At 33.3% G+C, this 121896-nt stretch overlaps 1 protein-coding gene across 1 annotated transcript; it reads left to right on the forward strand.

Annotated features, from left to right (window-relative positions):
• Window positions 1-32481: 32481 nt before the first annotated feature.
• On the forward strand, window positions 32482-119605 carry LOC129234647 (uncharacterized). The gene is made up of 7 exons (XM_054868682.1): window positions 32482-32820; window positions 94573-94819; window positions 97476-97546; window positions 106583-106779; window positions 111604-111708; window positions 116135-116297; window positions 118727-119605. Exons 1-7 carry the CDS (start codon window positions 32550-32552, stop codon window positions 118915-118917), a joined length of 1245 nt encoding a protein of 414 aa, XP_054724657.1. The 5' UTR covers window positions 32482-32549; the 3' UTR covers window positions 118918-119605.
• The last annotated feature ends 2291 nt before the right edge of the window (window positions 119606-121896 follow it).

Genomic DNA, 121896 nt, shown 5'->3' on the forward strand with positions numbered 1-121896 from the left:
AGATTTGCGTTAAATTTCTCTGTAGCGTTAATATTAAGTTCTTTGAACTGCTTAAAATAGAACGAAAATTTGTTTAACTCAAAAGGCGAAATTTGGGAATAAGTGTCCTTGACAAAATCACTCGAGCAAAAAGTTTTTGTTCGAATCGGATTTTTTCCCTCTAAAGTTCGGAGAGAGGAGGGCGGGGGGGCAACAGACTAACAGACACCATCTGAAAATATTACTTTTCCAATGTTTAATTTTCAGTATTTACTAAGCTATTTTGTTTAGTTTTTACTGTTTTCATTCTTAGGGGTATTTTTATGATGCACTATACCACCTTTTATGTCTTCCTTTTCATTTTTTTTTTTTTTTTTTTTTTTTTTGACTTTTACGGGAAGGTTTGCTAAAAACATGAGATCATATTTAATCTCGATGTATGCACAAAGCAGAATTCAACATAAATGGTAGATATTTTGCTCAAAGCAGAATTCAACATGAATGGTAGATTTTTTGCACAAAGCAGAATTTAAAATAAATGGTAAATTTTTTTGCACTATGCAGAATTCCACATAAATGGTAGTTTTTTTTTTATAAAGGAAACATTTGCTTTGCACGTCCACTTACAAGTATCCCTACACCCTACTCAAGTGTGAATCAAAGAATGGAATAAAAAATTGCACATCGAAAGAAAACTTAAAAATATTGAACAAATGTTTTTTTTTTTTTTTTTTTTGACAGCAAACACCTTTAACGGAGTGAAATTTACCCCTTAATATTGGATAATTGGGAATTGAAGGGTACAATATATTCCTTTATTTTAAACTTCAATCAAAAAATTTAAATTTCGGTTGATAATTTGAAACAAACTGAACAAACTATTGTTGACCGTGTTATAGGATTTTTCAGAAAATATTATTTATAGGTTGTAAACCATCCCTCTCAATCTTACCCCCGTCGCGCAGATACTTGCCTATGAGCGATTCCATGACAGAAAAATCACCTTCTTGACCTCACCATTTCCGAATTCAATAAAATTTGTCATGAAGGACACATATGACAAGATAAGTAATCCTGTTAAATTTTAGATTTCTATTTTGAAAATTGTTCAAAATATAAACAAGTAAAAAAACTCAAAATGTACGAAAAAAACGAAAAGTGTGTTCTTACAAAAAACTCAAAATGTACGAAAAATTGCTGAAACAAAAAATTGCTGCTCAAAAAAATAAATTAATAATAATAGTAGAATTAAAATAAACCAAATATTGTAAAGCTAAAAAAATAGAGCTTTCTATTGATATGTAACATGACCTTCTCACGATATGTTTAAGTTTTAATGTCATTTATCGTCATGGGGTAATGTTGTGAAGGGTGGTTTACGCCTATAAATAGTGTTATCAGAAAAATACTGAAACAAGTCAGCTTTAGTTTGTTTAGTTTTTTTTCCGAATTTTCGATCATAATTTGATTGTTTTTATTAAAATTTAAAATGAAAGCATATATTGTCCCCTCTAATTCCCAATAACCTAATATTTATTGGTAAATTTCTCCCCGTAAAAGGCGTTTGTTGCCGATAAAAATAAACACGGGTTCAATATTTATAGTTATATCGTTGGGCACAGTTTTCTTTCAATTGGCAATTCACACTTGGTAGGATTACTTGTTGGTTATTTTGTTAATTTCTTCTTTTGAGTGGAAGAAATCCATTTCATGTTAACATATTTTGAATTTTAAGAAAAAATGCTACAGTGTGTAATGAAACATACAGCAACCAAAAATATCAAAATGCGTATATATATTGTAATTTTTCAGAAGTTTTATCACTTTGTTGCTTTGTTGAAAGATCTCATTTATTATGGAAGAATAAGTAGTTAAATAGTTGAAATACCACTGACACACCATAATAGAAGACTACACTAAAAAGACATAAACTGGATTCATTTTACCGTTCAGCCGATGCTCGTTTTCTAAAATATTTCATTAGCTAAGTAAAGGAAATGATTAAGCAAAACACCGGAACAGCATGTTTCACTAACTCAATCGTAAAAAATTATAGGCTATGTTGCAACAGCGCGGATGATATTTACCACATTATTAACTCTGTTGGACTCCAACCTGCTGTCTCTGGGTAATGATCGCCACGCACGATTTTTCAACTCGTTAAAGAACTCTTGTGAAAATTATTTCAATGACGCTCTAATACAATGCAGTAAATTGTTTTATTTTAACTTCACCCAAAAGTTTGTTGAAAGTATTTTTAAAATTTAGTAGGACATCGATTACGCAAGATTTGATTAATCGAAGTTCCTGTTAACAGAGCCGATGATGAAGTCCATTTTATGCACGATCGGGCAGGTATTGACAGAAACTTGGGACTTTTACAAAGAAAAATAACAGACTTTAAAAAAAAGTATTGACATTTAATAAGACGATGAATTTTCGACTTAAAAACTTCAACTTACATTTTAACTTTCTAAAACTTACTACAAGTTATTTTCCTATTTTAGTTTTTTAACTATAAAACATTACTTTTTCATCTGGTAAAAGTATTTTCATGTAATACATTTTAAAAGTGTGAGATCCTGACCTGTTTTTATAAAAAAGATTCTATTAACAGAAACTTCAGGCATCAGAGACATAGCGATCCTAATTAATCTCAGAAAATCAGAAATTTTTTTTGACTAAACCTACGGGAGTTAGAACAAGTGTTCGGCCTAACCTCAGATGGGTTGATTGCTTTAATAAGGATTTTTCTACCATAAGAGTGAAAAATTGGCAAGTCATAGACAAAAAAAAAGAGAGAAATAGAAGAAGATTCTTGAAAAGGGGGGGGGGGGGGCAGGGCCCAGCCAGGGCTGTCATGCCACTGAGGAAAGAAGGGAAATAATTACAGAAACTAATTGAGGGAGGTACAAAATACCTAAATGTTTGTAACTAGGATAAGAACACAGTTATTTAAAGTTCCATAAAGATAAGCTTAGAGTTTTTTTTTTTTTTTTTTTTTGATACTAGAAGGCTATGGATACAGTTGCTAAAAGTGCCCATTACGCATGAAGTATCAGATAAAATGTAAAGTATCTGTGCACGCAATTCGAAAGTGTCTGCAAGCTAATCATTGTCTATCACGTAAAAGGGGGGGGGGGGGGTGATTGTCAAAAAAAAAAAAAGAAAAAACATTTTTAATCATAAGATATAAATAATTGCAGGTAAATACTTTGAGGTTACAAGGACTAATTTTTCATGCCAATTATGTGAGCCTATGGATGCAAAGACCTAAGCTAAATTTCAATATTTAAAAACTAAGCTTCTTTTGGCAGATATCTTTAAATTCCTAAGCTCGCATATTTTTGGGGATTATATCTCCACTGCAGATCATACATTGTTGGGACCTTTCTTAAGCTGTTAAGTCAAGAAATCAATAGGATACCCAAATTTCTGAGAATGAAGGAAAAACTAGCAAGTTTCGTTGCTTCTTGAAAATGGTCTGGGACCATTTTCAAGGGGGGGGGGACAAAACCAGTGCAATAAATCTAGTAGCAAAAGTGTAATTTATGAATATGAGAGATACCACTAGGAGCAAGTCTAACATCTGCCTTTGGTCCCTAATAACCCCAATGCACTCAAGGATTCCGAAACTTTTCCGTACTTTTGGTCGTAAGCACCGCGGCACTTACGAGAAAAAAAGTTTATAAATTGCCGATGTGGCGGATACAGCCGATGCAGCGCATATGATGCCTTTTTTTTTATTTTAGAACCTTTTACAGAAAATAACGTATTTTGAAAAGAAGGAAAATAAAATTTTTAGAACTTTCTTCGAAATGATCAGAAATGTCTTCAAAATGATCAGAAATGTCTTCAAAATGTGTTTTGAATAAAAAATAAAAAAATTTCTCTTTGAATTTCTGCATGGTAGCATTATTAAACATGCCCAAACGAATCAACTATGCAAAAAATTAATGAATTTATAATAGGCGTGTCCCGCCATTTTCGCATAGTTTAGTTACTCTAGTGATGTGCCGGATCGTCAAAAAAGTAAATCCGCGGATACGGATACGGATTCGGATTATTAGTGTCAAGATTCACGGATACGGATACGGAGCTCTCTTTTTTTTTTTACCCAATTCAACTATCCAAGTGTTTAATTTGTTATGGAAAGTATTTCCGTCAGAGTAATAACACTGCTTCTTCAAAAAATGTCATCTGCGGCTAAAATATAATGAAGACTATGATTTACTCTTTAAAGAAATCTACGTTAAAATTGATGGAGAGTTGGAAGGAACGGGTCAGCGCTGCATTAATGCTTAAATAGAATATGATAAATTATTTCTAGCTTGCTCGGTAGATGTAGGATGCAGGAGCAAGAGTGCAAAGCTGCTACTGGACAGGCTAGAAAAATTTTTTTGCATTTTGTTTCAGCATAAATGCAGCGCTGATTCATTCCATCCAACTTACTCCGACCGACAGAATAACAGAGCCGGGAACACCTTTACAAACAGCAAATAGAGAATTTAGTCTTACTTTTTTTGAAGAATGCCGAGAAAAACCAAAATGAAGAATAACAGAAACACCGAATCAATAACAGAAAAATATTAAACTAAAAAAAAACCATGCCGACCTGATATTGAGATGGATTTCGCGGGTCAGAACACACATTGTTAACAAATATAAACTGATAGCGGGTAGAAATTTTAAATCATTGAGCTTTTCTCCTTATCCGACTATAAAATAGCTACTGATCACGAGTATAAAGGCTTTGAATTGCATTTGAAATTTCCTTAATACGATATAGCTTTTACTGTATATAACTTGGAAGTTCCAAACAAATATCAAACGCAGAAAACTTAGTTCCTTGAATTTGGGACCAATATTTTTAACGTACGGGTAAGTTTTTACTACCATAATTCTGAAATACGTTAAATCGGTTTTTATTAATATTCCCGGTAATTCAAGTTCTCTGCAAAAACGAGACCAAGCTAAGAACATTTTCGATCAAGTCACCTTTTGAACGAAAAAAGGACTATCAAAATCGGTTCATCTGTTTAGGAGCTACGATGCCACAAATAGACACACAGATACACTTTAAAATTTATTACTCGTTTCGTTTTGGAATGAGGGAACGAATTGGCTCCTGAAATGATACCTTATAATTTAAATAGGGAATAAAATCATATTTAAACGTAATTTAAGAGTCTTTTATTCAAATAATTAAGAATTTTTGGAATAGAAAAGATCCGTTTAAGATCCGTCAAAAAAGTAGCGGATACGGATACGGATGCAGATCTTTATTTTCCCTCGGATTTCCGCGGATACGAATACGGATACGGATATCCGGAACATCACTAGTTACTACTGTAATTTAAGTCTTTTTTAATCAACGGAAAGATAATATAAAATTATGCAAAAATGTGTTTCATGTCTTTAGTTTATAGTTAAAAGGATTGAGTTAAAATCGGAAAAATGTCCAAATTTTCGAGTAAGATCGGGAAAATTTGTGGAATTCTTATTTTGCAGTAAAGTCTGAATCTAATGCTTTAAGCATCGTTTTTTGGACTAAGGTGCTGAAATTTAAGCGAGTTTATCCTGTAATTATTTCGAAGTAAATTCATAACTTTTTTGAACATTCATAAAGGCGATCGTTCAAAGTCTTTTTTCATGCGCAAGGTAAAAATTATCGGAAGCGATCCGTGGTTGTCGGATTTGGGTTAATTAACTATCAGTAAGTACATAAAATACACCGCCAGCTCAGTCATTCCAGCCGAGGATTATGTAATTCTCATGTAATTCTGCCTACCCCTGGCTATAGGGCGGTAACTTACTGAAAATATCAGTAAGTAGTTGAGACCTTTTTTTTTAAAATATTTAATCTGTTTTAATTGCGTTTCAGATATCTTCATAAAAAATAAATAAATAAAATAAATTTAAAAAAAACCTAACAGAATCAACTTTTCTTTTAGTGTTTGTTAAACTGAAAGCGCGGCGCTTACACAGGGTGCGTTGCAAACTTCCAAAAATACGGCAAGTGCGAACTTGCTGGCCCCATATGATAAGCTTTAAAGCCACAGAGGTGCTTTCTTAATTTGATATGAGCACAAAAAAAAAGAGTAAAAAAGGAAATACAAAGCCACATGAAAAGAATTGTTCAGTTGTCACCACTTGATGCATAGGAGAAAATAAGGATTTATATCTTACTACCAAACGGCACGAACTTGAGGGTCGCGGATTTGGACCAAATTCTGACTATAGGTCAATAACCACTAGGTATGAACTTAAGTAAAGCGGTTTAACTGCATAGGCCCTAGTTCGGCCGCAACGGGGGTCTAAAGTTGATAATTTGCACCCAGAAATGCAATAGAGTTTCCTTTAGAATTATCATTTTTATCCCTTTTTCCACAATTGTACTGAAGTGCTAAATATTTCCATGCACTTGTTTTTGAATTAATTACTTTGAATACTTATTTTTAATAAGTAGTTCTCAAATTTAAATTGGATACTATTTTTAATTTCAAAAACGTGATGGGCAAAATAACATCGTTACAGGATATTTATCATTTGCAAATGAAACTAATTATTTTCGTTTTATATTAATAGTCTGCAAGTAAAAAGTATTTATTGTTTGCTAATAAAAGCATTTAGTTTAACTGGATTTTTATCGTCTGCTATCAAAGATATTCCACAATGATAAGCAAAAAATGGAAGTGTAGAAAAACCTCCAATTTATTGCACATAGTATTTAAAAAACAAAACAAAAATAAAAAATCGTTTTGATTTTTCAAAGAACTTAAATAATGCCCATAAATAAATAGGTGCTCTCTCTTCCACTCGTTGTACTAATAAAAGACGCCAAAAGTGTTGGGAGAACGAACATTGTGTCGAAGTCCAATGGAAACTCCAATGGAAACGCCATTGCATTTCTGAGGCCAAACTAGCAACTTTGGACGCTCGTTGCAGCCCAACTTGAGCCTATGCAGTCAAACCGCTGTACCTGGGCTCATACCTAGTGGGAATGGACTTATATCTAGAATTTTATCCAAATCCGTGACCCTCAAAGTCATGCCGTTTGGTCGTTAGTATAATTTAACAGAAGGGAAAAAAAAGGACAGGTGGAAAACTAGACCATTTCTTGCAATTATGGCGAAATGCGCATGTCCGCAATGAATATATGCGCAAAGCAGCAAATATTTTCTTACAGCAGTGAATGTATCTGCGTCCGTCTATATTATCTAGCTATGATTACTGAGTTTTACGTTAGCAATATTGATTTTAAAGAAATTAGAAGTTTAGAAGGAGAACCTGAATGATTGTCGCGAGGTGCGCAGGCTCTCAACGAATGTATCCGGACAGCAGCGAATATATTCGCCTTACGCGCTTGCGTATATACTATTTGTTTATAACTTTTGCAAATCAATTACATAATATCAGTTTAAAATAAATTAGAAGTAAGCAGTAAGAATTTGAACGATTATCGCGAGATGCGAGTGCCCGCAGCAAATGCATCCCGCCAGCATCCACCGAAAGCGCGGATGTATATGCTATCTTGTAATAATTTTTACAATCTAAATAAATAATATCAATATCAATTTAAAATGAATTAGAAGTAAAGATAATATCTTTACTTCTTATTCGTTTCAAATTGATCTAATAATCTTTATCTTTTATTAAAGAACTTATACGATTATTGGACGACGTGCAACTCCGTGGCGAATGTATCCGCACTTCAGCGGATGTTTCCGCGCACGGCGTGAGCACGTGCATCTACATTATCTAGCTCTGGGCATAAGACAGTTCCTTGAAGACTCTATCAAGATAACGCCACAGATCCTGAAAAACACCATTTAGGAAAAGAACGCAGTCCTTAAAAGTCGCAGTTCAATATTTTTTTTTTTTTTTTTAACAGAGATCACTGCTGAAATATCCTCACAGGTTTGTAAAAAGCGCACCAATTCAAGTCTAGTTAATTTGTATCGTGCATAAAAATTAGCGCGCAGGAAAATTTAAACACGAAACTCATTCTCATAGACTCTTGTGTATCTTTTAGTTGCGTGGAGCATTCTATGTAAATGCAAGACGCAGGTTGGTCATTGCAAAAGCTTCCGGGGACTTGCCTTAAGTTTAACTGTAACTTGTTGTATAATTTATTGAAATACAATTGTTTTTTTTTCCAAAAAATGTTGAGACGTAAAAACAATTAACCAACGTTTTGTGGTACAAAATTACAGATCGCAACAGACACGTGTTTCGGGATTTCAAGGAAATCCCTTTTCGATGCAAAATAGCAAGCTTTTCGATGTAAAGATATCCAGTGGATGTCTCTTACATCCACTGTCAACACGAGCCTGTTTTAAACAGTAATTTTGTGCTACGAAACGTTGATAATTTCTTTTTCTTTCTCTGCACAAATGTATTTGTTTATTTATTTTGTTGAGACGTGCTTCACTCATTTTACCTTGTAAGAATTACTTTTACTCCTTTACTCAGTATTTTTTTAAATATAGAAACTACATTCAAAACTGCTACTAATATTACCAAGGAAAAAAAGGAACATTCAGTACTTGCTCAACGCCTGCATTTTTTATTTCCTTGACGTATCTAATGTTATCAGAACTCCAATCCACTTTCTTCCGTCCAAAAATGCTCAGACAATGTTATAAATTTATTTTTTTCTTTTTCTGACAACATGACCACATTCAGTGCTTTTATGCGTGACTCGATCTGTTTGACAAAAAAGACACCACCAGAGTAAGCGATAACACAAAAGTCAAGGTCAGCGAAATCCAGTTTTTTACACATAAAAACCTTCCTTTTTGCCACTCTTTGTTTAACTGATTAGAAACTCAATGCTCACGTGACCTCCTCTGTTGCCCCCTAATGCAATGCCACTGACCTCGATCTGAAGAGCAGCCAAATGGTATTTTGAATGGAACATCGGTGGAAGAAGAAAAATCGGAGTGAATTTTGTGTTTGTTAATAAAGAAATGGAGGAAACCCATTTGCGAATCTAATATTTCATCTGCTGTGTAAATACAAATAAGATCCTTAAATAACGTGTTTGAGACAGAATAAATAGTCTAAATATTCCCACGAAACAATGTTAACCATTAGCGTGGTAAAGCATATTGTAAAATATTAGTCTTATAAATAGTATACTTTATTTTCTTTGTGTAACTGAAATTGTGATTTTGAACGGTGCTTTTCTAAAGCACTTTATTTCTTTTCATTTTTTAATGTTACTGTCTGATATGTATTACGTTTTCAGCGAAAACTGGAGGAAAAAAATGTTTCAATGAAGGGAATTTATTTGTAAGAATAGGTAACTTAAATTTTGCTTAAAATTTATTTTGATAATTAACGTAATGTTTTTAGTATAATAATTAAAAAAAAACTACAAGTACGATTCGATGTCAAAACGAGCTGATGTGTGCATCACATGACTTCCTTTTACTCCAATTTTAATGTCATTTCCCCATTATTGCCAATTTTAATGTGATTCATTGGTTTACTCTCTAAATATCACCACCAGTGGCCAAATTAAAACCAGATTTTTTTTTAAAAAATCACCAAATTTGTCTCCAACTTGGCGACAAATTTGGCGATTTGGCTTGGCGACCAAAAGACTGGCGATATATCGCCAAGTGTCCGCCGAATCCTTACACTATTTGAGTATACATCGAAATTAACAATGATTCCCCCCCCCCCAAAAAAAGGGGCAAAAGACCCCTTTAGAAACACCCGAATGCAACCAAAAGGGGAGGTGCACAACTAGACCACACTAGGAGTCTACGTAACAAATTTCAACTTTCTAGGACATATCGTTCTTGAGTTATGCGACATACATACGCACATACATGAATACATACGTACATATGGACGTCACGAGAAAAGTCGTTGTAGTTAACTCGGGGAATTTCAAAATGGATATTTCGAGTGTTAATACGTTCTTAGGCACTTATCTGCGTGTGGTCGGGTTGAAAAAAAAAAAAAAAAAAAAACTCACCATAATTCGAGGGTGAGCAAAATGGAAATTCAGGCCGAATTTTGAGTGAAATATTTTTTGCGAATACAATACTTTCTTTTTTGTAAAATTAAGTAAAAATGGCGATTTCTTCTGCATTGGAGTTGCAGAACAATCATCATTACCTAACAGTCGTGAAGAACTAAACATTGCACCAAAATTGGGAGGAAGAGGGTACCAAAAGATGTCCCCCTTGGGTATCCTTGATACCTTACCTTGGTAAAAGTGAAATTGTACTCTTTAATGAACTATTAAAAGATCTACTTATTTTAATGAAAACATTACTTTAATCGAAAGAAAGACACAATAAGGAATATTTATCTTTCCAAAGTATTCTATGTCACTATTGTCCCAACTTTCTAAGACGAAAAAGCTTTTAGTATAAAAGAAGGAGAAGAAAAAGCAACAAAACACTTCTAATGACGTTAAATTCCATTGTCAGCTGTTCATTGCCAGATAATGCATGGTCATGACAGAACTTATTTCCTGGATTATACATTTCACCTCACATCATCTTATTTGTGATCGTATCTGGAAGCAATTATAGCTCCCGTCGTATTATTTCCCCATGGGCAGTGTTTTATCTTTTTTTTTCCTACCTTCCCTAAAATGAGAAACTGAAATGGCAGTATTTAGCAAGGTGTTATCATCGTTAAAAATATTTTAAAGAATTCTCATTGCTTGAAACATATTTTAAATTGCCTCACTAGACTGAACACAATGCAGATAAAAATATACTGTGCAAAACTGAACAGTAAAACTGAATTAATAGTGATGTTTTGCATGTTTTTCAATTCATTTTCTTTAAAGTTTTAATGGATCATTTTGATGTTAAATTGTATTACCTTGAAGACATTGGCTTTTTTATTTTTATTTTCCTTTAGAGAATTCTGCACAGATATCACTAAGTTTAAGGATACATGATAGTTTCTCTTATTTGGTTTCCATTGGTTTCTGCAAACCAGAAAGAACTATCACATGGTAAGTTGTCTTGTATTCATATTGAAATTAAAAATAATTTACAGATTTGAATTCATGTTGAAATTGAAATTAATTTTATGATTTGTATTCATTTTGAAATCAAAATTAATTTACAGATTTGTTTTCATATGGAAATCACAATGAAATTCCAGATGTGCCCAAATAGTACTCAAAATATCAAAACAGTTTACACCATAACAATCTTCAACAACATATTTACCATGAACGAATAATTAAATAAGATTGCTTTAAACGTATTTATTATTCATAAAATTATGTTACAAGGCAGGTACAACTTCTTGAGCTCATTAAATGAAGAGTGAAGCATAAGAACTTTATTTACAAATGTCTAAAAGAAACTCGTTAAACAATTGCTAAAATATCCTTAGCTCAAAAATTTAACAAATATCATAAAACACCATAAGCACAACGGTAAAAATTTATTTAAATCCGAATGCGAAGGAATACTAAGACAAAATCACATCGGATAGGCTTTGCAACAACAGAGCTAAAACAAGCTCTCCAGTTCACAGTTTACTGTCAACCTACTTCCATTGATATAGCTGCTATTTATATTACCAGCAATAAATTTATCTACAAATTTCAGCGCAGTCTAGAGGTTACTGTGGTTGTTCATGCGATTGTAATTATATGTTTCGTTTGAATTGGATTCGAATTGTTGCAAATGTCACCACCAAGTTTGGCGGCATTTGGACATTTCTCTCCAAATTTGGTGCAAAAAGTAATTTGTTGAAAATGATGCCAACTTAGCGATGTCTCTTAAATTTTTCTCCAAGCCCAAAAGCGCAATGCCAAATGGTGTTTAACAGCCAAAATCAACACTGAGGTAAAGCTCCGAAAAGTAAGGTCATTTAGAGTGAAAATTATAGCAATATAACAACAAATTAAGAACATTAAGACATAAAACGATCCATTTTTCAAAATTGGTTATGTTCAACTAGGAGAACCTGTTCATCAGCTACATAATATTGCAATACATTTATAAATTGGTTTTAGGTTGTCTTATAATATAAAACCCGGATGTTAATTTGGGTGAGACCTGTAATTGAATATGACCGCAGAACCAGAGTTTTTGACTTACATTTCAAGATTTAACTTACCAAATTATTATTTATTGTGCTTTTATTATTTTCATTGTTATTTGCAGACTTTATTTCATAACTTTAAACATTTTTCGATTTTTTAACAAATATAGCAAAATTTTTTTAATATGTTTTTCGATTAAATCAAGTAGTTCATCATTCACATTTGGTAATGCATTTCAACAAAGATTAATCGTGCAATAATGTACGATTAAAATGTCAAAAACATTTAAATATTTCTGAAAGTTATTACAGCCGTGGCGAATTTACTCTTCGATAAATTGACGTGCTCCAAATTGATGATGATAAATTGATATGAAATTCTTAAAAATCGTTAAATGTAGGCTCTCCATTGCCATTGGGGCAAATTATGGAAAGCGCGTTAGCTTTAATTTTCTCTGAGTTTACTTTTATTGAAATAAAAATACCTTCATATTGATATTTTTTTTATATTTCGAGAACTATAAACGTCATACGTAATAATAGTCTTCTATTTTTCTATTTTTCCTAATCATGCGAATCTATATAAGTAAAATATGTATGTGTGTATGTATGTACGTTCCTTATGCAAATCCACAGTTTACGTCGAATTTAGACCAAATTCGGCAGGGAGGTGTTTGGGCACCCGAAGAGGAACGAAGGGGGGGGGGGGAGGAGTATCAAACGCCAAAAATGTACCGAACCGTTCGACTTTTTATTGAAGGACCCGAAAATGGCATTAAATGACTTTTCCTACCCAAAATAATATCCGATTGTCTTGATTTCAGTCTTGTTCAAAAGCCCACAAAAAAAAATACCCCACGCGAGTAGATTCACTTCCTCCGAATTTCAAAACCACCAAGATTGTAAAATCACCAGGAGAAATGTTATAAGCGTTTTTAAATCTGGGAAAATCGATTTTAAACTTGAAATTTCTCGTATCCCGCGAGCTCAGTTTTAATTAGCGTGAATAAAATGATGAGAAGAAAGATCTGTTGCCATTGTTTTGCTTTTGCTTGGAGGCATTTCCTGTTATGGATGAATTTAAAAAATTCCCATTTTTGATTTTTTTGGCCTTTTACCTTTTTTTTCCTTTTTCTTTTTTTTCCCCTTTTCTTTTTTTTTCTTTTTTTTTTGTACAACCAACACAAGATAACACTAGTCAACACAAAACTACTTTTTGGTCAGCATCCTTGTTTTAAATAGTCAATTTTTACTAATTTTGGGTCGAGAAAAACGAATTTGGTGGTGGATTTTTTTAAGTAGTATTGTTTTCAAGCTACACAAAAACCCCACTGGAGAAATCTGCCATACATTGATTTAAAGGTAAGATAAAAAGGGAAAAAAAATCCTGTTCAATAAGTGTTATTAAATAGGTCCTGTATTATTAAACAATGTATATTTTCTTAAAGCAGTGGTTGCTTGGCCTATCGCTGTAGACGCTTTATTTTCGATAGCTTTTTGCACGTCAAAGAATAAATAACCTCCAGTAATAGTTTATCAGGATTTAGTGACCATTACTAACTCAGTCAGCCCAATGTTCCTGATATATGCGTTTCATTGTAAAGATATCTTGGCGAAACCTTTCCTCATGCCCATTGCTCATCGCATCGCAGGTTTTATGCAAAATATCCTAGAGGAAATGAAAAAATAGTTTCAGAGACACATCATTAATCAATGGTCTCAGAACTTCCGTAGGGATTTTTTGACCAACGGTTTTTAGTTCTCGTCTTCTCTACTGCTTAGAAGTATTAGCAATACACCCTTAAAGGATTCTTAGGTGTGTTTTTTTTCCCCTTCCCTTTCATTTTTTTTTTTTTCAAAAACAGTGATTTTCATAATTGCGCGTATTTGAAGGGTCGTTAAAAACTCTCTCTTTTTCCTTAGTTTTAATATATCTTGGAAATTTCCCTTTAAGGTATTAGAAAACCATCTTTGTCCACAGCTTTCACAAAGTTCTTCATTATTTCTACCATAATGCGCATGAGATTTAAGCAGAAGTGGGTGGAACTACTAGAGGCTCATTTTTGGGCAGTTCTCTTACCAGAATATGAATTTCCTGCAGTTCATTTCGGTTTTATGTTGTCAGATTTTCTATTCCAAACATAGGTCGAAGTTAAGAAGACTGTCAATCCATGGGGGGTGCTTCTATTGGCCAGGAAAAAAGAGCATTAGTGAGATTTCACTACCCTAGTTGGCTATGTAACATGAAAACTAGAGCTAATCTCAACTTTTTATGGTGATTTTCATGTTAAGCGAGGCAAAATCTTTCGGAAATAGCTATTTTTGAGCCAGATGCATTTTCGGTGTTGACTAGTGCAGTCAAGGATTCTAGTTGCATTAATGGAGGATTGCGTTTAATTTAATCGGTACTTATAGATTTGCCATTAGCGTTATTTAAGGATGGTTGTTGCTATTGTGGATTTTGAGAGACTGACGTCATGATCCTAACGAGAACTTTTTAAAAATATTAAACTATTCAAAAGGGACATTTTTTATGCTATTCTTCTAAATCCAATAGGGTTCTAAAAAAGAATGCTGATGTTATTTGGATTTTTTTTCTCTCGTTCTGAAAAGGGCATTTGGAGCTAGATCCAGAGAGATATTTTCAGAGTTGACGTTATTTGAAAACTACCCCTTATTTTGTCCAAAATTCTTCGGTACTAATGTCCAAATTTTAATGGGATATTTTAGGGACTGTGGTTATCATTTTTGACGGGAATTCAACAACAAAAAAAATTCTGTTATTTAAGTTCAATTGTTAAACACGCGTTACTTAACACAACTTTTGTTTTCAAGATAAACAGTGTAAGCCGGACGACGCAGTTAACGTGAAATGAAAGTTCCATACCTACTGTTAGGAACTCAATTATATTATCCAAATCTAGGCTCATATGGATTAGTGCTACCTAACTTTACAGAAACGTGACAGACAACATCATTTTTATCCGTATCTAGGAGCAAGAGTTGTGGCATCCATACCTTAACATCGACATTCAAAATGAAAACATTGACAGTATTGATAAATTAGCGAAAAAACATTTGTGACAAATCAGGGGACAGAGCAGGCTAGGTGGTAATGGGGAAGATGATGTCTCCTGATACTCTTGCTGTGTACAACCGAGCATAATCTTTATAAAAAAATGGCTCGTCATGGTCTGTCATGTACTGTCATGGTCTTGTGGATCAATATTATAGGGTGACCATGTTTCGTGTTAAAACATAGAACTCTCCTACAGGCCGAGCCTTAGTTTCCAAACTCGCTCAACTACTTTTTGTGCAGGCTTGATAATTTTCTTTACAAATAGAAATGTTTTTTTTTTTTTGAAAAAAAAAATTAATTTTAACATATAGCGATTCCCTTCAATCATCTAGCGATTAACCAAGAGCATTTATGAATAAACCACACTAGTCAATTACTTTTAAAAATATTTTTTTCTGAAAGAAAGTTCTATTATAGTTTATCTTAAGCACAAACATGTTTGTAATCACTTCGGTTTTGAGAAAAAGCTTTAAAACCAACATAAGTTCATTGTTTGACCGTTTTGGTCAATTACAGGCATTATTGCATTTTAGACCAACAGTAACTGACCACTTCTTAATCACAACATAAATGGTTAGTCATTAAATGCAATTTTTTATTGACTTAGTACAAACATGGATGATCAGCATATCTCAGTAAATTAACCTGCAGAATTAAATTTAACCTCCAGAAATACGATTAAATATTTGATCTCATGGCAATTCTCTCTCGTAAGAAAAGTGACTTTCTAGAAATTTTATAGATGGCTTTCTAAGTGTAGCATCTGAACCTCGAATCAAAACTTGAGTTATAACTATAAAGAATAACAGAACCTTTAATGGGACGTCGAAAAGTAGTTCCAACATTCAGATTAATAATATCTACTTATTTATTCTTGTTTTGTACATTTTTGTGCTCATGTGGTTAATTACTGGCGAACCTCCCTACTTGAGTTTTGTTCAAAGACATCCGGCAGTTAACGAAACTACATATCGCACCCCGACAGAAGAATTGACACAAAGCATGAAAAAGATTTATAAAAAAGCGCTCTAATTATACTTTTAAAATCCAAATTTAATGCTCTTTCTTTCCACAGAACTCTCACAAAGTTAGTTTGCATAATTGGTGCGAGGTGGAGTATGAACGATAGCATCAGCAAACCTTCATAATGGGTCTTTTTTCCATCAGTTAAAAGTGCTATTTTTAATCACTGAAGTTGATAGAATGAGAAAAAAAGAATAACATTGAGCGAGAAAAGTCTTTTATTTTCAAAAAGTTCAATTTTTTAATTTTTTTTTAAAAAGACCGATTTTTTAAATAAGGCGTGGTCTTTATGTCGTCATATGTGATGAACTTTGGTGCGCACTTCACTGGCACACTGATGTTTTACGCTTACTGTCTACCGCGTTTCCATGTTATGATAATTCAGAAGCGAATTAAATGTTGCGCTGCGCGCTAATGGCATTTCATCACTTCTGATGTCATATGCAGAAGCGTAGAAAAAGAAATTAAATCTGCGCACCGATTAAAAATATTTTTTTAAACTTTGACAAAGTATTTTAACAAATGGTCAAATTCTAGTTTTTAAATATGCTTTTTCGGAAAAAAATACTTTTAAAATTTCGGAAACGACCCCATTTAAGAAAAATTTCGAATTTCAAATATAAGTTAGGTGCGGGTATTGAGACCTACCTTGACTCGGGGGTCCCTTGGCGGGGAGATTTGAAATAAAATAAAAACTATGTATCCGAATCAACAAATTGTAATATTTATTAAACATGCAGACCAATTACTACAAGAAACTAACAAAAAATCACTAGTTTTGTAGAAAACAAGCATGAAATGAAACATTTTTTTAATCCTATTGTATACCTAAGGTACTATAAGGCCTTATTGTACTATGGTAGGATAATAAGACCTAAGAGCTTTAGCACTCTTAAATAATCAAAATAAGCTATAGCTAAATAGATAATAAATAGCTAACATTGATAATTGAGATCAATTGCAATATATATGCATTAATCATGTTTACAGTCTATAAAATGACAAAAAAAATTCTTTGTTTAACAACTGCCTGGGCACTCAAAATGGGCTTCGTCATAGACTGTCTTGCCGAAGCATTCCTTATGATATAACTTGCCACATTTTAGATATAGTCTCATGTCATTCATCTTATCCTCTCATAAGTGTGTGACAGACCAAATAGCATCATTTTCTTTAGTATCATTTCCTTCATCGAGGTTTACGTCTTTTCTATTTTCTTCTCTTTCTTGTTTCTGTCAAACAAGTATTTGATGACTGGGGTTCTCTGATAATTAATGGCCTTTCATCTAACAATTTGTGTTTTTTTTCTTTCATAATTTTCTCTGGTGTAGGCATAAGCTCCTGAAATGCTGTACTTTTTAATGGAGCGAGCCGCTCATTGTCTTTTTCATCGTCCGAACTAGAACCGTAAACCATGTGATAAATTTTTTCAGGTCTGCTTGGGGCACTACTCTAACACTGAACCAATTGGTAATTAGTCGTAACTACTTATCAACATCCATAATATATGGAGAAATATTTAAAAAATGTATCCGAATCAACAAATTGTAATATTTATTAAACATGCAGACCAATTACTACAAGAAACTAACAAAAAATCACTAATTTTGTAGAAAACAAGCATGAAATGAAACATTTTTTAAATCCTATTGTATACCTAAGGTACTATAAGGCCTTATTGTACTATGGTAGGATAATAAGACCTAAGAGCTTTAGCACTCTTAAATAATCAAAATAAGCTATAGCTAAATAGATAATAAATCGCTAACATTGATAATTGAGATCAATTGCAATATATATGCATTAATCATGTTTACAGTCTATAAAATGACAAAAAAAATTCTTTGTTTAACAACTGCCTGGGCACTCAAAATGGGCTTCGTCATAGACTGTCTTGCCGAAGCATTCCTTATGATATAACTTGCCACATTTTAGATATAGTCTCATGTCATTCATCTTATCCTCTCATAAGTGTGTGACAGACCAAATAGCATCATTTTCTTTAGTATCATTTCCTTCATCGAGGTTTACGTCTTTTCTAATTTCTTCACTTTCTTGTTTCTGTCAAACAAGTATTTGATGACTGGGGTTCTCTGATAATTAATGGCCTTTCATCTAACAATTTGTGTTTTTTTTTTCTTTCATAATTTTCTCTGGTGTAGGCATAAGCTCCTGAAATGCTGTACTTTTTAATGGAGCGAGCCGCTCATTGTCTTTTTCATCGTCCGAACTAGAACCGTAAACCATGTGATAATTTTTTTCAGAAGGTCTGCTTGGGGTACTACTCTAACACTGAACCAATTGGTAATTAGTCGTAACTACTTATCAACATCCATAATATATGGAGAAATATTTTAAAAATGTATCCGAATCAACAAATTGTAATATTTATTAAACATGCAGACCAATTACTACAAGAAACTAACAAAAAATCACTAATTTTGTAGAAAACAAGCATGAAATGAAACATTTTTTAAATCCTATTGTATACCTAAGGTACTATAAGGCCTTATTGTACTATGGTAGGATAATAAGACCTAAGAGCTTTAGCACTCTTAAATAATCAAAATAAGCTATAGCTAAATAGATAATAAATCGCTAACATTGATAATTGAGATCAATTGCAATATATATGCATTAATCATGTTTACAGTCTATAAAATGACAAAAAAAATTCTTTGTTTAACAACTGCCTGGGCACTCAAAATGGGCTTCGTCATAGACTGTCTTGCCGAAGCATTCCTTATGATATAACTTGCCACATTTTAGATATAGTCTCATGTCATTCATCTTATCCTCTCATAAGTGTGTGACAGACCAAATAGCATCATTTTCTTTAGTATCATTTCCTTCATCGAGGTTTACGTCTTTTCTAATTTCTTCACTTTCTTGTTTCTGTCAAACAAGTATTTGATGACTGGGGTTCTCTGATAATTAATGGCCTTTCATCTAACAATTTGTGTTTTTTTTTTTTCTTTCATAATTTTCTCTGGTGTAGGCATAAGCTCCTGAAATGCTGTACTTTTTAATGGAGCGAGCCGCTCATTGTCTTTTTCATCGTCCGAACTAGAACCGTAAACCATGTGATAATTTTTTTCAGAAGGTCTGCTTGGGGTACTACTCTAACACTGAACCAATTGGTAATTAGTCGTAACTACTTATCAACATCCATAATATATGGAGAAATATTTTTAAAATGTATCCGAATCAACAAATTGTAATATTTATTAAACATGCAGACCAATTACTACAAGAAACTAACAAAAAATCACTAGTTTTGTAGAAAACAAGCATGAAATGAAACATTTTTTTAATCCTATTGTATACCTAAGGTACTATAAGGCCTTATTGTACTATGGTAGGATAATAAGACCTAAGAGCTTTAGCACTCTTAAATAATCAAAATAAGCTATAGCTAAATAGATAATAAATAGCTAACATTGATAATTGAGATCAATTGCAATATATATGCATTAATCATGTTTACAGTCTATAAAATGACAAAAAAAATTCTTTGTTTAACAACTGCCTGGGCACTCAAAATGGGCTTCGTCATAGACTGTCTTGCCGAAGCATTCCTTATGATATAACTTGCCACATTTTAGATATAGTCTCATGTCATTCATCTTATCCTCTCATAAGTGTGTGACAGACCAAATAGCATCATTTTCTTTAGTATCATTTCCTTCATCGAGGTTTACGTCTTTTCTATTTTCTTCTCTTTCTTGTTTCTGTCAAACAAGTATTTGATGACTGGGGTTCTCTGATAATTAATGGCCTTTCATCTAACAATTTGTGTTTTTTTTTTCTTTCATAATTTTCTCTGGTGTAGGCATAAGCTCCTGAAATGCTGTACTTTTTAATGGAGCGAGCCGCTCATTGTCTTTTTCATCGTCCGAACTAGAACCGTAAAACATGTGATAAATTTTTTCAGAAGGTCTGCTTGGGGTACTACTCTAACACTGATTCAATTGGTAATTAGTCGTAACTACTTATCAACATCCATAATATATGGAGAAATATTTAAAATAAGATGTAAAACTGACAAACATTGCTGCAAAAACAAAGGAGTAAAATGAGGCCTACGATCAAATTTGGTAGTCCTTATTAGCCGCTGACATCGTGTACAAAGAAGTACACAAAAGCACAATAATTGATTTATATATATAATTCAAGCATCAAAGATTGATAGAAACATTGAAAACAGAAAACTGGAGCGCAAAACTATACCTAAAAATTTAATATTACAAACATTATTTAACATTCAGTCGGACAATTTTTTATTATTCGTGTTGCACAATCGCTCCGCGCAAACGAATCGCGTCGCACTGGTCGCAACAAGTGAGCATCATGTCGCGACCAGTATCTAGTGCCACCTATGAGTGTTAGCTACCTACGGGTGCGTTCTTGAGTGGATATGAGCATTTTAAATAGTATTTTTGTTGTTTAGGCCTTATCAGTCGACAGGCCTTAATATGCACACCTACCTTACACCGTGATTTTGCACTAAAAATACCAACAAAACATCATAAACGTTATGTGAGTATTATAATGCAACTGGCAAATAAATCAGTTAAAAGCAGTTTGCGTTAAAGTTCGACTTTCTCCACTTTTTTTTTTTTTTTTGCCTCTGTGTCACTCGTCTGGCTGCGGTGCAATCGTCTTCCAAGTAGGACTACTTCTATTCAATTATGTTCGATTTTTTTGTTACGAGTTAAGTGTGATTGGTCTATTTCTTAAGCATTGCAAGTAATTAACATTTCTTGGGCGTTGGTTTAATCTTCTTTTTCATGAAATATTACTCGCATTTACGTCTACGTTAAAGAACCCAGCAGTGAAAGAAATGGCTCAGTCTTTTTTTCTCACTGATGAAAAAAAAATCTTCTTTATATTTTTTTCTCTTTGTTTGGTTGGATTTAATTTTGCTTTTTTATGCTGTTTTTATGACTTCGTAGCTTTTCATGTTATTTTTTTTATTTCGAGTGTCGTAACTGGATCAGATAAAATGTATCATAGAATATATTTCAGCCATTATGTAGTAAAATACACCAACTTACTTCGAGGTTTTTTTTTTTTTTTTTTTGTATTCAATTCTTTGACAACGAAATATATTTTGTGGATAGATTTTATGTGAAAACGCTCAAGCAATAAGAACACTGAACATTCACATTTAGGTTTCAAGATTTTACAAAAAGATTCTAGTAGGTTAAACTACTGTAAATAGTAATTAATAATGCTTTCAGTTCAAGCTAATTTCAATGATTAGTATTTTCTTTGAAAAAAAATAAACAAGCAACATATCTGTATCAAATTCAAAGATTTAAAAATGTGCTTACCCTTATTTAAATTAAATATTAAGAGATACGACAAAATGTTGGTGAAATTTAATCGTGTGATTGTCCCGCACGTGGCTCACTTTCGGAAACAATATGAATTGCTTTTCTCATTAAAATCAAAATAGAAAAAGGAATTTCACACCTATTCATTTTTTATTAATAAGAAAATGCGAACTTTGTAACGGTAATAATGAACTCCATCTAATATGAAAACTTACACTTCTTTAAACGCAGTTTTTACGAGCTATTTAGAATCTTCTCAAAGATGAATTAGTTAATTCTAGAGCGACGAATTTTTCTCTTATGACACGAAATTAACCAGTTGAAGTGCTCGGGGCAAGAATGATATGCCACATGATCCGAATTTTGCAGCAGGCCAACTTCCAACTTATAAAAAAAAATGTAGATTTTTTTTTTAGGTATTATGCATTTTATATTCTGTAATACTAAAAACAAATATGTTTCTTTCCAAATGACGTAATCCATTGTCATGTTTTATTTCAATTTTAGTTATGTGAAACAAAAATTTTGAGCGAAAAGTCACTCCTTGTGCTTTATCATATTTCTGCCCTAGCCTTTCAATTGAAATTTCTTTCATGGTGTACTAAAAATAAATAAATAGATTCATGCACCACTATTCTATAGCGATTTATAAGCTTAGTGCTGTTTCGGAAGTAAAAACTGTGAGGTGAATGCATTCTTTAAATAATACGAGTAACGTTTTTCTTAATTATTCAGTGTATCTATTAATAATAGGTTCTTATTGGGGCACTTTGATGTATCAACACTTGAGGACATCAATATGATCTGTTTGTCAGTCAGTGCATTAACATGACTACAACTATGCACTAATTCAATGTGATAAACAAGAGTCATGGTTGCCATATCCTAAAGAAATTATTTTTCTCATAATAGGATGCAAAACTATAAATTTAATAATTAAAAGTCGAAAGTTAAGGAAGATAATTTCAGTGTACAGTTCGACGATATTAGGTGTCAAAGAGATTGTCTGTGAAGGTGAGCATTCAAATATAGCGTCCGTGATTCGACATTACTACAGCATGTTCAGAAGTTCCAAAAAGCTACCTAAGAAAATAAGACTTCATCTTGTTCCAAAAAAAAAAAAAAAAAAAAAAACTCTAAAAAAAGCTTTACAGGTTTTTATGACCAACCAAGAATTTGTAGAATACAAAAGCATAAAAATAAACATTAAATTAATTTTTTCACATAATTTCTGGCTTTTTTTTTTATGCCAAATTACAAATGTGTCGTTATGAAGCGTAAAGACGAGTTTTCTTTTGTGTGATTTTTACGTAAGTCAATAAAAAGAATAAATTTTGTGATCTCTTAAGATAAAAGCAATTATAAACAATGTTGAAATATTTATACCATTGATTTTTAAGTGCGTCTGTCTCTGTGTGTGTGTCTGCGTGTCTGCATCCCTATCTCCTCCGGGTGGTCAATGCCTACCAAGTCAATACTACTACCGTTAGATGCAGAACATTCAGGGAAGTCATTCCTTGATGTGTAAACTCTTTAAACCTTAAGGGGTCTGATACCCAAGGGTAAAAACTGGCAATTGCCTCTTTCTGATTTACTGAAGTTACTCCAGTATATGAGCCACCACGGGAGGCGAACAACGGGGGTTGCCGAGCGAAGTGAGTAGGAGCAGAGCCACTTGTAATATATTATTCAGTTTTAATCAAATTTAATCAGTATCAATGAGCTCCACCAGAAATCTTGGACAGTTATGCCATCACTAAGCCAAAATTTTCCAATTCAAAACAGATGTTGCTATAAAAATAATTAAATACATCTTGCCGCATCAATCTGCCCCACTTCCCTTATATTCATATATTTGGGGGAGAGGGTAAGAGGCGTATAAAATTATTTTAAGCAACGTTTATTAGTGACAATAATTTATGACCATCGAGTCAAGGTTTAACAATCAGCTACGTAATTAGTTTCTAAGTACAATAAAGCGTCACTGCTTCACCTCAAAGTAATTAAAGACACACGTGCATAAAATATAAAACTTTAATGAGAAAAGTTAGTTTTGATGCTTCTGCATTAGGTGAGTAGATTGAATGGATTTGGAAGCCTCGAGAATAAAGCCAACCGTATCATACCATATTTTATTTCCCACATAAACTCCTCCTTCTTTCTAGAAACTTCCCATCTTGTTGCAATCATATTAATAATCTATCACACTCCTGCCTAAATACATTATTCATACTGGAAACCAGTAGACCGAATTCCTTCCATAGTAGAGATACGGTATTGATTTTCCGAAACTGCCACACTAATAGAAAGAAACAAGCTATCACAAATATTTTACAATTTGCTCTATATATGTCCTTTCATTAATGTGTTTGAAAATTTCATACAAAGTTATCCTTGGAGTATCATTGGAAATAGTTTTAGAATATAGGATTTCAATTTTTCATTTTTCTAGAAGAGTAAGTGTTCCCCCCCCCCCCATCTTTATGAGGGGAGAAGAACAGCACTTTGTGCAAACCTTCAAAGTAAAAAGTATATCAAGTGCAACGAAACGCAGCGTTTTTCCTCTTCTTTTTATTTCTGAACAATTTCATATAAGTTTTGATTTGATTTAAATCGATCAATTGAGGTAGTGAAAAGCAAAGCGATGTAAGTGGATATTTTCCATTAAAAAGCGTTTAAAGATAATGTCCTAGGTAGGTTTTTATTGAAAAGTTTTTCTGAATCACGCTGCATAACAACACCTACCAGGGCTATTAGTACTATCTCTTGCCCTAAAACAGAGGAGAGATTCACCTACTATTATTATTATATCTCAGTTATCTCAATTTTTTAATGTTTTGGCATTTACATCGCTTTACTTCTCACTGTCTTAATTTATCTCCAGATAAGTCATTCACAGTCATTTATAAGTCAGTCAAGAATATGTCAATTTGTACTCTAGCTCAAAATGACACGTTTAGAACAAAAGTTGATAAATATTCATATTGAGCATAAAATGATTTTGATGAGCCGAACCGAAAGAACAAATTCTAAAATAGTAATTATGCTTCGAATTTAAGTTTTTTAATTGTTCATTTTTAAGGTTCTAGGTAATTTTGTGACACTTAAACTTGGAAAAACATTGATTTCAATTACGTCATGATTTTTTGTATAGTATGGTCAGTAAATACTTTTGTAGTGTAAAATCTTGTAATCAAAACTTCGGAAATGTTCTAAAATATTCATCACGCTTTAGAGTTCTCTGTTTGTTAGCAGTGTTTAAAAATTGTGTAAATTAATTAAACAGCTATTATAAGGTGGTTGCACCAAATAAGGCAATGTAGACTAATGAGGATATCCAATCATTGTTTGATGTAGTACAGCAAAAGTTCGCATTCATCGTCATATGAAAACCTAACTGGTGATGAAGCGTTATCAACAAGTAGTTTGTTGTCAACAGGCAACAATTCACGCAAAAAGTGCAAGTCACAATTACCTTATCTTATATTAACAATAAATTTTGTTTCTTTGTGATTCACTGTATTTAATTAGCATGAAAATATCATTTATTGTTCTTAAAGCTTTTTTTTTTTTTAGTTGACGAGTTCAAAAAAAAAAGCCGTTTTACACCGTAATTTTTTTTTCTGTATTTTAATAACCTAAAAAAGTAGATTGTAGCCCAATGAAGCCATGGTTCACCTCATTAGAACTCTAGTCTCCTTATTATTAAGCCAGAGTCTCGGGAGTTGGGTATAATCCTGTGAAGCATTATCCGCACTTATGTAAGTAAATGATTAAGAGCCAGTTTTTTTTTTAAGAATCAGGCAGGCTGGATAGTAGACATTTTTGATTTTGCTGAAATTTTCGGGATATGTCCCTTATTTAAAACTTCTTAACACATGTTTTTTTATTTTTGCAAAAAAAAAAAAAAAATCTTTAAGTTTTTGGAGGTCAAAGTTGGACTTTGTTCGTGTTTTCAAGAAAAACATGCCAATTCACATAGTAGAATAATACTTATTACTTTAAGAATGAACGTGGCATTGGCAATTATTTTGTGTTCTACTGTATCCTCGATATCTGTTAGTACATAATTGTGGTTGACTCCTTACAGGGGTCACTCAAAGTTGTATGAAAAAAAGTTTTTTTCTGCAACTTTGATCATCGAAATCTTCTTGCGCCAACAGTGAGCCACAGTAATATATATTTCAGTAAATACATACCAAAGAGCAGTATCCAAAAAGAAAAAGATTTCGGACTGACATTTGGCGCACAATATTTGACTCTGAAATTCCAGAAATCACAAAATTACATGACTTTGAAGGTCATTTATTTCTTGCGCCAAAAGTCAGCAGACATGAAACTACCTCTAAAAGAAGCCTTAACTGTCATTGAAACACAATCAGTTAAGAGACGTATGGCTAATCTTTCAACTTTTACATAATTTGGCTCTAAACTTTGCTCAACTAGTGTTTTCTGGCGCTTGTGAAAAAAAAGGCCAATTACCATGCATTTAAGCATTTATTACTTTTAATTGCAACAATCTTAATATATAAAAATCAATGTCCTGAGATAACATATATACATATATATATATATATATATATATATATATATATATATATATATATCAACCCACAGCCGAAACCGCTGAAGCTTCAGACTTGAAATTTGGCAGACATGTCCGCATGATTACGAAAGTAACCACTAAGAAAGGATTTTTCGGAATCTCAATTAGTTCGGGAGAAATTAATTAAAACCCCTTAATTTCAGCGAAATTAGAACCTGTCATTGAAATTTAAATCCCTTATTTTCGAAGGCTTTCCTCCATTCAAATCATTATTCAGTACTTCATCTCAACTTTTGGTCGTAGCGAACTATAAATTTGATATTGGTTTTGTTTCTCACGTGATTCTTCGAGGCTTTTCTCAAGTCAAATCATAATGCTTCTGTCTTTTGCTTTCGTTTTTTCAAAACTAGAAACAAAGTTTTTAAGAACATCATCACAGGCGGACTATCCTTTTGAATTTAGAAGAGTGCAGTTTCCTGTTAAAGTTTGCTTTGCAATAACCATTAATAAGTCACAAGGACAGACATTAAAAATAGCAGGGATCGATTTAAGAGAAGACTTTTTTTCACACGGCCAATGTTATGTAGCTTGCTCCAAAGTCAGTTCATCAAGCAGCTTAATAATTTTAGCACCAGAAAAAAAAACTAAAAATGTTGTATACAAAGAAGTTTTTGCTTAAACATAGGTATAACAATAAAATGTGGATGGCCTGTGTTTGCAAAGATAATCAATACTTTAAAAGGATCGTTAGTAACAGTTAAAGATCGGTTAAGGACAAGGGCATATATATAAGGAGTCCAGGGGCCCCGGGATCCTCCCCAAATTAGAAAAAGTTATAGGTAATAAGTAATTATTATAGGGGATTTTCGAAACTAGTTGCACCAAGCAATGTTAACCTCTTCTAATTCCATTACCCGAGCAATGCTGGGTACGGGAATGCTAGTATTATTATAAATTTCATATTCATAAACTAACTAAAGTGGAATCAAAAGATAATTTTCAATTTGGTTCCAATTAAGTCCACAGAACAACTAGTATTCGCCAAAAACTCTATTTGTCAAAGTTAAATAAATACCTTTGTGAAAAAAAAGTAAAATAAGAAATAACGCAAAATAACACAAATTTCAGATTACTGCAGACACGTGTTTCGGCGTTACAAGAAACGCGTTTTTCAATGCAAAAGAAATCAGTTTATGGATGAAAAGATTATGGATGAAAAGACAAAAGCGGATGACTTTTGCCGGATGTCTTTTCATTAATAAGCTCAGTTCTTTTGTATTAAAAAAGGCGTTCCTTGTAACGTTGAAACACGTGTCTGCAGACGTTGTTATTTCTTGTTTTATATTTGTCTACTTGGCCAGGCGACTTTTCTTGTAACATCTCGTCTTTCGTTTTCCATCGGTAACTTGTTCAGATTCAAGAAATTCCATTTGAGAATTATGAATCTGCTCATGTGTAGTAAGCTCCAAACTGAACCAAAAATCTTTTAAAAAGTACCCCGTATTTGATTGTATTTCAAAGGGTTTAGGACCTTTCCAATAGGAAAAAACGCGCTTCTCATTTAAATGAAAAATGCACGATTATAATATTTTTATGAAGTGGGAGGAAACTGGTATAAAATCATCTCCAGAAAACAAATTAAAAATAAATGAGAGAACAGATAGATTATAATGGGGAGAAAATATTGCAACCTTCCTAATACAGTAAAACCTGTAAAGTTGACCACCTCTGTAAGTTGATTACCTGTCTATGTTGACCACCAATATGCAAAGAATTTGGCTGAGAATCATATAACAAACCCTTTGTATGTTGACCACCTGTCTAAGTTTACCACTAAAGTACTGCACCGCGAGTGGTCAACTTACACAGGTTTCACTGTATATGATTTTTTCACGAATCAGAAGCCTCTTTACTAATAAAAAAAAAGGTCGAAACATTAAGCCTCTAAGTTTTGCATGCCTGAAAATTTTTGATGACGTTAATAAAATTGAGCAAAAGAGCACAATTGCATAAGTAAGGATTTTTTTTTTCGAGTTCACGTCTTATCAATTATGTATAAAGTATTACGTTAGCATTAAAAATTTCGAATGGCAGGACCTATGATTTTATATCAGATATGAGTTTTATATACAGTGTTTTCCTTTTTTTACAGTAACTGGCACAACAAAAAGTGCATGATTTGCTCACCGCACTTGAGCTGATTCATTATTTTCAAATCCAATTTCTTGAATTTGAACAAGTCACCGATGGAAAAGAGAAGACAAGTTGTACAAGAAAAGTCGCTTGGCGAGGTAGATAGAGTTTTTGTTGCATACTAAATATTTTACAGACTTAATTTTCAATTTGACTCCAAGTACATGTTGTATTTTGTTACCATTTTAGCTAGTGTATGAAAATTTAAGATAACATTATAGCAATTAAAAGTAATAAATGCTTAAAAGCATGTAATTGGCATTTTTTCACAAGCGCCAAAAAACACTCGATGAGTAAAGTTTAGAGCCAAATTATGTAAAAGTTGAAAGAGTTGACATAGGTCTGTTAACTGATTATGTTTCTATGACAGTTAAAGCTTCTTCTCCAAGTAGTTTCATGTCTGCTGACTTTTGGCGCAAGAAATGAATGACATTCAAAGTCATGTAATTTTGTGATTTCTGCAATTTCAGAGTCAAATATTTCAGTGCGCCAAGTGTCAGCCACTGAAATCTTTCTCTTTTTGGATACTACTCTTCGGTATGTATAATGTATATACTACTGCGGCTCACTGTTGACGCAAGAAAATTTCGATGGTCAAAGTTGCGGAAAAAAGAAACCTTTCTTTCATACAATTTTGAGCGACCCCTGACGTTTGCGTAAGGAGTCAACCACAACTAATTATGTAGTAACAGATATCGAGGATATAGTAGAACACAAAAAAATTGCCGGTGCCACGGTTTACTCTTAAAGTAAAAAGTATCTACCTATATACATTGGCATGTTTTTTTTTTGAAAACAGGAACAAAGTCCAACTTTGATCTCCAAAAACTATAAGATTTTTTTTTTTTTTTGCAAAAAACACGTGTTTAGTAATTTTAAATAAGGGACACATCCTAAAAATTTCAGCAAAATCAAAAATGTCGACTATCTAGCCTGACTGGTCCTTAAAAAAAAACTGTCTCTTAAGGTTAAAGGAACGACACATGGAAAACTTTCGAAATAAAAAGGAATCTCATGTAAAATTACAGAGAATTAAAAGCCCAAAATATACAGACCAAAAGAAAAAAAAGAAGATTATGAAGAATTAAAACAAAAATGTTGTAGAGAGCTGAAAACAGAAAAAATAGAGGAGACCTGTATCTGGTTTTAAAAACGTCCCAAGACTCAGCAATTTAACAAAAATAAGAAACCTTAAACTCTAATCTGGCAGTAGTGTTTTTAGCAGCTCAGTATGAAAAATTGAGACACCAATATGACAGAACGCTGTGGCTACTTTCGCAAAATAAGAAGAACGAGGTATACGAAGTGGGATTCAAACCAGATTTCTAGTGTTCACAGCCAGACTTGTTTTTTTTTTTTTTTTTCTGTGCAAAAGTGTCCGCATAATTGAAACATCATTTCTTTGTGCCACAGTATTTTTGAGATTTAAAAATATACATATTTCTTTAATTTATAGTACTTTTAAAATGTGCCCTTACAGAGGACACATGTGAAGAAGCCTGGGGTACAAATAAACAAGATTTTAAAACATGGCTAACTCATACTTTAAAAAATCATTCTTTGATATGAAATATATACTTACCTATATACCAACTACATTGAAGGCTTTGCAACATATGCTGTGTCAGAGCTTTCGAAAAGTAATCATTTATTTTTTCAAGAGTCGAAATTTCGAATTAAGTTTTTTTCAATGAAAATTTATCGAATTTTCATCGCAATAACTTTTATTCGAATATTTCACTCAAAAATAGTAAAAATTGCTTTTGTTGAAAAACGTTGAAAACATGTTGGATTCGGCGAAAAGCCAAAATATTCTACTGCGCATTATGTTCAAAATATTATTTTTTCCCCACATATGTAATACAAAACTTTAGACAATATTTTATCGATGTCTATTATATACATTTCAATCTTTTAAATCATGTTCTTAGAGCATTTTAAGTGAATGTCACTATTTTTTCAAGCGCTGAAGCACACATGATTTAACACTGATTAAACGCAAGTGGTTGCTTGCTCTTCAGATATTCCCCCTCCCCCCCCCCCCCCCAAGTTATCTCGGTTTATTCGTATTCTCTCTTTTCATCTTTTAAGACTAAAAGTAAGCTTTTCTAATCTACTATACTTTTCTGAAATACTTATGAGAAATTGTTCATCAAAAGTTTTCTATAGTAATACATATTTATTTTAAACTTTATGCATAGTTTGATATTGATTTTGCTTATGAATGTAATATGAATCAATGTCATTTATACCTAATGAATAAAATTTCAAAATTTGATTAATTTTCAAAGGTTGAACTTTAAAAAATTTTAAAGGACCTTATTTTTTATTTAATGTATTAACAATAGAACTTTATCATTTACATGTGGCTTACTTGTTTTTATTTACAGTGAGAGCAAATTTTAAATTAAACTTTTCAGTTTTTAAAGGACCTTGTTATTCGTTTACTATAAACGGTGGGATTTTTACATATGATATTAGTTTAAGATTCACAGAGAGAAGCAAACATAAAATTAAAGTTTGCAATTTTTCAAGGACCTTGTTATTTCTTTACTATAAACGATGGGACTTTATTCCTTACATTTTATATTTGTTAATGTTTTACAGCAAGAAGCAAATTTAAGATTTAAATTTACAATGTTTAAAGAACCTTGTCATTTGTTTACTATTAACAATGGGACTTCTTTTTTTACATGTGATATTTGTTTGTGTTTTACAGAGAGTAGAAAATTTAAGTAAAAATTACTATATTTTTAGAATCGTCTTTAAACAGTAGTTCCCATAGAGGTCTACATGCAGTCCCAAGGGGTCCTCTCCAAAGAGTCCATGCCAAAGAAAGATAAAAATCTAGGTTGCTTGGGATGCTAGCAAGGGTTGAAGAACCTTTATTCCATTTAAGCAAATTATTATTAAAATTTTGGCGTTCTTTAAATGCCGTAGTGCACCAAGACAGGCATTACTAATGTTTTTATATAATACACGCTATAGTGCCTGGAAATGGGTTAAGGCAGACTATTTTATGGATTTTACGTTATTAAATACTTGTGGAGTGCAGTGCTTTTTATTTGCTCCTTTCTCTTTCCCCCTTTTTTTTAATTCTTTTGAGAATGAAAAAACTTTGATTGCATGCTCTAGTTTGTAGTGCAGAAAACGGTGAGTTTTGAATGTTTTTAATCTCTACAGTCATTAAATAATTTGCGCTTGCTTTAAATAACATTTTTTTTGCTTGCAATATTAGTTTGTGCTTGATAATTATCTTTCATTTTAATTGCTTAGAAGTACATGATTACTTGCTTCAACATTATGAAAATAAGCAGCTCACATTCCTGATAACTTTAATAGATCGTTAAATATGTAAATAGATTTTTCTTCTTCACACCTCATGGAAAAGGGTTCTGTGTCATGTCGGTTGTCAATTTTCATGCAAAAAAAAAAGAGATAATAATAATAAATAAAGAAATTGGGGAAAAAAATATCTGAGGAGTTTCAAGGTTAAGCCTGACAAATTTAAAGCCGAATTTTAAAAACGTACTATCAACGTATTCATTTTCTATTTTTTTTTAATTTAAGTTGAAAATTTTCAGACTTTAGAGTCACAATGATTTCTAAAAAACTAAGGCTCCATCTGTTCTGTTAATCATGATGTCATTTATTGCATTGGAGCAATTGAAACTAATGGGAAAAAACTTAAAAAAGTCAAGACATCTGATTCGATATTCTTTTTTACCATACATTCTATTTCACTATGCTGAAAATATGCTTTGCTCTCTAACAATTAAAACCTTTCTTCTTAGAAAGAGTGCATCTCTTGAGTAGATATTTCAAAAGCTGAAATTGCTATGGAATTTGAACACATGATAAATAAATAAATAGAAAATTGTCCCATAAAAAGGAGGGTTTGTAGCTTTCGGAAACTCCTTTTCTTTTGTTTCATAAGAACATTTACTCAGCAAAAAAGATAAGTTTTATTCAAAACCTATTTCTATTCTCCCCTCGGGAAAATATCTTTTTTTATCGCGCTCAGCAGATGCACATGAGTTTATTCAAATATTCCAAACATACTTTCGAAGAAAAATTTAGTGCTCCTGGTTTAATACCCCTCCCTTATAAACATCCTTACATCCCAACTCCCATAGCGACTTTTCCGCGCTCCCCAACAAAAATCATCCAAACAAATAAAAAACCGCGCACGTAACCGCCCTCAATCACAACAAAGAGGTCACGTGCTGCCCCATCGCTGTGCTGCCAAACGGAGCGAGACAAAAATTTCCCACCCTTTCACTATCGAAACTGCTTTTAGCCCGCGCGGACGCTTAAAAAATACTCCTTTAATAAAATTCCTTTATCGCTGACCATGAATGTCGTAACTCTATCAGTCGTTCATATCTTGGCTGTGGCTCTGTTATGTGGAGGGGCGTCCGCTTTTATAAATGGTTTCCCGAAAGATCAGTGCGACGATATGGACCCCACAAAAATTAAACTGGAAAAAATTCCGGAGGCGGCCAATTCCAGCGATTTTGCATCCGAAGATGCACCCCCTACATCTGTACAACAGTCTGGAAGTTTGAATTTGTATCGCATCGTAACATCCTCTCCCAAATATAGGCGAGGGCGCACTTTGGACAGTAAGTACATTTTTGTCAAAAACAATTTTCAAATCACAAATCATTTAGTTGGAATGGTTTACTTTTTTTATCCTATAATCAAAACAAAAAAGTGATTTCTTTTTAGTTTAGCCTTTTCAAAAAAAAAAAAAACGTATTTTTGTAAAACTTTTTTCCAATTATTTTCTTTTAATTTGTTTTAGCGGTGCTATTTCATTCCATGTGACTCCATTTATAGCTCTATTTAATGCTAATAAGAAATAGCGGAGGGAAAAATCGTTCATTTTCTGCATTGAAAAATGCTTGTTAGTAACTCTTAAACAAGTGTTTGCTTGATTTTTGAGATTTTGTGCTTGAAAATGGTGCTTTAATTATTAATTCCTGCTCATGATAAATCATTATGAAAAATACATTGTAATTAAGAGAAAAAGAAAAGGGGAGAAAAATTGCGGACTTGTCTCACACCTAATACTACACTGTCCCACTGCCAAAAAAAAAAAAAAAAAAAAAATCGAGAAAATTCAGTTTAAAAGTAATGCGCCTTAGCTTAAACTCTTGTAGTAACACAATGGCACATCTCAAAAATAAGGTTGAAAAACTGTTTTCGTTTGCGGTCTTGTATTTTAATAGAACTAATAAAAATGCATCAGAACATGCATATAACTCAAAATCGACAATTTTCGACATGTGGCGGTGTTTTATTTGGAGTGCGATGTGTTTTGAGTTCACTAGGAGACTTTTTTTAATGCAAAAAAAGAAAACAAATTTTCTTTAATTGATGCTTAGCATTGGAAGCTCAATACCTTTCTTGCATTGAAAGAGGTGCTCTTGCTACCACGAAAAACGATACGCAATATTCCGCTTTGATAACTATATTTTTCACCTTTTATTTCTTCTACACTAACGTAAACGCTTACTTTACAACTTATGCAAAGTAATCCCAAAAACTACATTCACTCGTTCCGTAATCCCAAAAAAATATTTTTTCAGTTCAAAGAGTTGGAACTACAGTAAGATGTTTCTTCGTAAAACTTTTTTTGTTAATTTTTTTTCCTGGATCGGAGAGAAGAGTTTCCCGAAAACACAAAAGGAAGAACTTTAAAATTTATGTGGGAAACTTGTGCTTTATTATGTAATTTTCCCCCGAGCTTGAATGGACGCAAAAGCATAATTTTTAACTGCAGACATCATTCACCTCAAAATTTGAAATACATGAAAAAGAATTTTTCATTTTCTGTTGTCCTAAATGATAATGTCAACCGGCCGATTATTTATTGTTTAACTTATTAGTATTAAAAGTTTGTTAAGTTTCAGTTAATACGAATAAACTTATCAAACAGGACTAAAATTTTAAAACTTTTGACAGTTACTATACGTTAAAAAATAGTTTAACTTCCGTATCATAGAAATTAGAAATGCAAAGCTTAAACTGTCAAACAGCAATCAAAAATTTAATTAAACTATTTAAAGAACCTTTCCAGTCTGATAATATGAAGAATGTGAGAAAGAAAAAATAGTCAGTCATTTTTACATTTCCCTTTTAATATTTAATACTTAATCCAGTTCTAAGTTTAGTTGAAGTAAGTAATCAGTTTTAGCTTTAATTGATCAACTTGACATCAAAATATGCAAAATCAATTTACTTTTATTGAACTTTTAAAGAGATTTTTGAAGTTTTTTTAAAGAGTGATGATATTTTCAGATTTGAGCGTGGTATTAATTAGTTATTAATGAACAATGCCAATTTAGAAATTTTAATGAAGTTCTAATCAAAAAAAATTATAGTAGATGTGTGTATGTGTATTTTTTTTCTTGTTTTGTTATGTTTTATTATTAGGAAGTATTAGGAGAACTGTGAGACTAATGCTAGTGATTTCAAATGCTTTTTTATAATGCTCCTGCGTAAAGTGTTGCTTTATTCAGTTTCTCTTTCAGCAAAAAAAAAAAGTTTTGGACATGAGAAAACAATTCAATGACATTACGCAAATACAAAATACGAAATAAAATAATCATGTGATGCCTATGCTTTCACTATACAAGATAACAACATCAAACACGTAATTAACTACAAATTTGACTATAACTTTGCAAACAACATTAACTAAACCAACAAATAAGAAGTTATCTAAATGCTAGTACGATAAATAAAGTTAACTAATGGCAAAAAAAAAAAAAAAAAAAAAAATCCGTCCACATATTTCGGAATTGAAAGAAACTTTTTCAATGCTTAAACTTATTGTTTCTAGATTGTTTCTAGATGAAACTCAACAAGCAAAGAATTTCTCGAATAATTTCATCCAGTAGTTCCGTTTTCTCTGCATTGAAAATGAAATTTGGAGCAAAATGTACTTACAGTCATTTGTGCGTCTTAAATTGGTATCCTCAATCATAAAAATCGGAAATTTGTTAAACTTTTGTGTCATTACGATTTGTCTTATAACATTTATAGTCTGTCAAACAGCAATATCTTAGTATAAACTAACCCATATGGTAAAAACGAATTCTTTTTAAAAATATCATGGTTCTGTAGCTTTAGATCTGCACTAATACTCGAATTAACTTTAAGAAACATAGATTAATTAGCTGTACTCACTGTATGGTATACAGCATAGAATTTCGAAATGAGAAAAAAGACAGTTTGCAAATAGCTTTTCAAAACTGCTGTACTTGACTGCGAAAACTTTAAATAGTCAGAAACAAATTCCAATGTTTTCTTACTAATATTTATTCACAAAAATGCAGCTGTCTAGTAGAAAAACGTATAGTACTTTCTCTGAGCATGCATTTACTGCTGGAAAACGTTTTGCTCCTCCTTCAGCAGGCCCGTCATGTCAACATTTTCTAGGAAAGGGGGGAGGGGGGGCAAAGGGCTTGTGTTCAACACATTTTATAGAGAAAAAACAACCAAATACTTACAAAAATGCCTAAGTTCATTGTGTTTCTAAAATCTCGAGGGGAACAATTGATCCTCTGAATGCCGAATGACGGGCCTGTTCTTAAGCAGAAAAATTTGATTCCAGCATTGTTTCAAAAGTGCCTTAAAGGTCGCCCATACGTCATGTCACACTGTGAAGGGGGAGGGGCTCGTAGTTGTAACGAAGAGGAGAAGGGTTACATGAAATGGGACGTCGCACTTTTTTAAAACAATATGCTTGTGAGAACCAGCGTGACATGGGTGGAGAAGAGTTAAGGTGAAATGTGACACCTTGTGACAAGAGGGAGACGGACTCAAATATATTTTTAAAAATATGACATTCTTTATGGACATCTCCAAACATAAATGTTGTTTTCAAAATAAACTACAAACATGAACAAGACAAACGGCATTAACCAGTGGCTATGCATTTGGAATATTAGTGGGGATGTTCATGTTTGAAATAATAAGCGATAGTAAACCCTAAAAGAAGTCTTTGAATTTTAAAAAAAAGAAAGAAAACTCTTATAAAAGTGTTTTTGTTTTTGAATTTTACTTCCTTTTACAAAAAAAAAGAAGTATTGTATTCGCGAAAAAATTTTCACTCAAAAATCGCCCTTAATTTCCATTTTGCGTACCCAAAAATGAATGTTGAGTTTTATTTTTCGACCCGACCACACGTACATATGTACCTAAGAACGTATAGACGCCTGAAATATCCATTTTGACGTTTCCCGAGTTAATTACAACGAGTTTTCTCGTGACGTCTGTATGTACGTATGTATGTGCGTATGTGTGTATGTATGTCGCATAACTCAAGAACGGTATGTCCTATAAAGTTGAAATTTGGTACGTGGACTCCTAGTAGGTCTAGTTGTGCACCTCTCCTTTTGGTTGCATTCGGGTGTTTCTAAAGAGGTCTTTTGCCCCTTTTTCGGTCGAAATCATTGTTAATTTCGATGCAAACTCAAATGGTGTTATAATTTGGCGGACACTTGGCGATACATCGCCAGTTTTTTTTCTCGTCAAGTTTTAACTCCAACTTGGCAGCAAATTTGGCGATTTTTTTAAATCTGGTTTAAATGTGGCCATTGTTGGTGATATTTAGAGAGTTAACTCTTGAATCACATTAAAATTGCAATTATGGGGAAATAACCCTAAATTGGGGTAAAAGGAAGTCATGTGATGCACACATCAGCTCGTTTTCAGAATAATATGATGCGGAAAATCTTAACAATTGTTATGTTTGGAGTGTTTCCCCTACAACAATGAATGAATGCAAAAAAAAAATACACAAAAAATCTTTTATTTCTGAACGTGTCACATATATAACCTTATGTATTAGAAAAATAATGACCAAATATAAATTGTGAAAGTGTGAGAAACTGCCACCCCATTGAGTAAGAATAGTGCAGAGTTTGGTATTTTTTATTTTATGTAATTTCATTTAGATATTTCGTCCCGCTCGAATTAAACTTTTTATCCCATCTCTCGGCTCGGTGAGAAAATACATAATTATATTATTAAAAAGGGAAAAGAATGATTTTCCTTTTTTATTACCTGCTCTCTTTTCTGTTTGCGTGCAACGTGGGGGCATTATCCCGCTAACTTTTTGTGAGTCAATAGTACGTAGTACTCTGTAGTTGGTACACTGTAGATTAGTAAAACCCCCGCTAACCTTTTGTGAGTCAATAGCCCGTAGTACTCTGTAGATTACTATAATTACTCAATAAACGAACCAAAAGTTTAAGGAAATGTTTTATCATATATTTTTATTAATGACAGATATTATATTAAACTTTCAGTAAGTTGTATTGCGTTTAATTTTAAAGCCCCCATTTTCTTTAAAATTAAATAGAGGCTTCTTTACGCGTCTATTTAGTTTTTTAAAAAAAATTGGTTTCTTTACAAATTTCTTTCGAATCCGAAAAAAAAACCGAACAATCGAATATCCATTTTCTTATTATTCATTCTACAATTTTTATGCATAGGAAAAGCATTCTCTTAGAAAAAGAAAATTTTACTCTTAGTTTTAATAATTTTCCTTAATTATTTTATTTACATTTGAGTGTATACCTTTCACATTTTAATGCTTCTGTTCATAAATTTTTCTCGTAGCAATATTTACCATAACAGCTTAGAGCTAGTTTTATTCTTTTACAGGAAAATACATTTTTCAATCAATTTTTACAATCATTTCAAATCAATTTTTGCAATTAAATTAGGAAATATTTTAGCTAGTGATAAATGAAACGTAATTTCATTTATATTTTTTGATCGTAAACTTGTATTCATTTAAACATGTCTCTTTATAGGTACTCGATTAAAACACTTTATCCATCATTTGTACTATAAAAGCACCCTTTTTTGCAAATCTTTTAATTTTTCTCAATTTTTGCAAGCCCGTTGCAATTGCGGAAGTTTAATTTAGCGAAATATTCAAGTTTATGCCCATAATCATCTTTTGGTTCTGATCGTATTTCAACCTCGAAGTTTTCCGCTCGTGAAATCGCAGATATCATCCTATTCGCCAAAGTAAGTGCTATTACTACAATTTGTTTCTCGTAAATATACCTAATGCTTTTCAGAAAAAATTAGAAATTTAAGAAGTGGAGATTTGCAGAGTAAAAACTGCAGTAACACAAAAATTGATAAAAACATTAAATACATCTCAAATTCAGCTAAAAGCGTTAAAAGGTAAATGTAGGTATGAGTTATTTCTCCCTTGTAAAGTATACCTTAATTTAAGTTTCTTTCCTGTGGTGAATTATTTATTAAGAAGGAGTTTTCTTTTGTATAATTGGGTGAAAAATAACCTTAAACGACATTCAGACGCTGTTTTCATTTTCGCTGCTGACGTCACAAATGAGTAAATCTTTAGGGTTATTAGAATAAAGTCTCAGGACACTGCCAAACTTCGCTAAATGAATATTTTATTTAACTAACCGTTCTCCTTCCTCTAATAAACTGCTCGCGGTGAAGCAAATCATTAAAAGGGGATATCTTGCCAGAAAAGACCACCACATGCTCCGATTCAAGATGGCTTTCATCATTAGTGACATCACACGGTGAAACATTTTGGTTTAAAAATCATACATTTAAAAAAAAAATAATTAAAAAATAAATGTTGGGAAAATAAAAATATTTTCTGAGTCCTTTTTTTTTTTGCTTGTTCTATTTCAGTGACTAAAGGTGCCTTATTCAATTTCAGTGACTAAAAGTAGTACTTTTGACTGAAGGAAACATCCTCTTTCTCATTAGCCATTAACTGAGCGCTTATTAAGTTTATTTGCTTTTGTGTGTGTGTGTATTACAGTCAGCTTTTTTATGGCAGTTTTTATAGTCGCTTCTTTTACAATGATTCGTAATTCATTACATTACGTTACCAGTACTTCTAATTTCTTTTCGAAGCAAATTGGGAAATAATTACCTCAATTTCTATTTTTCCCTTCCGTTTCCCCGTTCATTTTATTATTATTACTCAACTGCTTGGCAACTTAAAATTAATAGTCCCCATATAAAAAGTAAAAAAGCATTTTTTCTAAAATAAAATATTCTAAAAGTTGTTTCAAATTAACAGATATAAAGCAGTAACCTCAATAGAGGGGGAAAGGAGTCCCAGGTCACATACTACTGGAGGGAAAACTTAAAGTGGACTTATGCGTTTATAAAAAAATATAAATACTTTAATTCTTAAATATATCCCTAATATATCTAGTACTATATTTATTCTAGCAAATTTCAATCAAAATAAAGCATAATATTGCCATGGGGGGGGGGGGGGGTAACATATTTGTCATGAGCAATTTTTCATATAATGCTTTCGCTCATCAAAATTTATAAATGACTTTTTAATTTAAACTTTCTTTAGAACACAAAATAAAAAGCAGTTGTTTCTGAAAATTGTTTACTTAAAACATTAAGTTTGTTTTTTTCTTTTTTATGGCAGGGGGGGGGGTGTGAGGGGGACCACAGCACTAGGGCTAAAACACCATTAATACACACACACACGCACGCGCACATATAAATAATATGCACACACACGCATATGCGCGTGCGTGTGTGTGTGTGTATAAATAGGGGAAACTGGGGAGGTTTGACCCACTTTTACAAAGGTATTTAAAAAAAAAAGTTTCCATAAGGAAAATTCCTAGTTGACTTTTTTCAAAAGGAAATATATCTGAGCAACTTTTTACACTGTTGTTTTTTTATTCAAACTGAAAATTTTTTTTATTGGCGATTTTTCAAGAGTGTCTAAACTGGGTCAAACCTCCCCACTTGAGAGAGGTTTGACCCACCATAAGGGAGATTTGACCAGCAGAGGTTAAAATTTATAAAAACTACACTGAAATGTTAATGCGTCTGATTTACTACTATTATATGATACAAACAACAATTATATCAAAAGAAAAACCATAAATTTATTTAATGACATACGAATATTTCACATTTCTACTTACTGCTTCAACACAAGTGTAATCTTCGTTTTACTGTTTGCTGTTCAAAAATATTTTTAAACATTTTCTTATTATTTTATTGTTACGCATTTTTTCTATCTCAGCTTTGACAGAGGTGTCTGTTACACTTCTAGATGTGATCCGTTTTCTACCTCCTTTGACTTTTCTAGGTCCTGCTCTGGCAAATGGGCTCAGCTGTTCAGGTGTTACGAGTTGTGAATTGGATTAATAAGGGCCTGTATGGGTTGAATATCTTAATAAGAATATTAAGCAAAGTGGAAAAGCAAATGTCAGTTGTGTTTAGTTTGATCAGAATTATTCACAAACGGAAAGTGTTTCAAATAACTTGAATCTATACTATGTAAAGTGACTTTAATTACAAGTTAAGAACAACATTTATTCCATTTGAACTAAACACAATCTTACTTAAAACAAATAAAATAAATTACACTGTTTTTAAAATGTTGCACCATCGAAAGAAACTAAACGGAAAGGTTTGACCCGCGTCAAACCTCCCGCAACTAACGTGGGTCACACTTCCCTTAGTAGCCATTTTAGAAAATATAATAAACAACATATTAAAATAAATTTTGAATTTTGAAAGTAAGTATACAGGCTTTTAGCTCATTAATCAGCGTATATAAATAATGCAATTTACTTCTGTTAAAGTGAATGGCAAATAGCTCAGAGGAGATGAACTTTCAACGAAAAATTTTCCTTTTTTGCGTGAAAAAGTTATCACACGCGATTTTTTCTTAATTGTACTTCAAATTGGCTGAAAAATAGAAACAGCTTTGGTTTCAATTTAAGATCACGCTGCCCTCCGGTGCTCATCAGTTAAAAATGTGTTTGAATATGAAAATGTGTGTGTGTGATGGAGTGTGTCAAACCCCCCCCCCCCCCCGTGTGGTCAAACCTCCCCAGTCTCCTCTACATGTGCGGAAAAGCTTTTACATAGGAGCTCTATACATCTACATAAAAACATTTTTCCTACTTTGTTCTCTTATTATTTTAGTTTATTTTAACGTTTCATAATCTCCAGATTTATTTTTCATTCGATTTAAAAAGAGACAGCTACAATAACTGAATCCTTTCACAGTACAAAAAAATTTTATCCATAAATTTGAAAAAGAGTAAATGCGAATTCTTTCTTTAATGCTCTGAGCAAGTACGGCGGTTTTTCGCGAAAGATATGTTTTGTTAGTCGTAGGGTATTTACAAACATTTCACTGCACCCATTCACCATAAAAGATTTATGGTAGGTGTAAATAAATGCCCAAATTTTTATAGAAGCATAAAAGCATTTTCTAAAACTTTATTTTACACTGAGTGCATAAAATGTGTTCGAAAATATTTCTTTTATATATACACAAAGAAGTCAATAATCTCTAAGAGCGTTATTAAATAAGGAACGCTTAGTTTTTGCGTCACGTTCTTGTGGTCTATTCAATTTAGTAATATTGTTGATCGGTTTGACATTGTTTATTTGAAAAGACATCCGACAAAAGATTTGCTTTTGTCGGATGTCTTTTCATCCATAAGCTTATTATTTTTTGCATTGAAAAAGGCGTTCCCTGTAACGCCGAAACACGTGTCTGCTGTAATTTACAAATTTGTGCTTCTACTTACGTTGTTTGGTCTGACTTTACATTAAACTGTGATTGAAATATTAGTTATTTTTATGAAATATTTTGGCTGTGTTTTATTGCAAACCTAAGATGCACACAACATTGGAAATTCAGCAACAAATTTTCCAATAGTTGCGATTCTTAAAGTAAGATTTCTCAAAAACCCCATCTTTAAAATATGAAAAGGTTTAATTTGTTCTTCTTTTAATGTTTAATGTTGATCAAACCGTGCAAATTCAATTTTTGAAAGCTGTAACTTTATAAAAGAAGTTTTCTTGAAATCTCCCGGGTGACAGCCATTCGGGGGGTGGGAAGAGTGACACTCCAAGTTAATTTAAGAGATTATAAAAAATATAAATACTTTAATCCTGAAATATTTCCCCGATAAATCTTAAATAATTTTTCCTCCACAAAATTTCAATGAAAAAAGTGTACTATATTGCTGGGAGAGGATGGGTTACATATGCGTATGGAGCAAATTTTATACAAAATGCAGTGGTATACATATTTGTACAAATAGCTTTGAAACTAAACCATTTTTTCTTCTTTCAATTTTGAAATTAAATTTTATTGGCTGCTATAGAATTATCTTTGATATAAAGATTTTACTGATTTTATTTCATACCTTTTAATGAGAACTAAGTTTTTAGAATAGTCTTTATATTTAAAAAAAAATGTGTTAGATTTTATTGGATATTTTGGATTAGCGTTTTTGTGCCAATATTTATTTCAATTTGCCGCCCTTTCAGAAATTTCCACCCAGGCTATGGGACATAATTGAGATCAAAGTAAGAATTACTATCATTACTAGTCGACCCGTGCGGAACTCCGCACTGTGCTTCGAATCGTTTTATAAGGGTTTTCGCTCTTTAAGAATTTCAAAGGAAGAACATTATGAAGAAGAACCGAAAATAAAGTAAGCGCAGAAGAGAAGGCATGTAATTTAAAGACATCAGTAACAAAACCTCGTTAAATACAACGTTGTGATAATTTGATCATCGCTCACCTTTTGGTCGTACATACTTTCAATTCAAACATAAATATCATTAAAAGTGTGGCTGAGTAGTGACTCGTGAAAAAGCAATAATTGTGCATGCAAAAAAACAGGTTGTGACAAATACAGTCCTGCCCATGTGAGCATCTGACGGAAAAAAAGAAACATTAAAGAGATATTTATTGACACGGATTCGAATTGGCGCCATTCTGATTAACAGCCCGACACCCCAACAAACCTAGCAATTGCGCCTTCCTTTTCGAAAGCTATTCATTGAAGGAATGCGTAGTAAAAAACAGCAAAAAAGCTTTTTGCCAAAAAAAAAAAAAATAATAATAATAAGATCATGCTTCTATGTTTTGTCATTAACCAGCATGATACGATTTAAAATTATTCGCAAAGCATGGAATTTGATTAAAGAATGACGAAGATCTCACGTAGCGATTGAAACAAACATTCTAGAGAAGTAATAAATTAGATTGAAAATAAGTGTTTTTATCTTTGAATATTGAAATATTTCACATAGAAGGTTGCTTTAACCGATACGGCTTAAATGCCCGCACATGTTTCTCTTTTGATCGAACACTTAAAATTCAAAACCAAAACCAGTTGAACTGAGTCCGTTTTTTAAGTGTAATTTTCCGAACGTAGACAAAATGTTTTTTTTTTTTCAGCAGAAAGCAGAAGAGTAGAAAATGATTTCTTGCTAATGAAGTTGATAATAATTTTAATGCTTTATATCGTATTCGCGCGAATAAAAAATTAAAGGTTTACTGATTGAAACTCGTAGTTTTAATTAGGCGTAGTATTTTTTCATTTGTACAAAAGATTCATTTGTACACTGCTATTAGAAACATCTACATTTCAGCATACAATGAAAATGTTTTTCTGCACAAAAATGAGTTCCTTTAGGTAAATCTAATGCTTTTTTATGCTTACATTATGCTGAGTGGTCTGGATGTAGTCAAAGCTTTAAAAAAAGGGAAGAACACCCTTCGATTAACAGTCAACTTATCCGATTGATAACTGTAGCCTGCATAAAGGAGTCGAAACACCAAGCAGCATTCACACTGCATTTATTTTATTACGTTTGTATGTTATGAGCACATGTAATGCGTAATACTAATATAAATTTGATATTATATCGAACAGCCCAAACTTGACCGAAGTTCAGATAGTTTATAGCCGAACGCTCTACCGAAAAAAACTTATCAATTTAACCGAACAACTAAGTCCAGTGCTTTTAAGCTTTATTAAAATATGAACACACACACAGGCTATTTTCTTTTCTTTGCCTAAAGCTACGTAAAAAATGGAAAACTGCATTAGAACTTTGCTTTTAAAAAATGCATAAGAACTACAGGCAGCATCAAGGTTTTGAAACAGCCAGGGGCGTTTTCGAAAACTTGATTTTTCGACTGTAAGTCTATTTTTCTTCATTAGCCAGCCTGATAAGTTCTAAAATGAGAAGGGAATAATATATAAGATAAGATATTGAAGAAACATTTTTTTATTCTTGAAAATTTTTACAATTTGTTACCGCAGGCTGCTTGAACCGTTATAACTTAGATGGCAGCACGTGTTCATCATTTAACAGCACGGTTAAAATACAAAATAAATTGAACTATGCTCTTTTTTATTGCGTAGCTTTTCGAATGTAGTAAAAATGTGATAAGCTATTTGTTTTTTTACAAAAAGAAGAAAACATATATATTTTACCCTTCAACTTGAAGTAGTAATTTTTTTATTTGTACAAAGAGTCAAAAACTCATTAGAAGAATATATATTTCAATATACGATTCATTATTTTTTTCTGAACAAAAAGCAATTCTATTGTAGTCTGAAATCTTAAATCTGTTACTTATATTTTCGCTTACATTATGCTTTAATTTTCTTACCAGAGTCAAAGCTTAAAAAGAAAAAACGTACAATTTAGAAGTAATTTAGCATAATGTCACTTCAATTTTTCATATCAGCAAGGAACGTTTCCTTCTCATTTATTCTGTTTCTTCATTGTTGTTATTCACTTCCTTAAGTGTGCATGTAATGCGCGATATTTCTCTAACTTTTTGCTGCAGATTGTCCGGACGTGGGTCCGAACACGCATTCTCCTGGTTATGAAGAGAACGCTCTGCCGATCAAGCTATTCAGCTCTGTTGGTCATAGCGCAAATTAAAGTTATAAGTTTAACCGAAAACCTCATTTTGGTTCTTTAAAACAGGTTTTTCGGCTGAAAGAAACAATTTTTAGACCGTGGGTCGATTTTTCGTCAGTAGGAAACACCATAAGCTTTAAAATAAGGCGTAAATCAAAGAAATCGATCAAGAATTGAGGAAAATCTGGCGTAGAAACCAAAAACAGGCTACAGAAATAATATATAAGGATTATTTGAAAGTGATTACTTCCGATTCAAAAACTGAATTTACTTATCTTCTTTATATTTATTTTCTTTATTATTATTATTACTGCTAATAATAAAGCTGCAAGTCTGTGTCTCCGGATGTCTGGATATCTGGATGTCTCACATAGCGCCTAAACCGTTCGGCCGATTTTAATGAAATTATTATGATTGCTATTCTTATCTATACTACTAATATAATATAGAGAGAGGGCGGATTTTTGTGTGTTTATATGTTCGAGGTAATATCTGGAACCACTGCACCTACTTGAAAAATTCCTTCACTATATGAAAGGTGCTTCACCTCTGAGTGGCATAGGTTATAATTCGAAAGAATCCGATAAATCGTTCTTTTTTATTCTAATTTAGGCCCAAATTTCAGAAAAATACCCGAATATGGGAGTGAAAAATTACTTGCACATATTAAAATTATGTATCGTTGAAAAGGGTAGAATTTTCCGCGTTCAAAACAATTTGTTTCAATGCTCTAACTTAAATACGACGGGAGTAATTTGCGTTTTTAGCTCGAACTTTTTTAGGCGTAGCTGATATTTAGGCACTACTTTGTTCATTAAATCTATCAATAAAAAGTGAAGGAATTGGCCCTCAGTTTTCTTTTTGACACCATTGGAAAAAGCGACATTTTTTACTCCAGATCTCTTGACCTATGGTCGAAAAACTTAATTTCTATTTTAAAAGAAAAAAAAAGTAACAAGCGTTTTTAAATCAAGCTCAAAAAATCTCATTTACATTCAAATTGTTCATTATTTTCTTTCCAATTTTAATTCCTTAAACTTATTTTATTTTGTGTTTTCATGGTTACGCTTTTAAAATCCATCTTTCGCATTCAATTTCTTAAAAGTATTTTAATATCTGTCGTCATTGTTTGGAAGGGTAATTTTGCATGGTGTTTTTTTTCTTTTATTTAAGCCTGATTGTTGAATATATGTCACTTGACACAATTTTTATCCTCAAGGTAGACCGGGCAAAGCTGGGCAACGCAGCTCTTAATATATAAAGATTTGAAAGCTACTGTTAGTGTGATTTTATACTTTTTTGTTTGTTTGGCGAAACATTTATTATTGCTTAAGAAAAACATCCGCTTCACTCGCAAAAGGGCTGGGTTCCGGTAGCGGGGACGTTTGGCGCGATAGGCGTTGAGCAGTTCAGTCTAGGATAATTGTTTTAAAGCAACCGTAAATGTAATTCATTGTTTTGGTGATTTGTTTTTAAAGAAAAGAAGCTTTTGATTTGTTTTCATCCGAGTGAAATGTACGACATTTTCTTCTTTTTTTCTGACGATGATTTTTGAACGTTTCACTGCATGTTTTTTTTTTTTTTTTTTTTGATGGATTATGATAGCGTGGTTGTTGGGCGAGTTTGGCGATAAACAATAGAGTTGCGGAACTATTTTTACATTTGATAGATATTATTTGATGTCTTTTTTTTTTTGTTTGTTTGTTTGTTTTGTTTATGTGACGAAATATTTTAAATTGCAGTAAAAACCGCTTCACTCGCTAAATAGAGTTTTAAAGCAAATGTAAATCTAGTTTAATGATTTGACGAAAAGTTTTAAATTCCAAGGAAACTTTTTTTTTTTTTTTTTTTTGAAATAGTGTGTATGCATTTTACACAAAGAAAAATAATCATTTCACATCAGAGGGGGAGGGGATGTTAATTTTTTTTATTCAACGGACTTCCATTAAATTTTTAGCACGGGCATCGATGTGTGGGTATTGCTAGTAATTACTAAAACTAAAGCTGAAAGTCTGTGTCTCTGGATGTCTGGATATCTGGATGTCTTTTACGCGCATAGAGTCAAGATCGTTCGCCTGATTTTCATGAAATTTGGCACAAAATTAGTTCGTAGCATGAGCACCTCGAAGCTATTTTTCGAAAATTCGATGTTTTTTCTTTTTCCGTAACAATTTCAAGCGCACTTTTCACATAAATTTGATGAAATAAAGGAGAAATATTTCCTTCACAATTTAAAGTTTTAGGTAATTCTAAATCTTGGAATTTTCTGCTTGAGATGAAGTTTTTTTGAAGTTTCTACGAGCATTAGGAGAGCTGTAGAAATCGCTTAGAGAAAACCAACATCCAAGGCTTATCTTCAGCAAGCCAAACGATTCTAAATGATTAAGCTCGAGAATAAAATCAAAAAATTAATAATGAAAAAAAAACCTTGAATTCTGAAATTTTGAATTCAAATTATGTTTTTCGCAATCACGAGTTGCTACATAACCCTGCTCATTGGGGATTATTGTTTTTAGAAACGGCTCCTGTCCCCCCAAGCCAGCCAGCCCCTCCTCCTGGGCAGTTACGTGTGTAAAGTTGTGCGTGTGCAGGCATGTGTGTGTGCAGGCGCGCGAGCGTGCATGTGTAGGCTTGTGTGTGTGCACGTAGGCGTGTGTGTATGCACGTAAGCGAGTGTGTATTGTGTGTATGTGTGTAAAGGCATTTGTGTATCAGCGTGTGTGTGTGTGTGTGTGTGTGTGTGTGTGAGCGTGAGCGTGTGTAGGACATGGACCCCACAGACGAGGAGAAACGGATTCCAAGAGGCATTGCTCGGAGCCGCTCCTGCAGAGGACGGTGGGCGATGGTGCTGCAGATGCTCCAGGTCCAAGCTGAAAAAGGCACGGACATCAAAGACGGTCAAATGACGACAACAATAAGCTATCGTGATTGCTCAAAAATAAATGGAAATTATTTTCGATGCGGAAATTAAATTTGTATGTTACCGTGGTTACGACTTTTACTCCCTTTAATTGCTTCGTTATTTTATTTATTTATTTATTTATTTTTAAATTTATTTTTTTAAATTTTTTAAAAACATACTTATTTGGGCGATCAATCCTTTTCTTTTTTTTGAAACAGATTTAAATTGAAATATTTTAACTGTTAAGAAAAAGTCGTCTGCTTTTATTTTCTTAGTCATTCAATTATTAAAATATTGCTATATTACAACGTTCTTTCTATTGTTTTTAAATTTGGGAAAAATGTTTTATTTTGCGTTCTAAACATGGGAGGGAAACTTTCATCCTCTTTAAATATTTCTAATGCTTTTTCTGTTTCTGTAAAGCTACATGCTAAGTTTTCAAATCTGCCAAAATTTGAAGAGATCTTTAAAAAAAATAAATAAATAAAATACTTAGCTCATTTACTTTAAATGTACAGGCGAACCAAATGATCTTTTAATATTCTACTACGGACAGAGCCGTACGGACTAACGTGAGTAGTATGAATGAGCTTTCTAATGCTAAAGTTTCTTTTATGTGTTATAGATTTAGTGATCGGAAAAAGTTCCATTAAAACGTCATTTGAAATTGGTCACTTATAAAAACCAAATGATTTCCCTTTAAAGAGTAATCGACGCATGTGACATTTTATTTTCAAGTTGCTATTAAGTTACACTTTAGTCATTTAAACTCATAAAAATGTTATTTATTTATAGTACATGGTAAGAATGTGAACTGCGTTTAATTCGATTTTTTGGCTTCGGTAATTGTGCTACTACGGATTTTAATAAAACTTTGTGTTAATAAAACTCAGGTTAAAAATGTCTTCAATTTTCTTTAATAATTTACTTTAATGATTGACTTAATTAGAATTATTCAAAAGCATGAAGACATTTTCTTTGTACCATGATTGCTTTTAAACTGATCTATAAGAGAGCATGAATTTTCGACTTTAAAATTACTTTCAGTTTGTGGAGTTGTATTACTTTTTTTTGAGCAATCACGAATGCTTATTGTTCTCATTTGACTGTTTTGAATTCCTATGATTTTATTTTCCCACCAGCACCCTCTGCCAGCACCACCGTCGAGTCGACCGGCCTCACGATGCTGCTCCTCTTGCGAAAACCGTCTCCAGGTTGCGTCGATATCCTACACACACACACATACACACACACGCCTACACACACATACACACACTCATGCCTGCGCACAGACACACACACTCCTACACACATACACATACACACACTCATGCATGCATCATGCATGCACACAGACACAAACACATATGCTTACATACACACACACGCGCGTACACGCACAGCAATGCATACACAACACGCACACACATTCATACATACACACATGCGCCTACACAAACACACACGCGCGTTCATACACACACACGCTCGTGAATGCGAAAAACATAATTTGAATTCAAGATGCCAAAAATTCAAATTAACATTTTTTTCCTTTTGTTATTATTATTCATACAGAGCTAAAGCATTATTCGTGTTTGTGGGAAATTCAATTTTGAAGTCACCGTTACTCTAAAGCGTCATTCATTCTCAATGCATATTTGAGAGAGCCATTTGTTTGTATGGTATAATAGCAAATGAGGCCGTGAGAAGCAAAGAAACGTAAGGGGACTATTTAAAGTTTCGAGTAAAACGCGTTTAAAGTTCCAGTCCTAAGTAGACGTTCATTGAAAGTTTTTTCTAAATCAAGCTTTATAGCAGCACCTACCAGGGCTACTGGTACATTCTCTTCCCCAATACAGAGGAGAGGACCTCATACCATTTGTGCTGATTTTCTCCAAATTTTAAATTTTGGTATTTATTCCCTTTTGCTTCTCATTGCCTCAAATGTGAACTTTTCTTCAACTATTTTTTTTTTCTGTAAAGTTGAAATGCTCATCAAATATTTTCGGAGACAGTTGTTTATTTTTAATGTATATTTATCAATCGCGCAATGTGTTTTCGTAATATGATATCTTTTAGCTGTCCTATTGCAATACTTTATGTCTTTTTTTGAAATAGAATGTATTTAAACGTTGTTTTATTTATTTATTTATTTTTTTGCGTAATGCAATTCATATTTTTTTGTTATTAAGTAAGGTTTTATTGATTTCCCTATTTTTTATGATTATGTGGTGAATTCGTGTGATGCACTGTCATTGCAAAACAACTAATCTGTAGCTGAGCCATTAATATAAAAGAAATGTCGTCGGTAAGAATTCCTTTTGAATGTATCATTTTAAGTTATTTTAAAGGGAGACATTAAACTAAAAGTATTTATTCAATATTTTATCAGAATTGGATAATTTATTTTTAAAACGACGTCATTGGCATTTAAGAAAAATGTAAGAGCGTATGATGCATTTACGGGCTGCTGTGACTATTCATCAAACTTGTTGGGACATTGGGATAATTAGTAGAACAGTCATAAGTATAAATATTTAATGTCAAGAGCTTTTTATCACTCATAAAAAAAGTAACCATGTCTCCACCAACAAAGAAAAAAGTATGTGTGAGAAAAAACGGTGAGAATATGCACAGAAGAAAAAGTGAAGAAACAGGAGATGAACGCATACAAAAGTTGGAAAGAGACAGACAACAAAAAAACTAAACGTAAAGAAGAAACGGGAAAAGATCACACAGAAAGACTGGTACAAGACATTTTAAACAAAAAAAAAAAAAAAAACTGTATGTAAAGAGGAATTAGAAGACGAACGCAAAGAAAGGTTGGAAACAAACAGATTTAACAAAGAAACTACACGCAAAAGAAGAAACAAAACGCAACAAGACTGGAAGTCAGATTACCATGGGGTCATTCCTTGTCAAGTGATCCAAAATTTGGAAATTTTTTCCCTACCTTTTTGTATTTCTTTGAAATTTGGCTCATCGATTGTATCCTTCGAGGTAATCAAAAGTCCAAATTTTTAGATCTTTATCTCTTTTATTTTTTTTATTTATAAGACTTTGATTTTTCGAAAAACCCTCTTTTTTCATGCATGCTTGAACATAAAAGGGACAATAACTCAGCACCAAATATAGATAGAAAGATTTGGAAAAAAATCATTTTAAAGTACATTAGTTGTGTTTAATAGAATATGCAGCATGACTAATTTCAAAAAAATTTTCATTTAAAAAAATGAAATTTAAATTTTAATTTAAATCGCTAAAATCCTTCTAAAAATGCCCTTTATCACTTTTCTGGCCATTTCTTTGTTTTCTATAAAAACCCTATCAACTACCATCTATATTGATTTGGCTTTATTTTTAACTTACTTGACGACTTCCAAGTCGTTTATTTTACATTCAATATCTTTGATTTTATAAAGGATTATATATTGCTGTCTATTTTTTTCCCATATCAAAAAGTGTTGCTTTTTTTTATTTCTGTTCTCATCGGTACTGTGAAATAATTTTGAAACTCCTTAATATTTAGGTGAGTCTTTTTTTTAAATTAAGTTATCTGGTATTCCGGCTGAGCTACCAATATATTTGTTGTTACTTTTTTTCTTATGCATGGTCTGTTGGTAATACCATATGTATACACCCCTTGAACCATGTGTTTCCTTTCAGGGTTAGGGTGAAGGGGGGTCAATGTCCCCCCTAACTTTAAAAAACTTAAGATTTTACTTAATACATACACACAACAAATAACTGGGCATAATTTTGTGGTTTACCGATAAAATTTTAAATTTCATTGAGATCACACCCTTTATCCCTCCTTTGAAAAATTTGTAATAACGGCCCTGTCTTTAATTTTGTAGACTCTTAACACAAATTATTATGCACATTTTTCTACCTCTGGGTTAATTTCCTCTGCTCTGGCAAGAGGTCTAAATTTCAATGGACAAAAACATTTTTTTTTTTTTTTTTTTGATCGTGTGGCTGTTGAGGTGGGTCGAGATTGAAAATTTACAAGGTCTTTCATGATAATCTAATAGCAGGTAAGAACAAGTTTCATTCAAAATTAATGGTTTTATACGGTTACAAAAAATTTCTGGGAAATATGCAAGAAATCAGAACTGCATTTAGGATATAGAGTTCTACTCATTGAGGAAAAATTATAAAATAACTAATAAAACTTGTTAACTATGCGTTATTAAAAGTAAAATATGTACGTTTTCGAGCAATTGATGTAATCAATTACATTGATACCTTTTTTGATAAGTATCTTGATGAACGAAGGAATTCCACCGCATGCTTTGCTCCGTCTCTAATAGAATAGTTAGTTTTTATTCTAAACCAGGATGGAATACATACATTAATAAATTTGACCGAAATTTGAAACTTAGTTGGTGATTTTATAGTAGAGGTATAGTTCATTCATCTAAGCTTTAAATATAGTTTATAATCAATGACTTCTCACAAAATATACTAAATAAATTGATAAGCTTTGCAAACGGAATTTTATAAATAAGGTAGATAACATTGGTTTCGAACATATGTCTCGATCATTTTAAATTATTAAAATCATTTTTAATTATTAAATTTTTAAATAATTAAATTATTAAGAATTATCTTTTTCTAATTTATTAATAATATTTTTGGTTAATCTGTCTTTTGCTAAAATGAATAGATTTAACGGTTGTTCCACACATGAGCAGGTGTTATGTAGTTGCCAATGGGAGAAACATCTATTTTCCAAGTCCAAACCGCCATTGTTTGGCCTTGAGATCTACTTATGGTTATCGCGAAAACTAAGCGAAGCGGAAGATGAAGCCTTCTAAACTGTATTGGAAATTCTGACGATAGTAATGGAATACATGGCAGCAGGATGATTTCTCCTTTAAACTTTCACGTCAAATTTGTTGCTTCAAGAACATCTCCGGTGATCTGTATGATAACTATACGTGTATATTAGCAAAATCTAGATGGGTTTAAATTATGGAGAAGATTAATTGGTGAATCAATTTTCAACTGGAAATTGTGTGGTGTCATTCCTGGTATATCCAGATAATTTAATATTCAGTTGGAAACTTTATGGATTCGTTCTCATCAACAATTGTATCAGTTTATTTAAATGACTTCAAGCTACCGGGCGACAACTGTTGCATCTACAAGTTAATTGCGTCTGCATCAACGTTTCTTGCTGCCCAAATAGCGCGATTACAGAGGCAATTATGATTTAAAAAAAAATTTAATTTAACCATGAGTACACTTTTAATTAGTTCACTTTTTGTCTCAATCGCAATGCAGAAATTGTCTTAATATTTGATGTACTGTGTATTTCGATACAGTTCAATTTCACTGTTTCCAATACCCAGCAATTGCTTAGAAAATACTTGTGCGAATAGATCATTTTTCATTTGTACTCGCATGTTCATGGTCAATCGCATTATCTCAACATTACGCTGAAAAACGATTGTTTTAAACATGCGTTGATTTTATCGGAATAACTGGTAATGTCTGCGGAATTCCTCAGACAATATTCAGACAATACCATCTAAAAATTTATCGTTACCTTTCAAATCTTGCATACTCCTATGATGTGCTTCGAATGAATTCTTTTGCTCAAGCGCCATAGTACACTTATCCCATATTAAAATTACACTCTTTTGCAACACTACAGCCATTCCCCGTTTTATCTTGTCTTCTTGATTAAAGCCAGTTATGTTTCTGGCACCTTCAGAGAAGCCTAACGTAGGTTTAAGCTTGACCCCTTCTTGCTTTTCTAACAAAGCTCTCAAAGCATTAATGCAATCATTGCCAACGCTACGACAGACTCTCAAGCAAGTAGCTCGAATGTAACTCGTCTGCAATCCCTCCATTGCTTCGTGATCCAGACAGCTTTTCGCTCTCATTGGGAACTAAATCAATCTGGACGAACCATCATCGAACTGAAACCGATACACTTATTAAATTACGTCGTAATTCTTCATACTGGTGGAGAAAAATATTTTTCACAACGGTAAGAAATCTGCATTTCTGCAATTCGTAGCAATTCAGAAATTTTTTTGACAAGGATAGTTGATTTCCTCAGGAATTGAATAATAACCTGTAACATCCCGAAATGTTCTACGGAAATAAACAGTAATAGTAATATTTTAGTATTGTCCTTTTAGCAGTAAGTCGAACGACGTAAGACTAGTGTCAATTAACTAACTTACACCGCCATCTGTTAGGAATTTTTATAACTAAACGAATAACACACACTATTATTGTATAATTAATAGTAGATTTGCAATAAAAAATTACAAAATATATCCTATCTATAAAGTTGGACAAAATTACACATAGGCATGAAATTTGATATAAATCTGCTGAGTAGTTTTGAAATTTACGCCAAACATACATCTAAAAAAATATATGCACCCAGAAGAAATTGAGCTACACTCACGAAACTTGGCAGACATGTAGTGTATAAGGAGATAAGGAGATGATTAAAAATTCAGAATAATAGATAATTTTATTAAGCAGTTACAGCATGCAAAAGGTCACAAATCAGTAAGTAGTAAAGTCACCTCTGGTAGCTATACAAGCCGAAACACGACGTGGCATAGAATCAATTAGGTCACTTATGACCACATGCGGAAGATTCTGCCATAATCTTTGCAACTGCGTCGTTAATTCCCCTGTATCCCGGAATGGCTGTAGTTGCCTTCCCAGCACGTCTCAGACATGCTCTATTGGCGAAAGGTCTGGTGACCTGGCCGGCCATGGAAGTATGTCATATTCCTGAAAAGAATGTTGAGAGAGTCGCGCAGTATGTGGACGAGCATTGTCCTGCTGATAAATGGCACCTGGGTGACTTGATAGCATAGGCAGAACAATCGACGTTAAAATGCTGTCCACGTATCTGCGAGCTGTTTAAGAACCTTGGAGATCAACTAGAGGTGATCGTGTGTCCCAAGAAATCGCTCCCTACACTGTTTCAGCTTGTGAAATGGCTGTATGCCGCTCGACAACAAATGCTGGATCGGAGCGCTGACCGGTGCGCCTCCACACACGTGTACGGTGATCATCAGCACTGAGACTGAATCGGGATTCATCGCTGAAGATCACACGCCTCCAGTCTGTTACTTCGAACTGCCCGAGGTCGGCAAAAATCCAGTCGACACTGCCTGTGATGTGGGGTCAGTGGCAAGCGTCTTAATCGACGTTGGCTCCTTAAGCTAACTTCGGCCAGTTGTCTCCTAATGGTTTCTCTTGATACCACCGGATGCCTGGAAGGAGGTAAGTGGCGTTGAATCGATGCTAGCGACGTTGTCGGTGCCGACGTGGTCACTCTTCTGATTGCGCGATCCTCGCGTTCATTTTTGTTCCTGGGACGCCCTGACCCTCCGCGACGGTACTCTCCCCCTTCCGTGACCCACTGTTGCCAGCACCGAGCAACTACCATATCACTCCGACCGAGGTGGCGGCCGATACTCCTGTTTAAACAACCTGCTTCGCTGAGGCCTATTATACGGCCCCTATCAAACTCCGTCAGCTGTTCGTACTGCCGCCGGTTACGTCTTAGAAACATCATAAGTCACAATACAGTCTATCAAAATCAAAAGATTCGATTGAATAGCCCTACGGCACAAGTACTCACGCTTTTAAACTCTCTCCCCTGTGAAACACACTTACTCATAGCGCGCTTAGCCTTGTTTCATTGGCGCTGAAATTTTAATCATTTGCATATCGGCTACCAAACTGCATTTATGCCGAGTTTCATGATTGTGGTTCTAATTCTTCTAGGTGCATATATTTTTTGCGACAGAGTGTGTGTGTGTGTATATATATATATATATATATATATATATATATATATATATATATATATATATATATATATATATATATATATATATATATATATATATATATATATACATAACCCTTAATAGGAGAAACAATTTACGGGCGATCTGAGTTCGGGAAGGGGGAAGGTTTAAGGGGGGAAAACGGTTTATCCCGTTGCGGCAAAACTACCAGTCCTACCAAAAAAAAGTAAATTACAAAGTTGTTGGTAATAAAAAGAACTTCAACTTTTGTATTTGCACGTTTTTACATAACCTCAAAATTCATGCGAAAAATTCAAAAAAATCAACGTTTTGGTTTTTTATTTTTATCTCTCATAAAAAAAAACGATTTCTTTTCACACAACTTTGAGAAAAGTTACCTTTATATGTCTCAAATACACTGATTTTTTTATTTCAAATATTTATTTTTTCTTCTATTTTTGATTTAATAAAGGAAAAACCATTGTTAATTTCAATCGAAAAATCTCAGGTCAAAATATCTGATTTTTTTAAAAGAATCGGATCGTGTTTTTTTCGTTGAAATCTCTACTTTGTGACGGTATAAAAAAATATAGACAATAGTACGGGAAAATTTCGCAGAAAGTAAAAAAACACGAAAAAGTACGAATTTGAAAAAAAAAAAAAATTCATCATTATGTAAAATTTTAAGCTATTTATTAAAATTTACGCTCTAAGTGCTCAAAAATGTAAGTTCCCATGTTAAATTGCTAAATTAAAAAATTGAAAATTCATAGAACATAGAGATTGCAAAAAACACGCGAAAATAGTTAACAAAAGTCGACATTCAAGCAGTATGATAATGTGCTTTTACTGCAACTAAATCAGGCACAACAAACTATAATGTTTTTATCGAAATCATTCTGTGTGTTTTGTACTCATGTCGCCCATAAATTATTTTTCCTATTAATTTTATTATATTTTCTTACTTTTCCAATCAGTTTCATCCTGTTCTAAATTTTGTTGGTCTCAAACATTATTGGCACTGGCCTAAAGGTAGTTTTATACGTTTTAAACGAACAAGACAACACTAAATACATGTCATAGACTGTTTCTAGTGTGGTGTTTGAACAGCTAGTTTAAATTCGCAGTCTTCAGTTATATTTGCTCTTAAGCTTCGGGCTTGAATTGAGTTTTGCCTAGGACTTTTACTAAAAAACGGAACCCTTATATCTTTATATCTGCTCTTCTAACTAATTGCAAAACATAGAACAAAATTAATCTGATGCAGAAAAGAAAAATGTATCGAGCGATATAGATTTTTAAGCGGTGTGAGAAATCTTTTATCACTTTAATAAGCAATTGTTGTGGAATTCTATTTTAAAACTAATTCCAAAAAAAAAAAAAAAAAAAAAACTCGAAATTTAAGAAAAAAGGTTTTTCGAGGTGCAAACCATAATTGTTTGAAGTAATTTTGAACCAAATATTAAGGTTATGGGATCTGCTGAATACAGGCACATCGCAGACATCTTTTTCCAACTTCTTTGACACTGCTTTTCTTAAATGACTAGAAAGTTGCCCGTCAAGGTATGACGGGTGAAAATTGTTTCTACTCTGCTACATTTGAAAGAAGCAATTTCCTGTTTGGTGATATTTTGATATTTGAAATTGTAATCCTAGCTCCAGTGGATTAACCCTAAACTTTAGTAGGTAGCGTTCATTGTTGAATATTTTTTTGTTTCTTTATTCGCAACTCCAACGAACTATAGGGGGCACTGAAGTCACTGTCTAATGGCGGAATTGAAAACTAAAACAAACGCACATGGTAACGAAGAAAATGCTAAAAGTGTTGTGATTTTTGTTCGTACGTATGATTGTTTCGCTTTATTCTTTTTAAATTAATTTTCAAAGTCTTGTTGATATTCTGACCCACGTAGAAAGAATTGAGAATTCAAGAAGCATTACTAAACGTCAAACATTAATGCAAAGTACGTAGTTCGTAGTTCTAAGCAGCCATTTTCACGATGTTGAATTCGATATTTATCAATTCTTGATAAAACTAAATAATAATTGTGGCCTGACAAGAATAACAATTAATGCTAGAAAATTTAATATGACATTACAAATTATTACCAAAAGAAGATGATACTTCTTTGCTTTGCTTTGGCTAGCGCTTGTTTTCCATTTGTAGCTGAGTTATTTCTCTTGAATTCCCGAATCGGTTAATTTAAAAATTTTCTGTTTCGATTTTTCTAATTTCTGAGTTACGATTTAATTGTGTCATGTTATGCAAATCATCAACAAAATTCTCACGGATATATGGTGGTAGTTTTCTTTTCAGTTGATTGACAATTATTTCTTTTTACTTATCGAATTCTGTAATCTTACTACCATTTTATTCCACTCATGATAAAATTTGAAAATGGTTTAACTAAAAACGCGAAATCTCGCCAAGGCTACTTTGCTCGCACAATGCCAAAATTATAACCCTAAACAAATTTGGCGATACCTTTCAGCTGAGAATAAAAGGAATAAAGTAAATTCTTTCTCGGTTATTCATTTTGTTCTACGATAATATATTCAAGAAAATATTTTGCATTCCAACTAAACGCTGCTGTAAAATATGGTAAGTTTAATTAATTTAAGATTAAAAAAACTCCCATATTCTTTCAAATTCATACAAAACAATAAAAATTTTTACCTTGTATAACGTTATCCAAGTTTGTTAATCCAGAATTTTCGCTTTCACCTATTATTAAGGAAATAATGAAAACTAACATTATTTTGAGGAGCTCGAGAATACTACTAAGGGACGAATTAATTTCTGTAGCTGAAAGCAAACTAAGACACATCGATTGCGTTAATAAATACTCAGAACAAACTGCCTGTGTTTACGTCAACAGACACACATGGAACGCAACGTGGCAAAGTTTTAGTTGCATTCGCAGTTTTATAAATCACCGCAAGGTAGCGTATTCGAGCGCTGGAGTTCCGAATACCCCTGAAATGACACAGTCTTACCAGTAAAACAGTTAAGTTGCCGGATCGAGTTCAGCCTTGTCAAAGTCTTTCCCTTCATGTTAAACATTGCCAAAACATATTATCAAATTATCATGCCGTGGCGCGAGTTTCATTGTTTAAACACGCAGGTTACTCGATCATCGGCTATTATTTATATGAGGATATGGAGATACAACTGACGTTGTAATGGTAGCGCTGCCACATATAAATAAACTTTACTCGGCTATGGACCTTGTAACAGTTTTAAAACTTCTGATTGGCCAGCCGATGCAAATACATCGATCATGTTTTTTTTCCATCTAAGATATGTGAACAAATTTGGTCCTTTAGAAGTTCTAAATGCAGGTTTGAATGTGCTTAATTCCACCTCCCTCTTCGAATAATGTCAAGAAAATCGTGTTTCGAAATGAAACAATAATTGGAGCATTCAAAAAGTGCTTTAAAGCAGGTAGATAAAACATTTACTTGATAACCACAATCAGCAATCTCCAAACTTTCACGTGGTCTCTGGCAAAGTAAAGGTTGTTTATATGCACCGCGGCCACTTGGTGACATTGGCGATAAATAATGGAGTTGGCGGATTAATTTTCGGTTTAATGATGTCTTTAGTGTTATTTAAAGTATTTTATTTATTTATCTACTTATTTGCTGGCATTAGTTTTGTTTGGATCTTTGTAATTAAATAAAGCCTTCGGTGTTTTTATCTTGTGATTAAAAAAGTCATCAAAATCGGTTCGTTCAATAAAAAGTTATGGGAAAACAAATGTCCCTTGGTTTTGGAAGGATAATCTAACGCAATTAAGAAAATATCGTTCTTTGCTCTTGATGTTGCCATTAAAACCAAACTAAATGCAGAAAATTTTGTATTTATACGCAATAGTTAAACCTTGCCCGTTAAAATTAAACACAATTAAACCTAGTGAAATTGCCTCATGATCAATTCAACAATATTTATTGTAAAAGCATAATCTCGTGAAAGTTATGCTAATTCAAAATTATAGTAGCAGCCTCTGCACAATTTACATTCAAATAAATCACCGAAATATTGCAATCATCGACGTTGTTTACATTACTAAAAATTTACTATCATGTGTGCTCTTTACGTTGGAAATCTTCATCCAAGTGCTACTGAAGCGACTTTGTATCAAAAATTTTCTCCTTTTGGGAAGATAATCAACATACGAATCTGCAAAGACAACTTAACTGCCAAATCACTAGGCTATGGGTACGTAAACTTCGTCAACAAATCAGATGCAGAAACCGCCATGTCGGTTCTCAATTACGATCTTGTGAAAGGGAACGCCATGCGCATTATGTGGGTGGACAAGAACGGCGGCAAAAAATGGCCCGAAACCGGCAATCTTTTCATAAAAAATCTTGAACCTAGCATTGGCGAAAGAACTCTATACGATATATTCAAAAGCTACGGAAACAACATAGTGTCTTTGAAGATACTTAAAGATGAAAATGGCAAATCGAAAGGAGTTGCTTTCGTTCAATGTGAGGACGAAAAATCAGCCCAAGAAGCGATTCTTAAGCTGAACAACATGATAATTCTTGGACAAGTAATAGAAGTAAGTAAATACGTACCTCGTGAAAAACGGCAAGCTCAAAAACGTACTAACATCTATTTAAAGAATTTCAAACCTGAATTCGCAAATAATGACTTGTTAGATTTATGTGAAAAGTTCGGAACTATTCTGAGTGCTAAAGTTATGACAGATGATGATGGGAAATCTAGAGGATTTGGATTTGTATGTTTTGAAAAAAGTGCTAGCGCTAACGAAGCTATAAGAGAGTTAAATGGTACTTTTATGGGCGAAAAACAATTGTACGTTGGATGGGCTAAGAAAAAATCTGAAAGACAAGCAGAGGTAGTTGAACATCTTAAGAAAAAACTTCGGTTTGTCAAACCTTGAACATTATTTTCTGGATTTAATAATTTTTGGTCATGCGTATTAATGGAATTAACGATATACTTAACTGATGGAAAGTACATTGAACTTAAAAGAGCAATTTATTTAAAAGCTAAAATGAAACTCTGTATATACTATTGTGTTTTCACTATGAATGAGAAATTTTATGATCATAAAACTGTGTGTGTTCGATGCATATAAAATTCTTCTCTAGAAAATTCCAGACTTTGATTATTTGTGTTTATTTTATTAAAGAAAATGTTTTGTTATGTTTTGAAAACATAGAAGACGTTCAATGTTTTAATGCCAATTTTTTAACCTAAAATTACATATTCTAAAATGATAGTAACATAGTATGTAATTTCAACCTCAATACTTCTCGTCAATACAAGAAGGGGGAACGGGGACACATGCAAGCACGGTGCGCATGTGAACACGATATGTTTTCAAAGACAACTTGAAGCAAAATGTCTTGAAATTTTCTTCAGAACCAGTCTCTTTTTAAAACTTTTAGACCAATGAACCGGCTTGTGTTTCTCTGGTGACTAGAGCCGCTATATGTAGACTAACTGGCGTCGGTTTTTTTGTCTCAGTAGATGTTGCATGTAATTTAATCACTGTCTTCATCACAAGAAAACACATTTTAAGCAAGCTAAACGTGATTACTGCAAACCAAATATAAACATTCTGGTTGTTTTATGACAATGTTTTTTTAAGTAAGAATTATTTCTTTCAGGAAGTTAGCCACAAGGAAGATGATAGGGCACATGTTAACATGTTAGTGGTTATCTTTCCTTTTTCTTGTTTTCGCATGTTATGTAAAAGAAATTTTATTAGATTTATATCATATGTGTGTTCTTACCTGAAAGGTTCATTTTAATATAAGGTAAACCAGTAGGTGTCGCGGTTTTTTGATAATTTTATTTCAATTTTAGCTCTTGTTCTTATAACTATAAAAATGCTAGACGGCACAACGAAAATGTTATTTTTTTTACCTTCATATATATAATATCCAATGATCAAATAACGCTCCTAATGTCATCAACAATGAAACTTGCTCCACGACATGTGGATGATGATGTTTTTCCTGTAATGTTTGATATGCAGAGAAATGTTTTATTTTGTCAAGGCTGAACTGGATGCGGTCACAACGGTTCTACTGGTAAGACTGTAATTTTAGGAGAATGAAAAGAAACGAAAAATAAAGGTCAACAACGAACGCTATCGACTGGAGTTTAAGGTTAAACCACCGGCGTTAGGGTTAAAATTTTAACTATCAAAGTATCAATCAAAGTTTGAACAATTGCTTCGTTCAAATGTAGAAGCAATTTGCACCCGTCATACTTTGACGGGCGATTTCCTAGTAATTATATATTTAAAATAATTATCTAACTTACATTTAAATCTAGCGAGCTTTTCATGCAGCGAAATTGTTATTACTCTTTTTTGTGATTGTGTTTCACCGAAACCCGAGTTTGTTTTATTACATTTTTGTATTGCTAACTACTAATTATTGTTCACTTTGTTAACTTTTTTTTTTCTTAGTTTGGTTACAAAGTTTTCTATCTATTTCACCTTATTTATATTTTTATTCTTATGCGTATTTGTTAACATTTTTTTATTTTTCACAATACTTAAAAAATAAAAGTTTTCCTTTTTAGCCTACTTTCCCAGTAAAAGCCAGAGAAAGAAGAAGAAAAAATATAAATAATTTGAATTCTGAAATTTTGAATTCAAATTGTGTTTTTTGCAATCACGACAGGACCCTATTCATTGGAGTTATTGTTTCTAGAAACGGATCCAGTGCCCCCAAGCCTGCATGAGTATAGTTGCGTGTGTGTGTGTGTGTGTAGACCTGAGTGTATGCTTGCAGGCGTGTGTGTGTGTGACTGTGTATGGGGTGGGAGGGGGGCACGTGAGCGTGTGTGTGTATAGGACATGGACGCCACCGCCCAGGATAAGCGGATTCCGGGGGACAGTGCTCAGGACTGCAGACTGCCGCGCCTGCAGAGGCCGGTGGGCGGTAATGCTGCAGAGGCCCCTGGTCCAAGCTGAAAAAGGAACCGGACCTCAAAGCCGGTCAAATGAGAACAATAAGCAATCGTGACTGCTCAAAAAGCATGAAAGAAGGCTTAATGCATCTTGAAAATATCGCGAAATACAAAAAAAAGTCAAAAATAAAAAAATAATTAAATAAATATCGAAAAATTAAAAATTGGAAAGTAGGGTATTGAGATGGGGAAAAATGTCTGTTGATCTGTCCTTCTGTCGGTCCCCCCCCCCCCCCATGATAACTTTTGAGTGTATAGTCTGATTCAAACTTTTTTTTTTTTTTTTTGTTCAAAAGATCTCGGCAAGGACACCTCATTCTTATATTTCACTTTATGATTTGAACTAGTTTTCGTTCAATTTTGAACAGTTCAAAGAAACTTAACAGTAGCGCATACGGGGAAATTCAAGGCGATTCCGAACTTACAGGAGAAATTTGCTTCAAACAAACTTTGTAGGAAAAAGCTTTTGATGAAAAACATGTTGGGTAAAAGCACCAATGACTGACACTTTAAGGATGATTTTTTGGTTTTTCAACAATTTCACCCGTAGGGGAAATCCGGCTAAAGTGGATACCCCGGGCAAAGCGAATTTCTCCTATAACTCCCAAATAATTAGTTGGCCAACAGCCGCGTTGTCATAGCAACGGTCCGTGTGGGGCAAACACGTCGGGACGAGTTCCCCTCACGAAACGCCAGCGAGCGAACAAAATATGTTTTGGGGAAAATAATATTAGTTAACAGAGGTTAGTGTTTCATTTATAACTTTAATACTATTTGTGACATGCACTTTGTTATGAGTAGGATTTGATGTACGATTATGTAGCTTTCAACTATCCGTAGACGACGAGTTTAGATGCTCTGGCTTGTTAGTAATTTTTAGTAACCTCAAAAATGTACCTGAAGGGCAAAGCGGATTGGGCAAAGTGATTAACATATTCACTTTGCCCGGTCATGACAAGTCACTTCATCCGAACCTGGAAGTCCCTCAATATTAAGACCTCAAGACAATACTACCATTGAAGACCGTCCTTATACTCCCATGGGATCTGAAACAACAGAATAAATCCAAGGCAATGATGTTCCTGCCGCTTCACCCAAACCTGGATGTTCTACGAACTGCTACAGTCATTCAGTTTTACTACCTATTCCTCAGCCTGTTAAACCAATAACAACACGTAAACAAAAACTACAGATATCTACACTCCAAACAAGTACTCCAGTAAAGGACAGTCAGAGACAAAAATTTGGAAAATCCAAAAAACTGTCATGAAGTAACTAGATGAAGTTTCGACTAAAGCTTCTCAGAAGACTATTAAAAAGAATAAGTACCAAAAAGACTAATCAAAAATCTCTGTTACAAAACATAGGACTGCATAAGAGAATGATACGAATAAGGAAGTAAAGAAATTTGATAATGTAAGGTGCATTTTCTGTGATAAAGTGTTCATTGAAGAAGATGATCAGCCAATGGAAAACAGGATACAATGTGCTTGTACTCAGTGGTGTCATAAAGAGTGTTCAGCATTCGAATATGGTAATGATTTTGTTTGTGATAACTGCAATGATTAATATTGTAGAAGAAAAATTTTTTTTTCTTTCTTTTTTATATGCTCCTAAATTTTAGATATTGACCTTTTTTAAAATTTTCTTTGCTTGTTACAATAATTACTGCAATAATTAGTATTGTAAAAAAATGCTTTTTAATATGAGCCTTTATTGTTCAATACTTATTTTATTTTTAAGTTTAGTTTCTTTGTTTGTAATAACAACAATAATTAGCACTGCAGCAAAAAAATGTTTTTAAATATGTTCCGTTTATTTTCGACGTTTATTTTATTTTTAAATTTAATTTCTTTGTTTGCAATAACTACAAAAATTACCATTGTAGCAAAAAAATGGTTTTCGGATATGTTCCTTTAATTTTCGATGGTTATTTTATTTTTAATGTTTAGTTTCATGACAAATAATGTTGCTCTTCGCTTTGCGCTAGTAGCGAATCCACTTTACCCGGGGTGTTGGGCAAAGTGGATATTTATGCCATCGTTGAAAACTGGCCTTATATCTAATAGTGTAATTAATATTAAGGACAACTGTTATTGCATTACGCAAGTTCATTAAATGAAGACTGATTATAAACATTTGTTTCAATTTCTAAAGTTATAACTAAACGACAATAAGCAAGAAAAGCTTGAGGTATTCATGTTGCCCGGGTTTCCCCTATTAATCAATTGAGCCTCACAATTTAAATTGTTTCCATTAGTCCAACATCGATGTTTTCCATTTCACTCATTAAAATTATACCAAAACGATAAATTAATTAATTTTTGTGCTTAAAATTTGGATGCTTCTTTTTTCTCCTATTACTGGCATGCATGCAACAAGGGGGTCGAGCTATAGAACGTTTTTTGTCGGCAATTGTAATTACTGTATCTCAAGAAATAATGAACGGAATCAAACAAAAATTAATCGACAAGTAGCCCTTAGAAAGTATAAGAGCTGATTCTATTTTGGCGTCAATAGCTGAAAAAAGTGTGGCGCAGTTGAACGTTCTTTGTTTTCTATTGTGAGTGCCATATCTCAAGAAATAATGCTACGTTCTGGATGAAATTTGGAATAAATGTCAATCCAAATGTAAACAGGCTTTTGTTCAATTTTGGGGACAATCGCTCGATAGAGGGCTGATTTTTTGTGAGAATAAAAGTAGCTTTGTAATTGCAACAATAAAAAAGATAAATCGTCATATACTGTCGTCGGGTGATCTTAATTGTTGGAAAACTACAAGAAAATTGCGATGATTTAAAATTTTAACTGTTGCCATCTTGTGTTTTTTTCAACAAAAAAATGTTTGTAATTATTTTAAGCAAGGCTTTTAAAATAATTATCAATTTTTATTCTTTGCTTTGCTTTTGAGATAAATCGGGAATTGGGATGGTCGTTAAGTTTTGGCGTGTGTAATTTTGTTTTTGCTGGGAATATTGCTACCACGTCAAGCATGGGGAGGGATCATAATTATACGAAAGATATACTGTCTGACCATCGATTACATGGAAAGGCTAATATCCGGTTTATAGGCGGAAATGGACGTATCTATTAGTTTAAAGGTGTGTTAGTTGGTTTGGTACAGATGTGCAACTTTGCCTCTATTATTTAGTTTTAGTTTTGTAAAAATGAAAATATGTACAGCAACATTTTTTTAATCTAAAGTATATTCGATCTATATTTTCACGGCAAAAATAATTGATTTATTTATTTAAAACAAAGTTTTGAGCTTTCCATTTTGCTTTTACGTTTCTGAATGAAATGAAAATATTTTCTTTTCTTTTTGTTATTTCCATGGTAACTATTTTTGTTTTCCCTTATTTTATTTTACAGAATGCAATAAATGAATAAGGCACTAGTGACATTATAAAACGTGGGCATCAAAATCCCATCGTTATTTTCCCTTCTCCCCTGTTAGATTCATTTAGATGGATTAGTCTTTTCTTGGCAGAATGCCAAATTGCATACAATCCGCGGTCAAACAGTAGAAGAAAGTTTCGTGATGACCACAACATACTAGTTTTCGCTGTGGATAAACTCGAAGTCTTCTGTGTTTCTACATAAAAATATGCGCAGACGATTTTTTTTTTTTTTTTTTTTTTTTTTTTTGACAATGGAAATTATTTCTTTAAATTGATATTTTATTTATTTATTTATTTTTTTTTTTGGAAAGTATATTAATTCATTAAAAAAATTATTTTTTTGGCAACAGGGGGAAAACAAACAATTTTTTTATATAATGTATTTATTTTAATAAGCTTATTAATTTTAATTATTTTTTTATTTTTGAAAGCGGTTAAAGAATTAATTTTTGTAAAATGGAAAAAAAATTGTATTAGCTGCTTTGTTTAAAAGGTGCTGCTATGTTATTTGTTCGTTTATTTATTTATTTTTTTTACGCACCCAATGGGGTCGTTTCCAAAATTTTAAAAGTATTTTTATCTGAAAGAGCATGCTTTAAAACATAGGATCTGACCATTTTTTAAATAATTTATTTAAGTTTAATATTTTAAAAAAATTACTTAAATCGTTGCGCTTTCATTGTTTACACTTCCGTCGTGTGACATCACAAATGATGAAATGCCATTCAATGTTGCCATTCACAGAACAAAATGTTTAATTCGCATCTTTACTCACGTGTATTGGCAACGATATGGTTGATAGCAAGCGTAGAGCTGCTTGATTATAATAACGTGGAAACGTAGTTGAAAGATGCACCAAATTGCATAATTTGTGACGTCATAAAGACCACGCCTTGTTTGAAAAATTGGACATTTTAAAAAAATTAATTAAAAAAACTGTTGGGAAAATGAAAGTATTTTCTGGGTCCATGTATTTTTTTTTTTTTTTTTTACTCATTCTATCCATTTCAATAACTAAAAGTAGTACTTTTGACTGAAGGAAACCACCCCATTGTTTAGATGAGTAAGGCGTATTTTATTCCTAGAAATCAGCTTAAAATATTTAAAAAATATGTTTGAAACAATTTGCGATTTTAGCTATTTTTAAGAATATTGATTAGATACGAGAAAGTATATATGGGTATACAAGAAAGTAGGCTCGTTTAGTTCTAGACGGAACTTCTTGTTTACTCGTGAATTAAGTCCTACGGATGGTTAGTCATAGGGAAATTAGTTGCAATTTGAAAAGCAGTTTCCAGCGCTAAATTTCTTCCAAGATTCATTTCAGTTTTACTACCGCTGCAGATGTAGACTTATTAAGTTTCAGAGTGCAAGCGGAGCATCTGCTTTTAGGAAAGAATTTTTATTGTTATTTGATGGACAAACGGATGAAGTTTTTGGAATGAGCGAGTCATTGATCAATGAAATTTAAAAAGTTACGACTCATGATTTTTTCGCTTAACGTTTGCTTAACAGAATCATCGTAAAACTGATAGAGCAAAAATATTTTTAAACAATCTAGCTTTTAAATGTGATCTTGATACAAATTCGTAGGAAAACGATACGTTGTATTTAATGATCATCTTTTTTTTTTTCTTTTTTTTTTTTTTCAAATAAATGAACGAGCATTATTTCTTCAAGGTATGTTTCATCTTTATAGTAAGATAAAGTCATACATATAGGTTATCATTAAATTACAGTTTTTTTAAGCCGTTTTTGAAACTAATTCCCTTATCAATCAGAGGTCAAAACTGTGAACGCTGAATGCTGTAACGAACTGTTAGATGTTTGCTTGCAATTGTGCCCTAGCTCCGACTGTGGAGTGGTTCTGCCCGACCACCGAGAAGATGGAAAGGCTATAATCCGGTTTACTGTGGGAAATAGATGTATCTATTAATTTTCAGGGTTATCAGCTTTTGCAGACGTGCGTTAGCCTCTTTGTTAAGCAGAATCACATTAAAATTAGCGAAAAACGAGCAACAATTTCTTTTTATTTTCATCCTTATTCAGATAGACTCGTCTTAACTATACTGCCGTGTGCAGGTAAAGGGCAGTAACTGAAAATTTTTCATTTTGCATTTTTTTTTTGCATTTTTGTCATCTATTGTACGTTATCTTTATTGTAGAAGCTCACTTATTGGTTTTCGTTGGAAAAAAGCGCAAAAAAGATGTCTAATTCCAACATTCCCCTATTGTTAGTATTGAATCCAAAACGCTTTTCTTCAAATATCTCGAAAACTCATTTCTGCAGATACTGCCGTTTACCTGCACACGGCAGTATAGTTGGGGCAATAAATATCAATTTAACTCATTTTTTTCATTTTGCTTCAATGTTTCTGTATGTCTTTTGCTTCACTTTTGCTTTGCTCCAAGATTCTATATGACTTCTTTTTTCTGTTTATTTTCTGTTGACATATTTTTGCGGTAGATAATGTCAATTTTATACGTGTCTAAGTACATTGAAAATTGGAAACACGTTTGAAACACTTCTTATAGCAGGAATTAGTAAGTGGGGGGAGCAAGCCCAATCATTGGGTAAGCAAAACCTTGGGCAGAGACCTCAAATCACGTGACTCAAAAATGACGAATGATTGGCACGTTTTGCGTGAAACTAGCGAAAGAAACCTGATTTCTTCGAATGCTTTTCTTTAAAATCTATCTTGACTTGAAGCCTTTTCTTCACGGGTGAAAGGTCATTACTCCCTCCATTTCATCTCTTCTCAATGAAACACTTTAATTCAGAAAAACTGTTCCAGTTGCATGAATGTGCACTACAATATAATGAGCCTCGTCAGAAAGAAAGTGTGCCTAAAATATACTCTCCAGCTGCACTGAATGCATCCCGCTTAAGATATTTAATGAATTCATGCAAATGTGAAAATATAGCTATCAGTCACACTTGCGAAATCATCTCTTTCTTATGTGCGAATACAACTTCAGCACCTTTCTTTAGTGGCCAGTCAATAGAATCTCTCAACAGATACTACAAAAAATATTGTTCCTATGAACTATTATTGGTTGGTATCGCAAATGCCGTCATAAAGAGTTGCCTTCCATAGTCGAAGACCCTCCATTGTCCGGCGGCGGTCGCCAGCTTTCCCGTGAAGTTGCTGTAAAATTAACGGCAAAAACTCCTTTTACACCTACAGGAGTGTTCTATAAGTGATGCAAAAGGTATCCCATAAAGTGTGCTGCAATGTGTTCGAAACGAAGGGACACGTTTTAACATTCGGTTAATGTTCTTAAATGCGCTTCTAAAATTGTTAGAAATGTGTCCTGAACCAAATAAGTGATCAAAAAAAAAATTCTCAAAAATGTTTTCCAATTGTTCCAAAAAGTGCTCTTCAAAGTAATCTAAATAAGAATCCAAATGTTAGTGCTAAAAAAGTGTTCAAAACGTGTCTGAAGATCGTGTGTACTACTGCATTATTACTAAATAAATCGCTTGAAACGTGAATCCTCCATCAATGGATGTTTTTAACAGGCCTGATAATAATTCGAACGTCTGGTATCCATTTAACTGAATATCAAGTCAGTATCAATTGAAAAGACCCATTGATGGTTAACCATAACAACAATAAACAAGAATCAAGTGTAGCAGAAAATAATGGATCACAATTGATATTTATTGCCCCTACAAAATGTAGACATTAATCTGAGAGAAATATTTTAATCAAGAAAGTATTACGGAATGTTCTGGTTTATTCACGTTTTAGTGAAATTAAGAACAGATGGTATTTATGTTTATTTCGAACATTATCCCAAAACACCCCATGAAATCCCGCGGTGCATCTACTCTAATAAGATCTAATCCGAAAATGCTTTACGTACTATGTCGTAAAAAGCTTTCTGGGAACTGTGAGGTAAAAAATTCATCTCCTTTTCGAAACAATAAGCCTTCCATGCCCTAGTTCCCCAAACTGTTTTCTCGACTCATAAGGCGGAACCATCCATTCCAGCAAATGGAGTCCAATATGTTTTTTCTGTCGCTGTTTGATACCGATGGGTGGTTATCGCTATGGTGATCTTATGAATGTTTTACAGGCAGGCAGGGGGTCTGTCCGATGACCAGTGATCTGCGGGTCTCCACTTGTATGTACTCAACGCAACGCGATTTATTTTTTTTTTTTTACTTTTTCAAACACGGACACAAAGTTTCACAAATGAATAGTTATCTTATGAATAGATTAAAGGACGTCTTGTTAATCACTGGAAGCATGATGAATGTAAATTTAAATTATCGAGTCAGTTTTGATGCGTGTAGTTTACAGATGAGACGGCATTCTAAATACATCGATTTATTCATTACTGGTAAGAATGTTTAAAATACTAAAACGAAATCATGTAATATGTTTTGCAAAATTTTTGTAAGGTAAAAACTGCGGGGGAGGAGGGATTACACACAGGGGGGTTTGAGGGGTACGATTTGAGTAAGCGCGCAGAGACTTCATGACTTCATTTAGGTGTGCAGAACAGTAAACTACCAATTATCCATTTAATCGGGTGACCCAAGTGCCACGGATGATAAAAATCGCGGTTAAACCGAAAAAGGCTAAAATGAGGACAAATCAGGTAGTTATTGTCCTTCTTTAAATTCTTAGCTGTATCGATGCATAATGCATTTTTTCAAACAGTGAAAATTTATACAGTACAGTAAAAATATTTGTATTTTTGCACAACAGAACTTAACATCAATAAGGAACTAATGTATGTAAGATTAAAGAAAGCGCAAAAAATAAATAATTGAATAACACAAAAACAACCGAGTTTAAATTTACAAATTTTCGACAAAAAACAGCCATTGGTATTCACTTTTTACAGCGAAAATACATGTTCGTGATTGTTAATTGACTCGCGCAAAACCCGCCCCGCGGAAAATCTGCTCGAAGATAATCGAGAGTTTACTGTATTCGAGTGTGCAGATAAAGGTGCTTGGTGATTATTAAGAGCGTTTTGCTATAAAATATCTCAACTTTGCATTGTTTAACCAAGTTAAGTGGGTGGCATTTTATATTTTTTCTTCCAAATTTTATAGAAGGACAATAAAGTAACATAATTTTGATTTAAAACTTTCTCATGGAGCTGCCTCCCTAGACGAACGTTGTTAGCACCAGTAGTTCTTTTTAGCAGTGGCCTCGTTTAAATAGAAGATCCGTCAGTAATAAAAAACAAATTTAAGAATTTTATTTCTTAACATTCGTGCGAGAAATGGCTACACATAATACTGTTCAGCAATTTCTTCATGCTACGTCGCGAGAAACAGGAAATAAAAATGAATTTTCACTTACAGCTGTTTCTAGCCTTTTTCTAGTCAATTTAGGGGCTTCGCGCTTTCGAAAGTATACGGAGGTAAATGTTTGAAAGGGTATTTTTTACCGACTTTCCAACCATACAAAGCCGGAAGAACTAAAACACATTTTTTGTGATGAAAGAGCGATTTAAAAAATCAACTACAAATGAATGTTTCGCGCTGCTAACAATGAGTTTAGACAATGAAACGAGTCAGATTAAAAATTTATGAGTTTTGCTAACTGAAAATCGTTTATAATTTCTTTTTTCTTCTAGTGAATATAAGCTACTGGACTTTCGAGACTTTGTCAAAAACTTTGTTTGGAGTTTTTTTTAAGACCTTTCCAACCGTAACAAATTCGAAAAAAAATGGACCATCCATTTGCATAGAAAGGGCAAGATGCGTTTTTTAAAATTATCTCCGTTAACTAGCATCTGATTTCCAACGTTTTTATTGAAGACACTAAAACTCGGCAATAGCTACTGAATAAAAAAGTTATGAAGACAATCAGTTGACGAATAGATGAGAAAATGGTTCCAAGAGAAAATATGCTTATTTAAAGATGTTAAAATATCTGAAAATCTGTACAGTATTATGTGTTCACATTTTAAAATAAACTATTCTTAGCTAAATACTGTTTAAGGAGTTTACAAAATTCCGTGCTCCTGTGGATCAAGGAGTTTACAAAATTCCGTGCTCTGTGGATCAGTTTATGTCGGAACTACGAAGCGCAGCATCAAGACACGCCTTTCTGAGCATGCTCGTCATTGCCGTTTAGGAAACTATGATAAGTCTGCCGTAGCCGAACACAGCAAACAAGAAGGAGTTCACAACATCAAATTTAAAGACAAAGAAATCTTGGCTACAACATCTCATTACTTTGCCCCTCTTCATCACGAAGCTATAGAAATTTTCAAACACCCCTTTAATTTCAACAGAAAAGAGGAGAATTTCAATTTACCAAAAACATGGCACCCTGCCCTTAGATCCGCTCGCCACAACAGTCTAAAACATACTGTGGTCCCATCCAATCAGAAACCGGTAGTCACTACGGCTTGTGAATCCCATCCAATCAGGTACCAGGATCACCCAGCGGCTTGAATCTCATCCAATCAGGAACCTTATTCTACCAGCAGCTTGAGAATGCCTTCCAATCAGGACCAGCAGCGCAGCAGCAGTTTGCTTAAATACCGGAGCCACCGAAGCAAGGAATCAGTCTCACCAAACTCAAACCACTGATGATGGCTGCAGCAAAGCAAGCCGAAACGTCTGGAATTTTTACTCCAATTAGACCACGGCCAATAAGCCAAACTCAAAACCACTGATGATGGCTGCAGCAAAGCAAGCCGAAACGTGTGGAATTTTTACTCCAATTAGACCACGGCCAATAAGCCCGGAAATGCTATCTCCTCATATTCTTAGCTATTTGATAATGTAGTATTGTACAAAAAAAAATATTAGAACTGTGTACTGATTTATTAAATATAGTGATAAAAATATGCGTGGAGTGGAGAGTTAAAACAATACCTATAAAACGTAAATTAATATGCTATGATTACACCAATATCATCATAAAAGAAAGATGAATTGTTGAGAATTGAAAAGTTAAAAAAGAAAAGAAGTATAAGACCATTAATATGTCTTTCGGCACATTTTGTTTTCTTTCTAAGACAAAATTTTTCATTGCATTTATATTTTCTAAATTTTCAGTTCTTATCAAAAAAAATATTTTCATTCAAATTATGCTCAGCAATTCAATTAAAACTCTTGTCTGCTTCGCAAAATTCACTTTATCTTCCATTCATGAAAATTTTGTTTCAGCTATTATAGAAGATACAACTCAAAAGTACACAAAATGTTCTTCGTGACAGTTTTCTCTTACTTAACTGGCGTAATATATTTCAAACCGTTTCTAATTTTTCCTTATTTCACCCTTTGAATATAATTTCTCTTTTCTTCTCTTTATCGATACATCTATCTGTGATGAACAGTAGAACTACAAGACAGATTTTTCTTTTATTACTTTCGTTTGGAAAGAGTTAAAAAAAAGATTACGAAACGCAAAGTAGTGTTTCAAAACTCCAATTATCAGCAGAAATCTATTCAATTTTCTAAATATAATTTAATATATTTAGTTATCGTCTTACATCTTATCAATTACATTTCCTCCTTTTTTGAAACCGCTGAATGATGCAAAGATTAACATTTATACCCCGATACCCCGTTTCCCATTTGGTTTCATAAAATTAATATTTAAGAAAAAGAATATATATATATATATATATATATATATATATATATATATATATTCATCGGTATTCCATTGATCTGTCTGTAGAAATTGGAACCATTGTATAAGTAATTCTCAAAAATACAAAATTTAACAAGGTTAATCCAAGAGTGTTTTCTAAATTGATGTGTTTTTCATATCTGTTGAAAATTCTATTTGAAAAATCGATTATGAGTAATTGGGGAATGTTAGTGAAAAGATTTTACATTAACATTTAATAAACAACAGTATAGAAGCATTTAGATATACTGATGACTTATTATTTTTAATAACAATGATTTTCACAATTTACATAAAGAAATTTACCCAAATGAACTACTGCTGAAACAAACAAATAAGGATGAGTCAGTTAATTTCCTTGATCTCAATATTCAACTGAGCTTCAAAGTTCCCAGTATAGCTTTGTATGATAAACGTCAGGATTTTGATTTTAAAGTGCATTCTTTAATTCATTTTCACAGTTGTGTCAGTAGAAAAGTGTTCAAAAATATAATCATTTCACAAATTATTAGACATAAAAATATATGCAATAATAAAACAAATCTGAAAACAGCGATTCGAATTTTCAAAGGTCGAATTTCAACAAAGGTAGAAATTAGCTATTCCTTAAAAAAGGTGATTACAGCATAGTCAGTCTCTTGCAGCAAAAAAAAAAAAAAAAAAAAAAACTACACAAAAAAAAAAACTTTAAATGTAGATAATTAAAATTTTTAAATTTCAACAAAATAATATTTTTTGCGCAATGAAAGTACTATTTGATTGCAGCTAGTAAAGTCCAAAATCGGAGCATGAACACATTCAATGAACTTTTCTGAAACATGTGAAATATAGCATTTGGAAATAAAATATTTTCAATTTATCCCAGTCATAAACTTTCAAATTTTGATTTTGTGCCGATACAATTTTCAAAAAGAAAAAACTTCCAAAATGCCCGAAGGCAGTTTTTGTTTTCTGAAAAAATAAGTTAAGAAGCGAGTAAAACAAGATCGTAGTAAACTTTTAAATTGGAATTTTTTCATCAGTTGCTTTTCGTTGAACCAAGGAAATATCCTGGTGTGCTCTTTTTCTAATCAGATATCTTCATTTTTGAAATTGCTTCACTCACTTTATCGCAAAATGTTTTACAATAAATTCAGTCAAAGTAATACATAAAAGTCACGCGTAGAATACAAACCTGTTATTTGGATTACATTCATTATTACTAAATAGATGATCGTTGGGTAAACTGAAAGCAGCCGAAAATTTTAGCACTTTACTTACCTCGATTGAAAAGAGGAACCCAGAACCTCACCCACTAACTATCGCATTTTCGCTCCATGATTAATGCGGTTCACAATAATTATGACAGTAATTGATGATTTTTTCACGACAAGAAACTTTTATTCGCCTGAAGTACATAATTTGAGAGTGGCGGAAATGCCGTTTCGTAAACATAATTCAGCCATTAAAGTATAGGTGGTGTTTACGATACAAAGCAGAATATTAAACACTGTGTAAAGCAACACCGTATACAGCATTGTTTCATGCCGCCTTCGAGTGATTCGAATTTCAAAGAGTACATGGTGGAAATTGCACTTTTAAATTTCATATGTTTTGTCGTTCAAGTTCATTAAGGCTGTTTTAAAACATAAGCAATATTTTAATGAAATATAAAGTTTTTTTTTTTGCAATTATACTTTTTCTTGAAACTAAATGCACATAAAATAGGGTTATGTCTGGGTTAGCATATCGGGCAAATGCCCTCATCTTTGTTGGCACCTACGCACACCTTTGTTGAAATTTCCCATGATTATTTTGCGTAAATGTGGCTAAACGTCAATGATGTAGATAAATTGACGCCTGCGGAGTCGGAGTCAGAATCAATGAAATGATTTTGGAATAAAGAAATCGGAGTCAGTCATTTTGTCCGTAACTCTGCCAGGGCTACCGAGTTAGAGACGGAGTCGAATTAATTTCGTAGTTAAGATGTCGGTATCAGAGTTGCAGGCTCCAAAACTCCAGAAGTCAGGTCTCTCATTTTTTCTCCGAATCAGCAACCCTTACAAAATCTCCCCCTTTAGTGCAGGAATAAATGTGGGCTTGTTGCAGAGCTGCCTAAAGATAGACGTTCCCCATGTCACTGTGGTGACCGGGCTCCCTTCTCCCCATAAAAGCTATAAAATGTATATTGCTTGAACTCCAAGTCTGGCCTATCAAGTGGCTGGCCCCTTGTGTTACTGAATTGCACAACAGTGGTAACGTATTATTCTTTAATGTAGTACTGCAATTTTATTAACCCTAACTTGTCAAATCGCTTCCTTTTTTTTTTTCTTCCCGGCAAAAACTAATTGCCTACTCAATTTAAATCTTGCGAAAATTTCGGGACATCCTTATTTTGTTGCGTTTGGTAACAATTTTGTTGAATTTTATCCAGCCTGGGATCTAAGCAATGTAACTAATTGAAAAGTCTTCTGTTAAGATTAACACTGGAGATGGTGATCCGCGGAATGATACATGTCTGCCAACTGGGCTTGCTAGTCTCGGATTCAAGTAATATCGAACTTTGCCCACGTAAAGCAAAGTTGAAGCAAATTTCAAACAATTAAACAATGGCACTGTGCTTCTGACATAATTTTTGCTAATTAGTATGTAAAATGACGCCTTGAAACCAAATATGATGACCATTTTTTCCCCATAGCTTTCCACTTTTTTAAAAAGGCGCCCCTCCCCCTTTTTTTCATTTTTCAATAGTTTCATAGCCATATGATTTGGAGGGGAAGGGAGTATTATATTAGCCATTAACATTTTTCTGATGAGCTAGAGAGGTGCAATGCTCAAAAACGTGAACATTTGGAGTAAGTCGTGAGAATCATATGGTGATTCTCATTGAAATATTTTTTAAATTATCAAAACCGAACTTTCCTTTCTGTAGTAGATAGAGTTTTCAAGGGTTTTTTTTTTTTTTTTTTTTTGTAATTTTCTTTCTCTATTTTTTTTTTTTTTTAATAACTAGAAAAGAATTTTCATGGAAATTAGAAAACGAAAACTGAAACGGTATTTACCATTTGTAATGCCCCTAACATTCACAAAGTTGTTCGAAAAATCTATGTTAAGTACTGAAGATCGTTGATGCAAATTGCTTGCGAAAACGACTCAATGCGAGCAACGATTTGGTACAAAAATAAGATAAGTGTCCTTTTGAAAAATTGTAACTACGTTGCACAAGTCTTGAACTCAAAATTTCAGCATTATATGACTCGATTGAGTTACGTGAAATGCATACACAAATACGTACGCACCTACGTCTCAAACGAATAGCTTATTTCAACCAAAAAGGGAGGTGAATAAGCATAACTACTTTCCTAAAGTTAAGAATTCAATCTTCTATGCCATGTTTTTCGTAAAACAATACTTCTCCTACCTCATACAAGGAAGTAATAACAAGATAACCAGTTTGTGATGTCTTTGACCTACTCTTGAGGCTTCTCCAATTTTAGTATTCTGTTAATTACTTGTTGGCAATGTTTAAACTTAACTTTCTGGCACATCACCAATAACACGTAATATGTATAACATATTTCTGATCTCACTTGATACCCAGCGGAAATTTAATTCTAAGGGCTCTTTGCTTTGACAAATGATGAATGTAGGCTTACGTGAAAGTATCTAAACTTTTGACAGATTCAATCCACTTTTGAACTCTAGTAAACAGCTCAATACCGAAATGAATTTTTCTCGTGCTTTTGAAAGAGAAATTACTGTGTAACTAACCAATTTCCATGACTTTTTCTTTTGCTTAGTTTGGAATTCAATGTTCTTGCTTTTCAACAGCCATTTCAAGTGCAAGTAGGCATTTAGAAAAACTAGGCACTATGTATCAATATTTATCCTTTTTGTTTTTTAAAGATATTGATCTAGTAATGCTTTAAACCTTCAGTTATTTTTCAACTCCTTCAAGACTTTTAAGTCTCTTTAAATACATCGTTTTCTCACACGATTGTTTTTAAACTGATTTGGAATTAATGTACCTCTTCAGCATTTCTAAATCTGATCTTCAGGCATTTCAGATTCAGTAACGGAAAACCCAGAAGTCTCGTATCATGCAGAAGATCATTAGTGAGGGAGAGGCAACGCATCGTAATAAACATTTTTTTTTCATCAAACGACTGTCCTGGTTTGAGCTAGAATTTTCATATCAGCCGTTGCATTACCACATGTTGTACCCTCCAGTTAATTACTCTTGACTCAATCCTTATTTCAAAATCCTTCTAATGCGCGTATTGCCTATTTGAACTGAAGTAAAATGTGGAGCAATTATGCTTTTTTTAATTTTATTTATTTAAAGACTATTTCTTAGCTTACACTAGCTGCGTTGCCCGGCTTTGCCCGGTCCACCATGAAAATAAAAATTGTGTCAAGTGACGTATATTCAACAATCAGGCGTAAAAAATAAGTAAAAAAAAACATCATGATTTCCTTTCTAAACAATGACGACAGATATTAAAATACTTTTAAGAAATTAAATCCAGAAAGATGGATTTAAAATGCGTAACCATGGAAACACAAAATAAAATAAGTTTAAGGAATTCAAATGCGAAAGAAAATGGTTCACAATTTGAATGGAATCGAGATTTATGAAACTTGATTTAAAAAGGCTTGTAACTTTTTTTCCTTTCGAGATAAAAGCTTATTTTATCGACCATAGGTCGAGTTTATTCTGGAGTAAAAAAGGTCGCTTTTTACAATGGCGTCAAAAAGAAAGCTGGGGGACAACTCCTTCACTTTTTATTGATTTATTTAATGAAGAAAGTAGTACCTAAATTTCAGCTAAGCCTAAAAAAATTCGAGCTAAAACGCAAATAACTTCCGCTGTAATAAAGTTAGAGCATTGAAACAAATAGCGTAGAACGCGGAAAATTCTATCCTTTCGAACGATATGTAATATTAATATGTGAAAGTAATTTTTTACCCCCATATTCGGTAATTTATGTGAAAATTGGGCCTTAATTGGAATAAAAAAAGAACTATTCATCGAATTGTTTTCGAACTGGTCTGCAAACCTTCTCAGGACTTAAAGGAACAAACTGTGAAAACTTCAGCAAAATCGACCGAGTAGTTCTTGAGTTTTGCGAGTTCAAACAAACAGACGCTTTTTGGAGACTTCATTTTATACTATGTAGAGATTATGTGTCGTAATCCCTGCGTTTTGCTTCCGGTTTTTAGTTGTTGCAAGAAACAATGAAAAGTGACAGTAGTTATAAAGTTAAAATGCTTCCGCTTTTTAATTGTTGCCAAAACCAATGAAAATATGAAAAAAATGAATTGTTAATAAATTTAACAAAATAATTTCAATGCTGAACTTAAGCAAGCATATATTTGCTGGCGTTTTTAAAAGCTTTTTTTTTTTTTTTTTTTTTTTTTTTGCTTTTTTTTTCACCACATTTGTTCAAAGTTGCTTTTAAATTTGGGCACATAAGCCGTCAGTATTGAAAAAATTAGTGGTAAATATAAGCTATTATTTTCATGTGTAATATATTAATATTCAATAAAAAGTCATTACCTTTTTTTTTGATAAGGATAGGTAACAGGAAAAGATCTTTTTAAGTTTCCCCTCAAGTTTCAAAACGAAAATCTTTGAAGTAAAATATAAAAATGCTTTTTTAATTCTAAAGACTGTTTCTATAAACTTGATACGCACTAAAAAGTACAAACTAAAATAAGTATAAGATTTTTTGATTACAAAACTAAAAAATTGCAGTTGAAAAAATAAAAATATTTAAATTAAAGTTTAAAAGAAGCAGAAATAGAGACGATTTAATAAAAGCTATTCGGGGGGGGGGGGGTAAAAGCTGTATACCGCCTATTTCTTTTTCTCTCAATTTTTAATTTACATTTATTTTTTCAACTGCAATTTTTTAGCGTTTTAATCAAGAAATCTTATACTTATTTTATTTCATACTTTTAGTGTGAACCAAGATATAGAAATAGTCTTTAGAATTAAAAAACATTTTTTATATTTTATTTGCAAAGTAATGTAACATTAATAATATCACTTTATTAACTAGTAGCTATTTATGCTGTTTTAGTATGCCCCTTAGTGAACATTTATTTTTCTGTATGTAACATGTTTCTCGGAAAGTGGGTAAAATCAGAAAATGTTTTGTTCAATACTCAAAGTTTTACTGCCCCGCAGTAAAAAGTAATAAAACTCTCCAGATAGGTAACATTTATAACTTCATTTGGTTAACCACTAGTTATGCTGTTTAGTATGCCCCTTAGTGAACATTTATTTTTCTGTATTTACTATGTTTCTCGAAAACTAAAATCAGGATATGTTTTATTCAATAATCAAAGCATTACTGCTTTTGCAGTAATAAGTAATATAACTCTACAAATACAAAAAGCCTTAGTAATTACAGATCCTATTAAAAACTAATGTATGAAAGAAATGCAAGACATAGCTTATTTCAAAGATAAATAGCAAATGCGTTGTTGTTTCAAGGAGTAATCACAAAAGCATACTTACGCATTAATCCGCAATACATATGAGGCACTGAGAAGCAAAGGGAAGTAAGTGGACATTTTCAAGTTTTGAGTAAAGCACGTTTTAATATAAAGTCCTAGGTAGACTTTCATTCAACAGTTTTTCTAAATCGTGATGAATAACAGAACCTACCAGGGCTACTAGTACTTTCTCTTGCCCCAAGACAGAAGAGAGGTTCATTTACCATTTGTACTGGTTATTTCCAAATTTTTAGTTTGTCACTTACCTTCCTTAGCTCCTCACTGCACTAATATAAAACCTGAAAAAACAAATCTGATATAAACAGTTTAATTTTAATTATTATACTCGCGTTTTTCCGTTCAGCCTAATCATTTCTTTAGCGAAATTATAACTTTTCTTTTAAATGACAGACCTTTAAATGACTTTCCTCATTCAGAAATCCAGGACACAAACATAAATTTCCGAAATCTTTCTACAGAAGTACAATTATGTTTAATTGGAAGTGATATTGATCCGAACTTAAAACACTCGCGGAGCACAAGCCTGTTATTTTGTTGATGATAATCATTAAGTTTTGATAAGCATCTCTTCAGCAAACAGAAGCCTGACAACTTCGCCTGCTTTTGATTGAAAATGGAAATGCGTACCCTATCCAAAGCAACGTATAGTTTTCTTGGAAAATGACTCTGATACATCTCAATTATGGCAGTTGTTCATGGTTTTTTCAACATAAAAAAATCGCTAAACTTGCTTATGAAGCCAGTAATAATAATGTGTAAAATGTTTTTTTTTTTTTTGAAATCAGCACTTCTTTCTAAAACTAGTAATGCAGCAAAAATTTGAAATGCATAGGATAATTATTGATCATGAAAATAATATCAACGGGAAGAAAGTAGTAATGGAAGGAAATGTATGATAAGACGAAAGAAAAGTAATGTATTCAAATTAATAAAACTTATAATATCATAAAATTCAGCAAACCCTCGTTATCTTATCAATTTACATTTTTAATAAGTCACAGAAGGCGTTGAAGTCTCTGACTAATGGCTGATGAAGGAGGTAAAACTAACACCAATCTCCTTACGAAGGATATGACCTGTCCAATGAGACAGTGTGCCTTGTCCTAAATCGAAATGATTTATTTCTTTGACTAATTTCTTAAATCACCGCAAAGTGGAGTGCTCAAGCTCAAAAGTTATGTTTTTTTTTTTTTCAATATAAAAGGAGATTTTAAAATATTTCAATTTTCTTTTGGAGAAATAGCAATATGATCAGTTCTAACTTAAGCTGCAATGAATTTAAGTGATTTTAAAAGATTCTTATTTTATTTATTGACTAAAAAGTGTAATAGCATTTTTTCCCTGTTATACACAATGTTTCAACTTTTATGTGTTCCTTAATATGAAGCTAAGTTTTTTCAAAAGGAAAAGCCAGCAGAAAAATAAAAAGTGGAATGTCCAAATGAGCAATATAATGAAGGTTTACTGTACTATATTAGTTTGAGCAGAGGAATTTTTTTTTCAATTTTAAAATGAGTAACTTAAAGATTTAATATAGGTGCACGTAGATGCTTTTGAATATATTTGATATATAATTAATTATTGTTGTTTTCTGTTAGTTTGGGCTCGTATGTATCTAAAAGAGCTTTCATCCTATTTTTCTTTCATTTTTTAAAACAATATATATAAATATTTTATTATTATTGTCAATTTACAATTTTTGTTTTTCACTTTTAAATTTAAACCGATAATCATAAACTAGAATGAGCAAACTTTTAAAGATAAAAGAAGGCTTTCCAATAACCAGTTTTTGTTCAATGCCTTTTTCAGTGAAATGTAGATTGATATTGCAAAACAAAACCTTTCTTCCAGGATTTGATTTATCTTCCTCTACGAGTTCAAAAGACGAATTCAAAACGGAGTATCGAAGATCATTTCATGATACAAAAGCAACTTCCCCTCCTTCATAGGCAATTGCCAACGACATCTATATACATAAGGCAATTTCAAGAACGATCATTGTAGTATTCACTTCAATCTAACTACTAATAAAATCTAAACTTCCTACCATAAATACACTAGAGACGCATTTTTTTTTTTTTTTCATTGCACCTACAGCAGTTTTGTCCGAATAAGCATATATGTCTCTATGACAAAACAAAGCACTTTATTTTTCGAAATAAAGGCTCAACCGTTTTGAATTTAACGATAGATATCAAGAAACTACTACCAGTTTTGCTTTCTTTTTGCTTCACTTGATTTATTTTTGCATCATGGCGGACATGGAATGTTTTTTCTACTGCGCTTTGACATTTGTTGTGCGTGTCAGCCTGATTGGTTTCGGTGGATGGTGCAAAATTATATGCGTTTTCGCGCAAAATTACTTTCGTTCTCGTAATAAATGCGATTAAAAGTGAACAATACGGAAAAGTTTTATAGTTTGGTTAGCTCGGGGTTAGTTTTATGCGTCTGGGTGGTTTCCATAATATTTTACTTTTCTGATATTGTTTGCTTTCCCTGAAACTATAACCTTTTCTGTTAAATGTTTCTTTGTTACTGAGAATTTAACGAAGTTTTTACAATGTCACGGCTGTTAACAGCTTTATACTTTTTTGGGAAGAAGCATTTTGAAATTGTGCTGGTAGCATCCATCGTGTTATTATCAAGACCATTGTAAATGGACTGTTAGCAATAGTTTCTTTTTTCATTTTATAGTATTAACCTTGTCTTTATCGGATAAAATTTTATGCTATTGAAACAATAAATATATTTTTCATTACGTGAAAGCTGTAATTATAACGAAATCATTTACCATGATTGTTGAGTACAAAAAGCTCTAAAAAATTTACTGTTCAGGATACAATCTTATTGTTCTATCACCTCGTTTCAATTTTAAAGACTGATTTGCACAATATTACAAGGAAAACAGAATGGGGTGCTACGTACTTGTTTTGTTGGAAAACATTTCTAAAATGGTCACTTCGTGTTTTGAAGACGCAGATTCCGATGGTAGGAATCTAACTTTCTGCCGTTTTCGAGATATACTTTGCAATTTTATTAGCATTACTGAACTTTCGTTCTTTACTTAATATTCTGTCAGAGTCACTAATATTTAGCAGTAAGTTACCACCCCTAAGCCAGGGGTACCGCCCAGAACTACATGCAATGTACCGGACAGCCCGGTTAGTTCAGCCTTAGCCCTGGCTTAGGGGCGGTAACTTACTGCTAAATAGCCAAGCTTTGCCTTCAATTCACGAGTTGAACCGCAGCATGCTTCAGACACTCGCTGGTGAGACAAATGCACTTTATGTACCAGTTTGTTGGCACTCTCGTCTTCAATGAGATGACATCTGCCTCCAGCTCGGTTATTCACCATTCCTGACTGAAGAGTACGAACGAAACTGCAGTCTCACGATGGGGGAGGCTGTCTAGTATGTTGCATGTAATCACTGATATTCGTTCAAACTCACTACCATTTTAGTTCATTACTTCATAAATGTATTTTATTTGTACATTTTTCTCATAAATCACTATAATTGTTCTTTCTCATTTACAAATTCTTTATTTCCCCTTTCTTTATTATTTTTGTTCTTAAAATGTTCTTTATTATGCGCTAAATTTTTATTTACTTTCTTTAAAGCTCATTAACTTTTTTAACAATAAGCATTTTTTCCTACGCAATGTAAGCGTTCTTTTCCTTTTATTAAAATTTTCTTCCCCATTTAGGAAGCAGTCTTTGCCTTTGTTAAATTTTATTTCACATTCACAAAGCTTCGCCAGCAATAGCTTTCTTGTTCGCATTAAGACATTTTTTAAGTACATTACCATCTAAAGTTCTCTTGGCCTACAAACCATTATTCCCCAAACTATGATTTTAAATAAAGGGTGTACCAAAATAAACGCAAAATTTGAATTTGCCACCATTTTTTCCGCAAATTGTTGGCAGCCATGAGAAACGAACTATTTGACAGCTGAGAGTTTAGAGTTAGTAAAAATAGTGTCATGCTACCATACAGTTAGTGAAACAGTTCAATTACTCCATCAGGCATTTCCTGGTCGTGTACTCTCTCTTTTCAGTAATCAGAATTGGCATCCTAGATCATGTGATTTAACATCATTAGATTTCTTCTTATGGGGTAGATCTACGTCAACAAGCCCACAACGATCGGTGCATTCCCGTGTTCCGATATAGCGCCAATAAGAATAACTGCTTGACCAGCCTCAACTTTCATTAGTTTTGAAATGATTGTTCAATAATGAAAACGCGTTATTGTGTGTATGAATCGTACAACGCCCCACTTTTAATATCCCTAAACTCTCAGCTGTCAAATTGTTCTTTTTTCAAGTTTGCAAACAATTTGCTGCAAAAATGGTGGCAAATTCAAATCTTCCGTTAATTTTGGGACACCCTTTATGATGGGCCATTCCATAAAAAAATCAGACATTCTGTACTGCACGTGGCAGACCTGTATTTAATTGCAAAACGTGCAATAAGTAAAATTTGTTTTCTTAAGAAATCATACATGTATGGGTGGTTTCTTAGGCAAAAAAATCTTTGTTCATTACATTTTTTAAATATTATTTTTGACGCGAATTATAAAGCTGTCAAGTGTGAGGCAAAATGTCAAATAATCTGTGAAATAATGCAAAATGAGTTTCGTTTTGAAAGTAACGCTAAAAATAGTTAGTAGTAAAGCAAAGCAGAAACTTCATAAATTTCCAACGACAAATTATAAAGAAACGTTTTTGAAGTTAAGAACTCTAAAACTGATGTCCAAAAGTGACAACAGTGTCCACATGGGAGAGGCAAACTTCATTTTAAAAAAATGACGATTAGAAAAGAAAGTAGAAAAAAAATTGCTTAACAAAGCACACTAGTCAAGTACTTTTACTATGTCAACAAATTTTTTTATTTATAGCACTTATTATTTTTCATATAGTAGGGTGATTCGCCAGTGGTTGACCACTCGAGCACTAATAGATACAAAACAAGAATAAATACTGTCTGACCACGGATTGTATGGAAAGACATCCGTTTTACAGCTGGAAATGGATGAATCCATTATTTTTTAGCGATGCCAGCTTTTGCAAAAGCAGAGTCTCATTCAAATGAGCGGAATACCGACATCAAATTTTTACTTTTCCCCCTCATTCAGATATATTCGTCTTATCTGAACCTTTGAAAATTACATACAATCCATGGTTGGACAGTAAGTAGATATTTTTAATCTGATTGCTGAAACTAATTTATAGCATCCCATGAAGTGTTCTCTTATAATTTATAGTTGTAACTAAAGTTTTGAATGGAGGTTAGGACGGTACAATTATAAAGACATATAAAAAATTTCAAGACGATCACTTTTCTTACTAGTGAGAATTGTCATGAGATAAAATGTTTAATCGTATTCCTCGACGTTAAATTTTATTCTAACTTGAAAATTAATAAGTAAAACAGAAATATGATTAGTAACCGTTGATCCTGATAGCTTTATAGACACATAGAAAAAATTTTCATTTTTTTCCGGGTTTTTTCCTGTGAAATTAAATAGAACGTGTAGAAATTTCTACTAAATTGTCAACTACTGGCGAATCACCCTATATGAAATCAAAGGCAAATTTAGTCCAAATTATCCCACACGTGACTGTGGAATCACACAATGACGATAAATATTCCCACGAGAATAAAAATTTGCTCGTAATTAGAAACCTAACTCTACATATATTTGCCGAGGTTATAGAGAAAGTGGAGTAAGTAATCTTAACACAGTTTCGAATAATGGAAGGTTTTGCAAAAACATCTGAAAAAAAAATCAGGACTGGCTACATTTTAATTTCAAGGGTAGAATTTTTATTAAGACATTGATGCTGCTTTATAACACCTCAACTTTAGTGGGAAGTTACTCGTGATTTGTTTTAAAGTAACTTTAAAAGACATACAATACTGTCACCCTAAAATTTACGAAAGTTTCACTAAAAGAAAGTTGGTAGACCGAGGCACGTTTACGCAGTGCCCTTTTTACTTCCTTTTACAAAAAGGAAGTATTGTGTACGCGAAAAAAATTTCACTCAAAAATCGGCCTTAATTTCCATTTTGCTCACCCCCGAATGAAAGTTGAGTTTATTTTTCAACCCGACCACACGTGGATATATGCCTAGGAACATACAGACACTCGAAATATCCATTTTGACGATCCCCAACTTATTTACAATGAGTTTTCTCGTGATGTCTGTATGTACGTATGTATGTGCGTATGTGCGTATGTGTGTATGTGTGTATGTATGTCGCATAACTCAAGAACGGAATGTCCAAAGTTGAAATTTGGTACTTAGACTCCTAGTGGGGTCTAATTGTGCACCTCACTTTTTGGTTGCATTCGAATGCTCCAAAGGGGGTCTTTTGCCCCTTTTGGGGGGTGGGAATCATTGTTAATTTCGATGTAAACTCAAGTGGTGTTGTAATTTGGCAGACACTTCGCGATGTATCGCCAGTCTTTTGGTTGCCAAGTTTGTCGCCAACTTGGCGACAAATTTTGCCATTCTTTAATTTTTTTCTTTAAATCTGGTTTTAATTTGGCCACTGTTGGTGATATTCAAAGAGTAAACTATTGAATCACAATAAAACTGCCAATAATGAGAAAATGACATTAAATTGGAGTAAAAGGAGGTCATGTGATGCACACATCAACTCGTTTCAAAACGAATTATAACTGGAGAGCCAACAGTCGAAACATATTGATAATACACCCTAGCAAATATCCTCACAAGTTTTTGAGCATCAGTCGAGCTTGGGTCTAGCACGTAAAAAGAATAATCTGTTGTCTACCAAGTAGAGTAAATTTTGAGGTGAACTTTTTGAAGTTTATTGCGAATCAAAAATACTTGGTTTAGAAAGAAAAAAAATATAAAAATTAGCAGAATTTTATTCTTTTTTGAGAATTGTATGTCTATGAACTAAAATGTTATTATTATTATTGTTTTTTTTTTTTCTCATTAAAAATACATCCAAACTTGGCGACGGGGAAAGTTTACGTGTTGACGTCTGAGCACCTTTACGCACGTTCTTACTGTGTCTTACTTCTAAACGTGTCCTAACGCTTTTTTCGCTCTGAACTGTCTCAAAACATTTTAGTATTTTCAGGCTATTTCGCTTTGAAAATCACCATTTAATTTTTAATTGAGTTACAAATTCGTGTCTTATAGCTTACTATCATGTAGCCCATATCATGTATCATCTTCATGCCCGTTCGACTTTTTCTTCATACACTATTCAGTCTGTTATAAATTTGCTTTATTTTAACGATGATAAGATATTATGTTCTAAACAATAACAGAAAAACGTTAGGTCTCAAAATAAATATGCGTAAACGTACCTCGTGTCCGGGGCAAGTTTACGCAAACTGACTTGGACTCAAAAATATTTTTTTTAACTATTAAAAACACAAACTGGGCAAAAACTGAATATACCAATTTTGACTCCATTAACTGCTTGATAAAACCGCAATATCAAAATTTTCTTTAGTTAAAGCAAAACATTTAGAACATTCATTGATAAAATCCTTGTAAACGTGCCCCGGTCTACCCTACATGCATGGACTGTTATGGAATTAACGATGAACTTCTAGCTGATTTTTGTTTTTCCTACTGGTTCAATCAAGGTCGAATACAAGGGAAAGACGATGAAGGCAATCGTCCCTTCTGAGGGACTCTGAACTAACAATGTTTCAGAATCGAAGTCCTAAAAATGCAAATGTTGACAATCTTTAATGACATTAAGAGACGAAATGGAGTTCGAAAGTCCCTCCAAGGAATTTTTCAGAATTGCAGTTTCAAAAAGGAATTTTTATACAATGTATGGATATTTGGAGGCTTTCCTCCTGACATTTAGCAAAATTTAGTCGTAAAGACACAATTGTAGACCATCTTACGTAGATTTAGGGGAAGAAATTGGACTCAGGGACTTTAATCCGGTAGTTTTTTGAAATTGAAGTTTCAGAAAGCGCTATTTTAGATGACTTTCGATGATGTTAGGCGGAGTGGATTTTGAACCCGAATTATTACAACATTGAAGATGAAAAACGCAATTTTAGAATGTCTTTAGCAACAGAGAGGAAAGGATTAGCTTCGGAAGCATCCTGTCTCCCCTTCTTGGCTAAATATATTTTAAATATTTTTTACAGTATGAGAATCTCAACCCTCCACCCCAAGCATTTGTAAGTCAGATATGTAGTAAGAGGTTAGTAAAAGGCGACCTCCTTGAAAATTTTCTGGATCCACCCTTGGTGCACTAAATGGAGGAATTAAAGGGGAATATAAATCCATGCTTGATGCAATTTGTAAAATTTTTGTCTTATACCACTGTCATTCTAACCCGTCCATTTATGACCTTCCCACAACTCCAAAGTCCCAATGCAATATATTTATTTTTTTAAATAACCATAAGTTCGATGGACCGCAAAGGCATAGGAACAATACACGGATTGCCTTAATGGTAGGAAATAGTCAATATATAATTTGCCCTGAATATTATAAATGCATTAAAGAAATGCACTTCCACGTAAATTAAAAAACCATATCTATTTATTTTATAGGAAGGCCATTCCTTCAAATCTGCATTTGAGCGTACTAATTAGACAGCTATCATCCGAAAATAGCTCAGATAATCACAAAACCCGGAGAACCACACCATTAGGTGCCCAAACATAAACGAAAAAGAATAAATCAGCATAATTTTAACCATTCGCTACTTTTACTAGCAATTAATAAATAAGCCCACTTCAAACCTCTAAGGCTTGCCGAAAATACCAAAAGCTTTTTCTTCTAACTTTTCAATTCTTTCGTCCATAGAAAGTCTATTTGTATGTTAATGCTTCTGCTTTAAGCTGGATTACGTGTCTGGGAAATTTAAAATCGACCCAAAGCGTGGATAATATTTTTATTTCCCGAGGGTTTACATAATTACCGGTGTCTGCTCAAAACCATCTTTTTAATAAACTTAAAGAGGAGCGTTGTTGCTATGGTAAACCAGTAGACTGCTGTTGCCTATGGCTGAGCTATTCCAAAAAGGTAGCTCTCATTACTTATTCATTTTGCTTTCAACAAGCACATTGCTATAGATACTAATGAGAAATATTGTGTATTAATATTTAAGTAAAAAGCTCGTTACTTACTTTGAACCTGTTAAAGTTTTTTTTTTTTTTTGTTAAAACAATTAATTATTTTCTTGCAATGTACCATACAGCCCGGTTATCACAGTTAGAGACTTCAGTTACGTTCTTATTGGAACTCTTCAGTCTAGCACAGTAAAAAAAACCAAGCCGGAGACAGATGTCATCTCATTGAAGCTAAGAGTGCCAACAAACTGGTAGATACAGTGAATCCATCTCACAAGCGAGCGACCGCAGCATGGTGCGGTTCGATTCGTGAATTGAAGGCAAAGCTTAAGTTTTTATAACAGTAAGTTACCGCCCCTAAGCCAAAGTTAAAGCAGAACTACTAGCAATATACAAGACAGCCCGGTTATCACAGCTAGAGACTGCAGTTTCGTTCTTTAATTTATTTTTATCTATCAAAATTTAGCGTCAAATGGTGAGATGGATTCACTCTATCTACCAGTTTGTTGAATCTCTCAGCTTCAATGAGATGACATCTGTCTCCGGCTCGGTTTTTCACTGTGCTAGACTGAAGAGATCTAATAAGAACGAAACTGCAGTCTCTAGCAGTGATAACCGGGATGTCTAGTATATTGCAAGTAGTTCTGCCTTAGCCCTGGCTTAGGGGCGGTAACTTACTGCTATAATTAATTTTCTTGCTTTTTGTTTTAGAAGGTAATTCCTCCAGTACTACATTTATTTATTTTTTTTAGAAAAACATTATTTAGAAAATATATATATATTTTAATTTTTTTAAAGTTATAAAAATGGATATAATTTACAACAGTAGTTTTTGATCCTATTTTAATTAACTATATTACGTAACGTATTTTGCTCGTTTTAGACATGAAATGATATTTCTGTGAAAATGAAAAACTGCTCGAGATGAGTAAATGGAAACCTGACCCGTCAAAACTTCGAATATTTGTCTATTGGACCAAGACAATCTAGATTGGTTTCAAAAGGTGGGACACACACTCAATTGAGTGCTATTTCAATTTTTTAGGGAGGCAATTAGAGCAATGAGTTATTAATTGTCTTGCTAGCTTTCCCCCCCCCTCTTTCTTTCAATTCTCACTTGTTGTTTAAAAGCATTAATACTTTTTTTTTTTTTTTTGCAGAAAAGCTCAAACAACCAAAAAAATTAATTTTGAGAGGTTATGGAAGCGTTTTACGCCATTTTTACAAAAGCAAACTTCATATAAAAACTATTTTTAAGATATATGTATTTTCTTCTTCCTACGTTTTTTGTTTTTTTTCATTTTTGATTAGTTGAAAGCCCCAGTTACTCTAAATTATATATATATTTCATTAGCGATATCAAACAAAACGTCGCACACACCCTGCCGTAACCTTATCTAATCTTATCTACGAGCGATCTTACTAAACTGATGAATATTAATTTCGCAAATCGTAAAATCTTATTTTATGGAATTTTTTTTTTTCATATCCCTATGATTCGGAAAAAAAGAAACGAACGTGAAAACTAAAAGAACTGATTATAAGCTTTGAATAAATATTGTTCTTAATTAGTAAAACTATTTTTTTTTCGATTTACTTTTTGAGAAAATTAGAGCGTTGTAGAAGTTTTTTGTTGCGCAATACAGTTTTTATTGATGTTTTTTCCCCTTCATTTTTTTTTATATTTTCATTCCGAGATTACACAGACTGATTAACGTCTTTTAGAGTTAAAATATATATATATATATATACAATGGCAACTTTCTCTCTAATTTTTAGAGCTCTGGGGTCCATGGCTCCCACATTGAGGAAACGGGAAAGGGCCAGAGAAATTAGGGTCCGACGCAGCCTGAAAAAGGGCCCGGGACGAAAAAAGAGCTTTCGAAATCTTATATTAGTTCGTCTATTAACAACAATTGGCCTGCACCACTAGACAAAGCGGCCCCGGCTCTGCTATAAATATGTGGCCATGCTTTGGGGTGTTGATACATGAGCAGCGGCATGCACAAGGTGAGGGGGGGGAGGAACATCTGTTGGCCCGGTTTCGAGCCTGAAGGGGGCCCGAGATTTTTTAAATGAGGGGTAAAATAGGAACGTAATGTTACAAAAAGGAGGGGGTCCGTGAAAGTCATTTGTGACGGGTCTCAAAAATTTCTGTACATGCTCATGGCCTGGTATTCACTAGTTGCGGCAGATTCAACTAAATACTGTCAGTTGGCAATCGATTTCGTTAGTCTAATGTAATTTATCGCTATACGAGTATTTTCATCTCAGAGTCGCAATTTTAAATTTTTGGAGCAGTACGGAAGTTTGTATAAAAATCAATAAAATTAACTAAAACCACTAATCTGATATTTTTTTAGAGTTTTAACAATTATTTTAAGCACTGGTAAGAAAATAATTATTTATAAATTGATAAAACAGCTTTATACACAATTTCAATCTTTGAGTATAAGCATCTTTAATTTCCCATATTTACATGTGTGTTCTGATGAAATAGCAAAATTTAAGCTGGAAAACTTCGGCAGTGAAATGCGGAGCAAAAGAACTTATTTGCGTAACCGCGGAGTTTCGCCATTTTTGCGCAGCAACTCTGCAAAATGCAAAGCAGTTTCCAACCCTGGGTCCCTATGATATTTCAGGTATGAGGTCCCCTTGTAGTCCTAAAGTCACGATAGTATTAAGTCTACAATTGAGGACTTTGATGCAGGAACAAGTTAAGTCCAAACTTTTCCTTTTTTAAAAATTCATTTTTGCGTATGGAGAGTTGGTTGTTCCGATTGGTGCAACAACGGGTCACAAATGTAAGATTAGATCCCTGCTTTGTAGTTATTAATGTGGGAAAGATATTAGTCTTTCGATCAGGCACTAATGTTATTTATTGGTCTTACCAGAAATGAGTGAGTCTGGACTTACCTGTTTCTTGGTTTTTGTATCAAGGCCCAAGAAGGAAATTGTGTATTACAGATTTAAGGTGGCCCTGGACACATTTTGAAAAAAAAAATGGTATTAAACAATTTAGAATTTTGAAATTTGTTGTACTGATTCACAATCAGTTAGATTCGCAAAATCATACACATAAATATTTAAAAAAAATTTTTAAATTTTGTTATTGTTTTCTAAAAAAAAATAGGGTTGCTTTAAATTGCTAAAACTTAAAATATTCTTGGTCAATTTTCAAATTTTTTTCAAAAAACTATGCACTAATATCTAAGTTTTAAATTTTTTTTCGACGATTAAGAAAATATTAATTCAATAAACATAGAAAATACTTGAAGAAAAATTTTGAAAAAGTCAAAAATACTTTTTTTAAAAGAAATCATATTTTTTGAAGTAACGGTTTTTTTTTTTTCAAATTCACCGTATAAAAATCGAAATAAAACTGTTTGATAAAGATATGCTCCAAATTTTATTACTTTGTCAGTTCTTGACTTATAAGAGTTTGAATGCAAAAAATCGGGAAAAATTGCATCATGGAGGGAAACGTGTTTGAAGTATTAAAGGTAAATATAATATTAGTTAAAAGAATGCAACAAAAATAATTATATCTTTTGTTCTAATTAAGATAGAAACAATATTCTTAAGTCCTTTTAAGCAGAAAAAAACGGAGAAGTTTTTTAAATGATTTTTTAAAAAAATGCAAATTTTGACACATTTTGTTTCCCCGACCACCTAAATATCGAAACATTGCCAGAAAAAGTCTCCGAACCGTAAACATTCCCTTAAAGTCACTAAAGATAGCTTAGAATTTCACTTATAGAAATTTTCATGAGAGAGCTTCGTAATCCTTTTATTTGCACTATAGCCAAAAATTGATTTCAGTTTCAGAAAAAAATGCCCAGAGAGAACTAGTGTTTCCTCCAAACCAAAAAAGGGGCAGTGCGCTTTCAGATAAAAAGGTAGAGAAGTTTTGTTGAATAAAAAAGGTGCTTCTTTTACTTTTTGGTATACTAGGTAGGTACATACAAAGTTCAAGTGTTTTCGATAGTAATTATTTTTAAAATTTAAAAAGCTTTTTGATGTTTAGTTTTAAAGGTAATGCAAAAATCATTCAGCTATATTCTAATCAGATTCTTGTGGATAAGTAATTAAAACGAAAGAATGACGTTTCAAGAACAGGGGTCGAAGGTTAGCTTAAAAGCGGAAGGGCACGCTGCCCTTCTAAAAAATCTTGGGGGAAACCTTTCTCTTCTCCTTTCAATGTTTCCAAACATATTATAAGATTATATTTTTAAATTTTCAATGTCGGAAAAATTTGGAAGGAGAGTCGCCAGATTCCCTATAGTAAAGAAATGTAGTTTAAAATTGGGTCAAGTATGCTTCTATTTTTAAATGCTTCCAAATGAGATCATTGACCCTCCTATTCTCTCAAACGTGACCAAAGTTAGTTTTGCGTTTTTTAATAGTTCAAATTCTAAACGTTTTTGTGGAGAGCTCCCTATGCTGTTCCATTAATTTTACTAAGGGGAGCCTAAAATTGCATTTCTAAAACTTCCCATTTCGCAGAATTTCTGGGAAAAGACCCCGACATTCTATTGTAAACAAAGATAGATTAAAATGGATTTCAATTTTGAAAAAAAAAAGAAGAAAGTTAAGAAAAAAAATTGTGGGGGAACCCCTTGTTTTCCTTCTCCTTTAACGCTACCGAAAACTGTAAAATTGCTTTTTTTGACATCAAGTTTGAAAATATCGCTAGGAAGGGAACTAGAACCCTGTGTCCCGATTCTTTTCTAGGGCCTATATAGATCAACCAATTTCAAAAAAATTTCGGGGGGATTTACCTGGTTCCTCATCTTTTTCCTCGTGTCCTTCCTATGTTGTCAGTATAGACGCCCAAAGATGTACCTTTTCAGAAGTCTGGCACGACGTGCCAAGATCTTCTGTACCAGTTATTTCCAGCTTCCCCTATTCGCAGCTTAACTCTTCCAGTTCTTAGACCTAAGGACAAAAATTCCGCTTTCACAGTATCCAACCAGTGTATTTAGTCTTCCATGTCTACTAGTACAATATGGCATGGCTATGAACATCTTCTTTAGAATGCTGCTATCATTAAGAGCGGATAATATGGCCAATCGCATTTAGACGGCTAGTCTTAATGCTGTGGACAACACCTGGGTGCTTAAATAAATAGTTCAGTTAGATAGACATCAAATGATTAGATATTACCGGCTCGTACAAAAGCGATGACGTTCAGTTTAAAACTGGTATAAATATTTGAAGTATCAAATTAGTTTAATTATCAATAGAGAAAAATGATTGGCTACCGAAAAGTTTTAGTAAGTGTGTTAAATGTAATAAAAACTTCCACTTCGGTAACGGATTTATCAACCACATTGTTTCATTTCAGTTACCATCCGTGGACCAGAGTTTAACGCATTCATGCTGCAGGTTCGTAAGATCGGGGCCGATGAACGACGAGGTTATGACCAAGCAGTCCGAGTCGGGGAATTCGTCAGCTGGCCACCCTCTCTCCAACCTGTAATGTGCGACAAAGGACTAGCAACAGCCATCACCAACAAGAACTATTCACCCAAGTCCGGAATCACCATAAAGTGGAAAGCACCAAAAGAGGAAGTTGGGGATATTCACATTGTGTAAGTAATTTAGTGGATTGAAAGGTTTTCTGGTAATTTGTCAGTGCAGTGAAATTCTGCTACATCGAAATTCAATGGATCACAAATTGTGTTCGCTGCAACGGGAATTTTGTTGTAATGGAATTCAAGCAATTTAACAGCAATTACATTGGGACTAAAAATTCCTTTCGTTGAAACAGAAATTTCGTTGTATTGGTATTCATTGTAACAGAATTTCACTATGCAGTCAACTCTTAATAACTAGAAGTCCCAAGGGACCAGCTAAAACGTTCGAGTTATTGGTATGTCGAATTATGAGAAGTTTCTACAACAGTCTCAAAAGTTTGGGACCCGAAAAGAACTTCGAGATACAAAAACATTTAAATCATAAACTTCGAGTTATCGAAATTCGACTGTATTTGTTTGTAGCAACCACATCAATCTTGAAAAAAAAAGGGTTTCATTGGAAGCAGGGTCTTTTTTTTTTTTTTTTTTTTGTTGAATTCACTTACTACCTAGATTGAAGAGAATTTTCATCTCTAAGTAATCTAAACCTTACCCACGATAAGTTCAACTATCACCAAAAACATTCCGAATTACTACTCTTTTTATTGTGAATTCTACATTTCAGATCTGTTAGTCAAAATACATTGACCAGAATAAGCTCACTAAAACACTAAATTAGAATTTGTTGTATTGCATACAACAAGTAGTATTTCTACAAAATATATAATTCAGCTATTGGAATAGTGAACTAAATGGACTGAAAGCTTATATCGTTTACGGAAGAAACAGTTTTTCGTCACGTATATATAAATAAATGATTTTTCTCTGAAAGAAAAAACTGATACATCCTTCTCGTTGATGCTTTTGTACAATATATAACACTAGGACACTCAAAATTAAGATCAAGACCAGAGTCGATAGTGGCGGAGGAAAGTAAGAAGGGTTTTGAAAATGAGAGGAAGTTGAAAAGATGCGATCGATAGTGGACAGGACAGTTTACTTTGAGTAATGAGGTGATATTTAGTATAACCATTCACTTAAGTCTAGAAACTGTTTCCTGGAACCTTTTCATCTCTTTCTTGAATCTTCCATTAATCAGAGAATGGAATGGAAAGATTTCGGGACACACTTCTTTTATTCATTATATAAAGCACCAACTTAGGGAGAGAGAGACACACAAATCGAATGTTTCTTTTTACAAACTTTGTGACTTAATATAAATGTTACTCTTTTACATGTTTATGAATATTTTTGCATAAATATACTCTTTCGGGCTCGCGATGAATGTTCCATGTCATTTCAAACCTAGTCTAGATTTGACAGGAAACAAAAAAAAATTGTTCAGTGTTTAATATTTGAAAAGAGATTGAAGGAAAAGAGTGCGTGTTCTTATTCATATACGTGCAGTAAAATGTTTAGTACTTTTTCGAGTAATAAATTTTATGACATTTTAATTTGGATGAAATCTTCGAGTATAGTTTCAACATGCAAAGGAAGTTTTGCATACAATATATGATACCATGATGCTACTTTTTAACTGCAGTTTATAAACAACGGAAAAGAAAAATTAAATTGCAATACTTCATGAAATCGTCCAATTCAATCTTATTTTACGAAACACAATAACTGATTTACATTTTGTAGATGACAGAACAGGTAAATATACTTAGCGATAAGTAGGCTCTCAGAAAATAATGGTTACAAATCTCGCAATGTTCGTGTACATTTTAAGTGTTATACTGTCGTGTGGCAGTATAATACTGCCTATAATACTGCCGTTTATACTGCCGTAAAGGGCAGTAACTGCAGATTTTTCTTTTTTTCTTTTTCATTTTTATCATCTATTGTACGTTAGCTTTACTGTACAAGCTTGCCTATTTGGTTTCCGCTGAAAAAAAGGCACGAAAAAAACGTCTCATTCCAACATTTCCCAATTGTTTGTATTGAAGCCAACACGCGTTTCTTCAAATATCTCGAAAACTCATATCTGCAGATACTGCCGTTGACCTGCCCACGACTGTATACATGTTTCGGTCCAGTGCAGAAATTATTGACGCCGCCGCCGTGGCAAGCAATAACTTCTTTGCAGTTTTTCCATTTGTATTTTTTAGCACTAAAAGAAGTACAACTACAAAAATTCAACATATGAAATAAGAGAATTTTCCATGCATACTATTTATTTTAAAGACTCTTTTTTTTTTTAATTGTACAACTGGAAACATTTTGGAAGCTCTGATTCTGTTTCATTCCCGTCTATGAATTTATCTATCGTCTGATTCTTTTTATAATTGGTATTACAGCACGGGATGGGTAATATACAGCATTACAATTCTAATTCAGACAACACCGTCCCTAGTATTTTCCTCCATTTAGTAATCTTCAATATTTGTAGGTATTTTAAAGAAATCATCTAGCCTTCTCTTTCTTGCTCTTCCTCTCGGTCAATTGCATATATATATATATATATATATATATATATATATATATATATATATATATATATATATATATATATATATATATCGATATTTGAGAAAGGTATCTATCAATGTGTATGTATCTGTATATATGTGGTGTGCGTTCAAGTTGCACCAATTATATAGTAATTATTTGGAAGCTCTCATATTTTTTACTTAGTAATAACTTATAATATTTTATTTACCCTACATAGGGCAAGATTTATTGCTGGGGAGGAGTACTGGCCCCTTACTGAAAGTCGGGAAATATCTCCCAATGAATTTCGTAAGTACTGTAACTTCGTTTTCATTTAAAACTCATCTCAAACAATCAAATGCAAAATATATGAGCAAATGATGGATTTTACATTGACTAACATTTTTTTTTAATAATATAAGAGATTTGAAAATTATATTTTTACTAATACAAGATCTATATTTTACTTTAATTTGAAAAAAAAAATCATTCATTGTAAAAAAACAGTAATCCTTATAAGAAACTTCACTGGGTGATAAACTGCTATGCAATATTTTGCATCATTTTTTTCTTGTAAGAAAATAGTACCAAGATAGTGATGCAATTATGTTTTTGATTTCATACGGCCACAATGGCGACAAAAAACGTTCAATCTTTGCTAAAGTCTCATTGTATTTTTCTACGGATTTCACACCAACAACGGCTGTCTGCCTATTCCAGATTACGTCATAGCGCAATCAACAAATCATGCTCCTATAGGATCCCTAACTAAAAGAAAAGACCTCGTAGTTTGTATTGGTGAATAAATACAACGCCTTCTACTATACTATACTACTATACTAAATGCCTATCACACTTGCCTCAAAAAGTGATCCTCCGTCGGTACACTTTTAACGCTACCAATCGGCAATACAACGATAGCGTTGCTATGGCGATGGATCTAAACAATTCAAACCAAATTGTTAGTTGTTTAATTTCAAAATTTAAATTTAGAAGATAACCAATTGCGTTCTCCGCCATTAATTTCTAACACCTTCGATAGATGGCAGTGAATCACTTTTGCTCCATGTTAAAAGCTAGAAAACGATAGGCATTTAGTATTAAAGAGGCGTTGATACACAGCTGATGAGCAAGTAAGCGGCTGCCAACACTACACTGCAATACAGGGTAATTCTTATCAAACACTACTTGTGGTTTAACAGGTTGAAATGGGGACCCCAAAGAAAACCCTTTTTTCTAATTTTTTTATCGAGACCAGTTGTTGAACAACCCCTGATTCAGCACCACTAGAAATAATAGCTTCGAATGGAACTTGTGATCACGATATTGTTTAACGTTCACTAGTCAACCATAGCGTACACGGAGGATCTTCGACTGGCATCGGGAACCCGCGACCAGTTCAACACTTTGATGGTCAGGCCATCAAGGCAAGTGGGTAGCAACAGGTAGCATTCATTAATTTGTCTAGAGCCAATGAAATTTTCAAATCGATTAGTGCGTACCAAAGTGAAAACTTTGAAAACTGAAGTTTCCATCGCCGTCATAATATTGTACAGCAACTTGAGTTATTGCTGCACAAACAATTGGAGATTTTCTTATCTAATTGAATCGCTTATGTAACACTATGTTGGAGAAATTTATTTGAAACATTATTTTCTTGTTATCACTGTAGTTTGTGTACGCTATCCAATTCCACACAAAAAAAAACACTTATTTTTGACCTTTATTCTAAGAAATTTAAAATTTACTTTAAAATTCGAATCATTATGTATCATAATATGAAGTATCAATTTCCTAAAATGTTTTCTTGTATTTAAAAAACAGTTATTCGTACGTACTGCGGGCGTGACCGCAAGGTCACACCTGTAACACGTGCAAATTATTATTTTTGAATTAAAAAAAAATGTTTTTTGAAAGTTGATACTTCAATTCGATAGTTCGAGCTGATACTTCTCATTACGATACATAACAATTTCAAGTCAAAGTTTAAAACTCCGAGAATTAAGTGCAAATATATGCGTAAAAAGTCACGCCCGTGCAAACGAATTGAGCGCATTAAAATTTTCATGTATATATTTATATTTTTCATTTGCAATCATCAATCTGTACATATTTTGTATAGCATGCTCAATTAAATAGCAAAATTAAACGCTTTCGCATTAGACGCTATCTGAGTATAAAATCCTGATTGCAGCGATAATTGCCGCTATTTCTAAACCCTTACTTAATCGATTTTGCATTCTTTAATACCTCTTACGAAATCAGGGAGTGTCAAAAAATTTTAGGAATAAACTTTCTTAATCAGAACATAAATTTAGTACGCAAAGAAAATCCTGATTTTTCCTACCAACAATGAACTCATTAGACTGAACAATATATTCTGTCCGCGAAAGTTAGTAATTGCTTACTCAGTCCACGGACTTTAGCAATGCATTATTCCTGCTTGCATAATTTTTTACCTCCCGCTCATCCATCACGCTTGGGTAGGAGTTGGTCAGAAAATTGCTTTCCCAGATTAAAGGAAATTTTCCTTGAAATCATCCGACTTGTGATGTGGGGAAAAAACCTTCTTACGGGCGTTTTAAAATATTCATGAGTTTATGTGTCATTTTTGAGTATTAGGGCTGAATGTATAAGAAGAGAAGTCGAAGTTGACATTTATACTCAAGCAGAATATTTATGGGTGAACATTAGGATGGTTCGAAAATACATGTATGAAAAAAAGTTTCTCCTTGATAACGGGACACCCCCTCAATATGTTTACACCTGTGGATAGTAATATACTGGAAGAATGGGGTCGTTTCCAAAATTTTAAAAGTATTTTTTTCTGAAAGAGCATGCTTAAAAATATAGGATCTGACCATTTTTTAAATTATTTTTTCAAGTTTAATATTTTTCAAAAAATTGCTTAAATCGGAGCGCTTTCATTGTTTACATTTCTGTCGTGTGACATCACAAATGATGAAATGCCATGAAGTTTTGCCATTCACGGAGAAAAATATTTAATTCGCATCTTTACTCACGTGTATTGGCAACGATATGGTTCATAGCAAGCGTAGAGCGCAATATTTAATTCGCTTCTTGATTATCATAACGTGGAAACGTGGTAAAAAGATGCGCCAAATCGCATCACTTGTGACGTCATAAAGACCACGTCTTGTTTTCAAAATCGGACATTTTAAAAAATTAATTAAAAAATAACTGTTGGGAAAATGAAAGTATTTTCTGGGTCCATGTTATTTTTGTTACTCATTCTATCAATTTCAGTGACTAAAAGTAGTACTTTTGACTGAAAGAAACAACCCCATTTTAGCTTCATATTTCAACTGGAAGAGGGTGCTCAACCCCCTTCCCCAAACTTCAAACCTATGGGGAGGGGGTTAAAAAATACATTGAACTGAAAAATCAATGCTGCCACGGATTTTAATGCATATACATTGCATTAAAATAATTATTTACAAAAAAAAACAGCTGGGTAAGTTAAATGTTTCGAAATTTGTGGCACTTTCTATGCTACGGCTAATGTTAAATTAAGGGGTCATTGGCACCCCCTAAAATTTGAGTAAGAAGCTAAAACTTTTATAGTATAATGCTAATAGTAAGTCTAAAAAAATAGGGGGTATCCTGGACTTTAGCTCAAAAATATTTTTTTTGAAATTGTGCATTACAAAGTACGCGTATTTACTGGAAAAAGCAATTTGCACACGATTAAAAATGTATATATGTCACTGTGAAAGACCAAAACCTGGTAAATGTCAACATTCACCGGTGAATATTTACATTTACATAGCAAAGTCATTGGCGAAAGATCGAATATTTACAGTGAATCATCGGTAAATGTTGATATTCTATAATTTTGGCCATTCTCAGTATCATATACATATAAAACACGCAGTATCTTCTCTTTTATCGGGATAAAATGTGAACTCTTATTTTGATTTTATGCTCACACTAGCTGCTTTGCTGGGTCTACCCTGAAAATAAAAATTGTGTCAAGTGACATATAATCAGGCTTAAATAAAGGATAATAAAACACCATGCCCAATTTCCCTTCCAAACAATCACGACGGATATTAAAATACTTTTAATAAATTAAAATGAGAAAGATGGAAAGAAATAATGGATTCAAAAAGCGTATCCGTGGAAACGCGGAAATAAAATGGTTAACAACTTAAATGGAGATGAGATTTTTCGAACTTGATTTAAAATGCTAGTAACCTTTTTTCCTTTAGCGATAGAAGCTTAGTTTTCAACCATTGGTCGAGATAGATCAGGAGTAAAGAATGTCGCTTTTTTCAATGGTGTCAAAAAGAAAACTGTGGGACAATTCCTTCGCTTTTTATTGATATATTTAATAAAGAAAGTAGTGCCTAAATTTCAGCTAAGACTAAAAAAATTAGAGCTAAAAACGCAAATAACTCCCGCTGTAATTAAATTAGAGCATTTAAACAAATTGCGTAGAACGCGGAAAATTCTACTCTTTCCAACGATATGTAATATTATTATATGCAAGTCATATTTCATCCCCCAATTCTGGAATTTACAAGAAAATTGGGCCTAAATCGGAGTAAAAAAAAGAAAAGAATTTTCTTCCGAATCGGATTCGGAAGAAAAAGAGAGAAGAAAAGAAAGAGATGAAAGAGTACTCATCGATTTTTTTTTTCGAACTTGTCTGCAAACCTTTCCGGTGCTAAAAAAAAAGATACTGTGAAAATTTCAGCGAAATCGGCCAGGTAGTTCTCGAGTTTTGCGCGTTCAAACAAACAGACGCTGTTTTGAGACTTCATTTTATGCTATGTAGAGATATATGATAGCAAAACGTGTGACTTTATGTAAGCCAAACATTCGCTTTTATTTAAGTGACCTTTGGGTGACCTCTCTTCATTTAAGTGCCACACGTGCTTCAAGCAGAAGACTAAACTAATTTTCTGTTAGGACATCACGTGAAAAATTACTGCTCAGATTATTCCAATTTTCGCTTATTAGGATTACTTTTGTCCCTTTGGACTTAATTCACCTGACGTCACTGAGTGATCTGTAGCAGACGAAAACTCGATGGGGTTGTTTATTTCAGTCAAAAGTACTACTTTTAGTCACTGAAGTTGATGGAATGAGCAAAAAAAAAAAAATAACATGGACCCAGAAAATATTTTATTTTTCCAATTTTTATTTTTTAATTAATTTTTTTAATGTCCGATTTTTCAAACACATCGTGGTCTTGTGACGTCACAAATGATGAACTTCGATCCGTATTCCATTGGCTTGCTGAAAGTTTAGGCTTGCTGTCTGTCGCGTTTCCACGTTATGATAATCAAGAAACGAATTAAATATTGCGTTCTACGCTTGCTATCAACCATATAGTTGCCAAATTCTATGTTTTTAAGCATGCTTTTTCAGAAAAAAGACTCAGAAAAAAATATAATTTTCGGAAACGACCCCATACTCCGGCGTCTATTATAAACGTGCATTTTTGCGGATTATAAACTGTTCTTTCTATTTGAACAGGAGGTTTTTTGACATTTTTCAACTTAGAAATGTTGTAAAAGATTGATGAACAATTCATTTTGTACGAAATACTCTTGTTATAATCGTATTTTCCTGATTTTAAGTATCTTAGCTCCTTATCAAAAACATGGTGAAAACTCACTCTTTTTATTTATCCCTTTTCTCGGCATTTTTCATGCAGTCATAAGTTTGTATAAGCCCTACGTATGTTTATGATGTACATAAAGTCCAGTTACTGTTAAATAAGACGAGTTTCTATAGCAGTGCTTTTCAACCGGTGTGCCTCGGCCCACTGGTGTGCCGTGACAAGATTCTTAGTGTGCCACGGTATTTTCGGAGTTGTAGAATAAGAAAGAACACCTATTTTACCAGCGCAAGAAATCCCTTATAATGTTCTCAGTTTCATTAATTGTTGCTAGTTTCATTCAAGTAACACCAACGGTGAAACATTTATTTTACCAACATGTAAGGAAATCGTACGGGTAACGATAGGTTCCGATGAAATGAATAAAGTGGTCAAAAGTCCAATTCCAGATGATATTATCAGGCAACAAGTTAAATGAGATGACAGGGGACATTAAAAACAATGGTTGATAAACTACAAGTAGCTTTTTTTTAATTTCGAGTTGATGAATCAACAAATATAAAAGGTGCACTACTCTTGCTGATGAGGATGGCATTCAAGATTATTATATTTTCTGCAAAGAACTTTCTCAGCTTGCAACTGATGATGAAGTAGTCTCCGTTGCAGATAAATTAATACAAAGCAACGGAATCCAGTGTTACAACTGCACTCGCGCTTGCAGTGATGGAGCAGTTGCAAAGATGGGAACCTTCGAACAGTTGGCGTTGAACGCGAAAAATCAAAGTCCAAGGGTTCAACCAGTTTTCTCCATTGCGAAACTCTCCTGGCCAACACTATATGACATATGAGCTGAAATCAGCCATGGTTGAAGCAGTAAAAATCGTCAACTTCATACAATTAAGACCATTTAATTCTCATATTTTCATTGCACTTTCAGAAAACGTGAGGACAGATCATCACCCCCTGCCTCTTCACACTTGCTGCTTTTAGAAAAGCAAGGTCCAGCCAATAATTTTTTAGTTGAGAGGACGAAGTACAAATTTCTGATGTTTCAGGAAGAAACGAAACATACCAGTTTTTTACCAAGACAAATATTTTCTAGGAAACAAGCATAGGCGGCTGATATTTTTAAGAATCGTAACAAACTGAAACGAAGAATATATGGGCGCGCGCGCGGTGAGATTGTGTTTATATGTATGGACCAGAGACTAATAATAAGAGTAGACCGAGCTTTCCCAGACTTGCTGATGAAAAAATTGGTTCATGGATACATCACGTGACAGGTGGAAGGCTTCGCGAAAACTTTGGCAGCATGGTTGCTAGATGGCAACATTATCTATAGTTTGGCACTCGCCATGTATTTTAAGACGTAATGTGTTTTTATTATAATTTTTTCCAAGTGCAGAGATTGAACTGTTTTTCTTTTAGTTATGCATTATTTTGACATTTGTAATTAGTTTTTGATCACAGTTTTCAGTAGCTTTTATTTCATTCGGAACTGCTACGTCAGCGTTGGCGTAAACGTAATGGCGTAAACGTTTTGCGTTAACGCAAAAATGTACTAATCGGTATCTTAAATTGATATTGTAGGTAAAAATCTTACCATTTGCCGATTCTTTTTGGGCGCTTGCATCTCAAATTGAATAAAGAAAATGCACAATACTATCCAAACGAAAAACTCACTATATTAACAAAATATTTACAACTTAGAATAACAAATTCACAAATCGGACTCCATAAAATATCATTCTTCCGTATTCCATCAATTCCATTTATTTTATTTCTCGCGGGCGTTGATCGTCTACTACGATCAACGCCCGCTGTTGCTAGAATATCCACCAGTCACATGGTTTGGTTTATGAGCAGCAAAAGGGTTGCCATAGCTCGGTCTATTCTTATTATTAGTCTATGGTATGGACAATTAAACGGATTCAAACCAAAAATTCAGCAGCGGAGAGAGGAATTTGATCGTGGCTCACTGGACATGTTTGAACGGATCAACTATAATTGAGGCAAACCTAGCTGGTATCTTTATGAAGGCTACCTAGATTCTAATTACAGCATTACGATGCTGCCAGGTTAGGTTTGCCCCAACTATGTATACACCCTGAAAGAAAAGCTTACTATGGCGGTAAAACATCTGGACATGATTCAGAACAAAGTCTAAGTGCTACTTCAAGTTGACTGGCATAGAACAATATGACGGGGTTCGTGATTTGTCGATGCATCAGCAAAAACTTTCTTCATAAGAAAAATTTATTGGCCTCAGGAGCGACCATTCCTTAAAACGGAGGTGTAGCGAAGTGTCTTTGGACGCATATAGGCTACATGTAAAAAGATTGTACCTAAAAATTTCTGATCACGTTATTCATGGGCTGTTACTGTTACCATTATTCTTTAGCATTGACACTTTTCAAGAACAACAAAATATCATGGCTAGATCCTCGGTTTAAAAACTTCCTGTAGCTCTATCTAACATAGAGTTCAATAAAATGCGCCACTTTCCCTCAAGATAGGCATAAGTATCTCAGTCGTGTAAACTGAAAGTTTGGGACTTGTTGCGCGTAATAATCACTAAAACTCATGATGAACTTTAATTCAATTTCTAAAGAAACTGAAATATTTACAAGGTTAAATATTAAATCCATACGGAAACGCTGATTTTTTCCCGTGCTTACTTCGATTAGTGAATGATGAAAACATTGTCCATATTGACAAATGAATTTTGGTTCAGTGCGCCGCAAGAATTGACCCAACTATCAAGTGTGCCGTACAGTAAAAAAGGTTGAGAAGCATTGTTGTATAGTACTGCAACCATTGAATACTGAATGGGGTTGCTTCTTTTAGTCAAAAGTGCTACTTTTAGTCACTGAAGTTGATAGAATAAGCAAAAAAAATAACATGGACCCAGAAAATACTTTCATTTTAACAACAGCTATTTTTTAATTAATTTTTTAAAATTGTCCGATTTTTTAAGCAAGGCATGGTCTTTTTGATGTCACAAATGATGCACTTTGGCGCATCTTTCTACCGCGTTTCCACGTTATGATAATCAAGAAGCGAGTCAAATATTGCGCTCTACGTTTGCTATCAACCATATCGTTGCCAACACACGTGAGTAAAGACGCGAATCAAATATTTTGCTCTGTGAATGGTAATAGTGAATGGCATTTCATCATTTGTGATGTAATCGGCAGAAGCGTAAACAATGAAAGAGCATCGATTAAAGTAATTTTTTTTAAATATTAAACTTAAACAAATTATTTAAAAAGTGGTCAGATCCTATGTTTTTAAGCATGCTCTTTCAGAAAAAAATTACTTTTAAAATTTTGGCAACGACCCTATTAAAATACCCGCAGACGAAAAGTTAAAGGGACTGTTACCAAACCGTGAGTAGGGTCCACTTTTCCAGATAACCAAGGTTTTACAGTGTTTTTCTAAATCACATGAATGCTGTAAAATATTTTCATCACTTTAGTTAACCATTTTGTCGTAAAGCCTACAATGATTGAAATGTAATTCCTTGTTAACTACAGTAAAACCTCTCTACAACGATACTGTTGGATACTAAAAAGATTTTGTTACAGACAGATTATCGTTATAGACGGTTTGATTATTCATGCTGAAATTTTGCGGGGACCGAGAAAAATATCGTTATAGTCAGGTTTATTGTTATAGACAGTATCGTTATACACAAGTTTCACTCTATTAGGTATGTTTCACTCAAAATCTCTAAGAAACTTTCTTCTTTGCAGCTGTGAATATGAAAAGTTGTGGTAAGGCCAAGTCATGTATACTGTATTCAGAAAACAGCCCTTCTTGCCATGAAGACAACTGCGATTACATTCTTGGCTACAGCGTGGTTAACAGCACGAACGTAGAGTTCGTACTTGGTGGAAACGCCAAAGGAGATCAAAGTTACCTGGCCGTTGGATTTTCAACGACTCCAGAGGTACATTATTGAGATAGTTTCAATCTTAGTAACACGTTCATCAGAGGGCGTCAGTTTTAAAATATAAGATTGCAACAGGGAAAACATTTTTTTATGTGACTGCCTGTCTGTTGTTTCTGTGAAGTTTTATATGTCTTGATAGGTAGAGCTTGAAAATACTCGTGGGTATTACCGGTGATAAATGGATTTGATAATTAGTGAATTTTAAGAATTTTATGACACAGAAAAAATTTACCTTTGAACACACCAGAGATTATTTTAAGAATGTTTAGGTTGCCATAAAGCTATTTGCTTTGACAGTTATTTACACTATTTATTTTTCTTTTTTTTTTAAATACGCACGCAAACGCAGGTCTACTCTCAGTGCTAACATAATAAGAACTAATAAAACCACTCAGAACTAAAATGATCATAGATCGTCGTCGTTGTTCAGGAATTCAAACAAAATTTCATCTTTAGTGTCTGTTGGTTTCTCAAACCGCTTCTCGAAACTTTTGCTAGGAAATCGAGAGGATTTAAGAGATTTTTTTTTTTTTTTTTTTTGCTTTAGGAACATTCCAGAAAGCGCTTTTTTTTAACCACACAAAGGTTTTGACATCAAATTTGATGCATGACACCTAGAATTTACATAAACATCTTGAATGAGAAATCAACCAAATACCGTACATCGGGTTTTACTGCCAGTGCAGTGTCAGTGCAGAGAAAACAGCTACACTGCCTATCGTTTTTGCGGTAAGCTCTTCGTGTAATGAGTTCAAAATATAGAATAATCTATATATTCTTTGCTTGCTAGTAAAATTTTTGCAGAAATGACATAATTTGATAGATGGTAACAAATAAATTCGGTTGAGAAGATGCCATTTCGCATGTAAAAAAATCTGTGTGACGATACTGTAATTCTTTTCCTTTTTTGAAAAGATAGTACTGATAAATCATACACCTGTAAACAGTGCCGTTCCTAACATGGGCGTCCCCTAGGGCGAGTAATTTATGGTGGCATCCCCCTCCCCCCCCATGCTAAACTAAAAGAAAAAAATCTTTTAAAGTTTTATGAAACCAAGAAGTTCGTACAATTTTCTCCTACAACTAATTTTTATGGAGACGAAAGTTAAAACTAAAAAGGCATGTACGCAAAATATGATTGTGTTTTGTGTAAAATTTGCCCTAGAATCATAAGTAATTGTCACCCGCAATATCAAGCTGTATTTCCGTTGTAATAAAATAGATTAAGTATAACTTAAGATACATGGAGGGGAATTTTCAGAATTAAAGTTCATATATTTTGTATAAACTCTTAAATTTAGTTTGGATGTCACCCGGGACAGACAGCCATACTCCCCCCCCCCTCCGCCTAGTAACGCTACTGCCTCTTAAATGTATTTCATTTATGGTGCGATTAGATAGTTCAATAAGTAATAGTGGCACTGATGCGAAAGTGTGTTATCATTCTATTGCAGCGGTTCCCAACCCGTGGCCACGGCCCACAAGTGGGCCGCGGGCAGCATGGAACTGGGCCGCGGACGCTGAGTAGAGAAAGTCTATTCCAAGCATTCCAAGACAAATCTTGGGGTACCAGTTTCTCGGGACGATTCGCTAGTGAGATGAGTCATCGCTCAAAAGCTTCCCTGGCACCTGTTCATTAGGGAAGACCCCCTACTGTTCAGGGGTCAACAGTCCAGGGTCTAGTGGTCAAGTGTCCCTTTTCAAGGTCAATGATCTCCTCCCTCTTTTCGATGCTTGTATTCCGGACTTGTTTTACCCCTTTGTCAATAGTTAATGGTTGTGGTTTTCAGTTGATGAATAGCATCGCTCTGTGTCTGTCTGCTGTGAGGAAAACGTATTTCACTTAAACATGGATTCTTGGATTCGAACAGAGTCTTGCCGTAAGATGAAGACGGCAAGTGATGAAGTGACTCCCGCATCTGTTTTGCCTTCGACTAGTACTGAAACTGCGCTTGTCGGTAAGTTAATGTCCGGTCCACCTAGCAAAAAATTAGCAAAGAAAAGTAAATCATACTTTAGAAAATACAACCCAGATTTTATAAAATTCGGCTTTATTTCTTCTGGTTCCGAAGAAGAGCCCAAGCCTCAATTCGTGATTTGCTTTGAAACTTTGTCAAATGAATGTATGAAAGTCTCAAAACTTGAAAGACATCTTTCGACTAAGCATCCTGAATGTGTGGGAAAGTCTTTGGATTTCTTTCAAACGAAGAAAAGAAATTTTTCTATGACAAAATCCACCATGGAAAAATCCTCAAAGCAAAGCACTCTAAGCACCAGAGTTTCTTATGAACTAGCTTTGTTAATTGTAAAAAAGGGTTCAGCTCACACCGTGGGAGAAGAACTTATCATACCCGCCGCAAAAATTATAAGTAATGCTTTGTTTGATGAAAAATGTACAAAACAAATTAATGAAATTCCGTTATCAAACACAACAGTGAAAAGAAGAATAGATGAAATGTCAGAAAACGTAAAAGAAGTTCTCGTTACTTTTCTGAGAAAAAGTGAATATTTTTTGCTCCAATTTGACGAAAGTACGGACGTTGCTGGCCAGGCTAATTTATTAGCTTTCTGTCGTTTTGAATAGAATGGAAATATTCAAGAAGAAATGTTGTTTTGTCAGTCTTTGCCAACAAGAAAAACTGGAGAGGAGATTTTCAAAGCTGCTGACAATTTCATGAAAGAAAATGAAATAGATTGGAAGAAATGTGTAGGATTGACAACTGATGGAGAACGAGCAATGTCAGGCATTCATATTGGTTTGGTCGCCAAAGTTAAGACAGTTGCTCCCTTGGTTCAATGGACGCGTTGTAGCATACATAGAGAAGCTCTTGCAGTAAAAGGCTTGGACGCGTCTTTAAAAAAACTCTTGACGACGCAGTGAAAATCGTGAACTTTATCAAAGCAAGACCTAAAAACTCCAGACTGTTTAGTGTTTTGTGCGACGAAATGGGCGCTGAACACAAGCAACTTTTGCTTCATTGTGAAGTTCGATGGCTCTCGAGAGGAAAAGTTTTGACAAGGTTATTCGAACTCCGCGATGAACTCTTGATTTTCCTAACGGATGGAGTAAATGATGGAAAAATAGCAAGTTCCCATTTAGACTGCATAACTGATGAAAATTGGTTAAAACTATTGGCCTATTTGACAGATATTTTCAATTCCCTCAATGTTCTGAATTTAACTCTGCAGGGCAAGGATTGTCATAAGTTTTTTGTGCAAGACAAAATCGAAGCTATGATAATTAAACTTCAGAGATGGGCTCGAAAAGTAGACCAAGATTCTTTTGATGCGTTTCCTACTTTGCATGACTTTATTGAGACCAACGAAATTAAAGTCGATAGAAAAACAGCTGCAACCATAAAAGATCACCTCAACGCTATGGCTTCTAGCCTCAGGAAAGCTGAAAATTTTATTCTCCTTAATTTTTTGCCAGTATTTTAATACGTCTTATTATTAAAGACATTAATTTTCTTAAGAACTTCTTTAAAAGTTAAATATTTCAAATAATGCGATTTTAAAACTAATATTAACAAATGATAACTATTTTGTATAATATAGTGTGAGTGAATATTCATTCATATGAATGAGGCTTTTAGTAACTGAAGCAGTATTAAGATTTTTCATATTTCTTAGGCACTTCTTCCCTAAAATTGAGGATGAAATTCAGTGGATCAGAAATCCCTTTGAAGAGAACTACCTTTCCAAACTGAAATTATCTTCAAGTGAAGAAGTTTCATTAATTGAACTATCATGTGACCAATCTTTAAAATCGCTTTTCAAAACAACACCATTGGTCCCGTTTTGGATAAACGCTCGGCAAGAATATCCAGTTATTGCCAAAATTGCACTCTCACATTTGATGGGGTTTTCTACAACTTATCTTTGTAAACGAGTTTTTTCAACTTTAGTATTTTTGAAGAATAAATACAGAAAGAAGCTGAATGTTGAGAGCGATTTGAGATTAAAACTGTCTGGTTTCAATCCAGACATTGAATCGCTGGTGGAAGACAAACAGTGTCAAAAATCCCATTAAGAATCTTTTGACTTTTAATACTTGTTTTTGACTTTTTTACAATTTTGTCAGCTACGTGGATTATAATAAAATTATTTTCGTTAAAAAAAACATCTTAAAATTCTTCTGGTACATTATCTTTTACTTACTGCCGAAATGTGCATTATATATATACATACACACAAACACATATGCTGTTTGCCATTAGAAGTTATACAAAGCAGTTAGTGGGCCTCCAAATTTTTCTGACGAAATTAGTGGGACGCGCTATTGAAAAGGTTGGGAACCGCTGTTCTATTGACATGGTATAAAGTGGTATTTATAGAAGTAATTTAATTTAACCCTATTATGCTAAAACTAAAACAATAACTATTAATATTTAACTAGCGCGGTCATTTTCCCAGTTGCAAAATTTAACATGACATTTCAGTTCAAACTGATTTCCCGCTTTTGCTATTAACCTTATCTTGTATACCTTGCGTAAAAGTCTTGTAATTTAAAGAAAAAAAAACATTTAACAGCGTGTTGATAACATTCATCAAAGTAATACATAAAAAATCTTACACTTTTGCTATTTGATTACTGAAAATTGTTCACGACGTGCAAAGTTTTAATGGCAAATACCACGTAAGCTTTTGCAATTAAAAATATCATATTTAAAATGTCTTAACAAAAATTTTTCCTAAACATTATGTAAATGCTTGATTTGAAGTACGGTACGTGTGTGCTTTACATAAAGATATAAAAATGTTTCTAAATGAATTTTGTTTCCTTCTCCATTCACACACGTTATTTTATTTTGTTTTCAGGCAGAAAAAATGAAAATGATTGCTTGCACAAGAGCAAAAACAGCTGCTGAAATCAAATATTTTGTCTTCAACAATATGGATGAAGGATTGATGGAACAACCCATGGTAGTACATTGGTTTGAATGTATTGTTAGAATATTTAATATGAATACTAAATTTGAAATATGTTTACTCGTAGATATACTTGCAAGTACTAACTGAAACAAGAAGTTCTGTCTAGAACTAGACGAGCCTACTTTCCCGTATACCCATTCTAACTAATAGCACCTGATCAATATTCTCAAAAATAGCTAAAATCGCAAATGTTTTCAAACATATTTTTAAAATACTTTAAACTGATTTCTAGGAATAAAATATTTCTCACCCATCTAAAAAAATAGATGCGTATAAAAAAAAATATAAATAAATAAATAAATAAATAAAAAACCGAACAAATAAAATAGCAGCAACTTTTAAACAAAGCAGCTAATACACTTACACTTTTTTCCATTAAAAAAAATCTTTAACAGATTTCAAAAGGAAAAAATAATAGTTAAAATTAATAAGCTCATTAAAATAAATACATCATATCAAAAAAAAAAAAACGTTTCTTTTTCCCCTGTTGCCAAAAACAATTTTTTAAATGAATAAATGCACTTACTACAATAAATAAAAACAATAAAATGTCAACTTAAAGAAATTATTTTCATTGTCAAAAAAAAAAAAAAAAAAAAAAAAGAAGAAGAAGAAGAAGAATTGTCTGCGCATATCTTTATGTAGAAACATAAATGACTTCGAGTTGATTCGCTGAAAACTGAATACCTAAATTAAAACTTTAGCGTAAAAATAGAAACAAGTCAAATCAACAATAATTATTTCACAGTCAAAACCATGTCGGAGTCGGAGTCAATCTTATTTTGGGGTAAAGGAGTCGGAGTCGAGTCTAAGAATCGGAGTCAGTCATTTGTCTTCCGTGTATAAATTTTTGCCAAGGTACGAAGTCAGAGTCGAAGTCGGGGAGTCGGAGTCCGATTAATTGTCGGGCCCAGGAGTCGGAATCGGAGTCAAGTGCCCCTAAATTCTCGGAGTCGAAGTCTGGAGTTTGGTGTCAAGAGCTATTTGAAACAAAATTTGTTTGAAATAAATCCGCCTTCAAGTACGGAATCTACATTGACTTTCAGTTTCCCCGAAGGCGCTAATGTTAAGTCAAAATTGAACGGAAAATTGTTCAAATCAAAAAGATATTTTACATGCAAGTTTTTCATCAAAAGCTTTTTCCTACAAAGTTTGTTTGAGCAAATTCGCCTCACAGTTCGGAATTGCCTTGAATTTCCCCGTAGGCGCTAATGTTAAGTTTTTTTGAACTGTTCAAAATTGAACAAAAAATAGTTCAAATCAAAAAGTGAAATATGGGAATGAAATGTCCTCGCCGAGATCTTTTGAACAAAAAAAAGTTTTTTCGAATCGGACTATTCATTCAAAAGTTATTAGGGGGGGGGGGACAGACCGACAGACCGACAGATCGACAGACAGACCAACAGACATTTTTCCCCCATCTCAATACCCTACTTTCCAATTTTTAATTTTTCAATATTTATTTAATTATTTTATTTATTTTTGACTTTTTTTGTTTTTCGCGATATTCTTAAGATGCATTAAGCCTTCTTTCATGCTTTTTCCTTCTTTTTCTAACTTTTACTGGGAAAGTAGGCTAAAAAAGAGGTTGATTTACCTTTTTGCGTCAATCTGATTAATTCTTACAAATACGCTAAGAGAACTCAAATGGCTAAAAACACTATCAGTTCGAAACGAAAACTGTAGAATTTGGAGAGCCAGAAAATGTTCGGGAGACATTTTTAGCCTACTTTCCCAGTAAAGGTCAGAAAAAGAAGAAAAAAGCATGAAAGAAGTCTTAATGCATTTTAAAAATATCGCGAAAAACAAAAAAAAAGTCAAAAATAAATAAAATAATTAAATAAATATCGAAAAATTAAAAATTGGAAAGTAGGGTATTGAGATGGGGGAAAATGTCTGTCGGTCTGTCTGTCTGTCCCCCCCCCCTTATAACTTTTGAATGAACAGTCCGATTCGAACAAAATTTTTTTTTTGTTCGAAAGATCTCGGCGAGGACACCTCATTCCCTTATCTCACTTTTTGATTTGAACTATTTTTTATTCAATTTTAAACAGTTCAGAAAAACTTAATATTAGCGCCTACGAAGAAATTCAAGGCAATTCCGAACTGTGAGGCGAGTTTGCTTCAAACAAACTTTGTAGGAAAAAGCTTTCGATGAAAAACTTGTATATAAAATATCTTTTTGATTTGAACAATTTTCCGTTCAATTTTGAACAGTTCAAATCCTTTAACATTAGCGCCTACGGTAAAACTGAAAGTCAATGTAGATTCCGTTCTTGAAGGCGGATTTTTTTCAAACAAATTTTGTTGGAAATAGCTGTTGACGTATCTTATGTTTCTACATAAAGATATGCGCAGACGATTTTTTTTTTTTTTTTTTGACAGTGGAAAGTATTTCTTTAAGTTGACATTTTATTGTTTTTATTTATTTTGGTAAGTGCATTAATTCATTTAAAAAATTATTTTTGGCAACAGGGGAAAGAGAAACGATTTTTTTTTGATACGATGTAATTATTTTAATGAGCTTATTAATTTTAATTATTATTTTTTCGTTTTGAAAGCTGTTAAAGAATTTTTTTAATGGAAAAAAGTGTATTAGCTGCTTTGTTTAAAAGGTGCTGCTTTTATTATTTTTTCTACAAAAATATTTTATTCCTAGAAATTAGTTTAAAATATTTTTAAAATATGTTTGAAACAATTTGCGATTTTAACCATTTTTGAGAATATTGATCAGGCACTGGAAAGTAGTATGGGTATACGGGAAAGTAGGCTCGTATAGTTCTAGACGGAACTTCTTGTTACAAATGAGAAAATAGCTCATTTGCTAAGCTTTGTCTATATTCTGGTCATTCTGGCAGCCCCTTTTAATAGATTTGTCATTTTCAGGCCCCCAATTTTCTGCTGATACAATTACTGTTTTATTTTTTTTTTTTTTTTTTTTTTTTGCATCGGCACCGCATAAAAAAAAAGGGCCAAAGCTTTGCAGTTATAAATGCTGATGATAATGTTTTTCGAAAAATTGCCGACTTTCTTAGTAAATAAAATCACCCCGAATATACGCGTAGTTATGGCAATATTATTGAATTTCTGGGTTTCAAGAATCTCTTTTTTTTTTTTTTTTTTTTTTTCAATGCAGCAAGAATCTTTTATCGGATGTCTCGTTTACATCCATTAGCTCACATATTTTTACGTATAAAAGGCTTCCCTTGTGACGCGTCAGTAAGTTCCAGCAATATGCACTTTTTAAACTACAGCGTATATATTTATACTTCTTTTAGAATGTAGATTTCATTTATTACTAAAACCGAGCTTTATAACTGCTTATACATTATAGTGTGAAATGAAATGAGCTACACCGTCATGTATATCGTGTTACAATACCGACTGAAGTTTTTTACAGATTAAACACTGTATAGGGTGTTAAAAAACAATACGATTAATTTCTCTGAAATAACTAACGCATCGATTTCTTTCGCATGTGTTTCAATAAATGCTCCCTTTAAACGAAAGAACAGCTATAATTTTCTGCAAAATGGGTGGTATACCATATGAAAAGGTACATTAGCGGTGTCGGCGAAAACATGGAAAACAACCACCAACGCGGGCCAATGTCGGGCTACTTATGAACAAATTCGAACAAATTCTACATCGAACGATACCGCCTGATATTGGCCCTTCTTGGTGTCTGCTACACGGGTTTTTACTGGCTATGCACTTCGCCATATGTGTTACCACACGATCTTGACGAAACGACGGCCAGTCTTTCTTCTTATGGAAGCTTTTCTTCAAACATCAGGGAGAAAAATCGATTCATTAGTGTTTTCATGGAAATGGATCGGTTTTTTGAGGGGGGGAGGGGGATCACCCTGTACATTGTTAACCACATTATTTTCCTTTCCGAAGAGGAGGCCTTACAGCTCAGATGTTCTACGCATGCTTAACTGGTTCATTTAAACACTTAAAATATAAAATACTACTAATATATTAGCAAGATAAATTAAATTTCATTTTAAAGAACATTGAATAAGAGGGTAATATAAATAAAGAGTTATTACTTAACTTGACACATTAATGCCAGATTTATGTAAATAATGCGCTTAAATGTAATAATTGGTAACACATATTGTCTGACCACGGATTGTATGGAAAGGCAAACATCCGGTTTACAAGCGAAAATGGACGCATCTATTAGTTTTTAGGGATGTCAGCATTAGCAGATGTATGTTAGCCTCTCACTTAAGCTGAGTCTCATTCAAGTGAGTGGAACACGCGCATCAAATTTTTACTTTTCCCCCTCATTCAGATAGACTGGGTCTTAACTGGACGTTTGCCAATTCCATATAATCCGTGGTTGAACAGTAATTTTGTATTGGTCACAACAGCAAAGACCTAACTTTTATATAATGACTTTTTGCAGCACCTGGAAAACAAAAAAATGGATCTGGACGGCAACCGAATGTGGTGCAGCTTTGTGGCTCCTATGGTTACGCAAGCCGACGGCGATGAAAGTAATGGTTTAGATCTCAGTGTGCCACTGTTCCATGTGTATATGCATGGGACAACAAATTACACCAAAAGTGGTAGGTTATATGAAATATTTAGGGCTTGATTTCATTATTTCTTTGTTCACTTTTTGTCTTTTTTCTTTGGCTTGTTTGAACAGATAAAACTCATAGGAGTTTTGTGCAAATAAATATCATATATTTATTTATACACTATATATTAATAGTGAAAGCATTTGAATGTTAGTTTTGATTCTTTCGATGTCATGTGACTTGACATCATAGACTTAACATTGACTCAACATCATGTGACTTGACACATAGGGATTTAAATACAGTGGCATCATATAAGTCAATTTTTGTCTTCCCTTGCGTTATATTACTGATGTTTTGGCTTTGATCCAACGAAATGAGAGAAGCACAATTATACCCTATGCAGACTCTACTATCGAAATTTCAACCTTTTACGACACATTATTTCTCAGCTGTATGAGATAGCCATGCATTCAGACATCACAGTAATAAATCGGGAGATCGTCAATGTTGATATTATGGCTACCCATACGTTTATGGGTACATGTGCAAGCCATCCATAAACTAGTATGTAGTGGCCATCACGAAACTTTCTTCTATATTTTTCTTATAATTTTGATCCCTCCCATGCTTGACGAGGAAGCAATATTCCCAACAAAAGCAAAATTACACAAGCCAAAACTCGACGACCATCCCTCTTCCCGATTTATCTCAAAAGCAAAGCAAAGAATGAAAATTGAAAATTAGTTTAAAGCCTTGCTTAAAATAATTACAAACATTTTTTTTGTTAACAAACACAAGATGGCAACATTAAAACGTTCAAATCATCGCGATTTTCTGGCCATTTTCCAGCAATTAAAATCACGCGAAACACGCAGACGACAGTCTATTACGATTTGTCTTTCTTATTGTTGCAATGGGGTCGTTTCCAAAATTTTGAAAGTATTTTTTTTTTTTTTTTGAAAGAGCATGCTTAAAAACATAGGATCTAACCATTTTTTAAATAATTTATTTAAGTTTAATATTTTTAAAAAATTACGTTAATCGATTCGCTTTTACTGTTTACGCTTATGCCGATGACATCACAAATGATGAAATGCCATTCACTGTTGCCATTCACAAAACAAAATACTTAATTCGCATCTTTACTCACGTGTATTGGCAACGATATGGTTGAAAGCAAGCGTAGAGCGCAGTTTTAATTCGCTGCTTGATTATCATAACGTGGAAATGTAGTAGAAAAATGCGCCAAATTGCATCATTTGTGACGTCATAAAAACCACGCCTTGTTTGAAAAATCGAACATTTAAAAAAATTAATTTAAAAAAACTTTTTGGGAAAATGAAAGTATTTTCTGGGTTCATGTCTTTTTTTTTTTTTTTGCTTATTCTATCAACTTTAGTGATTAAAAGTAGCACTTTTGACTGAAGGAAACACCACCCCATTATAAAGCTATTTTTATTTACAAAAAGAAAAAAACAGCCCCCCATGGGGCGATTGGCGCCAAAATTAAACCAACGCCAGTTTACATATGGATTCACATTTATTCCAAATTTCATCCAGAAAGTAGCATTACTTCTTGAGATATGGCACTCACAATAGAAAACAAAGAACGTTCAATTGCGCCACCCCCTTTTCAGCTATTGACGCCAAAATAGAATCAGCTCTTATGCTTTCTAAGAGCTACTTGTCGATTAATTTTTGTTTGATTCCGTTCATTATTTCTTGAGATACAGTAGTCACAATTGACGACAAAAAACGTTCTATAGCTCAACCCCCGTTTGAGCTATTGACACCAAAATTGAATCAGCACTTAACCTGTTAAGAACAACATATGGACCAAATTTTGTTTGATTCCGCCATTTATTTCTTGGGGAATAGCAGGCACGCATAACTCAAGAAACTTCCCATTGCTACACCCCTCCTTGGAGGAATTCGCGCCAAAAACCAATGGGCACAAGTTCACATAAGGGCACATATGTGTACCAAATTTCGTTCGACTTCATGCGGTAGTTTTTGCTGTAGAGCGGCCACAAAAAACTGGTCACACACACACAGACAGACACACACACACAGATTTTTCAAAAATGGTCGAAATGGACTCAGCACACGTCAAAACGTCCGAAACCATCAAAATTCGAAAATTTGCACGAATCCCATTCTTTCTTCTATATATTAGATATAGAAGAGTGTAAAAAGGCTCGTTAACTTTCATTCGGGCGTGAGTAAAGTGAAAATTAAGGTCAAAATTTGTGCGGCAAATTTTTCGGCATTAACATAACTGCGTACATAAAAAGTAAAAGAAAAGACGCTGTGATATACTAATAGGCTAGAAGTTATACTTTTCAATTTCATTTTTAAAACAAAATTGCAACTTAATATTCTATATAGTGAAGGTTTATGGACATGATGCATTCAATTAGAAACGTCTTATTCAAACTTTCTCAAAAATTATTTTAAATTTTCTGTTACAGCGAACATTCCAATCTTGCCTTCAAAGCTTCTAGTATCCAAGAAAGAGGTTCAACTGGATAAAATAAAGCTGCACTATCACACAATGGAGAAAACAAAAGAGGGCTCTGGAGGTTCTATTTGCATCACACCACACAGCCTGTTAGTACTCTTGTTAATTGTATTCTTCACCCGAGAGAGAATAAATCCATAGTTTTGCAAGTGAAAATAAGAATTTGGAAGCTGTTCTGTGAACTCTGTTCTGCACTGATAATAACACAACTGAGTTGCCGAATAAATAGTTGATTATTCTTGAAAATTTCGTCACATACATAGCTAAATTATGCAAATGCACAAGTTACGATTTATGATTTTGCGGACAAATCCTATCAACCAGTCAAGCAGCTTATGTAAGTGAACTTCATGATGATGACATGTACTTGTAAAAAATGTAAATTTAAAATACATTCGTGAAATTGTTTATTCGGTCTTTTATTGTGTTTGAAATAAATCCAAAATGGCTAATTGTCGAGTATTTTTGTAAAAACAACGTTGTTCTGTGTAGTCAAACTTTTCTTTCATCCAAAATGTTATGACTGTATCCTGCCCCCTTTGGCATGATTCGGTAGTAATACTATTTTCACCTTTACAAGGAAAACAACTTTACAAAACTTTTCTTCATGGAAATTTATTTAAAGATGAAAACGATAGTTATTATACTCACAAATGTTTTGATTTGGTTTTTTCATCTCCACCCCCCCCCCCCCCTCCCAATACAAAATAGCGAAATTGTTAAAATATTTATTTAGAAGTTCTTATGTTTATAGGAATATTTTCACTAATGTCTAGCCTGATCCAGTTGTAAAAAGCAATGTTGCTATATCCTCCTATTGTATATGTTACTGAGAGAATAATAAAAACATTTTGAAAATTAAGTTGTTTTTAAGTATTACTTTATGAAAGTTAGTATTATTAGTTATATTAGTTGAAATTAGTAATCAGTTTTCCCCCCCCCCCTGATCACAAATTTGAAAACATTTCCATAACTGATAAATGTAGTGATTTTATTTTCATGCAGAATTAGCAATTTCAGTAAAAATTTCACTACTTGTCCACATTTGTGACCATTAAATTTCAATGAAAAATTCTGTATTTTCAAATATCTGTAGAAAGCTTAGAGGACAGAAAAATTTGTTGTCATTACCTTTTGAAAACTTAAACCACCTGTCATGCTCTTAATCAGAAGAATTAAAAGGGAGTCTTGACCTTCCCTAAGAGCTCTGCTTCTGGCAAGGTCATGAACTTCTGCACACGAAATGAAAGTAATATATTTCCCGCACCACATGACAGTCCTTATGCTACACGCTTAAAGGTAAGAAGTTGCTGCAGTAAAAGTGATAAGGACTCCAACTTATAAGGTAGCTATGGATGGAAAAAAGTATATTGGTACGAATTCTGTAAATAGTAATTATTGTAGTAACGTAACCTGTAAATAGTTTCCCGTAATGAATATACAGCCCCTTTACATTCGGCCGAAGTATACGATCCCCTATTCTTTTTTTTTCTTATTTCATTCACTGATTTTATCAATGAAAGTGTAGAACGGTGTAGCATTTTCTGGAATATTTGAGAGATTTCTTTCGATGTTTATAAAAGCGTCCCGCGTGATAAAAAGTTTAGTTTCGATTGAGAATTCGAACTGAGAGTGTATTAGCTCTGTTTATTGCGAGGCATTTCGCTGTGTTGTTTTTCGTATTTGGAAGTAAATACGTGTGTAAGCGTTGAGTTTACGGTGTTGAGTGATATTTGTTTAATTGCTGATGATTAATTTAGCAGTTGTTAACGATTTCTTCTGTACATAGTGTAAATAAAGCTCCTGTGTTTGTATCAAGAACTGTGTCGTCCTTTCAAGAAAGTTAGAAGTCTCGCCGGATCCGTTGCAATTGGCGCCCAACGTGGGGCTTCTTCTGGACTTTCTTGGAGTAAGTGGACTCCAAGAAACTGGGACTTTGGACATTTTTTCATAAAGACTGTTTGAATTTATAGACTTTGTTTTTATGGTGATTACTCGCGCAATGGATGACCAATTAAAACAACTTCTGGAAGCAATTAATGCTGTGAAAAGTGACTTGACTGAAAGTTTGGCGGCTAATCAAGAACAATTAAAAAATGATATGGCGGCTAATCAAGAACAATTAAAAACGATATGGCGGCTAATCAGGAACAATTAAAAAATAATATGGCGGCTAATCAAGAACAATTGAAAAATGAATTGGCGGCTAATCAAGAACAATGGAAAAGTGATTTAATGGTGCTGAAAAATGATTTAGCTTCTAACCAAGAGGAAATTAAAAACGACCTTACTTCGGTAAAGACTGATGGAAAATAAATTTAATGAGATAGAGCATCGAGTTGATGCTTTTGATGAAAAACTTGAAACAGTAGAAAACCGTATCGCAACAGTTGAAAATCATCTGGATGAGAAAATTAAAAACATGGAAAGGAGATTGGCTACCGCGGAAAGCAGTTCTGTACAGTTTGGCGCTCCCACATCGGTTGCTCGACCGTCCATTAAACTTGCCACATTTGATGGGAAAACTTCGTGGCAGGTTTACAAAACTCAATTCATGATAGTGGCGGAAGCGAACGGATGGGACTCTGCTACCAAGGCCTGCCATCTTGCAGCATCCCTGAGAGGTGACGCAGCGGACATTCTTCAGACCCTTTCGGACAGCCAGCGCCTGGATTTCGCCGCCCTCACATCTGCGTTGGAGCTTCGCTTTGGTGGGAAGTGCCAGAAAGATTTCAGCCGACTCCAGTTGAAGTCCCGTTTCCAGAAAACCGGGGAAACCCTGCAAGAGCTTGCGGCGGACAACCTGTCTCATCTTGCTTTTTGCGACTGCCCTGCGAATGTTCGAGACAACCTGGCACTCAACTACTACAACGACGGGGTTCGAGATGCGGAAATCCAGAAAGCTCTACGGATGGCGGATGTCAAAGACCTGAATTCTGCTGTTGTGTATGCGATGAAGTTGGAGGCTGCCCAGCTAGCAACCCGTGTGGATCGCCATCCCATCCGGACTCAGGAAGCTGATGAGTCTGATTCCAGGTCGTCCCATCTCGCTGAACTTGAGAGACAACTCGGTGACTTGGCAAGACATCTGAACAGCATAACAGCCAAAAAGAAACAAGA

Source organism: Uloborus diversus, chromosome 1 (genome assembly GCF_026930045.1).
Source record: "Uloborus diversus isolate 005 chromosome 1, Udiv.v.3.1, whole genome shotgun sequence".
NCBI classification, from domain to species: Eukaryota; Metazoa; Arthropoda; class Arachnida; order Araneae; family Uloboridae; genus Uloborus; species Uloborus diversus.

Bases quoted from the DNA above. Each gene is read 5' to 3' on its own strand.
- LOC129234647 (XM_054868682.1), top strand. From the start codon at position 32,550: ATGAATGTCGTAACTCTATCAGTCGTTCATATCTTGGCTGTGGCTCTG. The intron at 32,821-94,572 runs GTAAGTACATTT...GTTTCATTTCAG, and splicing joins GCGAGGGCGCACTTTGGACA to TTACCATCCGTGGACCAGAG. The intron at 94,820-97,475 runs GTAAGTAATTTA...TACCCTACATAG, and splicing joins GTTGGGGATATTCACATTGT to GGCAAGATTTATTGCTGGGG.